The 144,179-nt window shown below is 35.7% G+C and overlaps 2 protein-coding genes across 2 annotated transcripts; both read left to right on the top strand.

Annotated features, from left to right (window-relative positions):
* Positions 1–2,969: 2,969 nt before the first annotated feature.
* LOC120626461 lies at positions 2,970–22,871 on the top strand. The gene is made up of 6 exons (XM_039893986.1): positions 2,970–2,990; positions 9,080–9,245; positions 17,805–17,916; positions 19,957–20,098; positions 21,603–21,732; positions 22,741–22,871. The coding sequence occupies exons 1-6, from the start codon at positions 2,970–2,972 to the stop codon at positions 22,869–22,871; spliced, it is 702 nt and encodes a 233-aa protein (XP_039749920.1).
* A 38,125-nt stretch (positions 22,872–60,996) lies between these two features.
* Positions 60,997–138,880, top strand: LOC120626560. The gene is made up of 2 exons (XM_039894111.1): positions 60,997–61,514; positions 138,459–138,880. Exons 1-2 carry the CDS (start codon positions 60,997–60,999, stop codon positions 138,727–138,729), a joined length of 789 nt encoding a protein of 262 aa, XP_039750045.1. The 3' UTR covers positions 138,730–138,880.
* The last annotated feature ends 5,299 nt before the right edge of the window (positions 138,881–144,179 follow it).

Here is a 144,179-nt window from a genome sequence, read left to right as displayed (position 1 = left end):
AAACATATTAAATAACTGGCATGGTTTATATAATCGTTAAAATTTTCTTTACTTCTATCAGTCTTAAAAATTAAAGAGGTGTATGTATCATCTGCAAACAGCATAATGTCACAAGTGTTACTGAAATGTTGTGGTAGGTCGTTTATATACACTAAAAATAGTAAGAGACCCAAAAATTTCAATTTAATAAAAAAAAAATATCTTAGAAAGATGTTGTGGAATTTTGTTTGTCATTACTATAATATTCTTCGGCTTACAACAACGCTTAAATAGCCTTCTTTATACTTTATGTGAAGCTATGCATTTTTATTAATAATAACACACATGTTCATTGCTAATTAAGCGTAAATTGTTAGATCTCTTAAATCACACGGTGATTGATAGTTTTAGAGACATAGTATCGGATAACCCGTCTAATATTTACGCCACAGTTGAAAGAACTTGTAAAAAATCTGGTGTTTTTGGAAAAAATTTAAACCTTTTTTCCAGCAGTAGCGGTTTGTATTAATTTCTATGCAAATGAATCTCCCGAGAGAATTGGCCAGTGAGTAGGCAGAGTGTTTGCATATTGTATAAAACCGCAAAAACATGAAGCGACTGCAATGCGGCGAAAAGAAGGTACATTTTAACCACACCAATTTGTTGGAAGCTGAGCTTGTTTGTAATGTTGATGACTTCTCTATCGCAGCGGTGCGAATGAACGCTTTCCATGCGGTGTCGTGGATGATTTTAAGCTGACTTTCAATTTGTGACGGTCTTTTACGTATTCCTGGTAGATACCTACTTTAATAATATAAATTATATAATAAGGCTAATAAGGCTTTATTTATTCCACTAAATATACAAATATGACATCACATTTTACAAATTACTTGTGTTCTTGGTAAGTGTGATTTTTTTAATAAATTCTTTAGTTAGTGGTAGTATGTTAGTCCTTATGTTAGATTGATCCCATAGGATGGGTGAAAGTGGCTTCTCTATCCTTCCACACTTGTCTGTCTGGGGCAGCTTTCATCCACTCCGTCCCAGCGATGTGGATGAATGTGTTTCCGTTTACTGGCTGGCCCTACCCATTTTGCTAGAATTGTAGTCCATCTACATTGGTGGTGGTGACCAGCCCATTACCAAGGTACTATAAGCAAAATGTAAATGTGAACTTGTAATAGCCTAGTGGTTTCTTCGGCTTGCTTATCGGGGGACCGAGGTGGTGGGGACCTCTAGCATTTAGGAGTTATGTGCGTTTCTAATTTACACATGCTTATACCGGTAGGTGTAGAATAAAACGTGTGGAGATCGGTGTGTGAGGTCTACTAATTCGCACGTGGCCAGTGCAATGGCGCCATATTTTGTTCGGATGTTGCCTCTTGCACTAGTGGCGTGCACTTCATACATGCACAAAAGCACTGCCTACCCTAAAACTGATATATAACTCGTAGCAGGGGGATTTTTTCCGTTTTATGCAATTTTCCTGCTGTATGCTTAACCTGGTAAGTAACCCGGTGCGCGCCACTGCCTCTTACCTACTGGAATCGCTCGGGGTTGCAGTTTACCCCAAACGATTCCGGAAGGTACACTTAATTGAACATAAAAGCCAATTAAATTTTGCATTTTTATGCAAAATGTAACTTTCAGAACTTTACCTGAAAAACAGACTAGGTTTATTACTTTGGCTACTGCTAGTGTGTTTTAAGAGTCGTTGAAGTAAATGTACTGTAATTTCGACATTGTTCTCGTGTAATATCTAGCGGAGGTAGAGGCTCTGAGTGTAAGAAGCAAGTGCCCTATTTATGAACGTAATAGTTTGTCGCTCTTTTTTTAACACACGACGCAAAAACGACAGGGTGTTATAAGTTTGACGTGTGTGTATTTGTGTGTGTGTGTGTGTAACTGACAAACGGATTAACCAATAAATTTTGTTTTTTTTGGTTAAAGTTGTATCAGTCGGTCTTAGCTATGTTTGATGAAAATCGGTCATAAATGGCCACCGCCAAACAGTGCGGATCACATATTTTCTTACAACACCCAATCCAACATGGGTACCAAATGTAGGGACTAGAATACTAGAATAATGTAATTAATATTAAAAGTCGGGGTTTTTTTTTAAAAACTGGATTTTCAACATTTGTGTATCGATATACACAATCTTGCAGGTTTCCTCACGATGTTTTTATTCACCGTTAAAGCTAGTGATATTTCTTAAGTAAGTCCTGTCCCCTGGGCTATCACCGCTTCGCTCTGTTTACTACCTGTAATCGTACAAAATACACTTGTTCAGACTTATAAACCACGGGTAACATCGCGAGACGCAGGTAGTCTTTCAATAAATCTTTACCTGGTATTCCATTAATCAATTTATTACACACATTTGTTCAATAGTATTTGCACCTTTTCGTTTCGATCGTTGGATTGAAATGGGTCATTGGAGAGGTTATAGAATCGTATAAAACGGCCGTTAGCGCCCGACGCGGACCCTTACTGGATTGTATGACCATTTGGGCATTCCGAATTCTATTAATCATTCATTCGTTAAACCAACGCACGAACGACCCGCTGTGGCTGTATTTTAGATGGCACTCCAATTAATGAGCCTCCTAACATAAATATCATTAGCAACCTTAACCAATTAATGTATCATATTACATTTTTAATATAAAGTTTTTTGGTTCATGATGATCATCATCATGATGATGGTAATGATGATGATAACAACAACGAGGCCAGTAATTAGCATAATTGAACTGGTCTCGGATGCTGCATTCAATTCTTAACACACTTAACCCAGGACCTTGTGGTCTGTTGTCGAGCATGCTAACTACAAGACCAACGAGGCAGTCAGTTATAATGATTTAAAGAAAAAAGTGTGAAATAACTAAAATAAATAATATTTTTTATTTACAGGTACAATGCGGGGCGCGGTAGCGGCGGACGCGGTGCTATGATCGGCCACATGGGCCGGCCGCGCGCTCACGATGCGCCAGCAGTCGACCGACGTAAGTTCATCATAGATCAAATCATTCGAAAATCGCGCCACTATTAATGAATTCTTGCAGCAATATATCTACTAGATAACTCAGCATAGCAGTCGTTACTACGTTATAACTTTACGGTAATATAGGTTATGGGTATATCAAAATAAAACAAGGGATTATAATTTATAAGGATATTGTGTAAATAGGCCAAAACATAACAAGAAGTTTCAAGTAAGCGTCAGGAGACGACCGACGTAAGATTATCATTTTAAATAAAATCATTCCAAAACTACGTCGCAACTTTATTCAACTATACAATATTATAGGTATAAAAACACATTATCCTTACTTTTTTATTGAGTGTTCTTCCTTTACGCCCTGCCCTGCAAAACATTGGCAAAGCAATCAATAAATTTGACTTTTGGCATAGAGTTAGTTTAAAGTACGGAGAGTAACATAGGCTACTTTTTGGTATTTGTTAAAACCAGATATAAATGCGGACAGGTAATGCGGGCAGCAGATGTACGCTATCTAACTATAATAATATAATATTTATTTATAAATATATTGTGTAAATTGGCCAAAAAATATCAAGTAAGTAAAAAGATCTACCGTGCGCTGCATAAATTCTTTAGTTACATGGAAATAATCTTTATTATAGTCGTAAAAATATAATAGGCCCGTTTTGACATTTGTCATCGCGACGTAACTAGTTATGGAACCATAAGACTCTGTACTCGATACTCACGATAAATCAATTCAAGTTTGTATCAGTACTTGATTGATATTATTATGTATTGTAAAGTGTTCGTTCGTTCAAAGTATTCCTTTAACTCCACAACCAATACGCGTGACTGGCTGTTGATTATACGTCGACTTTTCAACATGTTGAAACAGAGTTAGTACTATATAACAACAAACACAAAAATCGAGTCAAATCACTATGTTTAAATTAATGTCCAAAATAGAAAAGCCATAGTTAACGTAATAGTAAACGGGCGCACAGTCAACTTTACAAGATGAGGAACGAAAAACTGCGCAGTGCGCGCGGGGACGCTTCAGTCATGTGCCGCTTGGTCAGACACATCAACTCAGACTCATTATTTAGAACCCATTTTGAGAACCAAGCTTATTCTTTGCAGTAAAGATAACTACACAATATTTAATTTCGATATTCAGTAAAAAAATGGTTACAGCTCTAGTATAAAAAAAAAAAAGACTGAGAACGTAACTGTTTTCGGAACGTTTCGCAACAATTATAAATTGCATGCTACTATGAAGTAAGCGCAAAAAGAATACTCGCGATATATTCTTTCATATTATTTAACGTCCCAAAAAAATTTACGTATTTTTTAAAACACTGTATGTAATTGATTTTTATTTTTTTGTTTCTTTTAGTTTCGTTCCAAGTTACATTCTATGGTCTTGCGCAAATGTCAAAACGGGCCTATTACATTTTTCCGACTATACAACATGCCTATCGCCTACCTATACTCGCGTTGTTTGCGTCTTGCGTACGGCCAATCAAGGCTGTTTTATGAACGCGCGCTTTTTGATTGGCCACATGCAGGATTAAATTTTGAATGCCACAGTTAAGAAAGCCAAGGTTAGCAGGATGCCATCCTATGGGTTGTCATCTCAAGAGTGCAGATGACACGTCGGTTTGCGTAGCTTCTTGTGTCACGAAAACTTTTGAGTAGTTGTTAAGTTTATTGTGTCAAAACTTGACCGCGTAGCTTGTTTCTGCCGCAAAACAGCATTATTGCAATGCTGTTTTCCGGTTATAAGGGAGTGGTTACCGGTGTAATTACAGACATACCATGACTCATCGGGTGATCGACACGAGGGATGGATTGGATGGGCATGTGCCCTGCTTAGTGTTGCCTTGTGTAAGTCAATGGTGATCCATTTAACAGATGGGCTATCTGATGCGGCAAAATAAGTCATTGTAGTCAATAATTGAGCTAGAAAAGTTCATGTAATTGAGCCAGAAAACGCTTGCCATATTTTGTGTGATAATTTTCATTTACGTTCTCATAGGCGTGATTCCTATAATTGAAGGGGACTGTCAAACTACAGCACTGTGAACAAAATGAACTAAAGTTTTTATTAAACTCGCATGGAGAGCTCGATAAAAGTTCGAATTAGAAAAACGGTCTAGAAATCACGGAGGAATCTTTGTACATACATAAAAAATACATCGAGTCTTCGCAATGAATCTTTTTTTTTTAGCACTTTTATAAATTGTAATGTGGGACGGCTTTAAGTGGCTTATCGGAGATAATCCTAAACCCAACGTGTGTACGTACTAACACAGATAATCCATAGCTCGTCGATATTTTCACAAAAGCGTCAAAGAGCATGCACTGTTGATTCATTGGATATTCGCTTTATGCCTACCGTTACCGATTTCCGCAGTTCGATACTGTCGAGGTAACTGTGTCACTTTTCATCTTTTGAATTTGAATTTACTGCAGTTTTTACTATCGGGGAAACTGTGTCATGTTTTAATTTTGCGTACACGGGCGTAGCTGTTAATTCTACCAATACACGTCGACTATTTTTCGTCCTACGACATCGGCCTTTTTAATGTCAAATACTCATATTTCACCTCCGACGCAAAAACTAATGGGTGTTATAAGTTTGACGTGTCTGTGTGTATGTATGTGTGTGCGTATGTATGCCTGTGGCATCGTATTTCTCGAGCGGATGAAACGATTTTGATTTTTCTTAGCTTGAAAGGTGAAGCGGGAGTGTTCTTAGCTATGTTTGATGAAAATCGATCCAAGATGGCCACCACCACTTACTGTGACAATTAAAAAGTTTAATGGATAAGAACAAGAAGAAACAATATTTTGGAGGTGCAAATATAACAGCGTGTTTTTATGAGTCAAATTTAAATTCTCGTATTAATAAATGAATTATTTCCGTCGTAATCAAAGTTACTAAGTAATATAAAAGGGTTTCATTTGCATTTTCTTAGTTGTTTCCGTGTTTATGCCGCATAGTAGTAAATTTTCTTTAATCAAAACTTTCAAAACAAAAAAAAACTTTTCAAATACTTTCCAAAACAAAAAAAAGACAAAAAATATCTTCATTCAAGTAAACCCATAGATGGCACTTACGATGCGTACACTACATGAGAAATGTGTACAAGGTAGTTATATGATGGTGATAACCAAATTCGTAAGCTTAAAACTAAAGCTACGAAGTTTTCAATCGCGTTGGTCTAAGAAGAAGCCCACAACAAACTTAGCCAAGTGATCTTTTTTGTTATCACCGTCTCACATTGACAAATTGTCAAATCAAAAGTTAGAAATACAAAGCTTTTTACTTTTATTGTTTTTATTGATGACTTTAATTTTGGGTTTTTAAAAATGCCGCTAAAACTCTTTATTCTCCTGTACTCAAAGTATCATATGACCGTTGCCGAGAAACAAACTAAGTAAGGATGAGTGCGTTGTACAAGCAATGCACAGGTATGCAATTTTTTAAACCTGGCGGTTATCTTTTACCAGCAGTTTTTACGGGATAAATATTATACTATGTCCAATACATGTGGGCCAGATTTTATCAAGATAGGTTTAACAGTTGAGCCAGCCATTTAAAACAAACGAACAAACGTACTTTCGCATTTATACTTTACTTCTAAGTATATCGTTACGAGCGATTATTTTTCTGCAGCACGAATATAATATCTATATTTCATTGACATTCCAAGATAACACTATATAGAAACATAAAATACACCGCACAAACAAAAAATATTTGATTGATAGAATTAATCCATACTCCAGATATTCGGATATCATTCCGCAACGTATACAAATCCGCACCAGACAATATAACGAATCCACCTACTCTTCGTTGCTTGTCAGATTACTTATTTATTCATACAATGATCCAAGTTATGTACGCATTGTTCTTTTTACGATTCAAAAGAGAAATACAATTTGTCCTTCATATAATTTAATCTCGACGCAATTCATAACTTCCCTTTCTTTTTGGAGAGTATTGTTTTAGTATTTATAAAGCTATTCGTTTTTTCTAATACAATAAAGTATCTGATACCTAGTGAACTCAATTTTCAATACACGTATCTTTTCTGTAATTTTCTATTATGTAATCCGCGGGCAAAAGCTATACAGCCAATACACAACAATAACAGAAATATAATGATGTACCACCAATCAATACAACCGTGCGATAGTGACCGGTGATTACTGTATAAGTTTGAAATGTTTCACTTCGTTCCCACGCGACGGGTACGCGTCTATACCTAACTATCGGTATGATAACAGCGGTCGATTATGTGCCGCCGGTTTAAATATATTTTCGTATTCATTGAATAGATACGTATTCCGATAATTGATCAGCGAAAAGGCCGCCTTTGCGCATATAAAAATTGATTTACCTTTTGTTTTGTTAATCTGTGTTTTTCTTTTGTATTTGCAATAAGGACTTTCTATCTATCTATCCGAATAATACACTTGCCAACTATGGAAAAGGGTTTGTTTCTTTGTTTGAAGACTTTTTTGCGGATACTGAAGGTGCTGGGTGATGTAGGGCGCGCTTCAAGGGGGGGCCCAAGTAAAATTTGAGTCATTGTTTGTGTAGATTAAGGTTATTTATATTTGTTAAGTAGTAACATAAGTCCGAAATAAAGAATTATGTTTAATATTATTGCACACATAATTGACAGACAAAACACAAACTGGCAAAGGCCTCTTATCGCTAAATCGATCTCACCAAGACAACCTTTGGTAAAAGGACTTTAAAAAGAATGGGGTTGGCGGGGATATAAAATGTAGGCCCTGAATACAAATATTTCCATATATACTACAAATACATATTGATAGTGAGAAATAAGAAAAAAAGCCGGCTATTTGAGTTCATAGTCAGTTTTCAAAGCCAGCAGTCGCACAAACCAGTGAAGCGCTGTCATTGCCATACAAAAATGCAGCTAGTTAGAAGCATCTCTGCAGATGTATATATACGTCAAATCTGAACCGATTTCTATGATTTACCTCCTTTGGGTGGAGTTTATCGTCTTTTTAGTGCCATCTATCTGGTATGAGCTTAGTAAATCAAGCCGTTTGTCGACAGGGAGGCTTCAGCCGTAGCTGGTTACCACCCTATAGACATATAGATGTACCGCCAACCGATGATATGATTGAGCGTTAAAGTACGATGTCGCGTAGATGCCCAATAGACGTATGGGTTTAATATAACTACCATACCCCTTACAGCTTAACTCGCTTACATCTTAGACTGCATCATTACTATATTGTCGTATTGGCGTAGTACAGATCCATCTCTCTTATGAAAGAACACTCCAGTGCCCTGCAATGGGTCATTAACAGCCTAAGGGCGTAGGGGCTGAGTACAGTAAAGAAGGTGTTAGTAGCATTTAATAGCTATTTATGCAACTGTTACGTAATGAGGGCCATTTTTTACTGCCGAGTTGGTATAAAAATAGAACAGCACGAGAGTTAAAATGACTAATTATCTACTTACGTACAGTTTCATAAATTTTAAAATGCATATAAAGAATATAAAAATAGAAAGTCAAATAAATGACAAGATTCGGAATGCCATCTAGAAAAATGTATTGAAAGATATTAGATATATATATTAGAATATAAAAAATTGCAATAAAAAAAAACAAATAAAGCATTTAATTTTGTTTATATCTCAAAAACGTAGAAAAAATTTGAAATTTGGACAATAAGAATTTTGAAAAAAAAATCCTTAAAGAGATATTAATCCTTAAGGATATTTTCAGTAAATAGTCCCTCCTTCTCGGTATTCTATCTTCATTATTTACATCATCATGTGTCATCTGAAGACTTGAAACCAACTTGAAATATAATCATACAAAAGTACATACATACCTCTTGGATTGGTCATGCTTTCGGTGTTGCCAGTGACTTTATTTTTTTCTAGGCTATCATTCCCCTGCCGTATTATGTGCCCGAAATACGAGAGCAGGCTTTGGTAAAATATAAAAAAAAAAAAAAAACTTGGCTGTTCTGGGTATTCTCAACATGCGCCTTTGCCTTTCTCTTGCACAAAAAAAATATACAAGTATCAATGTTGGTACGTTTCAGACGGTCGACAAAGCGGTGTGCACGGAGGATGCGGGCGCCGCGCGGCTGGAGGCCGTCCTGGTGGCCATGGTAGAACGCAAGGCGCGCGCACTTCACGCCGAGCAAGCGCGACGCCGTGCTCGCACCCATCCGCTGCTCCTACTACTGCGCAGCCATGTGTCCGACGGTAAGCAGACAGGCTTCCTGCCAGACTCCATTAATAATAAATAATAATAAATTCCTTAATTACTGAAAAACATATTTTACAACCAACTTAAAAAAAAGAGCAGGTTCTCAGATCGACTGGAAGATTTATTTTTATTGTATACTAGCGTACCCAGCCCGCTTCGCCGGGCTAGATTTTGCTTTATTTTATTTCAACAATAAACATACATAATTGAATTTTTAATTTAAGTCTCATAATATATTAAATCAATTATTTCTCTCCGTATTCATTCTCTTCTATTCTCTTCTCGAGCGGGTGAAGATCATTATCTACACCCATGTACACCCAACAATAGAATATCATCATTGTAAATAAAAGCTGTATTTGTCAGTTTGACAGTTCAAAAATAGGAGTGCTCCGATCGTCACCAAACTTTACAGGATTACTCGCCAGGTCAATCCGGAGATTCTCTGAAAGTTTCATTACTGAAACCGGAAACCGAAAACGGCTCCGAAATCGATCCAGCCGTTTCGGAGCCTATACGGAACATACCCACACAATTTCTCTTTTATATAAATATAGATAAATTGTTACGCGATTACTACGTCAATTATAAACCGGAAGTTGTTAAGCTCGGTCCTGCGCCCGATCTCTTTCCTTTTGTGTTGGAGCTGCCGTCCAATCGGACTATTGAAATGGTGAGCGCATACACTTGTGCACTATAAAATCTCGCACGTATTTAGAAAATCTCTGGAGATTGATTTGGACCACCTTGACCGGAATCGGTCATGAAAGCTTTGTAAAGCCAGAACTGTACGATCTGCGTAGGGCAACTCATGCGCCTCCTCTCTGGGTCACTCCAGCCAAATGAGTTCACGCAAGAAGCTTAGCAGGCCATCCAGGTGGTCGAGAGACGAAACGAGCTATGCCAGGTTGTTCCGCAATGCATTAGAATCTATACAATCTCTCAGTCTCTAGAATATATATTTTTCATTAGTAGTGGAGGTTTTTCTTCCACTAATATGATTGCTTCGGTTTAAAGCCATGGCCTTTAAACCGAAACTTTGTTTCCCGGTATTATTGCACATTAAGCTTTACAGCTACACCTCAGGTGAATGGACACAGGGTGTAAATTACACGAGTAGGTCGTATTCCGTCCTTTATCCTGCAAACTGTTGCTCTTTTTAAAGACTGGTAGGAGTATGCTTTTCCCATCACGTAGAACATCTACTTGGTCCGTCAATTGTTACTTTGAATATCATCATTACATTTATGTCTAAATACTATTTTGCTTCTTGTTTTTATTCGGTCAGTTGGTTTGGGCTAATCTTTGGGACAGCGGATTTTAATTGAACTTTCACAAGAAGGGAGAGAATTATTTGAGTGATATTAGCTAATTTACTCACGAAACCCACACCTAAGATGATGAAAATTTAAGGGTTGGGTGCTTGTTTGAAAGTATGACTTTGTCCAAAGTTAGTGACATTAAAGTTTCCTTTTACGGTGCAGGCATCCGCTTAGGGGATTTCTTATTAGAAAATACGCAAATGAAGTACTACTCGATACTGTTAGTGATAGTTATTCTGACGTGGCGACAACTTGAAACCTAATTTGATTGGATCTGTCAATAGACTGATCCAATCAAATTAGTGCCGTTTTATCGGTGAGTTGGAAAAACTAGGTCATTAAAGTAGTTTTGCCTTTAGGAATACCAATCGAAAATACCTCGTAGACCGCACAGCATTGCAACAATACTGCTTAGCGGCAGAAATAAACATGACGATAGTACTTCCCCAGACGAGGTCTGTCACAAAATGCTCTATTACTATAAAACTATAATAGTCAACTATAATTTTATTTGTATCTCAATTCTTCAATACACCCACAGGCAATATTATCGACAAAAAAAATCGCAGTAAATACCGAAATTTCCCGCAAAACTCTTGGACTGCAAATTCCATGTGACGCCTAGAGGTTCAACTTCGGTCCCTCTCAGGGGGACCGGGTTCGATACCCGGCACGTACCGCTAACTTTTCGGTTTTATGGGGGTTTAGAGTTATTAAATATAACTAGCTTCGGCGGTAAAGAAAAACAACGTGAGAATACCTCCATGCTCGAGAGTTCCCACTTAGCAATGAAGCAATCCGCACTTGGCTATGATTTTTGAACTACGACCCTTCCCACTCTTTCCACACAGGCATTGTACCCGAGAAGCCGGTGCAATTAGTTCTTTGTATTTCCAAACTTAGCCTCGCTTGTATTACTAAACAGTAGCGTTCATTAACAGCATACAACAATTCCACAGCGTGTACACTTTTAATTATCCTAAAGAGTAAAAGGCATGTTTTGTTCTACCTGTAACGACGGCTGCCGCCGGGAATATCTGTAAAGAAGTCAATTTGACCAAAGCATTTGCCATATACACAGCTTTGTTGCAAGCAAGCTGTGATAGGCCTACATGAATAAAGAAATTTTGAATTGCAATAAATCAACAACTTCCAAAATCGCCAAGCAACTGACCTGATTCCACGTTAGTAGCAAGCACTGACCTCTATTATACTATAGAAAGCATGCAAGCAAGGTGACATGCTGGTGACATTAGTCAGACAGTGTCCTCTCAAAATGGTTCTGGTCCACCAGCCGCGGGGCTATGTCGGCGGAATTGTGACTTTTATGTATTGACTCCGTAAGATATGTCCTTGTCAGTGTGCTTTCATATTTTAAACTGACTGCAGAAAAGGAGAAGATTCTATGTCAGACTGTTTATCTGCTTGCAACGTTGCCGTCATACAGGTCTCCTCGGACGGCAGCAACAATATATATACCAAAGGATGTTATGAAGGATGGACATGGTAGAACTTTATTATCTAGGTTTTTTTTCTAAATGTATTGTTTTTGTTTTATATTAAATTAACTAAAAATAAATAATAAAATAACTATTAACTAAAAATAATGATTATTAAAAATACGCAGATACTCAGCAATGGTTGTGAAGTGTGACAGAGATAACATCAGTACATAAAACTGGTTAACTAAATTGAAGTTTGTTTGTAGAGGGTAAACGTAGGTTAACTACAAATAGCCTCTACGTGGAAGTTCTACGACGTAGTAGGTAAATTGTAAATTGTACATTATAATACCCAGAATGAATTTGCAATCCGTCACGCTGTCGAGACCAATAAAATTGGTTCATTAAAGTCTTAATTAATCAAGGTTGGTTGGCAAATAACGTCGACGTTATAAGTTTTTTTTTAATTTATGTAATTAAATGAAACTTGCTTGAATTGCGAAGGAAACCTACTAGCCTGGGAGTTATCCATAATGTATATATCTGCCATCCGTATATATTATATATTGTATTTGTATGTATACATTGTATTTTCGGGACAAAAATAGTAAAAAGTAGCCGATGCTTCACCATGCAAAAAGAATAGTGCAGAGTTTGACCCGAGCATAGGTTACAAAACTATGAATAAACAATCAAAAAGCATGCTTTTGCATTTATTATATAGGATGTATTATGGATTTTAAGCTTCTTGTCAAACAATTAGCGAACACGGTGATTTGAGATTTTCCCTAACTTAAAAAGCGACTTTATATTCTCAAGAAGCGTTTCGAGTTTCGAGTACCTTCTTTTGAACTTTCAAGAAAATAATTACTGTGACGGTAAACAGTCGGCAAACTTTTAAAGTGGGTAACTAAAAGGTAAATAATTCTATTAAATTCAACTTCGGCACTTTAAAAACATTTTTGCACAGTTTAGACTTTGAAGATGAACTTTGATTTTTAACTTTTCCCGTGGAAACTTATTTTCAGTAACAAGATTATGTTGTTACTGAAAATAAGTACTTGTATTTATCTTGTTAGATAAATTTTCCTAAAATAATTATTTTTCTTAGAAAAAAAATGATGCCAATACCAATTTTAAATCTCGTTGCAAATTCCTATTAAATTCAATTATTCCAAAATTTTACAGGTATTTTTAACTACTGAATTTCAAATAATCCCATATTAACCCAACGCTTGGTTATTTACAGCTTGCGGAACATGTGCGGAATGTTTTAAAACGTAATAACCGATTTTGCAAATATTTCGATGCGAAACCAGTTTTAAACAAATAAAGATAGAATGATATTTAATGAATCAGGTACATATAACATAGGTTAATTTAAAGTTAGCCTGTCTGTTTGTGTGTTTTCTTTTTGCGGGTTAACAACTCTAAACAGATGCTCTTTTACTGAGCTTCCATAACGTGACATCAAATAGTGTCTCATAAAATAATCGACTAATTCAAATCAATTTTTTTATACTAACAATGGACGAACAAATAAAATTATTTTATTGAAAACTAACTTCACTTTATGATAAATCCACAAGAGATTTTATTTTCTAAAAATGAATTACTCTCATTTGATTTTCAAAACGCGCCAAAAGAAGTTGGTCGTTACTTTAAAAATAGAGTATTTATCGAAATCGGTCAAGATCTAACAGATTTATTAAAGTGTAAATTGAGAAAATGTATAACTGCATGATACTGAACACATAGTTAAACATTTTGCCAATTAATTCACAACGCACACGCACAGAGATTTCTTAAACTTCATAGTTACGGATAAAGACAGGTCATTTTGCAGGATGTGGGTATTTTAAACTAGCAATCTGTCTTTGCCTTTAGCTGGATAAAACCATCGAGTAGTCGCAGATTAAAGATTTTTTTCTACAAAAAAACAATAACACTTTTCTAAACTTATTATTTCGGAACATAGCTTTAGATTTCGGATGATATGTAAGTGCCGATATAACTACGTGCACGGGATATCTAATCTAGGTCGAAACGTAGGTCTGTGTTGGTGGCCATATCGATGATGTGATTCTACGGTCAATCCACCCCATGAGCATAGTATAAAGAAGTTAATGATATTGAATCAGGGCTCATCAAATTCAAATTCAAAATTTCTTTATTCATGTAGGCCTATCACAGTCACTTATGAAGCGTTCATACATATTTGTGTACATAATTGTAACGGGATGGTGATAACTTCGTTCGCCATCTTAAATCTAAAGCTACGAGGGTTCCAAACGCGCCCTGGTCTAAGAAGAGCCCACAACAAACTTAGCCGGGTAAATTTATTTTTCTGTTATCACCATCTTCCAGTAAATTTAAATTAAGCTATGAAGCTAGAGCAATTCACACCCAAGCTTTTTATCGTTTAAATAATCCTTAATGTTATAATAGGATTTTTCTGTAAGCTTACGTTTTATATAAACTTTGAACTTATTGAGAGACAACTCAAAGATTTCATTTTGTAATTTGTTATAAAATAATATACAATTGCCCTTGAATGAATTTGCAATTTTGTGTAGCCTAGTAAACTGCACAACGAGTTTATTTTTGCTTCTAATATTTATATTGTTACAGTTAATAGCTTCCTACGTAAACCTGTTTAAAAATAAACAAGCTGTAAATATAAACGTTATTGAAGTGGTGACGGTGTCACTTAAAAAGGTCACATAGCGGAAGAACTGCGCAGCAGATTTTATATCACAATCTGAGAATTCGTGTGGATATTCGTTTAGGAAAACAACATCAACTGCTGTTCTGTTTATTTTATTCTATCATCAATATCCTATTTCAGTCCACTACTGGAGTAAAGGCTCTCTTCGATCGGAAGGGGTTGCTCATAATCACCACGCGGTGTAAACGAGTTGGTGATCGTAGTAAATGGTAGCACAGAGGATTGCTGGCAGTTCTTTGGAATGGGGGTTTTGTACTTAGGGGGTGGTGACAAATATTTCATAATCTGTCGTCACCACACAGCACATCCAAACATCTATCTCCTGCGATCACCAAGCCGTCCGTCCAGCCTGTTGATTTTGGGAAAATTTTCGTGCTGCGAGAAGCCTTTAGTCCAGCATTATAGGATATTGGTGATGTTACACTAACCTATGAAGAAACTGAGGTGCTTCTTCAGTTTATTTCTATTTAAAATGTAATGGATATAGACGCACTTAATAACATGTACACACACTCACACACAAACACACACTCACACGCGCACACACACACAAACATAAACACACCATACACACCAAGACACACTACTCAATCGTTTTATTTTAATTTTATCTTGTTTTTGCTATGGAAGAGTAAGGCCTCCTGACACAGGTATTTTGATGCTTACTAGGAGGTCTTTACAACATGTATCATTTACAATGTAAGAAACGAAATAAACGATTTTTATTTTATTTTTATTTATTTTATTATGTTGATCATGATAATATGTATAGGAAGGGAGTCCACCAACGTATTTAACGTTCCGGTAGCCGCAAAACAACCGTTAAGGGGGATGGGCTTACTGCTATTTCTGTAACAGGTTAGCCCACTACCATCTTAGACTGCATCAGGTGAATGTTACAGAATACAGTGAAGCCGAATGGCTAACCTGTGGAGGATTAAAAAAAAGATATATAAGTATTTACTCGTATTATAAATAAAAAAGTAATAATTAATCAGTAGCGTAAAGAAGATATTCATTATGCAGTAAGACCGCAAGCATTTTTTTAACGTGTATGCTAAACTAAAAACTACTTGGAAATTTATTTTGTAAACTTAAGCTGTGTGGTTTATTTTGCGTTATTTCGGTGTGTTTGCGAACTGCAGTGGTGGCTTATAAAGAGCTCTTTGAAGCTGGCTATCTACGTGCCGCTCGACTCGTCATCTGACAGAAATAATTGCACCGCAAAGTTTCTTACCTTTTAAAAAGACTTCAAAGAAAATATATTTGGCTAAAATTTTAAAGTTATGAGAATACTGCTTTGATATACCTATATTTTATTCCGTATCATGTGAATAGATTTATCTAAAAATACTAATGTTATTAAATGAAAAATTAGTTTTTTATGTTTGTAAATTTTTATGGTTAAGTTTTAACTTTTAACAAATTTTTTACGTGTAAAAAGTAAGATTTTGATGAAACATTCGATTTCAGCCTTAAATAATAGTAGTAAAGTGTCCCGCGATGGGAGTTTACGTTTATGATTAAAGTATGAGAAATCTCGGCGGCTTGCATTATGCTTTAATATAACATTTCGTTAGGAACTGTAGATAGCCTGGTGAAAAGCGCAGGGAATAGCAATTTATTTAAATAAGATTGAACTTACGTATACTCTCCGGGTGATTGTTTGTCCAGTTTAAAACAGTAAGTACAATATAGTTTGTAAAAACCAGATGTACTTAGATGACTAATGAATATTTTTATGAATAATATACATAACTACTTAAAATATACAAATAAACACCACAGTTACAGTTGTGGGAATCGAACCCACAGTAGTGTGTATTATACCTATTTAGTTGCAATATTGGGGTTATGCTTTGTTTTTTTATGAAATTCAGGAATGAATGTTAGTACTCAGTTACAGTTAAATTACAGATACATAATTCGTGTAGAAAACTTTTATTATGTTCTTAATACAAATTAACTCTTAAAATTAATCGCTGAATCGCGTGGCGGCATGCGTCTGTCTTATCTTACTCAGTAGGGTGGCAGCTAGCCACGGCCAAAGCCGCCAATCATCCCAGACCAAAAAGAAATCTTAAATTACATTAATTCCCCAATTCGGATTTGAACCCGAGACCTACCACCTATATACGTTATTGTTATAGACTTTAAGAACTAGTATCCTTAATTTCATACCAGGGAGGACGACAAAACTTAAAAAAATATCAAGGATTGCGTTGTTCAGTCAGGAAATTCTCAGTACTGCGGTGAGGTATGCAAAGTAAAAGTACTGCCTATCCCGAAAGTTATTATAGAAACCTCAAACGAGTACTCTCATGTACACGTATGCGGGTGGATATAGTCTTTTAGTTTTTGTCTTTACTGAATCATAAATCTTCCGAGTTTATTCGGATCCTATTTTAAAATCGTCTCCTCTGATTATAAATACAGAGTTCAGGTTTATCACCTCAGTTCCACAGAATTAAGAATATACAGAAACCGTGTACTACTAATATTGAAGTATCAAAAACCACTCCACTTTAGTAGAGTTTTCGAACAAACGGTTAGTCACTTCATAGCAGTTGACAGCAATTATTTTACCTCTAACTTCTAAATGTTTATTATTATCATAACATGTGAAAATGGGAAGAGGTTTGTGAGTTAGCATCATTCTGCGGGTGTAAAGTGAGACGAGCGCGGGGATTTTCACTGTTCTTGGGACCAATGCACTGCATAAAATAATGGCTGAATGAGGATTCTTTATGTTCTTAGTTCTGTGCGTAGATTTTTGTAAACAATATTAATAACCACCGCGGGAGTTAGTTCAACATGTTTAAAGCCCAGTGGCGTGCACTTCATACATGCACAAAAGCACTGCATGCCCTAAAATTGATATATAACTCGTATAGCAGGTGGATTTTTGTCGTTTTATGTAATTTTGCTGCTGTATGCATTACCCTGGTAAGAAACCAAGTGCACGCCACTGTTAAAGCCATTTCGATACCACTGCCAAATTCATAATAATTTGAACATTTCTATACCCAGGCATAAAAACATAAATTTAATGACTTGTTTCAGAGGAGGCATCGATCATAGGCAGCCCTGGTGAGAGACTTCCGGCGCACTGGTGTGAGAATGAGTTTCAAAGGCAGGTCAATAAGAAGAAGCTCAAATTGCATACGCACCATGGGTATGTGTTTATTTAAACAATAACATAAATACAATATATATACATATTGCTATATCTATCTGGATTATGGTCCGTCAAGAATTAGAAAAGCCACTAGACTGAAATAAATGAAACAACGGCAATTGGAAAGCATAAAATAAGACTTAATTATTATAGATCAGATTATTTGATAACTCACCCCATTAATCATATCTGGTGGGCTATATCTATCTAGTCTATGGTCCTTTAAGAATTAGAAAAGTTAGACTGAAGTTAATGAAGCAATGGCAGTTCGAAAGCATAAAGTAAGACTTAAATTATTAAAGAAGAGATTATTTAATAAGTCACCCCCTTAATCATATCTCTGACCTGGGGTTCAAGCCTCATAATTGTCTCACATTGCCTGCAGCTGTAAACCATAATAAAGGTTTTAGCAGCTTCACTGGTTGTAGGCAAAGTGCGAATTTTCTTTAGGAGTTTAGCCCTAGGTTGAGACGACATCGCAGGGCCGTACTAAGGGCGTTCCTGTGAGGATCGGATTGGTTTAGGGTCACGTTGGGTATGGGCTTGTGGGATAAGGGATAAGTCTGTAGCGCTCGGGACCGGATGACGTTGAAATTGGGTAGAGTCTTATACAATTCAATTCAATTTTGTTTATTAGCTCATACAGGTGAAAGGGATGTTACAGAGCTGCATAAATCATAATTGTACCAACCCAATTTGGCTTGATGTTATGAGGGTAGTTTTCTTTATTTTAATAGAAGATAATCCTGATTACGAAAAGCCATTGCGTTCGCCATGATTTCCATCAGCTATCTAACGGTAGAGCGTTCGCGCTATACCTACCCGTCTGTGACGCTGTAGCAACCATTCTGGTTAATAGTTAAACATTAATAAAAAATACATATTTAAGGCCGGAAATTTTATAGAAAAACTTTCCATGTTAAAAGTTTTAATCCGTAATTTATGGTCGCAAACGGGGAACAATAAGCTTAATCGGTAAACTGGTTTCGTCCACGCGTACCATTCGGGGAACCTTAATTGATTTAATATATTACTCGGTGACTCGCGTTAAAATATAAAATTAACTACTATTACTATTTACTATGTTAAAGGGTTAATTGACTCGGTAAAAGAAGGCAAAACAACTAACAAACTTTTGCATTTCATTGTAAGTATGTTATTATGAATACTTAGACATATTTTTTTGATTATTTCAAGACTTTAAATACGCTGGTTACCAATTTTATCAGCATCCGTCAAGACATTTCTACATGTTATTAAAGAATTGAATATATCCCATATAGGAATCACAGCAACATTAATGATTTTCCTATCCAAAATCTATATCTACGCAAAGTAGCAAATCAAAATTCATAATTAATTTATGTCCAGTAAGCTTACTGTATAAGCACTTATGAAAAGTCTCTCTATAGTGACTCTACCACTGGTTCCGAAGGCAGATTCTAACTAGAGGAAGCCGACAAGAAACTCAGCTGCTGCTCTTTTCCATCAGCAACAAATAACTTTATACATTTTAACATTCATTTTTCCATCTTGTGAGAGATTAAAGATGTTTTGGATATCTTATAAACTTTATTTGGAAACGTGCACTCAGTGACAATGTCGTGATTTACGTAAGTGGCAAGTGGGTGGCAACGTGACATTTTGAATTCGGATTCACTCATCAAGGAAGGAAGTTTAAGTGCTGTGGGACAGATTGGTTTTTTTATTCCTAACTGTTACGAGCAGCACGGCTAGCACGGGAAGGAGACAAAAATTATATCCCCTAATTAACGTGTCCACCTACTTAAGTACGGGGATATGGAATAGGAGAAGTTTACCCCCGTTTATTATACCACATATATTTTTTGGATATTTTTTTCCAGTTGTGTGCCAATGCTCTGAAAGTTGATAAAGCTGTGGAAAAAGATACATTTATATCCTTTCCCCCGGGATATAATTGTCTCCTGCCCATTCTAGCCGTGCTGGGAGATAGATTAATGAATTCACTGAGAATTTTTTTTTCTAAAATAAACTTTTTGTATTTTTATTCAGAAGAGAGCTCAACAGTCCAGAGCAGCTGGAAATGGAGCGGCGGAGACGCAAGCGCAGACGGCACGCACCCACCCATCCACAGAAGCCCAGAAAACATCGCACTCTACTTGTTTCTGCGATCGACGAACAGGCTAAAGTTATACACGTTAGTACTAATCCCTATCCCTATCTCTACTAATATTATAAATGTGAATGTAAGTTTGTTTGTTACGCTTTCACGCAAAAACTACTAAACCAATCATCACGAAACTTTGTACACATATTCCTGAAGGTATTAGAAGTAATATAGGATACTTTTTATCCTGAAATTAAGTTCAGTTCTCTCGGGAGAGGGGACGAAAGTGTTTGACGATTTTACACCGGGCTCAGCTATTCTAAATACATAAAGTGCTGCCACATTTATGAAGCACATGTCTTTCGAAAACCAAAAACAAAAGCGGACGAAGTCGCGGGCAACAGCTAGTACAAAATATTTTATTCGAAGCATAAGTTATACTGTGAGATGCAATTTTCACCATCCGTCCACTACCCGTTGCTGACGAGTAAGGGAATATAACGGGGAACTCGCAGAAGCGTTGTGCGTGGTACTACTACCATCTACCGCAATCACGAACCCGTCTGCCCAGTGTGGACTGTGGTGATTAGTTGGAAGAGGCCTTTAGTCTAGCAGTGCACTTAGATCGTCATCGCAATCTTTTATAGCACCTTAAAAATATGCATGTACCTAATATTAACATCTTAAAAAAACATGAACATACAAAACAAAACTGAGCTAATGCTAACTCCATAACAGAGCCATCTGTTTTCAGATTCTAGCATTTAGTTTTAACCACAGCGCCATCTATTGGAGGGTTGGTCAAATACCAAGCAAGCTCTGTTTTTGTATAACGCTACTAGAGTGCGTTTGATTGTTTGAAGACAAACGGCGCTGCTTCTTGCCTTATTGCATACATTTAAAGAAACTTTACTACTTATTTATAGACCAGTTATGGATGTGTAATAACGAGTAAAATTATAACAGAAAATAAAGAAAATATCAACAAAAATTTATAAACCTTGTTTGATTTTTGGCTCAATAATATTCAAAGGTTCGTCTTGAATAAACATTTTTTTATTTGTATATTAATAGGTTTCTGCCTAAATTAAACATATCAGACATATGGTAAGTAGCACAGGATAAAGAACATACAGAACCCTCATTAAGTCATTATTACATGAAGTGCACTGTGTCTAAAAACAGTGAAAACGCCCGCGCACGCCTCACTTCACACCCGCAGAATGTTGCTAGCAAACAAACTTTTCCCGTTTTATGGTAAACGTTTAGAACATAAGAGGTAATATAATTACTGTCAATTGCCGGATGGAATAAAGTGACTATCCTTTTCGAGAATCACTACTAAAGTGGAGAAGTTTTTGATGCTTAGCATAGTCGTGTACCTGGTTTCTGTATATTCTTAATTCTGTGATAAGTAGTTAGTACTTTTCATAAAATTATTTGACGGACCAAGCAAATGTCCCATGTGAAAGTGGAAACTCATGGCCTACCTATAACCATTGCAACACTTCGCAAAGTGAGCGATTTCCCTCTACCCAGCCCGGAATTTGTGTATTGTCGAAGTATATTTATTATTATTTATATTGTCTGCCAGGTATTGGACCCCGACGAACTACCACGGCGGGCGCGCTACACCATCATGGTGACGGCGTGTCTATTGCTGTTTCTTTGCCTCCTTCTCGTCGGAGTAACACTGCGAATGGCACCGCTTATTGACGACATGGGTAAGAACTTACCTCTGTCTTTGTTATAAAACTTCTCCAGGCGATGTAAATTGATCAACTTATACTTACATAGACACAATATCACTCATGTGGTCGTACTCAAAATACGTCCGTATTCCTATACAGACCCTACAGAGTTTTAAAAAATTGATAATACAACCTTGGTTGTGTCGAGACTCAATGTATCATTACTATTTCAAAAAATACGATTTAAAAGGTTACCTGCCATTTTGTGCTACAATTGTGCTTAAGTATAATTATTAAGGAGGGCACAATATACTCTTGCCGTCGTGGTCCGCAGTTTTTTTACAAACCCCGTAAGAACCGTTTGTTTTACTGGGATAAAAAGTAGCCCATGTTACTTTCCGACTTTTCAACTAACTCTACGCCAAATTCGATTGCTTAGTTAGGGTGTAAAGTAAGGACAAATAAAGAAACACATCTTTAATATTAGTATGGAAGTATGGATCGTGTAAGGATTAGTTGATCGATCTACCACGCTTGGCATTTATTTGACGCTTTGACCGTTCAGTTCACGGGTTATGTACGTATTCGCGGGCTGTAAAGTATGTAAAACTTATCCATCCCGGTAGCCATAGTTGGAACTAATTCTCACAATAATAAAAATTCATCAGCGTGCTGCACACAGTAAGTGTAGTGCGAGGAAAGGATTATTACTGGCTTTAGCATGGCTAGCATACGCAGGATGTACTCTCTTCACGGGGAAAGTATAAAATGTTATCTTCTCCAACAGTTATATTCACTCTCCGAGCATAAAATATGCAGGAGGAAATAATAATCGTGTAATATCAATCGGGGGCAAACTCGGAGGAAATAATATGCGTGTAATATGAATCGGGGGCAAACTCCTTTTTCTTGTTGCCATGTTTGGCAGGTAAAAAAGTAAATTTTATTCCTCGTCAGTGGATATAGTAGGGGTAATATTTTTTTATCTACTGCCTACGCTAGCCATGTAGTAGTCCGATGTACTTTCACGACACTAACAAGACGATGTCGGCATCTACCGCGAGATCAAAGGCGCATGCCATAACATCGACGCTTGCATCGGGCCAGACTCCAGAGTAGTTTGTGTGACTCGAGTCAACGCCAATGGATTTGGAACCAGTGTCCAAATGTAGTCAAATTACATCAGTGGGATATGTCGATGGTATTGAAAATATTTTCTCTACTAAAGTTCGTATCATATATCCCTTTTATTTTGATAATATAGACTGTGACAAATATGCCATATGTACTGGGGTAGGTTGTAATCATTGTCTATTGGAGTCCAACTGCTGGGTACAGGATAAAGAATTAAGACACACCACGCTGCTCCGATCGGGTTCGCGGGCTTTAACAATAATGGGGTAAGTACCTACTTTTAATAATTATTGATTGAAAAAGCTAGACGGTATGATTAAGATTTATAATAAGATTCGTTACAGTAATTTTGTAAAGTGGAAAATAATTAAATTTCTAATAACTATAAATTGATAATTGGCACATGATTTATGAGAATGAGTAGCGAAACGTTTTAACGAAATGCTAATAATTCTTATTTAATTAATAAAAACTGTCAAGATATATTTAAAAATATTCATGATAATGTGCCGATCGGTATACAGGTACATTATCGATACACTTCAGTTTTGTGAGAGACATAGACGATGCAAAGATACCTCATGGTGTGTTAGTCATTTTCACTAAACAATAGATATAAAGTATATCATGTATTATCAATACACCTTACCTGACTATATCATTACTATTATATCAACGACGACGACGACGACGACGACGACGACGAACGAACGAACGAACGACGAACGATGTTCGCTCATAGACATAGGGCTTTTGTAGGGGATTCCAAGTTCCAAGGTCTTGTGTAGACATATTAAAAAATCGGTGGCACCTATAGATTCATTTGTGTCGACTTTTCTGTGTATTTTTTTGTGTATTTATTTGCCGTCGCCGTGGAGTCGTCGTCGAGCACCAACTTCTTAGAATTATTTCCTACTCCTTCTTTAGATTTCTTTCGACCTAGCAAGGCTTTAAAAAGGCTTTTAGCGAGGTTAAAAAGCCTGGCGGCACGAGCGTTCCCAATCCTCTCTAAGAAGAGCGTCACACGACCAATGCACCACTTCGCAGCAACGTTGTTCATCATTATAATTTGCAGAAGGACGTATCTGTTTTATCTAAGCATAGCATTTGACGTCCGGACCCCAAAAAGTTTTATGGGTACATTTGATAGTTGAGTAGGTATAAGTAGTACGGTTTCATGTAAAAAAAGCTTTTAACACAAAAAAGAATCTTTGTACTTAAAACCCTGATAAATTTGACGGCCGATTGGCGTAGTCGGCAGCGACTTGAAAATGTTTGTGTGATGAACATGAATGTTTTTCAGTGTCTGGGTGTTTATATCTATATTATATTATTTATCAAAAATATTCTTCAGTCATCTCAGTACCCATAACACAAGCTACGCTTACTTTGGGGCTAGATGGCGATGTGTGTATTGTCGTAGTATATTTATTTATTTAAGCTTTACTGTATCAGCCCTTTTTCATTACACAGTGATACAAGTGCAGAGCAAATTTTAGGATATCTTTTTTTACGATACTTATGACAAGCACGGTTAGCATGGGCAGGAGACATTTTCTTCTTTGGGTTATTATAAAATGTCTATCTTCTTCAGTTTTATCCACTTTTCGAGAAAAATAACGAAACAATAATTAATTTATTCGTTTGATATTTATTATATTGTATTGCATTTATTTCAGACTACAAAGGTCCATGTGTTAGTAATTCACAATAAACTTAATAGCTATGTTAGTTAATATTATTAATTTATTTTTCCTAATACATAAGTTTTAGATAATAACAAACACAAAAAAAATAATAATTATTATATAAATATCGAAGGAGGTAAACTCCTCCTTTTGCCCATTGACGTGGTTTGGCAGCTGGTGGAACAGTATATTTTAATCCTTTTCAGTGGATATAATGGGGGATGAAAGATTTATCTCCTGCCTATGCTCTAGCTATGCAGGGGGAGTTGTAAAAGTCACTTAAAGAAACGAGCGATTTAATTTTTTTTTTTCGTCCACCTTTCAGTGGTAGCTGAAAGTAGCTGAAAGTCTTAGTAGGTTTGTGAACGTAAATGGATAGGTGATATTCCTGCATTAAAATAGGCTTATTCGTTAACGGGGATCATCAATTCATCGTCACACTACGTAGGAGCACTTAAAACTGAACGTGCCTAGAATTTGTCATAGGAGTTAAAATGCACTTTCACAATGTAGTTTTTGTTTGTGAAAGGCTAAACTGAAAGTGCAGCAAAAACACGTGCAATAAAATTTTATTTCATGTAAACGTTTCAGAAAAATTCTACGTGACATTTACCCTAAAACCTCCATGTGGTACCACTTTGCGTTTTATATTCCTGATAAAAATTCCGAAGGTGCGTTTTTTTGTTTTATTGATTTGTCTTTCACGTTTCAAGTTGCAACTGGGGGTCTTCGAAATTTTAAAATGTTTACCATTATTTGCTGCTATTTGTTTAATGTTGAACATCGTACCAATACAGATAATAACATATATTAAAAAAACATTACAAAGAGTAACATTAAGCAACAGGCGAGCTGCACGGCATATGTTCACAAACTTATATATAAGATAACTGTTTTCGAAAGTTAAGCAATGTCACTTAACTCGTTAAAATATACCAACTTACATACAAATATAACTTATTGTCAATTCTTAGAATTGTTGCTCTTTAAATAGACATTGCCGTGCATCCAGCACCTTGACAACAAATTGGTTACATACCTATGTAAAATCAATTTTGACACCACATTCATATAATAAAAATTATTTGTTAAAATTTTAATAAGGTAAAAAGTTTGTTTTTTATTTAAAGTTTTGTCTCATTGCGATCAGAATCAGAAACCTAAACACCCTAAAAACATGAGTATTGCTTGACATTTTTTGTGGACGAAATTATATTCTATCAGTTACGAGATTCACGATAGTAGCTTGGAAATTATGTGGATTCAGTGAGCGATCATATTATACAAACCAGACTAGATTAAAACCACAACGCTACGATATTGTACTTTCATAATTATTGGTTACTACCCTACGGCTTTCCCGCGCAAGTTACGGGACGCATCGTACCGCTACAAAGTCTACAACTTTCTTCAATAAATAAAATACTTAACGTAGAGATTTTTTTCCATTTTCAAGTATTGCCAAATAAACAAGCCTCAAATATTCAGTACATATATAAAAGATACCGATGCAACTTTTTCAACATATGATTTAATCAAATGTTGAAAAAAGGTTCTTTTAATATATCGGTTCTTGCTCTGGATTTATTTTAAGATTCCAATCTTAAATCACCCACTGTTTGAAACCTTAAAACAACAACATTGCCACAACAATCGCAAATGACCATCCTGGGAACTTACTCACGACTCGCCTTACCCAACAGTAACAAATGACTGCTAATAATCATCATCATCATCATCATCTCAACCAATTGACGTCCACTGCTGGACCTGTTCCACAATGCACGGTCCTGGGCCGCTTGCCTCCAACGGCTCCCAGCTACTTGCCTGATGTCATCTGTCCACCTTGTTTGGGGCCAACCTACGCTGCGTTTACCGGTGCGGGTGTCGCCATTCCAGCACTTTAAGACCCCAACGTCCATCGGTTCTCCGAGCTATGTGCCTTGCCCATTGCCACTATAGCTTCGCAACTCACTGAGCTATGTCGGTAACTCTAGTTCTTCTAAGGATCTCCTCATTTCTGATTTGATCACGTAGAGATACTCCTAACATAGCTCTCTCCATCGCCCGCTGAGTGACTCTGAGCCTTCGTATGAGGCCCATAGTTAGCGACCATGTCTCTGATCCGTAAGTCATCACTGGCAACACGCACTGTTCGAAGACTTTAGTCTTCAGGCACTGGGGGATTTTGGACGAGAAGATGTCACGAAGTTTCCCGAACGCTGCCCATCCGAGTTGGATTGGGCGGTTTACCTCTTTCTCGAAATTGGACCTACCTAACTGGATCGTGTGTCCTAGGTATATTATACTCGTCTACAATTTCGAGTGCAGAGCTCCCAACAATTATTGGGTGGAGCGGAACATGAGCGTTAGACATAATTTTCGTCTTGCTCATGTTCATACGAAGGCCCACCTGTTGAGAAACTCTGCTGAGGTCATTGAGCATCGCATTAAGGTCTTCCAGAGTCTCTGCCATTATAACTACATCGTCGGCAAACCGAAGTTGAGTGATGTACTCGCCGTTAATGTTGATGCCAAGCCCGTTCCAATCCAGAAGCTTAAAAACGTCCTCCAACGCAGCGGTAAACAGCTTCGGGGAGATAACATCTCCCTGTCGCACTCCTCGCTGCAGTTGGACTGCTAATAATGTGTATCTTAAAATCAGCACCACATACATATCGATGGCGCAGGGTAAGCAATGTTGACCCAAATTGGTAAATGGGCGGGTGCACGATTTTAGAAGCTTGAAAGATAATTTGGTATTCACTCACAAAGAATGGTAATCGTTAAGGGAAGAATCTAAATGGCATTGTTAGTTGATTGATATGCATGTTAATCAATATAATTTGGAATGTTTTCCAATCAGTCTTAGCAGGAAACAGTTCGAAAATGTGGCAAAGTTGTATGTATTCAATATCATTAAATCTTAAGTGGGGGTGAGAAGGCCTGTCCTCTATCTCCAATCGCGTTCACTAGATCTACACTTAAGTAGATCTAGTCAGGTAGATCGGAAATTCGAAACTGATATAACAATAAGGCACAATAACACATATTACGTAAATAAGGGCAAGGTTTATGGAAGTCCCTCAAGGCGACCTCGCCCTCCCTAGCAAAAAAATGTAAGTAGGTATTTATAGAACTTACAAAACAAAAATGAGACTCACCGCGACCGTCCTGCACAGTCATTATTCAATGTCAAGGAGAAGTTTAATAAGTTTATGACCCTGTCTGGTATTTTAGTTGTCTTATAACTCGTATATTTTGTGCTTCGATAAGTTGGGTTAGCCTTAGAATTTATTACTTAGACATACATCACTTTAAACATAAGTATAATACCATAGACTTGAGACACAGCAAATAGATTTAGCTTATATATTTACAGTGGCAGCGATGATAAGCCATAGATAGGTCTATGTATCCATGTCAGTTGTGATGGCGATTTAAATATGGCACCTGATTAAGTAAGGAATTCCAGTATCTACTTATACTCAGCATTCTTAAGTCTCACTGCTGGGCATAATTATTTTCTTTTTTTATGAGAGAGAGAGGAATGTAAAGCTGATAACATACATGCTGCTGCAATGCTACCCGCATTATCTTTTCACTATCATAATCGTCATCATCTGCCTACTAACGTCCCACTGTTGAGCATAGGCCACCTCACGATACAAATGGTTTAGGGCACAGAACCACCATGCAGCGCCAATGCGAGTTGGTGGGTTTTAATGCCTCCGGTCACCACCAATTCCCCAAAACTACGAGCAAATCATCACTATAATAATAAATAAATAAAAAAAATAAAAAATGAGACAGCCGGTTGGCACAGTGGGTAGCGACCCTGCTTTCTGAGTCCAAGGCCATAGGTTCGATTCCCACAACTGGAAAGTGTTTGTGTGATGAACATGGATGGTTTTCAGGGTCTGTGTGTTTACCTGTATATTATAAGTATTAATGTGTATTATATACATAAAAATATTCATCAGCTATCTTAGTACCCACAACACAAGCTTTGCTTACTTTGGGGCTAGATGGCGATGTGTGTATTGTCGTAGTATATTTATTTATTATTTAAAACTGTGGCAAACTTAGTGATGGGTGTAACATGCCGTTTTTGGCCATTCCAACGGAATATATTGCGCCGTGTGGTGACGGCAGATCAGAATACAGTTGTCACTACCCTACCTCTTACCGTGGGTGTGGTATATGGCTACTAAGGGTATACTGTTACAAAGAACGGGCAGAAGAGTCCCTTATGCTATAACTACCATCTACTTGCGATCGCAAGCCCTTCCGCCCAGCGCGGCGTGGATATTATGAGCAAATCATATCGCTTGGAGAGGCTTTAAGTCAAGCATTGATGATATTTTGATTACAAAATCAAACTGTTGTGTCTAAAATTTTTAGAGACCCGGGTTCGATTCCGGGCAGGGGCATTTGGGAATTAATAATTTCAGAATTTTGGCTAGTTACTGGTACCAACAAAGACCTGCCGCTAAGCGATTTACTGTGCCGATGCGACGTCGCGTAGAAACCGATTAGGGGTATGACTACCATCATCTTTAACTGGTTAGCCCGCATCTTAGACTGCACCATGACTTACTACCAGGTGAGATTGCAGTCAAGGTCTTACTTGTAGTGAAAAAAAAAAACGAAAAGCCGAAAATACGCTTTCAAAGCTGTTAAGCAAAATGGTTACAGCTAAAAGTCCACAGTGGACAGTGAATCTGCTAGTGTGTGCAAATGTATCCACACAACCACAAACCTTGTGTGTGTAGGCACACTTTCGCAATTTAAATGTTAGTATGTATAATCCTGGTAAAAAGTAAAACCGTTATTGAAAAGAGGCTTAAGTAGATTAGGTTAATTAAAAATAACGCCAAACAGATTTCGCTGATAAATTTATTTAAGGGAACGTGGCTGCAAGTCATCCTCTTTGATAACGTCATTCACACAACCGCTCTCAGCTACTTAAGCGGTATTTACTCGAATTTCAGGTAAAGAATGAGGGTTTGATATCGCTCTTTGCCCTTTTCGTTGGTTTTAAGAATTAGGTATGCAGAGTATTAACTTGATTAATGTTTCATCTCTGTTTTCATTCATAACTACCTCGTTGGCTTTGTGGTAAGGATAGGTTAGATAGGCATTCATTTTGATGTAAAAATATTGTTTTCAAAATTGGTTAATCAAAAATTTGTACCAAAAATATATTATTTAATGAGGATGTGATAATAATTGTTAAAGTCGGTCGGCTTACATTAATACATACCTACATTAAATCAGTGAAAGGCGCATCCTCTGTTTAATTTTAATGTGTGTAATTTTAATTATCTATGTATTTCATATAAATTGAGGATGTTATTTGTTATCTACCTATTATATAGGTATTTATTTTATATATTTTATTTATATGTATATGTAATATATATATATATATATAATATATATATTATATTTATATGTTTGTATAATTTAGAATATTATTCATTGCACCACCTACCTCTTTTCTATGTTTTTTCCTTTTACGCCATTGTTTGCCTGGAAGAAATCGCTATGTAGCGATAAGGCCACCAAATTTTACTCTCTTGATATGTATTTATATCTCCGTAACTACTTTTTTTTTCTTTGGTGTACAATAAAAGTATATTCATTCATTCATTCATTCATCTGTATGGCCGAAGCACATCCACCAAAGAAAATTTAGAAATTAGGAATTTCCAAAATGCCCCCGCCGCAGATCGATTCGGGAACCTCCTCTTCGCCAAGGTGGTCTTCAAACTAACTAGTGGGATATCGGATAGGAGAATTATAATGTTACTATAATTATATAGTAACATTATAATTCTCCTATTAGAATTATAATGTTACCATAATTATATAGTAACATTATAATTCTCCTACTATATAATTAGTATAGTTCATTAAAACGAACTCATGTGCCTTGTTTCTAGAATTTCTTGGCAGAAATACGCAGAAGCTGGACAATTTTTAGCATGATAAATTTACCTATAAAGTTGAAGTTGAACATGTGCTACAGTAATTTCGTTAATTGCGTAAATAAATTAACTTTAGATTGAACTTGACAAGTGCTGGATAATTTATGACATTGCGTATCATTTAAAAAAAATGTGGTATTAATTCTTATTTAACGAATGAATGGTTATCAAGAAGTAATTAAGATTATGTTTCATTCAAAGCAAATGTTCGTGACATTGTGCCAGTGGGTATTTTAATATAAATAAGAGTGCATTTTCGATACACATCGGTCTTTTATGCTATTCGAACGATACAAAGATATTTTATGGTATCTTAGTTGCTATCACATCCTAAGCACTAGATCTATGAGACAGTGAGGGATATGATGTCGTTAAAATAATCATAATATTGGCTAAATAATAAGGGGTTGTTATTTCTATATCACAGATAATAATCAATGATGGCTTTTCAACTCAGTATGTATGATGTTTCCCGTATCTCATTAGCGGTAGTTCACGTTGCGTAGATCCATTATGACGGGCGCCACAGCGTCGCCGTGTCTCTAATAATTTTCCTAGCGGTGTTCCAGAATGTTGTGATATATATTCATTATTCAAGACTTACATCAAATGTATTAGATATAAAAAGGCGCGGATATTTATGCTCATTAGTATTTATTTATCATTATAACAAGACAGTTGAATTAATATTTTCTACAACATTTATTTATTTATTTAGCAACACACACCGTGAAGACATTAGTTGCCCAATTCGTCTCCCCGGGGCTTCGCAATAATATTTGAAGAGTAACCTCAATTACTCCAGGATCCCTTCAACAGATCTTAATTTGATGAAAATGGGACCACATAGGAAGACGAGAAGAGGAGATACTGGCTCAAACAAAAAAGAATATTTTTCAAATCGGTTTATAAAAGACAGAACTAAGAACCTCCTCCTTTTTTGTAAGTCGGTTAATAAAAATAGTTTATAATATTATGGTATTGCGTTAGTGAGATCTTTAGGTAATTCGGACATTTTTGTACCATATGACTTATACACTGTAATGGATGGTAGTTTGATTTATAACTATAAACGTAAAAGTAAGAAAATTAAAAATTTAATAATTTGTTTTTACCTATTGCTGCGTTTTTCACTAAATTGTTTATAAAAACTGAGCAATACTACCATAAACTTTCAGTTACTAAAATGAAAAATAATATTACTGCCTATTATTTATCGCCAGACCGTGCAATAAAAACCTTTGAAGCCGGTAAAACAAGAGACATTTTACGAGCACATGTATATAAATAATTATTTATAACCGAATATCATCATCATATATCGACCGTTCATGTCCTATATATGGACGTTCATGTCCACTGCTTGACTCAGGGAATTCAAAATCCATGGTCTTTTGACTCGTTTGAGCTATTTTTTACTCTGGTTCTTCTACAGGCAATAAAATTTAACAGTAAACACAAGAGTTGTGAAAGAACTCTAAGTAAACTGAATCCGTGATTTTGTTTTGACAGAGATGAGGCAAACTTTGCGAGTTTACTCGAGCACTTTTTAAAGCTTATGATTTTTATACAAAGATTTCGTAAAAATGTTTCTGCCATTTCAAAAGCAAACTTTTATTTCAAGAAATAGCTTTTTTATTTATATAACTACCTTCCTGCGACGAAACCAAATACCAAGGATGGTTTTGTGGAATGTTTACAGGCCAGTTTGTCTCACAAGAGTTACAATTGAATTAAGGGTTCTAACAATACCTATGCATATTCATTATAATCATCAGCTTTTAAGCGTCCCGTTAGATCTCGTATCTACTGCGATCATCAACTTATCAGTCCAGTGTGGTGGTTATAGGCAAACCCTACCGTTAGGAGTAGCCTATAGCCGAGCAAAAGACTGTTATAGGTTATTGATGATAGGACCTAGGTGGGGGCTCGGGCTAGCTTCGGATGAGGGCTAGAAAGTGGCCTTAGGGTCAATAATATTTTTTATCAATCACAATAATTCAAACAGCAACATACATATACAAACATTAAGCCCATGTAATCTATCAAAAGTTTATTTTTATAGTCGGTTTTGGTGAAATTGTAAGTCAATTTGTTTAAGTAATTCCATTTGTATATCGTTCCATCATCCACCGTGGGTTGAAGCGCTTAATGCTATTGTATCTATCGAGTTACAATCCTCAATCTGCAAATAAACCATGAATTCAAAGCGTATTGCAATTATCCTAATTGCCCTCAGGTTAAAAGCATTTTTTAATATAGCCACCGGTGTTTTTTTGTTATTGAAAAGAGTTTTTTAGTTTTTGTTTAAAAATGGGCGTTGGCGTTAACCTGCCATTTAACAAAGAAGCTTAACGTCGTGTTCGAGTCATATTCATTCGATGTTACGTTTCCAAAATTGAAAAGTTACACGAAGTTATCAGAGCTCGTAGGAGGTTATTAAGTTGAATTGATTCGCTGATTTTTTAGCGATTTTACTCAATATCTTCATCGAATCAAAGTCGATGTAACTGAGTTGGTTATATTTTTAGTTTCTGGTTAAGATCTTTAGATATAGTGGGCGGATCCCCTCAAAGTGTCTAACATGAAGCATGAAATTTGCAGATTTTAAAGGAATTTATTAGAAGTTTCTTTATATGTCAGAGCCGCGTAGGTGTTCCAATCTCCGGCGTAATTTGCATGCCAAATGCATATTTTATTCGCACAGAAGCTGTCAGAAAATAATTTATTATTTCGACGAACGATGATTCCTACCTATCGAACTGTCTATCTACCTGTAGATAGTTAATCAGCACTTAATTAGGCAGTTTTATAAGGTTTATTTTTTACACTATATTTTCGAAATAGTAAAAAAATACTTTGGTGATACTGAAAACTAAACTTTTTAAGTTTAGTTTTCAGTATCACCCAACGATGGTCACCCCTAACGTGCTTGAGGCAATCCAAACCCCCAAAATTTAATATTTTTAAGCGGTTAAACAGAAACCGGTTCTAATTTAATTCCACTCAATCGATAAAAATTAACCGGTTTTACAAAATAATTAACGTCGTATTCTCACACAAAAAATTTCATAAGGTGACCGATCCTTATTAAATTTTTTCCGGTCCGTCATTTAAGACGTTTCGGAGGTTTTTTTTTACAAAAATATTATTTATTAAATACATAATATTAAAGATAATTTTATATAATAGATTTAAATAAAGTCAAATTTTGTTCTTGTTCTTGTTGTCTTGTTCAGACAGCGCGCAAAGTTAAATATCATCACTTTGCGCGCTGTCTGAAGAAGGCCACGTCACTGTAAAATTGAGTGGGTAGGTACGTACATATTGACTTGGTGAAGCTTTTCGTTAAATACCTAAAATAATAAAAGGGCAGACGATTACAGTTGAAACTTGAGAGTCTCCATTATTTACTGTCCACTGAGGGTTCGGATACAAACGACATATTTATGATTCATTTTTACAAATGTCACCGAATAAAATGATTTGTATGGTTGTAAATCAAACGATCTCTTTTTACTCGTATCTAGTGCACACATATATCTCGGTATATAACGTTAATGTTTTTTTGGACCAAAACTATTTATGTGTGTAACTACTTACTGTACCTGTACACATACTTATATTCTCGCTATTCCAGAAGGTAGACAGGATGACGGATGTCGGAAGGACGGTTCATTTTACGGTGCGTAGAATGCCGGACGTAAATTGTTTCGTACGCATAGGTATATAAAGAAGTAGTGACTATAGGAGGCTTGTTGGATGTTGGATAAACGACGTAATAACTATAATCACTCAATTGCAGATATTCTACACATTATAAGCTTGAATACACTCACGTGCAACCAAATCTTGAGTGGCGATTATTTATTTATTTATTTATTTATTAGGTTCACCAACAGATTATACACTGAAAAAAGCTTAGGAAACAAGATTAAACTCTAAGGGCTTTATTAATAAATGTGGCATAACGTCGGAATTATTAGGTAAGCTAAAAATGTGGCTTCGTATTCCGTCTCACTATGACACCGTAGCGCCTCCAGTGGTCATGTGTTTAGCTACCAAACTAGAAAGCTCGGACATAGTCACCAGAGCACCAGAACCGTCAGCGCTATTTCGTTAGCATGACATCTCTCGATTTTCATCACTGCGTCAGTGCTGGCATCTCTGGAAATATCACAAGACATATGATACGATGTCCTTAGCGCTTCTGATTGAAACTTCAGAAACAATTAATGTCAAGAAGAAATATTTTTTCAGGTACTACACAATGAAGATCGTTAGTGCGGAGCGAGATAAAATATTAATGAATAAAAACAGTAAAGCTTGTAAAGGTTTCCAAAATACACGAGGGCACTCCTTATCGGGTTTGTTATTTTTTAAGAATTTACATTTTCATTAATTTCAAGGCAAACAGATTGATGAGTGGTTATCTTGCTCTTAAAACGAAAATCTTGGACATCGTGAAAAGTTTTGGAGGATAAAAATTCACAAACAATAAGGATAGCCCCATTTTATCTTGTAAAAGGTACTATATATATACTTATATAACATTTACAAGATAAAATGGGACTATGTATATTTAATTAGAAGCGGGGATAGTTATATATATAGATAGGGAGGCCGAGTTCTAATCCCAGCACGCACCTCAAACGTTTTAAAATATCACTTGCTTCAACGGTGAAGGAAGACATCGTGAGGAAACCTGCATGCCTGTGCCTGCCTCCATAATGTTCTCAAAGGTGTTTGGAGTCCACCAATCCGCACTGTGCCAGTGTGGTGGCAACCTTAACCTCTTCTAATTGTGGGAGGAGACCCTTGCACTAGTGGGTCGGTAATGGGTTGATATGATGATAATGACGTTTGTCATTTATATAAAGGTTCAAGTACGTAACAAGGTGGCTTAGAAACCTTGCAAATATGGTACGGTAATATCGTAATGTACTATATTCTATACCTAATTGTTGATATACGAGTACATTAAAAATTATATTTGAAAAAAAAAAAATTACCGCGAAAACGCTCGGCGTGTCATGGTTCATAAGCAAATTGGAGCTTTAGTAAATCCTAGTTCCATAGCATGATATTAATACAAAAAACTTAGCATATGACAGTTGGAAATCATAAAATCTGCACTGATCTACATACTAATTCTTGAACAAGATTAAACAAATAAAATATTGTTTATCTATTTAGAGCGTATTCCACAGTTCAATGGCTTGCATTGTAAACAAGTGCTTGTAGAAATTAATCTGGAACTTAGATGGAACTTAGTCCAGAAATAGAAAGACATGCTTAAAGTTAGCGTGCGAAACTATTTAGATCGGATTACACTCACTACGCTTACAGAAAAGTGAATTTCTCCTTAAGATAAAAAACAAGTTATTACTTTGAGAATTTTTTGATAGAAGGTATTGCCTAAAATTTTTAGGATCCTAAGTCCTAACAAAAATTTTTAGGCAGTGAAAATCAAACCGAAAACTTTATGATCCGTACGAACATACTAACCACTAGCGCATCGTGGAGTTTGTATCGTTCCAGACCAAAACGAAAATTACAATATCTTGAAGTATTTCGTCATTTTGGTTGACAATTTGTATTGTGATGCCAATTTTTAACGGAGGAGTGGTTGCGGGATTTTCCAGTATTTTATAATTGGACTCTACCGTGACTATAAGCGTGTCAAGTACATTCATTAATATTAAAACTATGTACGCGTAGCATTACTACTAACGTATTATATTTGAGAGAAAGGGTTGTATGTTTACAGATAGTTTGACACTTATACGTTGTAGTGGTAAAGAATTAAAAATTTATTAAATTCAGGCTTCATAAAATTGGTAATTCATTCAGGGGAAATTGTATATTATATTAAGAAATTATTGAGATGCCCCTTGTAAGTTCAAAGTTTTTTTTAAAACGTAAGCTTATAGAATAATCCTATTATAATAATTATTATTTTAATTTTTATTTAATTATGACCCATCTAGACTATTACATAACAGAATAATTAGAAACTAAACTAAAAAATGAAACTTGTTTTATAAAAGAAAGTACAAATTAATATTTATCGACTGTCAGATAGCGATAGCCAAAAATAATACCAAATACCAAACAAAGTTTATTGTGGCCTCTTCTTAGATCTGGGCGCGTTTGGACCTCTCTACCTTTAGTTTTAATTTTATGAAAGTATAACTACTTTGTTTTTATGTCACCATCACCTCACAACAATGAAAACATGTAATACGTATTAGCCTACGGCTACGGGCTACGAGCCCAGGACAGCCAGACCTTCGTTATTTAATAAAAGCTGAAAGTTCTTCTGTGCGTGTCCCCTGTAAAGGTAAGAACCACCAGAGAGTATAGAGTTTGGGTTGTGATTACTTGGGCAGGTAACAGGTATTAAAGGTGTATAAAATAGTACCTTAATTACGTTAAAGTATAAAGAAACTCAATTTTTTTTATATTTTATTAGGGATAACTATAGAAATCTCGTAATCCATTGCCGGACACTTATGACAGTTGCTTCCCCTGCCAGACACCCCTAAACTTTAATAAATTATAATTATACTTTCATTACAGTATAAAAGCTAAATTTTATATACGAGTATGTTACGTGGGGACCTATGAAAAACTGTTACCACAATGGCCAATAAAAACTGTCCAGTTTTAATGGATTTTACACACGAAGATCTGGCTGTCTTGGGCTCTTGCTCTATATGAATGTCTCATAATTTTGAATTATTAAAATAGAGTACGTTTTTTTATGTGGAAATAATGGATTAAACTTACATATTTGTAGTAAGGTCGTAATAATATGTCATGTCATCCGAATTAATGTATTAATTGATTTACCTTTTCTAAAGGTATCAAATCGTTTTTCTCGCAGAAACATACTTTATAAGGTACCTTGCGTTTATTGGGGTGCCGTATTTTCAATTAAATTTAGTCAAATATAAAATAATATGCGACTAAATTCAATTGAATATTCGGCAATAAGTACATCATTAGAAGATGATACCTGACCGGACATTCAGCGAACCTAGGTTTACCAAAAACGGTTCCAGAGCTTTAGATGTTCTTATCGCGAACAAGTAATGGAACTGAGGTACAAGTGACTATTTATAAGGGCTTTGCAAATACCTATGCAAACTTATTTATGTAGAAGATGACTTAACAGTTCGAGAACAAGTTTATGACGAAAGTGTGGCCACAAATGTGGACGAACGCGATATGACGTGAGCTCAATATTTCATTATTGTTCTAGAGTAACAGTAGGTAGGTAGTAGTACTTCGATCAAAATCTAATAATACACCATAGCGGGAACCATTAAATTATTACGAGCCATAAGCGACGTCACTCGAGCTAAAGGGGGAGAGTTTGGTTACCTATTATGTCTGGACATGTGGCGCGTTATTAATAAAAGAAATACGACACTTTGTAATATAGTTGTTTGACCTCACGAATATCTATGGGTATAATTGAACAGGCTATTGTCGTTTTCTTTTGTTGTATCCACTGTCATAATCGCTTGAGCTATATACGATGAGTTAAATTCTAAGTTTAGATTGCAGTAGTAAAGCTTTTTGTGCCACCGCACGTTCTTGGAAGTCTGCTATGTTTAATTCTGCAGCAAAGCAGAATTGGTGCAATGGTATGTACTGACCTGAAGGGCGGGGTAGCCGGTTTAATTACAGGCGCATGAGGCTTAACACCTACAGCAGGATTGCTGCCTTATTTATAGGCGATTGTTTTCCACTTACCATCAGGTGGGCTATCTGCTTGGTCCGTCATATATTGTGTATATAAGTCACTATACTACGTATCGCTAGTCTCGGGCATTTTGAGGTCATGCGGTTTATTTTAGTCCAGATTTTTAGACAATTCACCCTTGACTGAAATCTGACCTGCTGGTAAGTAATAATGCAGTCTAAGGTGGTAACGGGCTAACCCGTATGGCAGTTATTTTAAAACCAAAACCCATAAAAGACACAACGTCGTACCAGAATACTAAATCGCTTAGCAGTACGTCCTCGACGGTAACTAGCCACGACCGTATACTTCCAACAGCCAAGACAAGTGAAAATTCAGAAATAATAAATTCAAAAATTGTTCCTGGAGGCGTTAGAACCCGGGATCTTCCACTTAAAACCCACACACGGGAGGGCGTCAAAAAGTTGACGCGGACCTTTAAGTTTTTCCGTTACCAAAAATTACTCAACCCCGCTAAAGAAGCTTCCACTTCGAAAATGAAGTATACTTATGTGAGTAGGTTTTTATTACTGGGACATGTGAAGTAAAACGTGTCAAATCACGCCCTTACAATCTCGTCCGCTTTGTGTAATGCCATCGAGATAAGATCTCCGCGGGTAAACTACCTTTATGAACTTATGACCTATTTAGCTTTGCATAATATCATCATCCTGAGCCTATAAAAGTGCCACTGCTGGGCAGGACCCTTGTCTCATAGGAGAAAGTTTTTTAGCATAGTCTTAAGACCCATCATACTGCTTCAATACGGGTTGGCGGAATTAAACGATAACTATAACCGTATAAATGTTATGTGAAGACAATTATTTTTTGTATGTTTGTATGGGATATAATGAAAACTTTAAAAAACGACCTACATTATGCCGGAGTGGTGAACTCTGTGTTATAAGTGAAATGTCCTGAGTTTTCATCCCATCACAGCAGGGAACGTAATTCTCCCCGGGATAGCGTAAAATTTTATCTTATGTCACGGCTTTATCTACTCTCCTCTGGGGTAGACTCCTCGTATATCCTGTTGCCCTGCTTGGCAGGTTGACACGCAAGTTTTACACCTTATCAGAGAATAATCGGAGAATATATTTTTTGTCTCCTGACCATGCTAGTCGTAGCCCGTACTGGCAGGCTCAGTTTAGAATATTTAATTTCTGAATTTATCTCTGGTCTGGTCTGGTCTAAGCAATGGTATGTCACGTGTAAATATTATAAAGTATAAAAATATTGAATATGATCGTTAACAGATTAAATAACGCATTTTATATCGAAAATAACTTTGGAATAATTATTATTAGGTATAGAATATGATTGGTTAACCTTGCTCTTTACAACACGTTATCTGGATGTATATTAAATAAGTTCGTGCGCTCGATTGTTCGATTTAAAGTCGAGTGGTCGAATTTACGTCTATGAGTTCGCTTAATAAGACCCTTAGTTAATGCAGGTGACACCACTGGGAATAGCTCTTCAAGACCTGAGTCTGGACCTCGTCTATTTCCTAACTTCAGGACGGGGGTTAAAACTAGTAACATTTTGTGACGCGGATTACCGTTTGCCAGTATTTGTTCCAACCTGCTGATTTTCAAGTTTTGGAACGTTCTTACGTTTCATAAAGGCATTATCTTTACAATAAATTTAACACACATAGTGTGCAATTAAATATGATCCTTACTAATATTATAAATGCGAAATTGTGTTTGTTTGTCCTACGTTCACGCCCTAACTAGACGAACAATAAACTTGATTAAAGATTTTAAACTAAGATTTTTGTGGTTAACCAACATTTCTTGAATATAGTTCATAATACCACAATAATATTTTTCGATTTGTCGAAATTTCGACCCCAACTTGATCGTGGTCACGACTACTACTATACTATCGTGGTGTGTACCCGTTGAACTATATTTAAGAAATAAACTTGACTTTTGAATAGATTATTATTATTATTTTTATATAATAGACTAAACAGCTTTCGCTGATGCGTCTATATCATTTCTAGTACTGTTTGTCTTTTTGATGTTTGTCGTCTATTCTTAAACTGATTCAGTGATACTGCAGTCACTACATCATCAGCCAAGGTATTCCAATTTTGTATAACTCTATTGTTGATAAAGCGCTTGGAAAGATTAGACGATGCCTGCTGAAATCTTAGTTTGAGACCATAGCCCCTAAATCGGGGGTTACTTTTTTTTTTAAATATTTCCTCAAAATTTGGAATGCTGTAATACTTATTTAATATTTTATAAGTTTAAATGAGATCACCTCTTTTCTCGCCTACTTTTAAGGGTGCTGAATATAATTATGATAGACGGCAAGTAAAATAGGCTTTTTATCCCAGGGAAATAAATGGTTTCCACGGGATTTGTAAAATACTGTAATAGACGCGGACAAAGAAGACGGGCCACAGCTAATAGTAGTAATAGAAGAAGTTCAATATGTTAGTACCAAGTATAGTTAAGATCGCCATCAAGGGTCTCATACTAGGTTCAAACTTATTTTGGGTCTTTTCCTTAGCGTAGGTTTTGGCTAATTGGCGGGTGCGGGTACGAGGCACTTGATTCCTGACCTGGAATTTTATACAAGGGACATTTAAATATATTCTGGATTTATTTTTCACCAGTGATTACCCGCTTCAACCGCGTAAAACTCTTATAAGAGTTTTTAATATACAGAAACATTCATACTATATTCTCAGATAATATACCAACCCCGATAAATAAATAAGTAAATATCCTACAACAATATAAATATACACATCATCATTTAGCCCCAAAAATAGCGAAGCTTGTGTAATGGGTACGAAGACGACTGATGGGTAATTTTACGAACAGTATACATAAATACTTATAATATACATATAAACACAAACATGTTCATCACACAAACATTTTCCAGTTGTGGAATCGAACCCACGTTCTTGGACTCGCGAAAGTAGGGTCGCTTCCCACTGCGCCAATAGGCCGTCTAATCTACCACGTATCGTTGCCCGCCGCTCTTTATCTTCGATGAAAAGCTCCTTAGGCTTTTTACTGAACAAGTTTTATTACAAAACAAGTTTACCCTTCGCCTGGTAGTTAGTGACGTTCAACGGTGAAGGAAAACATCATGAGGAAACCTGCATGCATGAGAGTTCTCCATTATGTTCGCAAAGATGTGTGGAGTCCACCAATCCAAACTGGGCAGCGTGGTGGACTACGGCCCTTTATCATTGTGGGGCAACCAACCCATTATGGTTGATAAGATGAAGAGACGATGCCAGGCTAGGGTAGTAGCGGGCTACCATGTAAGGGGTTGTTATACCCCTAATTGGTTTCTATGCGGCATTGTATAAGACGTAACGGACGTTAAATAGTTTGACACGTCTTTGTCGCTAGAGTGGCATCTAGTCACTTTTTCGAACAGATAATTAGAGATGAGCACTCTTCAGTTGTATTATAAATACTTGCTAAATAGTCTTAACTTATAAAAATAAGTCAGCTAATAAAATGCAAAGATTTTTTCATTCGTACTGGTTATTAAAAAAATATAATCAAACTGTTCTGCTTGATGATATTAAGAACAAATGATAATAGAGCGTTGCAACCTCTCAACATATTTCAACAAACGACTGTTATTAAAGTACCAAAAAAGAAAAGGATATAGACTAATAAATTGAAATTACTTAAAATAAAATGAACGTTGAATTTAAAAACATCCGAAAGTATCTGAATACCTCGTTTGCACTTTAAACTTATCGTAATGGACTATTTTTAGGTATAAAACCATGTGTAATTATATTTTGTTCCATTAAACTGAGTATTTTTATGTAACAACGACAATATCCATCGGAAATGTAGAGGAAATTTCGTAAATAGAAGTTTCTTCACAGACACTTTTTTGTGACTGGCCATAATTTAATGCTGAACCGTCTCGTATATCACTTTGAAACTTTGCAAATAAGGTCAAATAAAGGCGGCGAGGTCTATTAAAAGTACCTTATAAACTCAGCAGTTTGTGTAAAAGGAAACTGACATTTATCCTAATCAAGGAATAGTTTTTCGGACACAAAATAAAGCTTTAGAAAAGTAGATCGGGGACTTAGAACATTTTATTTACTTATTTATATATTTTAATACCTTTATATGTGTATCTAGTAAAGGTTTGTGTATTTATTTTGTTAATACAGTACATATTTAGTATGTTTTTATGTATGTTTGTTTTACTTTAATCGAAACGGTTTATTAGCAGTCAACCTTGCTAGCTGCTGGCGCTTAGGTTGCCTGTTATAATTATATATCACTTTAAGTAAAAGGACCATCGTTCTACCCTAACAACTATTTACTTTGTGTTTTATTGCGATCAAGTTTTCCCGAATGTAGGTATCATAATCAAGCTATGACCGGTTCACTACAGGGCACGGGTCTCCACTCAGAATGAGAAGGGTTTAAGCCGTATTTCACCACGCTGGCCAAGTGCGGATTGGTAGACTTCACACGCATTTAATAACTTATGGTCATGGGAGGTGTCAAACCTCTAATGCATGTTTCGAATTTCCCTCCAAATCGAAATAAGAGTATAATATCAATGTATATAAGCCATAGATATAGTAATAAGAGCTTCGGAGTTATGTGCATTTTTCGGAGTTATGTGTGTTTTAAGCAACTAAATATTACTTGGGTTCGCGTCGTAGCGGTGTAGGAAAATAAAATGAAGCCTGCATGCCTGAGAGTTATCCATAATGTTCTCGTAGAATCCCGAATCCCGATTTTAGATTGTAGCTAAAACCATTATATCGTTGATGCGGTCAGGACTCGGGTTAATTAATATGATAAGCATCTGCGGGATTACGGGTAGAAGGTACTATTATTGCTCATTAGGTTTATAAATTTAATTCACCAGCTAATATCCGTTTTCATTCGCTGCACGAATAGCTAATTCACAGCTGAAAATTTTATGAATGCATTATTAGATACACTTTTATTGTACAACAAAAGTACGGAAAACTGAAAAAACGGTAAAGTGTGAGTCGGATTCTCGCACGACGGTTTCGGTACCATTATCTATAAAATGGCAAAAAAATCATGTCCATTGTATGCCAGCCCCCTAAATATTTATTTTATTTGGTATTTTAGTATTGGCTATTTTAGCGGCAACAGAAATTAATCACCTGTCTAACTGACACAGTTCTTGCAATGCAGCCTGGTGACAGACGGACAGACAGACAGACTGACGAACTACGGAGTCATATATATTAAGGTTGTCTTATGTATTAAAGATGTATAAAATGTATCCAGGATGCGAAATGTAAGATACACCCGCGCGAAACTTTATCAAAATAGTCGCTGTGGTTGACCCAACATAGGTATAAAATAAATAAGCTAAAGAAACAGAAACACTTTTGCAATTCATAATATTAGTTAGTAGATTATGCTTATTATTAAATATTGTGATATTTTGCCGGAAATGTCTCGTAAAAAGGGCCCTAGTGCCGCCCAGTGGATAATATATGCAAATTGTTATTCGCAATGCTTTTTGCGTGACACCTATAATAAATACCGCGAATACTTGCCTGTGACTTACTCGGATTTACATAAGCAAATGAGCTCATCTTACGTCATTTATGGCTCGTAATAATTTTAATGGCTCCAGTTCACGAGCCCCTTGTGTATTATTATATTGACGGGGTTACACGTGTAACTTTAACATCATAAGGGAATTTCGTGTCACTGTTGTGAGTTTTTGTACATCTACAGTTTAATCTCTTTAGCAAAAAATCTGTTACATCATCAATAGCCTACACTGGTGGACACTGTACACTGGTGGACACTGTACACTGGTGGACACTGTACACTGGTGGACTAAAGGCCTCTTGCCCTAAGAGGCTTGGCAGGCGAGTTGGTGATCGCAGTAGATAATAGTAGTATCAGAGAGGACGCTGTTGTCTGTTCTACACTATATCCCCTTAATCGCGTCTTACGACACCCGCGGGAACGGGAGGGGTGGTGACAACTGTATTCTGATCTATTGTCACCGCATGGTATTTTAAAAAAGTCGATAAATGTGAATATCTTTATATATACACTTGTGTGTGTGTATGTCACTGAACTCCTCCTAAACGGCTGGACCGATTTGAATGAATTTTTCGGTATGCGTTTGGATGGCACCCTGGATGGTTTAGATTCACAAATCAGCCCGACAGATGGCGCTGGGGTCAGCTAGTATTATTATATATAAGTTAGCAACAATGGCATACCGATTAGGTTTAAATATATTATAATGCTTGAATTTGGCGCCTTTTTTTACTCTCTCCTTGTGTCCCATTTAGTTTATTAAGCCTTTAAATTTAATAAAAAAAATGTATCCAAACTATAAATGCTAAAGTCTTTCGCTTTATAACCTGATGTTTTGATCGATTATCAGATCGTCATGAAATTTCAGAACATGTATAGCTGTAGATAAACGTTTCCTACGTTTATCTACAGCGTATGCTATACATGTTATACTACGTCTATGCTATACATGTTACTGTGTGTGTACTTTTTTACCTTTAACAGTTTCGGGGAGCCAGATAATTCACGGTAAAGAACTGGTACACGGGTACCGATAAAATATACCGGTTAAAAAGCAGCTTAACTGATCTCCAAATTTTGCATATTCATGGCATCCTAGAGGCGAGGCAAAAGATACTCTTCAATCCAGCACAACAAAATCGTACTGATTGCGTAAACAAAGTCGCTCGCAAAAGATATATGTAGCTAATATTATATGCGATTCGAAAAGGTAACTTTATGGATACCATAACCCTTACATTTCTCCACATGTAAATAAAGTTAACTGTTGTACGTACAATTGTATAATTTGGTTTGAGTTTACTGTCCAAATTTAATTTTGTAAGATAAACATTAAAACGCAAACTTTGCTTTGTATAGGGTAAACGTTTAAAGGGCTACCTCGATAAATACATTTGAGGGAAATATAAAAACATTAAACTGGTTGAATATATGGTTTGGTCTGCTGATTTGACGGCCTCCCTGGCGCAGCGGTGAGCGCTGTGGTTTTCAGTGGGAGGTTTCCGGTTCGACCCCCGGAAGTGCAAATTTGTGATTTTATAATTTCTCAGTTTTCCCTAGTCTGGCCTGATGGAAGGCTAGTTAAGACCCTAAAGTAGGTGCCGTTAAGCGATTCAGCGTTCCGGCACGATGCCACATTGAAACCGTTTAGGTGCATAGGTTAACTGCCATACAGCGTACCCCTAACATCTTAAATTGCATCAGCACTTACCACCAGGTGAGATTGTAGTCAAGAGCTAACTTGCAATGGAATTTAAAAACAAATATCTGTTATTAATAATAATCTGAGACATAGGGGTTATGAGCCTGTAATCACATCGGCAACTCTTCCGACCGACTGGTTAGCGGTAGAAATAAATATAAAATAAAATAAATATAAATATACTACGACAATACACACATCGCCATCTAGCCCCAAAGTAAGCGTAGCCAGAAAGCAGGGCCGCTGCCGACTGCGCCAACTGGTTGTCAACTAATACAGAACAGACAGAAATAAGCTTGGTGGCAGTACTTCCCCCTACGAGCTCTGTCACTAAAAGCTCTAGGAAAATATTTACATAGTATATAACAAAGTCGCTCTAGCCCTTGGTACGTTTTGATCTTTTACTACGCAACAGATTTAAATGCAGTTTTTCGCAATAGATAGAGTGGTTCAAGGAGAAGGTTTTTATTTATTTATTTATTAGCTTTTCAAGGGAAACAAACAGTATAATTATACATAAAAGTAATGCCGTATTTTTGTATCACAAATACCAATCAAGTTTCCACAACTTGGTTATACATATAACACAATAACATTAACACATTAACCATTAACCAAAATGTAATACATGCATATATATCATCATCAACCTATTGCCGGCCTACTTACAAGGCACGAGTCTCCTCCCACAATGAGAAGGGGTTAAGGCCGTCCACCACGCTGGCCCAGTGCGGATGGGTGGACTCCACACACCTTTGAGAACATTATGTAGAACTCTAAAGCATGCAGGTTTCATCACGATGTTTTCCTTTACCGTTGAAGCAAGTAGTTATTTTTTTTAAACGCACATAACTTTAATAAGTTGGTGCGAGCTGGGATTCGAACTCCTTCCTCCTCGGCCCTCCGAAAGTCAAGTCGAGCTCCTACATACTGGGCTATCACGCTTCAATTTATGACAAATTCAAAGATTTGAACGAGATGTCGTAAGAAACCTAGTTTTATGCGCTTACATCGCAAACGCCGGCTAAACCTTCCGAGATATATTAAATCAATGTACTTTTGAATTGTATATCTTATAAAGATAAATAAAAAGACTGCAATGGTAAAGTTAGCTTCAGAGTAAGCGTAGCTTTTGTTATGGGTACTAAGATGACTGATGAATATTTTTATGTACTTATATTAAGCATAAGTACTTATAATATACAAATAACCACCCAGACACTGTAAATATTCATGTTCGGGATGAACAAACATTTTCCAGTTGTGGGGATAGAACCCACAGCTTTTACTCAGAAAGCAGGGTCACTGCACACTGCACCAATCTGCACAGTAAAACGTGGATAACCTATTTTTGTCTTTTACATTTTACAAAAAACTATGTATTCACCAAACTATTTTAAGCAATACAGTATTTTTCCGTATCTAAAAAAATACATTAGATACTGAATGTGAGTTTTATGTGGATCAATACATTAAATCAATAAAAAAAACATTAAACACACTACCACGTATTTGACAAACACACGTATAAGTATATGCTCTTTTTATCATTTTTTGGATTATAATTTGTTTGAATAAATCAAGCAAAATGACAGTGTCAGTATGACAGTGATACAGCCTTGGCAAAATCTGTGAAGATAAAAGTACAGTCTTTGACAACAAAACCTTAATAATGATAATGTTATTATTGAAATTAATTGGGGCTGAATTTTAAACACCGCGGAAATTACTGGTAGGTTTTATAATTCAATCCAAATTGCCCCACTGGCGAGTCACTAGGATCAACCAAAATACTCGGTCGTGTCCTTCTCATAATATAGTATTAGTTGAATAATTTAAATAAATAACCAAGAACAAAGGTAATACAAATACTCGGTAATTTTTTATTCTTTTCCTGTCCATAAAATTTAAGTAAATCGTGTAAAGTGGACATCCATTTGGACACAAACCTTTTTTCTGTGAAGAACTACATAAATTGTTTTATTAATAGTTTGAGTTCTTTTAACCTCATTTAGCAACACTCAGACCTTAACAGTGGTTCAGGCAACTAAAGTTTTAATGCCACAAATTCCGAGTTTTGTGGAAGAACAAAAGCTTTAAATTAATCGTTACGAAGAGTGCAGCGCTATTCATATAATTTTCAAGACTTGCTTCCCCCTTTACGTTGCCCTGTTTCCGCCTAAAAATGGTAACAACAAGTTGCTTATATTATATGCTAACCTCTTTCTAAAGAATTTTGTCAATAGGTGATAAGTGTTGCTAATTTAAAAAAAGCTTTGATAAATGTTCTATATTAATATGCAACAGAAGTTTATTCATATTCATTTGATAACGGTTGATTCCCAGAAGGCGGTCATGTATTGTCTTTCGTTACGGGCGTCTGGTTTAGAATACCAAGCGTAATCAGAGATTTTAGAGAACTCCCAAACGTAGCGAGGATTTTTCATCTATAACCTTAAGAGAAGCGAGGAGATTTAGGGGTGCCGAACACGAAGGCAGCATTACACCTGCTTAAAAGAAACTGTTTTGCACACCTCTCGTTGTTTTACTGCGTGGTTTACTGTGTGGTTACAAACTAGAAAAAGGGTTATTAAATTAAAAAAAAATTGTATTCATGTAGGCGTATGACGGTTATTTAATTGACGCGAGGTGGTTTAGGGGCGCCCAACAGGAAGGCAGCATTTCACCTGCTTTGAAGTCACTACTTTGCACACCTCTCGTTGTTTTACTGCGTGGTTTACAAACTAGAAAAAAGTAAATAAATTATAAAAAAAATTTATTCATGTAGGCGTATGACAGGCCTTTATGAAGGTTTCATAAAATATTTCCATTATTTATAATATTAATAGATCTCTGTATAAAAAAATCCATGTGCATCCTTCTAGAACTTAAGATACCTTCATAACAAATTTCATCGAAATCCAATCAACCATTTAAGTCAAAGAATTAAAAACATACAGAAACAGTGTACACGACTGATATAGAAGCATCAAAAACCACCCCACTTTAGATTGGTTTCTCGAATAAACGGTTAGTCACTTCATACCATTTAGCAGTTTACAGCAATTATTTTACCGCTAATGTTCTAAGCGTTGAAAATTGGAAAATGTTGGAGAAAAATTGTGACCTAGCAACATTCCGCGGGCGTCAAGTGAGACGTGCGCGGGGCGCTTTCACTGAATTTGGACACAATGCACTGCATACAATAATGGCTGAATGAATGTTCTTAATTGAATGATTTAATTATAAAATTATTAAAAAATAATGTAACAAGTATTCGAATGCAAAATTAAATAAAATAAATAAATATACTATGACAATACACACATCGCCATCTAGCCCCAAAGTAAGCGTAGCTTGTGTTATGGGTACTTAGATGGCTGATGAATATTTATATAAATAATATACATAAATACTTAAAATATACATATAAACACCCAGACACTGAAAAACATTCATGCCGATCACACCAACATTTTCCAATTGTGGGAATCGAACCCACCTGCAAACTGCGCCAATCGGCCGTCGATTAAGAATTTTATATAACAAAAGAAAGATAACAAACTCTTATTTATGTGTAGTTTAAAAAAAAACTAAGTCGCCCGAGTTCTATAGGCTTTATTTCTATTTGGCCCAACACCGTAAACTTATTATGTACATATCTTTGCTTGAGGCGGTTCGTAATAGATGTTTATGGGTTATTTTTCGCTCCATACATCTAATTTAACAAGTTAAGTGAGTTATCCTCACGAGTTTATATGTTACATCCGATATTGGATTAACATTTTACACTATATTATCCGTGAGCTTCTAGGAAATAGTATTACAACTTTACGCAAATTACTGTAAGTCTGCTTCATAGGCCTTATATCATAGCGTAGGCGTAGGTACATACAGGTTGAGGAAGCTTTAAGCTGGCAAAGGTTATGGAAAATCTTCCTAAAATAGGTAAGTAGTTTTGCTTTGAATTGCATGTTTTTTCGAGAAGGTTATGTAAGGCTAAGGTTAAGTGTTAAAGATACTCATAGGCAACGTGGAAACAATGTGTTTATGGTTATTAATACTAGTAGCGGATTAATTTTGCTTTCGTTTATTTAACTGGTTATTTTGAGAAACCGATTTTAGTCCGATTTTGTTCGATTAACTGAAATAATTAATTGGTAAATCGAACTACAATCAGATATTTTGGATTTTTCCGTGCAGAAGAAAAGAGTGCCGTATTTTCGTCATATACGGGTTAAATAAAATTAATTTAACATTAACATTATAAAACCTTTTTCTTAAATATACCGGTATCTACGCGATTAAACAAAAAATAAAATATTAACCGATTTCCAAATAAAACTTACAGATAAAAATAAAACCAGTTCCGAGCCCTGGGCACAGCTAGAATTAAAACATTGAATAAGTAATTATTTATGAAAATATCAAATTCAGATAGCCCGATCTCAATCCTTGTAACTGAGGTCGAATATTAAGTCCAGAATATTCTAAATATTAACAAAAATGTCGCGTTTTCAAATATGAACCCGTTGTGACATCAAGTGGAAACGTTTCCTCTTCAAACATTTTATGGCAGTCGAAACGAACGATTTCTTATTTACAGAGTATTCGCTGTCCGGATAAAACCTAATAAAGATGTACTAGGTTGGTGCGGATTTTAAATTATAAGTTGTAAGATTTTTCTGTCAACATGAGCAGTTTTAGCATTAATGCTTTATTTTTCTGTGGTGCTTTTTGTGACCGAGCTCCTCCATGGCATGGCTTCTTCTACAACTGCCATGCTTATTTTTGCCATCCAACAGCATTATATTCTGAAATATGGAGTATTATAGTCTGAAAGCGTAGTTGCCAGTGTAATTAGAGGCACGTGGGGCTTAACACCTTTGCCTCAGGTGGATGGTTACAGGGCGTTACTTTGCAGGACGTGGCCTTTGCAATCCCGGCAAGGTGTTGTTTTGTTTACAGGCGATGAGTTTCCGTCAATCATAATGTGGCTTATCCGCTTAGTCCGTCAATTATTATCTACTATAAAATATAGTTAGTAAAAAAGGTTTTTTGTAATTTTTATTCTGTAGTTGCGTATCATATACTTTATGTGAACCTGGCTCGAGCTCTATTTCATGAATTCTTATGATTAAGTGTAGATTAAGGTCCCTTTGAGCATCGTGGAGTGCAGAGCTCCCAATCCTTTTCTCCTTAGAAAGATAATTTTGCCCAGCAGTGGTACATTAATTGGTATCGATATAGAGAAAGACTAAGCTAGTAGACGTGTAGACTTTTTCAAGGGCTTGTCAGTATAGGTGGTCTATTTGCCTTACCCATCTAGGCTCTGCTTCTCGTCATCCCAAAATCGATCGGTTGATCAAAGGAGACATTGATATATATATCTAATCATCTTTCCTTATTACCAATGGAAATTCATTACTGACTACTCCACATAAGTGTTTTGTATGCACTGAGAGCCTAGCCTTAAGTTTTTTTACAACACTGGGGATTTTTTCCATTTTATGTCATCTGCCCGCTAAGTGCAAACCGCGTGCATTTCTTGTGTACCCACTGGAGCCCATGAAAGCTAAACTTTCCTCGTTTTATTAAACTGAAGTTTTTCGCGCATGCCCCACCAATTGTACCTTCAACTTTGTCTTGAAAGATGTTAGAGCGGACGAAACTGCGTGGCTACTTCAGAAACTTTCCAATAGTAACCCATGTAACATTTACTATGAATAACAAGCTTTTACACGCCGCTTCCCTCACCTTCAGTTCGATTTAAATTTTCCTACACCATGTTACAATAAACAACTTAACAATCATTGTTCCATGTTGTGTGTGATGAAAGCGGAGCGGCTTGCTTCCAAGCAACCTTGTCAAGGAATTCAATACTGATGATGATAATGATGATAGTTATTGGTTAGATTACAATCAAGCTAACTTGTAGAGGAATAAAAAAAAACCCTCAATGTTCAAATGTGTTTTGATACATTCTTTAAACTTATGTACAGGATAATCTAAGATAATAATCTTTATATATAATGATAATACCTTAGTGATATGCTGATATTACTATTTTATGTCAGTTTCTAGTAACTAGTAAGTCGGTTGTTTATATCCACTTTTTTTTATAAAGACAAATGTTTTGTTTTTTTTTAACGAGTAAACGAGCAATTCTTTTAAAGTTAAAGTTATACATATAATTAGAATCTCGGAATCGGCGCCAAAGATTTTTATGAAATTTAGTATACAGGGGGTTTCGGGGGCGATAAATCGATCTAGCTAGGATTCATTTTTAGAAAATGTAATTTTATTCGTGTTTTCCGGTAATTACCGATTTGGTGCAGAGGAAGTTGCACAGGTGAGCTAGTTATAAATTTATGGCAAAGCTTACTATAAGTATCTCGAAGATCATATTTTATCATTGCGAAGATGTCCAATTACGTCTTTTTCATTTAGTAGAGTTAACAGTTTATGCTGTTTGAAGTTAAGAGGCATGTCTAATTAATTGTTCTGAAAGTTATAACAAGGTTAGAGATTTAAGGCCCTTTAACACAGTTTTCTCATAAAAACTTTGGATGTTCTATGTTTCAAGGAATGTTCAAAGGGATTGAATTTCAAATATCACCTTGTTACTGAACGCCTTCAGTATAAACTGAGGCTGCTTACAGTTCACTTTTTGTTTCAAAATGTTTGCAAAAATGTCTGTTTCTTGTGAGCTTTAAGAAAGGCTATTCTATTTCATCTTTTCTATGTCTATCTATTCCTCATCATTTTGAAATCATTATAATCACTGTTAGTGTACCATAACTGGGTTGCCTTAAATTAAAATTCATATTAAAAATTCTCATTCATGTAGACCTACGGGCACTTATGAAACGTTAATAAATGATTAAAGGAAACTTTTAAAAACTTTTTATTTTAGATTTGTTCGCTATTCTACGGATGAATAACCGAAACACCTTAGTATCCATAATTTATGCCTAGATAGGAGAAATTGAGATAACTATATGTATACGTAAATATCCCATATTTGGAGTACCTAATGGAGAAAATTGGGATTTAGCCGTAATGTCCACGCAACCCAGCGTGTTGTATGTCAAATTAAAACTTACAGCATTTATAATTACCAGTTGTAGCAGGCTAGACAAAGTTGCTTTGAAAGTGGACGCTTCGCTTTTATATCTCATAAGATAGAAAAAATGTCTAGATGCGTGTTGGAATGGCACAAAATGTAACGGTACTTGGTGGTATACTAGTATTATTAAAATCGAGGAAAAAATACCAAAGTAGCACAGTTTTTGTATATTCTTATTAATATTATAAATACGTAAATATGTTTGTTTGTGTGTCCTTCCCTCACGTCAAAACTCAGCAACCAATCAAATTGAGTATTTAACCTGTAAGACAACTTAGATAAGTTCCACTGTAACCTGTCTTTAGAGTGTGTCGATACTTGAAAATGTATCTACGATTGCGAGCATACATAACCTATTATACAAATCGTATACTAAGTATAGAAAAAACAGACCTCGGAAGCATTCCACCCCTAGATATGCGTAAGCCAATAGAAGATGCAAATCGCTTTTCGTCATGACACTAATAGGCTGAGGATGAAAATGGATTTGTAATCCTAGTTCTGGGGCGCTGACAGCACCCGACACGACAAGTTGTCAGTTGTTAATTATGTGCTTTGGACATACACGTACCTAACTAAAATTTCATTTGTCACTAGGGGGTGGGGTCTCGTTTTGCATAAATGTTCGCGCTATTAGCATTATTACATTGCCGACCAACCAGATATACCACCTAGATACGATATCTAGCAACTGTTAGCGGAAAAATTATGCCCTGTGATTTTTCCAAAAAAATAATGGTGAGATGATATTGCCATACTAATCGTACAAAGAAGTTTATGCCTCGCAGTGTGGTGGCCTCGGCACCTACAATAAAACTTGGGGCTTCATGTAAGATGTTCTTGAAGTTTTTGATCCATGTCTCATCCATATCTCGTACGAGGCACGGCACGTTCCAGCCACGGTCTAGCATAAAGCATTTTTACGAAATCAGTCGCATGAACATTGCCGTTAATCTGTCGTTTTATATAAAGAACACACGTCATAATTAGACTATAATCCATAGGAATTTTGCAGAATATATTAGTACCTTTTGAATGGAATTCGATAACTTGATAAATTTAAAAGAAGAAAAAAGTTTTAATGACGCGACCTAAGATTATATCGCTGGCCGTTAAGCTAGTCTTCGTTAAGAAAAGCTTACACGAGCATACTATGTTATTTATAATATGTTTGTGTAAGTGGTTCAGTACTTCATTTGTAATCTTCTTGTAAGAATGCTACCACGTTTGAAAAGGATTCTTGTGATTGTCGCACGCAGTTCGCAAACTTGAAAACTACTAATGACTATGACCGAGGTGGATGGCCTACTGGCTATTGTTTCCCACTTACCATTAGGTGAGTCATCAGCTAAATCCGTCAATAGTTATAAAAAAATATACCACCCGTAACCCACTCATATTATGATCCTTTGCAGTTTGGTTACCTGGCAGAGGTCCGTCAATTGTATAAGTACTTGGTCTATGTGTTTTTTTGTAAACAATTTTATCATGCGTCTTTGGTGGACAAGGTCAAGAAGCACACTGATAATGTCTCGTACCCGATCGATATGTTTAAACATTTTTCTACATATATAGTTTCATCGTTTTCAGCTAGCTTTTAAGGCAATACTGTTTACACTGACGTAAAAAGTAGTTCCATAAATTATACCTAAACGTTGTAGGCCACGACCACAATCGTCGAAACTCTGCACATAATTCGCATTATTTGTCAATTCAAGGGCCCGAGGCTGAAACACAACTTTACAATCAGCCGAACACAACGCTTAGTTTGTCACAGTGAACACAAACTTTACGTTACTCGACCCGATATATAACCGAGTAAGTATCTATCTACTACAAAGGATGGTTGGTCGTGGAAAATGCATTATTCATGACCCCGATCTCAATAAGTGTCACCGTGTTAACAGTGGTTGTTGAAAAATCTTCAGAGCCCTCTCTACCGCCGCTTTTTTATTTGCTGAGAGCGGTGTTACATAAAGTTTTTATCGTAATACAAATGAATTATGTGAAATGAATATCTATACTCATTTCTTCTCTACTTAGTATAAAACAAAGCTTTCCGCATCTGTCTATTTATGCGCTAACTCCTCCTTGACCACGCAACGGATTGCAGTATTCATACATATATCACTTCTTTAAACGGTTCAGGTAACATCGTGATTAAACCTGCATGCCTGAGAGTTCTCCATAATTTTCTCCAAGGCGTGTGAAGTATACCAATCCGCACTCGTCCAGCGTGATGGCCTACGGCCTAACTCCTTTTCATTCTGAGAGGAGACCCGTACACTGTAGTTGACCGATGATGGTTTGATTCAAGTATTATATGCATACTAGCGGACCCCAGCGATTCTGTCGGGCTGATTTGTGAATCTAAACCATCCAGGGTGCCACCCAAACGCATACCAAAAAATTCATTCAAATCGGTCCAACCGTTTAGGAGGAGTTCAGTGACATACACACGCACACAATAAATATATATATTATGAAAGAGAATAGATATGTGATGTCGTAACAAACCTTTTTTTGTGCGCTTACAATGCAAACACCATCTAAACCTTAGGAGATAGATTAAATTCATGTACTACGGAATGGTACATTTTAATAGCTCAATAAAAAATATTTTTTTCTCCAAAGGATAACGACTAGATGACCATTTTTATCTACTGCATTTTCCAAATATGGGTTACCTACCAATCTATAATAATAAATAAATATACTACGACAATACACATCGGCATCTAGTCCCCAAAGTAAGCGTATAGCTTGTGTTATGGGTACTAAGATAACTGATGAATAATTTTATGAATAATATACATAAATACTTATAATATACATATAAACACCCAGACACTGAAAAACATTAATGTTCATCACACAAACATTTTCCAGTTGTGGGAATCGAACCCACGGCCTTGGACTCAGAAAGCAGGGTCGCTGCCTACTGCGCTAATCGGCCGTCCAATCTACCACGTATAGTTGCCCGCCCGCCCTATATCTTCGAAGAGCGGCAAATACAGTATTATTCCTTATCCAATTAAATAAATTGAATACGTTACATGACTATCTTAGAGAATAGCAGAGATTTAAAAAAGCGGGGGCAGGGCGGGTGGCGGCGTGACATTAAAACTGCCCGTGCGAAGCCGTGGTATGATTGCTGGTTTGTGTTTCTTTACGCAGCAGCAGTACCACGGACTGAGACGGACTTTCGCATAACGAAACTACAGTTTATGGGCCGGAAAATGACATAGGCTACTTTTGATCGCGTGAAAATACCGAAGAAGCATTCTTGCGGGATTTAAAATAAAACTTGTTACTTAAGCACGGCCTTAACCGATCTTGACCATTTTCTGCATTACTTTAAACGGAATTAAAAAAAAACTATTTACTAATTAAATGCGGCTGGAGTATCAGCTGGCTAATCGAGAAATTATCAGAATTTTATTAAAATATTATAGTACACGTGGCCTTTAATTATAATTCAGAATTAAATATGAAGTTAACCAAAAATACTTCGGTGAAAATTGTTGTTTTCTATTGTATTGTCAATATATGACATGACATGACAATATATTTAGGGAAATGTCGTTTTAAATATTGTCTCGGCCGTGTAGAAGATTTTTAATTTCCTCTCTGAAACTTTATTTTATGATTGTTCATTCTGAATCTCGACAAGCGGAAAACGTTTTACTCGTCCATCCTGATGACTTTTTAATAGAAGTGCTAAATATTTTTTACTTTGTAAATGATTATACATTTTTGCGTCATAGTAATTTTAATGTTAATGCTCGATCAGGGTTAATCAGTTTAATCAATTCACTATTAGGTTGTAAGTATTACCAGTTTTAACGATATTTTAATTATGGAGCTGTCTTGGAGTTGCCTAATTTATCATGTGGTATGCATCTTCATCTTCTATTTAATTGGGTTTGATTTCCGGGTCAGGTCAAAAATTGTGAGTTATTCAGTTTTTCATCAGCCTAAAGTTGGCAAGTTTGGATGCCCATCCACATGCAGCGAAGAGCACGTTAAGTCAGTATCGGTCATTATAACATATGACAATAATCGCTTAAGTCTATAAAACCGCATTAGACCTGCGGGACTAAGTTTTGCTTTTTCTATTAGTTACGAGGCATGAATAGTCGATGATGATGATAATAAACGGTACCTTACTATTTTTAATAATGAAAATAACTTAGTATTTTTAATAAAAAAATCCTTATTTAGAAATAAATCTTTTTTTAAGTTTTAAAATGTCAATATAATATTATAAAAATGCCTCTACGGTGTAGATCCCTCGCAAATCTTGTTGTAGAAGTTCTTCTTTAAGTACCAAAAATACATGAATGATACTGGGACCATAGCTCTGTCGATCTCAAACAAGAGAGTGTAAGATCATGCGATATTTAAAAGCAAATTATTGACAGTAAACCATTGCAATACATACGACATAGTCCGGCTGACATCGTCCGAGCTATCTCTACTTCTATCAGTCTTAAAAATAAGAGATGTATCATCTGCAAAGAGTACAATGTTACACTGATATGGTGTGGTAGATCACTTAAATGCACAAAAATAGAAAGGGACCCAAATTTTAACCTTGTCGGATTAACGTAGACTTAATGTCTGTTATATACATATCCTTTGGGTCCTGACACTGAGATAAGAGGTAACCAAATTAGTGCAACGTTTTTGATACCATAGAAGGCTAGTTTTAGAGGCAAAGTTTTATGATCAACACAATCGAATGCTTTGGATAGATCACAAAAAATACCAATGGCATTCGACAAACGTTCCCACGCATCGCCTGCATTCGTAGTGCTACGACCTTCAGTATAACCGAACTGCTCCGGATATAGTAAGTTATCTCCATCGAAGTGATTAAAAACTTGATTTTATATATTTTTTTCAGACTAAGAGCTGGTAAGTTTGGTAATGGGTCTGTAATTGTTAATGTCATTTTTTAATGCCAGGTTTTAATAGAGGAATAAGTTTACTATGTTTGATTAAATTTGTAAAAGTAGCCCTATCAACACATTGATAAAAAGTGCGGCTTATTAAAAAGCTAAGTAAAATAAGTTTAAACTTAAATAACACAATCAATCAACAGGAAATACTCGATATTTTTTTATAGATAAATTGGTCTAAGCTGCTGCTGTCCCTATCTGCTGCACTCTTCTTGGTAAGATATGAGGAGTTCAGACTCAGCGTGACAGCAAAAGTTTTTTTTCAAATACCTATTACAGTACAACAGTAAATATTTATTACTGTGGCTATACCATCGTCTAAATGCAAAACCGCTGATGTTATTATTGCCACTGCGTATGTGTTAGGGAACTCTTCGTACAGTTGGTTTTCTAAAAGCATTTCATCACCATTATCAACCCGTTACCGAACGACAAGGCACGGATCTTCTCTCAGAATGAGAAGTGTTTAGGCCCTAGTCAATCACGCCAAGTGTGGATTGGGAGACTTCACACGCTTTTGCCCACGAAATTGAGTTCCCTTGAGATGTTTTCCTTCACCGTTAAAGCATGTGATATTTTAATTTCAACAAATAACACATAATTTTGATGGGATTGAACTCAGTCTTCCCGAAAGGGAAGCCAGAGCTCTAACTTAGGGCTAGGCTATCTCTTCGCAAAAAGGGTGTAGAACAAAAGTTTTTTTACAAGAATACTATTATAATTACCCATTTTTATAAGAACCCTATCGGCGTAATACCCCGTTTCCAATTAGATTAGCCTGCCTGCCTAAATTTTAAGTCGGGCGGGCATAGTAAAAAATCGCACTAAGGCTTTTAAAATGGTATTGTTGAGGCGTCGTAATTCAATCTTGTACCTCTCGGTTGTACCAGATCCCTTCTCATGAAATACTGTGCCGCGCCTTATTTATGTTGTTAAATCCATTTATTGTACATCCAGCTTATGTAATTTTTACTCACTGTCCAAATTTTCTTAAGTTATTGGATATTATTCTGAGACTTTATTTAAATTACAGTGTGGATTTATTCATCATTACAGTGTGGTTTTTAGACAATTTAAGGTAAGACAACACTTAATATTTCGTTATTTCGAAGAATTAATACTTTTTAAAGATATCCTAGTATTTAAGGACACAATTGTGGTTTCTTTGTAGGTAAAGTAAGTAATTTAAAACAAAGGATCATAAATTATTGATTTCGCAGGCTACTGTGAAGATGGTGTTACTTTGTCATATGTATAAAATTTAAAAAGAGGATACATTATCATTGATAAGTAAAAACTAGGCAAATAAATAAACAAACTTTTATTGACCAAAATTATTCTAGTAATTAGCAGTTATGTCCCATTCCTACTGAGATTATGTTGACAAAATCGCGATTTCTCTTCATTCACAAATCACCGTATTCGGAAATTGTTTTGAATTATATAAACTACTCCGAATTAAACAATAAACTATCCGATAAAATTAAATAAATACTTTCGCGTACCTTAATCTGTGTAATCCGAGATATATAAGGGTTGGGAATAAATAATAAAGTATATATTAATCCTGATTTAAAAAGATTTTACGTAAAATTTGGAACACGAACATTTGAGCAAATTTAACGGGTCTGATTACACTGTGTTAAATATCGGTTCGGGTACAAATCGGGTTTTTATGTGAAATTTTTTTTCCACGCCTTTCAGTGGCTTGATTTTCAATTACCTAAGTTACAATGTCAACTGCTTTTCCAAATATGTCTTTTCCCGAACCCGGGGTGTTAATGGTTGAGGAGTTCTCCCGGCACTTCACCATGAGCAGCTTTATTGTGACGAGTATAAATTGCTTATGAAGCATATACGGTATACCATAGTCGTATCTCAACCCGTTTAAAATTTATTATTGTGTATTTTCTGTGGCCATCCGTCCGTGGTCTTCATTTTATCAGTTTCACTTTATCATTTATTGCTTTTCAATAGCAAATGCTCAAGTTCCCTCGATTTCTCCAAGATATTTTCATTTTGACCTGATGAAAATGAGACATTATTAACTATAATATTAATTAAATAAGTTTAGACAACGACTACTTCACAGTAGTCTACACCTCGTCGATCCAATATAATTTTATTAGTGTTTTTACCTAACTTGGAGGAATTATCAGTTTTTTTATTAGGTAATTTAATATGCATATAAAATTTTTGGATTGTTTTATAAAAAAGGATTTGAGTCAGGACAGTCGCTATAAGACTGATGTAAAGGGCCTATACTAATTTCGGCATCGACGGTAGGAGAGCCGTAGCTTCCTTAGGAAAGCTCTCAGGCCGCGATTGTCAGAGAGTCGCAGGTTCAAATCCTGTTCGATCCGAAAATTTTTATATGCATTTTAAATTTTGATCCAATATCGTATTAGATGATTTATTAACGGATTCGGACTAAACCCGATAATCCGATTGCGCATTCGAGCTTAAAACCGAATATCGATGATTCTATTTGTCATCGCAACTCTGCGTCAATTGCATTTTGTGACGTCAAATTTGACATCACTTCAAACAGAAACTGCCAATTTTATCAGTCTGTAACTAAATGATTAACATTTCATAGCGAATACAGTTACCAAATTGTATTCCCGAAATTTGAATTTTTTCATGTTACTAACAAGGAAACTATACATACATATGTCGGAAACTATTACACGTATGCATTATATAACGTGGCTAAGGTAGTAACATAGTATAGTGACATAGTCCATATAATAGTGTCGATGTAGAGTCGGGACAACTTCTCCACTATCAGTTTCGTTTCCCGCGCGAGAGACAATTTAACTTGACAACGTGGATGCAACAAAAGAGAACAGTGCTCCATTTTACACACCGTCGCAAAGTCCTATGTAACGGGGACATGTATTATAATCTGAGAATGTGATTCGGCCATCTAAACAATCGACAATTTAAAAATCGTTTCGGTTTGTTATTGTTTTGTTACCAACTAATAGGAAAAATAATTATATTCAAACTTAAGAATTTCACTACAGTAGGTAAATACACTTAAGAATATTTTCAGTAAAGGATTGACCTTTAAATAAGCACCTTCGAAAAAGTAAATCTTTGATCACATTTTGAATGTTAACAGGCAATTTTAAACATCTATAGGCGAGTAAATACTGAATCAGCATTGCGAGTTGGAAAAACGTTTTCCCGTAAAGAATATTTTGTAAGCTTTCGATGTGCTCTCTTGTACGAAAATGTAAACACGATTGCGTGGCACGCCGCCGACGGCAAGCGGCACGGAGCGCGGCGTCGGCGGCACGGCACCGCGTAGCGTCGCGGGGGGCCTCGCGTCACTCGTGCGGCTGCCTCCGTGCGCTTCGCTCGCAACATGTCGGTCCGCGTGGATCATCGCGATCGCGATCGCTTTTCGAGACATTCTTCCCGCGCTTCTGTCGACCTCGCTTTTGCGAGTGGATCTGCGCGGGATCACTCTTTTCGCTCTGTACAATCGGGACGTGTGCCGCGCGTGGCTAGCGATGATTTAATAGTGCCCATCCGCACGTTGCGGTCAGCGTCATGCAGGGCTGCTCCAGGAGCTCCCCATCGTCTGCGCCGCCATCACTCGTCGGCTGCGGAATGCGAGCGAGCGAGGCGCTCGCGACGTCACACCCTCGAGCTGCCGAACAGTCGAGGGCCCAGCGTGCGGAGCCGCTCTCCAGAGCCATCGCCCACGGTCGCCCCCGAGCCCGAGGTCCCGCCTGAAGACGCTGGCAAGGAGGCTCGGCGCCGCCGGGTGGTCGCCGCAGTGGCAGCGTCGTTCTTCGCGCTGGCGCTGGCATCGGTCCTCGTGGTGGTGGTGACACTCACCCACAGCTCAGTGCTCCGCGCTCACAACCAAACAGCCAAGTACTACACGTTCTCCGTGCCGCCGCACCATCCTCTCAGTGAGCCCCGTTCATGTTGCCCCACCGTCGCCCTTCCCGCTTCGCATGCGACTGTCTCCGACCCCGAGTTCCAGGGGCTGCGAACGTCGTCGTGCAACAGTCGATGGAAACTCGCGCGCTCCTCACCGCCGTCAATTGCGGTATATATCAGAACTCTTGTAGACTTTCTTAATTTCTGTTACAAAAGTCAGACTTTCTTTTCTGTTCCTCCACAACCCCACGAACATCTTCCAAATGGTAATATCACAATTAGATAGAGTACAAGAGACACTCTCCTCCTTAAGAGATCGATCGCCCGCACGTTCGCAACCCCCTTCTGCATGATTAGTCTGTAATAGATGTGACGTGTTTATAATGTTTAATCAAAAGTAAAGTTGTTGTACCTACCATATTTAAAAACATAGATAGTCATGGTCTCTTAAATATACTATGCGCCTTTATTTAAAATGCATAATATCTCTAAAAATCACTAAGTACAATGCAACAATTTACTAATATTGATATATGATGGCCGATCAAAGCTTTTTAAATAACAACCTTTATTTATAAATATTTTACAATAAAATAAAAGGGGCAATTTGTGTTTATTATTACTGAACTTTCTCCGGTCTGGTCTGGTGCGAGGCTTTGGCCGCGGCTAGTTACCAACCTGCAGACTAGGCAGCGCTAAGCGATAAGCGATTTAGCATTCCGCTACGAGGTTGCGAAGAAACAGGTTATGGGTATGGGTTTAATATAACTGTCATACTCCCTAACAGGTTAGCCCGCTACCATCTTACATTGCATCATCACCTACCACCAGGTGAGATTGCAGCAAAGCGCTAACTTGAAGTGGAATAAAAAAGAAAAAAAAATCATCTCGACGTACAATATTCTTTCAAATAGATTACTCTATGGACCGCTGAATCAAACTTTACATTACATTTACGTTATACAATGGCAAATGTGAAATATCTACAGTTTCATACAAATTTTCTTCTTGGATCTTGATTTTATAGGATGTTTGCCCATTTGGCCAACCCCATCAACTTAAAACACTTTATAAAAAAAAATTAAATCTATCAACATTAACATGTTATAAATTAATAAAATTATAACTAATTGACTGATCAATGGGCCGAACGTACCAAGATCTTATAATATAACTTACTGCATTTTGTCTGTCTGTCAGAGCTCTTTAAATTATGAAATAAGAAAACTAGCAGCATTGAATTCACGAATACGTAAAAATTTATAAATCCGTGGCCCATTATACAAGCAATTAGGTGTTACATTTTTAAACCTTACGTAAGCTTGTGGGGTTTCGTTAGAAAGCTCTTCATATACCCTGAACGTATACCTATATACATATATTTATACTGTATGTGGGACATATACATATACTGCTGGGCATAGATAAGATATATTTGGAGCTTCTATCCTCTACGCTACTCCTTATCGCTCGCGTGTGTCTGATTGAGGCACTATTGAGAATAATTTGATAGCAAAAATCCTTGTTTTGCCGTGTCAGGAATTGAACCCATGTAGGTACCGTAGGTGTACTTTCTGACCACTAGATCAATGGTACAATTATTTTATAGATAATATTGATACTAAGCGGTGATAGCCTAGTGGTTAGGACTTCGGCTTAGCTTTCAAGGTGCCGAGTTCGAATCCCAGCACGAACCTCTTGCTTTTCTAAGTTGTGTACGTTTTAACCATTTAAAATATCAATTGCTTCAACGGTGAAAGGAAACATCGTTAGGGAACCTACATGCCTGAGAATATTCCATAATGTTTCCAAAGCCGTGTGGAGTCCATGAATCCGCACTGGGCCAGCATGGTGGACTACGGTCTAGACCCTTGTCACTATGGGAGAAGACTCGTGCCGTGCAGTGGACCGGTAATGGGTCGATATGATAGTAAAACTTTTTACTATGAACACAGATAAATATTATTCGAGTCGGTATATAGATACCATAGAATGTTTAATGATTTATGATAAGGTGTCAAAACGTATATTAATACGACCTCCCTGATGCAGTAGTGAGCGATGTGGCTCCCGGATTCGATTACTATTATTTTTTAGATTAGTTTTAGCGTTCCGATACGACGGGAATATGAGTTTTATACAACTGCCACACCCCTAACCTGCTATCATTTTAGACTGCATTATTACTTGCTAGCGTTTTTAATTGCTGTCAAGGGCTATCTTGTAGTAGTCCAATGAAACAATTATGTAACTTCTTGGCAAAAGAATTGTTTTGTTTTATTTATTTATTTATCTACAAGAACAATAATTACTAGTTAGGTAATTATAACAAATATTTTATCCGACTGTAGGACAGTTTGTTGACGGAATCAGCAGCTCTCTTATATTATAAAGTACTCTCTTATATTCATAAAAATACATAATTATATAAAAACTGTAAATAAGTACTTTAAATTGTTTATAAAACAGGAGGATGTATAAAAGAATGTTTTGATTATGTGAATATTCTCTGAATAGGTTGGGGCTGCATATTTCATGTTTTAGCATCAGAAAGAATAAAAATACGGGGTAAGAATATTTAATTAGGTTGGAATGTGAAATATTGGAATGGGAAACGCTCTGTTCTCAGTTTCACTCCCTTACAGCAGGATAAGTCATTCGTCGGAATTATGTTTGTATATTTATCATATACGCTTAGATAGTGTTCGTGAATACAACGCAGTACAACGTGAGAATTCACAAAGAGTTTAAAAGGTAGATTAATGCTTGTATCTGGGTGAACCCCACCATACCACACATACCACACATTCCCATAATTGACTACAATTTTGTTGTTTTTCGTTCGCTAAAAGGAGCCTCGAAGAACGAATTAATATGTAAATTTTAGGTACCTATCCGGGTTTTGTCACCTACCTATAATTATTAACTTTGAACTCGACTTCACCCTTACCGGTTGCTGGTGTCTCCTTTTAAAACAACTGCACATGAATAAAAACAAAAACTGTGTCCTACATATATATAGTTTATCATTGAACACCGCAATATTGTAATAATTAATGATAAAAAAAATTATCATTAATTTGTGTTAAAAAATTTGAAAGCAGCTGATCAAATGTAGTACCTATTCGAAAAATTATTACTGCAACATGAAACGGAATTTATAATTTCTTAATTTTCCCTGGTGACTTCTGCCGTGGCTCATTACCACCCTTCCGACAAAGACACGCCTTTTAGCGACTTAGAGTTCCGGTACGATGTCGTGTAGAAACCGTCTAGGGGTATGCGTTTATATATCTGTCAACCTTCCGAACAGAAGCTCGCTACTATGTCAGACTGCATCATAACTTACCAGGTGAGATTGTAATCAATGGTTAACTTATATTGAAAAAAAAAGGAATCACGAGTCCTGGGTTAAATTCCCGGCTCTAACCAAGAATGGTCAGGTATCTGTTTTTCTGTCGTCTGAGAAAACTACAAAATCCTTTGTGGGGGTGGGTGGGTATATGCTTTTACAACATGATACCGATGATAATATTAGCCTTATCTTTACCTAAGTTTAAACAATATATTAAAACACATTTAACCAATTGTGGTTATACAATTGATAAATTCCTTAACGAAAAGGCTTCTTGGAAGCAGGCCACTCCACTTTCATCTCTCCCAAAGCAGAAAAAATCTAAAGATTGTTAAACGATATAAAATTATGTTAGAAAAGATCTGCTGAGTTTCTTGCGGGCTCTTCTCAGTGGTCTGCCTTCCGAACCGGTGGTAGAATCACTAAAAACAGGCTGACTTGACGTTTCAAAACGCTCATAAACTAGGCCTACTTGAAATAAATGAAATTTGAATTGAATTGTCAAGGGCTGGTAATGCTAATTTGCGTTGACCATTTCGTGCCTAGAAAAGCACGTTTAGTTCTCGGTCCATTATGAATTGATGGTTATTGTTCCCTAGATATATATAAGAGAAACCTTATTTTCCTATTTTACAACGTTTAAACGACTTAGTATCTCTAATTACAACATAGCACATTATAAACTCAAACATCAATCTATCTAAATATAAAAAGTTTACAAGTAAAGGGTATTTTGTATGCTTCGAATATTTGTTTTTTTTTAATTTGCGCATTAAAACGAACAAAAAAACTAACTCTTTAGCTTCGATATAGATATAGGTAAAAGTGAATTTGTTGATTTGTTGAGTTTCACGCAGCAACGTATTCATTGGGTCTTGGTGAGACGGGTGATCTACTTTGGTCTTTCTTTGAATTTCGATTCGAGTCTTACTTTGCTTTAAAACACATACACCAGGATCTGTTTCTCATATTCACTTTTTTAATTAACTACAGAGAGATAACTTCTTGAATCTTCCCTTGATACTACTGTCTGTACTACTTTGCACCTGTATTTTTCCCGCCATATGACCTTCCTTTTTGATCTGGGTTCCTCTGCCATTTTGAATTCCCACTCCAACTTATACCGACCACAGATTATGCATAATTTTGAACAGTCTGAAAGAAGATCAGCTGTTTATCTTTAACCAAATCTACGTACAAAGGCAGTTTTGCTAACATATCTTGTAATAAACCTTAAAGCCTCCCAAACTATTATATACCAATTGGAGCAGCGTTATGGGGCACTTGTCTAAAATCCTCGCTCCTGTATAAGACGTGGCGCGTGTCCATCATTGGGACATTAATAGACTGATGATAATAATGAATATGGCTGATTATTTTTATATGCGTAAAAATGAAAAGCGGTCACCGGATGCGGTTGAGCGTTTGTTTATGAAACTCATAAAAATGTTGACGTGAGATAAATCTATTTTTTTTCTACATGCCTTACTTTTAAACAATGAGTCGTTCCCGAATTAGCGATAACCAGTGGCAAATACCAGATACAATGTAATATGAAACGAGTTTTTTTTTTATTTTTAAAAGATCATTTAGTCCTTATATAGATCATAATATTAATACGCGAAGCAAAAGCTTTGTAAAGTTTTTTTACAAAAATTAAGCGGACGTAGCAGAGCGAAATTTCCCACACTTGTAGTTCACTAGCTTCTACCAGCGGCTTTGCTCGCGTAGTAATTTAAAAAACATTGCCAGGAGGAATAGGACACCGATGAATACAGAACAGACAACAGTGCACTATATCAAGACGCTTGTGAACGCGAGCGCGAGCGCAATCGTGCGCGTAAGCGTTAGCTTATCCTCCCATTAAAACTTTTTTTAGGGAAAAAAATCCATGCCATTCTACGGCTCTTAAACCCAATCCCAATCTCTATGCCAAAAATCACGCCAATCCGTGGTTCTGTTGCTGCGTTATTGATGGATAAACAAACACAAAGTGTGTAATTAATTTATAATATTAGTATGGATATAGAGATGGGAGTGCAGAATGCTAATTTTTTTTTATTGCGCATAAAACATATATTAAATCAATAAAAAATCATTACAGACACTACCAGGTATTTGACACATACACTTATAATATATTAAAATAATTATACTCTTTTTTTTATAATTTTTTGATTATAATTTGTTTAAAAAGATTGCATTTTTTGATTGATTGCATGATTGCATTAATTTATATATTTTTAAGTCTTCTCAATTTTCACGTAATATTGTTATAATATATATACATGCACATATACACACAAGTAGGTACATCGGTGATATCCTAGTGGTTAGGAATTCAGCTCCAATTTTGGGAGGCCGAGTTCGAATCTCAGCGTGCACCTCTAACTTTAGGTTGTATACGATATATACGTTTTGCTTTAAGTCATATACGTTTTAAGTAATTAGAATATCACTTGCTTTAACGGTGAAGGAAAAACATCGCGAGCAAAACTGCACGGAGAGATCTCCATATTGTTCTCAACCGCGGCGCGTGAAGTCCACGTATCCGCACCGCACTGGGCCAGCGCGGTGGACTACGGCCTAAACCTTTCTCATTGTGGGAGGAGATATGCCCTATAATTGGTCGGTAATAGGTTGATATGATGGCATAGGTATATAAAACATCACATGACAACAATAAATCAACTCTAATAAACATAACAGTAAGTCATAATTTATAACACAAAGAAAATCTGTAAACAAAGAAAGTCGTATATCAAACAGGTCCATATTCAATATGATTCTCCAAAGGATGTTCAATGTTCATAATATTATTAATATTATTTTCTATATCGTATATGTGTGGTCACCACGATAAACAATCAATCAATCCAGATTTCTTTGTACGAGCAAATATGAAACCGAGAGTAGGTATATATTACAGACACATTGATTTATGTTCTAGGTACTTACGGCGTATATTGTTTGGTATTGGCGAGGTTTTCACCAATACCATGCGATATCTACAGAGCATTTAATTTCATAATGTTTCACAATGGTTTCTATACCTAATCTAAGAATATAATTCCTTCAAAACCCTTCGAAAGAAGCCATTAATTACCATTAAGTTTGACGATCTCCCTGGCGTAACGGTGAGCGCTGTGAATTAAATTAGGAGGTCCCGGATTCGATTTTTGTCAGGGGCAATTTGGGAATTCCTTATTTCTGAATTTTCTCTGGTCTGGTCTGGTGGGAAGCTTTGGCCGAAACTGGTTACCACCCTACAGAAAAGGACGTGCCGCTAAGCGATTTAGTGCGTAGAAACCGATTAGGGGTATCAATACCATACTACCTAACAGGTTAGCCCGCTAACATCTTAGACCGCATCATTACTTACCACCATTTGAGATTGCAGTCAAGGGCTAACTTGTAGTGGAATAAAAAAATAAAAAAAGGTATAAGGCTTGCTCGCCAAATAAACGTAGAACGAAATACCTTTGATTAAAATATCCTACTACCTATTGAAACATTTTTAATTAGATTCCTCAAAACCTTAAGTACGTCAAAAGGTTCCTATATAAATCTATTTGAATAATACCCGCTTTTCATTACGAGTTTTCAAGTCAATCAATTTAATACTCAAGCACTGAATTTAGTTAACTTATAAAAGAAATTAAATTTTCTTCCAGCGTTTCCTTTTATTGGAAATCGTTCAATATTTTTAACTGACTTTATTTTTCAATTTCCATTTTTTTTTGCAATCATTTAATTCATAGCTTAGGCACTCTTGCCTTCATATTATGGATCTCCTGTTATGTAAAATAAGCCAAATGACAAATGCACAAACACCACTAATTTGCTTAAAAATGTTCCCTAATCTGTATATTTTTTATTTATTTATAGTTTATACGGTTAGGCGTACCCTTGTAAAAATACCAAGTTAAACGCAGTACGTATTTTTTTTCTTTGACTTTCTTATTACCAAAATTATGATGTGATGTTACTACACTAATGAATAGTGAATTATTTCACTACGCATAAGGTCTTTACTGCAATCTTACTTGATGGTAAGTAATGCAAAGATCTAAGATGGCAGCGAGCTGTTCGCGGTATAAAAGGGATATCCATATAACTAATCGGTATTTACGCAGCATAGTACCGGGACGCTAAATAGCTCGGCGGCACGTCTTTTTCGGTATTAGCCACGGCCGAAGCCTGTCACCAGACCAGACCGCTAAGCGATTTAGCGTTCCGGTATGATTACGCCACGATTACATTATTAATTAGGGTTTTGGGTTAAATATGCCATACTCTCTAACAGGTTAGCCCGCTACCTTCTTAGACTGCATCATCATCTTACCAATAGATGAGACTGCAGTCAAGGGCTAAAAAACACTCACATCCACAGACACGCACGACACGCACGACACTCACACACACATACACTTACAGCATACACAACATACACATGCACACACGCACTACACACGCGCACACACACATACGCACACAAAAACACCTACATTATAAAATTGAAAATTGTATTGTTTTAGATAGTTGTAATATTTTAATTATCTTTGTTTTAGTCTTTTTGTATTTAAGCAAACCCAGAGGTGAGCGTTAATAGCTGTAACACAGTTTTTAACGAATACAGTTGTTACCATTCCTTAGATTATAAGAATCCGTTGTAAATGAGACACACAATACATACATACATACATACATACATAACATAAAGACAATTATTATTACAAAAAAAATATATAACAAATGAAACAGCTACATGAGTGTTAGCCACTCAGCTAATCTGTGATGAAACGCATTAAAATAATATGCACTTGCGTTCACCCGTGCATAAAGTTTCTATTAATAAAACTGAAGTGGTCGTGAACATCGAGTTACAACGCGAACGTGAAATATTCTCAACAAGGTACTAAGGACTGCGAATTACATAGCATTTGGTTTAAAAGAGATTCAGTTCTTGTTTGCGGTTTGTATAAATGGGCGGACAATTCTTTTAAAAAGGTTATTACTATCGTACTTACTTAGCTAATTGGATAAAATCAGAATGAAATAAAAAGAATCATTGAAAATAAAGGTTAGGGTAGGTTAGGTTTGGTTCGGTCTGTTGCGGTTGTGTGCGAGAGCCACGTGAAACAGTCACCAGGCAACGAGTTGGAAAACCGTGGGGTTTTAGTCGGTAAGAGTCCGACATTACTACCGTACCTCCCCGTGGTGAGGTGGTATAAACTAGGATTAGAAAAAAAAGGTTAGGTTCTGCCTTTGAAAGAATCCGCTACTTACAGATTGCGATTTCATGCACAACGTAACTTTGATGATATTTTTATTTTGTAAATTTTTTTTATTGTCTTATAATTATATTAAGTGATATGCTTATCGATTGAGAAAAAAATGATTTATAACCTTATTACAAAAAGCAGGGTTTTCACTTTTATGAAAATCTGAGGACCGTGAAAATAGAGTATTTTCAGAAATGTTACGTCTTAATTTATTATAAAATATTGCTATTATATACAAAATCAAAAATATCGTTACTTTCTTAAACTATGTAATAGGGAACCCGAGGATTACTTATTTAATTTTGCTATGAGATAATAAATAATACCCATAACTCAATCTACACAGCGAACGTTCGTGCTGTTTATCTCTATGGAGTTAAGACGCATATTTTTCCAGCCATAGATTATACCTACTCGTTTTAGAATTGTCTTTTAACTAACAATACCTCAATACACATTTTCTCTTTGATTTTTGAGGAGTTTGCTTGTACAAATTCGTAGTCTAAGGCCCAACAAAATGTGCCCATCAAAAAGCTTTTGTGATTCAAATGAGACAATTATTATTAAAATCAATCCATAAAATGCCTGAACGAGTAAAATCCACAACCATGCAGGTTCCTTGTGAGTAGCATCACTATTCTTGTATTCTAATAAAGTTCCTATGATATAGTCTACCATTTATTTTACTATAAAAATACGGAGCTTCATTCGCGTGATCTCCGTGACATCTGTCAAACCTATCACACTATAATATTTCACGAACTAAACTGCGTTAACGTTTTTGACGATCTAAAATATGCATCGAATAGATAATGATGCTACCAAAAGTTATGCTACCAATAGCCACAAAATGGCCGTGTTGTGTTGTAAAAATACGATGTTTGTACGGACGGCTAAACAATTTATAACAACACCGTTATTACTATAGTATATTTTCATAATAACACTGCTTGTTCCTAATAACTTTAAAAATAAATTTCAAAAACTGCAACTAATATCAAAATGCGACATCGAGCCGCCGCAAAATCAAGGTCTTATATAAAAAAAAAATTATAACCATTTTACATCCTAAAACACACTTCTATTTTCGGCAGTCGGGTACAAGTGTGGATTTAGTTACTACATAGTAACAAAATTGTTACGTTCAATATAAGTGGACCTAAGTGTCCCTCCCAGATTTATATAATGTTGCCAACCGCCATGGCTTTCTAAGCACGTACCCACTCTGAGACATCCCCAAACTATTTCCTTTACGTGTTATCATTATGCCTTTCAACGTTTCAGCGTGGATAACGTACTTTGTGTTTCTATTATTATGTTCAAGAGACAGTTATATGAATAAAGCTACAATGAACAACAAGTAATTTTAAATTTGCACAAGTATTTTCCGCTCCGACGGACAAAAGAAACGTCTGAATTAAAGATCGGCTGAAACCAAAAACATAGCATTATTTTGAAGAATTTTTATTTCCGTCATTTTAAATATGTTTGCATCTGTTATTTCTTATTTTGTTCGTCTGAAGTCTTAATCGAACACATCCAAATTCCGAATACAAAAAAATCCAAGATTCGAAAATAAAAGAAAACTTACAAAAGGAACTTGACCTATTAATTGAGGCGAGTTAAGGCGGTGCTTAAATGTTTTCTCTTCTCTCTCAGACAACTCTCTTTCAAGCTGAGATAATTATTTATAAAGAAGAATTATTCCGATTCAAATAAAACCAAAGAGCCTTAGATAATTACGTGTAGTTACTAGATTGTTATTTGGGGTGTTGTGAGACCTAGAACAATGAATAGAAGAAAGAATAATAGAATCAGGACTAAAATAGCCTTATTTTTTGCTATTTGTACTTATCGGTTAGATAGGCTGATAGAAAGAAACAATTGTACAAGCCTTTAAGGTTCTTTTCGTAAATGCGTGTGTTGTAACAAGGTTCGATTTTGCCCTGAGACCAAGCAATAATAATAATTCAAACCTGCAATTTTATATGCCAAATTATAATAGTAGAAGAAGATCGCAATTGTAATTTGTACATTTTATCAACGTTGATTTAGTTGTAGAGGTTCCCTGGAAGGTATTAGATACGTGGGTAGGTACCACGGACTTATCTGATTCCAAATGTTGTTTTTTGTTGTGCAGTCATCTGAGTGAATTACTCCTGCCTTCGAACCCTAGAGCTCGACTTCTGGCAGAGTTTTTACACGCGCCATAATCCTGGGTGAAGCTGTGGCATAGATCTGGCTAACAGTAGCACAACACGAATGATTGTCCAAATCAATGTAATTAATTCTACAATTTCATCTTCTTCTCAGTCAGTTCGCTTTTGTCAGAGCTTTCGTGCCATAAGTGTTATGGCACGCTATCCTTCGCCTCTCCTATCTGCCTTTCTTGCACACTCGTCTAGGGAGACAGCCACTGCCGCCTTTATTTTGTCGGCCCATCTCATGGGAGATCTTCCGCGTAATCTGATGCCCTCGATTCTTCCTTGGATAATCAGACGTGCAATGGAGTCATTGTACAATAACGAAGGTGATAAGTGTAGTTTCACAGAAAATCATTGTCCATGCTTTACAAATTCAAAATTTTCGCCCAAATTGATTACGCATGTCCTTTGTTGAGAACCGGCGATTAAACTCTTAACAACAATTAGGCCAACTTTCCTGACAAGGGAAAGTTTTCAACAATGAATTTCATAATAGATACTTAAATGTTTTAGGCGCCCGAAACAATTTATAAAAAAACATTGTAAAAGAAAACAAGATTACTATTTAAATGTGACTAAGAAGAATGCCTAGTAGATTTTTTACAAAAACCAAGGCAGCCATTTTACCAAGGATACACATCCTTGGTAAAAAGTTAAGGTAATCACGATTAATTTACCTAATCGGTGCAGAAAACGATGCAAGCGGGCAAAATATCGTGTCCTTCTTCATTAACAATGCATTACTCCGGAGCATTCTCAGGAGATGTTGACTTTACAATTAACAATTGCTAATTGCTTAACGTGCGTAGTAACACAGATCTTCCGCAATAATCTGCGTTGCAAAAGATCTGTGTGGCATATAAAGATCGAAGAAATTATAATTGTACAGATTCTTCAGTTTATCGCTGAGTATAGTTTAGCTTAATATTCGTTGCCTATCAAGGAGTTCCGCAAACTAACGCCTGCTTCTTGGCAATACTTCTTTATTAAAGCTATGTTAAGCTAAGCTATGCTTATGAAGCAATATTATGCAGCCGTTAAGCATTCCGGTATCACGTAGAAACCGATTAGGGTTTAATATTTTACTACCATACATAAACTGCAGTAAGGTTATATTGCAGTAAAGGGCTAACTATCTGATGATCTCTGTGGCGCAACGGTGAGCGCTATGAATTTTAGTAGGATTCGATTCCCGGCAGGGGCCGTTGGGAATTTATTATTTCTGAATATTCTTTGGTCTGGTCTGGTCAGAGGCTTTGGTAGATTGTTTACCACCCTTCCGACAAAGACGTCCCGCTAAGCAATTTAGTGTTCCGGTGCGATTTCGCGTCGAAACCAATTAGGGTTGTGACTACCATACTCCCTAACAGGTTAGCCCGCTACCATCTTAGACTGCAACATCACTTTCCAAGTGAAATTGCAGACTTCGGCTAACTTGTAGTGAATAAAAAATAAATATTCAATAAAAAAAACAACACAGTAACGTCAAAAATGTGCTTTTTGTTATTAAATGGCTACACCGATATAATCTTAGACCAAGTTTAGATATATTTCGGAATAGGACACTAAGGCGAGCTCTCGTGGCGGCTTTAAAAAAAATACTGATTTTTATATACCACCGCATCTTTTCATTTTATATCTCACTCACATGAAAAACTGAATACACAGTAATCAATTCTAAGTATTATTGTGACAAGAAGAGATTGTATTGGTTTCTGAAAATATCGAATATGTTCTAGACTCTCTTCAGTTTTAATTCCGTACTCTAGGGGCTAGCGACTGAATAAAAACTGTACTCGGTAAGATCCCTAGAGAAATATTTCATTTCGATTAGCTTTTTGCAGAAATAGTTACGGTCTATATATATAGGCCGCAACGGACTTGGGTTAAAAGGTGCCTAAAAGCTTTTTAGTACAATATACAACTTGGGATAAGAGGGATACTATGTGAAAATAGGAAAAAAACGTTGTATGTGGTTTTATAATTATTTATCTAATACCTGTGTATAGCGGCTTTAAACGCGGTGTTAACAAAGTTAAAAAAATGTGTTTAATGATCATATTTCTTTTGCTATATAAAATATTAGCGCTGAGTAAGTTAAGTTTAATACTCGTTGCCTATCAAGAAGATCCGCAAAGTAACGCCTGCTTCTTGGCAAAATTTCAATAAAATAAATTCAATTCTTCTTCTCTCTTCTTTAATTTTTTTTAGAATAGAAATTTATTTTTGTATATTTATCATATTCCTTTTGCTATATTTTGGAGATTATATAGAAAGATGTCTGTAAGCGGTGATAGCCCAGTGGGTAGCACTTCCAGTTCACATTAGGAAGGCCAGTCTGAATCTTAGCACGCATCTCTAACTTTTCTAAGGCATGTGCGCTTCAAGCAATTGAAATATCACTTGCTTCAACGGTGAAGGAAAACTTTGTGAGGAAACCTGCATACCCGAGAGTTCTCCATAATGTTCTCAAAGGTGTGTGAAGTACACCAATCCGCAGTGGGCCAGCTTGTGGTGGGCCAGCGCAGGTGGACTACGTCCTAAACCCCTTCTTGTTGTGGGACCCGTGCTCTGTAGTTAATTATACGTTTCATGGGTAATTAGATGTTATATGCTGCGAATTAATGACTGAATGAATACACTTTTATTGTACACCACATAAACATATAGTAAAATTATAAATAAAAAATTAACAAAAAGTATACAATTTGGCGGCCTTATCGCTACATAGCGATCTTCCAGGCAACCAAAGACGTTAAACACAGCTCAAGACAAACATGCATATATACCTTTATATACAAATATAATATATACATATAATAAACTCACAATAGAATATATAAATACTGATAATAATTAGTATACAATATACCTATACAATTAATATCAATAATAAATAAATATGTACAATATTGTAAAACCACAAAGAAAACATCATTATTATAATTTCATATTAGTATATGAAATTTCATCAAGATTAGTGTGCAGTTCTCGAGCCGAATATGCGTTTTATTTTTAATTGACGGTCCAAGCAGATAGAGCAACAATTCGCAGGGGAAGCAGGTATACGTTTTACAAGTTGCCACCCTGTTTCCGTCAACCTGAGGCGTAGGTGACAAGCCTCGGGTGCCTGTATTCGCAATGCTAAAGCACAGCATTGCTGCTTGGAGGCAGAAATAAGCATGCCAGTAGTACTTCCTCGGACGAATGCTGTCACAACTATAAGGGAAGAATTATCAGTATATATTTATTTATTTATTTACACCAAAAAACTAACATACATAACAGTCTATTATCAAAAAACAGTCATTTTTAAAAAGCGTGTTAAAGATCATTTTATGTCTGAATCTTCGGAACTTTAACATGCCTATTCCCTTCTGTTTTATTTGGGGTTTGACAATATTGTATATACTTATGTATTATTGATATTATTGACACTTATCAGTAAGTTTATTATATGTTTATATTATATATATAGGTATATATGCATGTTTATTTAAATGCACCACCTACCTCTCTTCTTGAGCTGTGTTTAACGCCTTTGGTTGCCTGGAAGAGATCGCTATGTAGCGATAAGGCCGCTAAATTGTATACTTTTTGTTATTTTTTTATTTTTTATTTTACTATATGTTTATATGGTGTACAATAAAAGTGTAATTCATTTATTCATACACAGTATAGCATATATAATCTTATTATAAACTAGCGGACCCGCGCGACTTCGTGCGCGTATGAGTCAACCGAGAAGCTAGAATAGATGTGATGCTAACATCATAAGCATCGTGCTAGCTATGTACCTACTATTATTTTACGTGGTAAACTGAGTTAGTAAGTTATCATTATTTTAGTTGATACATAAATACACAGAAACATCCATACATCTACCATCACAAACTTTCGCATTTATAATATTAAGTATTATGGTACGCATGTATTCGATTGTTGTCCCATATGCCTTGCTACTTGCTGTTATTTGTGAAGAGTTATGTCCTTTATCTCCGACAATATTTATCAGATCTTTATTAAAATAAGACACTACATGTTTTATGGTATACACTTTAAAATAAAAAAAAAATTATTAAAATCGGTTAAAATTGAATGGTGGTATGAAATAAAATTGATAAATTTTTTCATCCCGTTTCCCGGAGGAAACTTATTGTTTATCGGGATAAAAAGTATCCTATATGTTGACCCGGAATATCAGCTACCGCTAAGCTACCTATACGAAATTTTATTTAAATCCGTTCAGTAGTTTTCGCGTGATGCCCGTACAGACATACAGACAGATAGACAAAAATTAAATAAAAATCTGTTTTGGACTCAATATCGATTATAAGTATAGATAGATAGATTATTTATGCACCATCAACTTTCCACTTTTTTATCTGCTTCACACGCTCAGGTTGCTTTTAAGAGATCACTTTTAGTGATAAGGCCGCCTTTGCACCCTAGCACTAAATACTATTACTGTTTTCCTTTTGTATTTCCTGTATTATTGCAATAAAGTTTTTCTATTCTATTCTACCATTAAAGAAATGATTAACTGATAAAATAGTAAGTTGTTTTATAATTACAGTGTAATTTTTTTTAAATATAAAAAGTGTGGACGGAAAAACATCAATAAAGAAAAACAAAACAAAAAATTCCAAAACTAATATTAAGTTTTGGAATTTTTTGTTAATCGAAGAAGTATTATTATATTTAAACTTTTAAAGATAGATGACTGATGAGAGTATGGATTCGACCTACTATAATATGCCTCTAGACAAGAACCTTCACCCGCTGTTTACTAATTCTTATTTTATTAAATTGTTAGACCTAGTATTACCACAGAATAGATAATAAGCAAGGAGCCAAGCGTTAAACTAGGGTCTGCTTATTATTCAGAAGTCATAACTGACTGGAAAACGATGAATAACACACTAATAACACAATAGCGAATTTATGTTTAAATTTCGCAGTTGAAATTCGGTACAAATTTTGTATAGAATTCGGAGTTATCTTTTTCCCCACGACAACATGCGTTTGGCATTTAAGTTTTCATGACATGTAGGTACATTATTTAGGGTTGTGCGTCTTTTGTCACCAACAGTTCTTTTGTTTTTTTTTTTGCAACACGCACTTTGTTCTTTTAGGTTCTGATCCTTGTTACTTTTTTTGCACTACAAGTTAGCCCAAATTCGTAGCGGGCTAACCTGTATGGCAGTTATATTAAACTCATTTCCTTAATTATTATCTACGCTACATCGTACCCGAATGCTAGATCGCTTCGCACGTCTATATCGGTAGAGGGAGTGGTAACTACGTTTAAAGGCTTTCACCAGACAGGCGATTGAAATCTAAACTGTCTATAAAATTTATTGTTAAGTCAATTTTGGAACGCTTCTTACAAGGCCTTAAAAAAATAATAGATGACGGAGTAACTCCTTGCAGACTTGTTCCTTACCCTCAGTGGCGTGCATAGAGGGTATGCACAGGGTATGCAGATGAAATAAAATGAAGAAAATCTTCATCATACTCTCTATGCACCCCACTGAGGGTAAGGAACAAGTCTTTCAGAGTGTCGTACTGTGACTACCAATCTGATGCGTAAATATTTAGCCTCATGTGCCAGTAGTTACACCGGCAATCATGCCCTTTAGGCTAAAACACATTGCTATGCAAAGCTGCTTGACAGCAGAAATAAGCATGGCGGTAATACTTCCCCGGACGAGCTCTGTCACAAAAAAGCTCTACTACTACTAAATGACACCAAAGATCTACTGCTACTAAATCCCACAAAAGCTCTACTACTACTAAATGACACAAAAGATCTACTGCTACTCATTCACAAAAAAGCTCTACTACTACTAAATGACACAAAATATCTACTGCTGCTAAATCCCACAAAAGCTCTACTACTACTAAATGACACAAGAGCTCTACTATTACTAAATCACACAGAAGCTCTACTACTACTAAATAACACAAAAGATTTACTGCTTCTAAATCACACAAACATACTACTACTTAAACACAAAAAAAAATCTACTGCTACTAAATCACACAAAAAATCTACAGCTATTAAATCACACAAAAGCTATACTACTACTGAAACACACAAAATATCTACTGCTACTAAATCACAAAAAAACTACTGCTACTAGGGTGTAACTAGGCCAGTGGTGCAAATAATAATCGGGGTTCTGGTCTTAGATAAATGTATGGTTAATAGGCCGCAAGGGCGTGCTGTAAATTTCAATCACATTTTTATTGTTTTTACAATGTTACCATTTCCCTGAAGTACTACTGAGTACTGGGTCGATATAGATGCGGCTTCTTTTTCATTACCTTCGTATCCCTTATGGGGTATAGGTTTAAGCTCTATTGAGCGAGTCGAACTTTGACTTTTATATATGTTCACTAGTTGTTTCCACGTCGTTACTTCGTACTTCGCACTTCGTCCGTGCTTCACAAGATTTTTCACAAATCCCGTGGGCGCCGTTTGTTTCTCTACGATAAAAAGTCTATTGTATCTCTAATCCATGCTACTCCCCGTCCTTTCAACTAACTGTATGCCAATAATCAAGTGAATTGGCTGCTTAGTTGTACCATGAAGGAAAGACAAACAAACAAACAAACAAACGGCCGATTGGCGCAGTGGGCAGCGACCCTGCTTTCTGAGTCAAAGGCCGTGGGTCGATTTCCACAACTGATAAAGGTTTGTGTCATGAACACGAATGTTTTTCAGTGTCTGGGTGTTTATATGTATTTTATAAGTATTTATGTATATTATTCATAAAATAAATTATTCATCAGTTATCTCAGCACCCATAACACAAGCTCCGCTTACTTTGGGGCTAGATGGCGCAGTGTGTATTGTCGTAGTATATTTATAAAAAAAAAAACGAATAATCAAACACACTTTCGCATTTATTATATTAGTCAGAATTACGACTGTCCAAAACCTAATCGAGTTTGAAGTGGTTCTTATCGAAAAAATATCTTTTCAGATAGAGGACAGAATTTTTTTTTGTAAGCCCCATCAGACAGGTATGTCCACCTGTCTGATGGGGCTTCGGCCCTGGCTAGTTATTACCCTACCGAAACAGACGTGCCGCTAAGTAATTTAGCATTCCGATACAATGTCGCGTAGTAATCGATTACCTCTACCTATGTTTATACCCCTAACAGGTTAGCCCGTTACCGTCAGACTGCCTCGCCACTTACCATCAGGTGATATTGCAGTCAAGGGCTAACTTGTAGTGGAATCATAAATTAACATATCTGAATACTTAATTGTTTATAAAATGCTGTTCTAAACAAGTGGCTTAGTTAATTAAGTTTTCTTGAGATGCAAACCGATTAAAAAAAGCTACATATAGACAGTCACACTTTTGCATTCAACAAGTTAAGTACTAGTAGTCTGTAAAAGTAAAAAAAAGAACAGATCCTACGTAAACAAATAAGAATGATGAAGCCTATTTTATTATTTTCCAGGCTCGTAAAAACCGTAGTATTCCTTTTACCGCGATCATTATTGCATAGTACTCTTTAGGTCTGGCACTGATTTAGCACTCCGTTGTAATTAACAAATAAGTGACTAGCCTGCAATTTTATTTGCGTACAATTTCTATTTTCTGTTAAGGAGCCAAGTAGATCCCATGCAAACATTCATAACCAGCTTTTTTTTTTTGAAGTTATCTTTCAGCGCGTTAGGGAATTTTTGTTTATCATTAATATAAGTATTATTATATTTATAAGAAAACAATGTATGACGTCCATAAGTGCTGTAACTAAAGCAGAAACTCAAAAAAGTTTTAATTGATTGATTGATTAAATTGAAAAAAAATCATCATTCATTAATGTATACTCGTTAATTGTTCACACCAAAGATGGATATTTATTGCTTTAAGTAAGCAGTACTCGTATATTTAACCTTTCATTCGAAATGTAGGCACTTTGCCAAGCTAGGCTTTGCAGCAACAGGTTGACTCGTATCCTCAGTGTACACATAGACATTGTGACATAACGAGAAAATCATTATCCTTTAGAGATTTAAGTACTAATAAGTACGAGTGGATTACATTATGTTAAAGTTTTTTAAAATTATAAATTTTATTATGAAGCGGTGATAGAGTATTGGGAGCTCTACTTCACTCTCGAGTGACTTTTCTAAGTTATGTGCGTTTTAAGTAATAAAAATATCATTTGCTTAAACGGTGAAGGAAAACATCGTGAGGAAACTTGCATGCCTGATAGTTCTACGTAATGTTCTCAAAAGGTGTGTGGAGTCCACCAATCAGCACAGGGCCAGGTGGTGGACTAACCCTTAACCCCTTCTCATTGTAGGAGACCCGTGCGCTGTTGGGCCGGTGATGGGTTAATGTGATGATGATGTTTTATTCAAGTTGGTAAACTTTTTATTAGCTTAACCGGTCTTGACTTAATTTCAAGAGCTATGCTATGCTACTAGCTATGTATTAAGATTTTTTTGTGGGTCTAATGTACACCAAATTTTTTTGGTACCTCCAAAGCTGGTGTGGTCGCGCTGTTGTAGTAGGCTGTTGTGTACAAGCGTACACAACATAGTTTAAGCAGCTTGGTACAGCGCTTCTTTTAACATAATTTTAGGCTCTATCTCTTTATTGCTAAAATAAAATATGGTCTTTGTTACTTCTGGATACCCTTTAAGTGTTGCAAGAATTATTAAAATCAATTGTTAGTTAATCGATTACAAACAAATTGACAAACAAATCTTTACCAACTGTAGATAATGAAAGAGTTATAGAGTCTGCATACCAAAGCCGCCGACCCACCTGGCTGGAGTCGGCGACTTATTTGGTTGCTTCCCATCCTATTTTAAGTTTGACTATGCTGGCGGCTTATGTAGATTCTTTTAGGTTTGTCGAACCAAAGTTAAATGGCCTTAGTAGAAAAAATATTCGTAAATATTCCATTACTTGCATATTCTTTTTTCGTAGCACTTTAATATTGGTAATGAAATTGTTCATAAACAAAGGCACGGCACGTGGACGGTGTTGACGTCAAAGGGGTTGTCCTATTAACCCAGCCCATCCCCGGCTCGCTGCTCTGTCCCCGGCATCTTATGTTGATACACCGGCCATGTGGAAAAACATGCATGAATCATGCATGCTTGATGTGCACTGCACTATCCAATGTTTGCAAATGTATATTCATTGTTGGAGAGGGTTACATAGTTCCGTATTATGAACCAGAACATTGCGTGTAAATATTTTATCAAACACTTCTTAGACGGGGTCTGGAGAAGTGTGTATTTGATCGTACATTTCCTTGGTAAATTTATAAGTTGCACGCAAAGAACATAAAGCAGTTCGATTCCCTAACACAATAAAAAAACCCATTCGCGGAATTGCCGGCACATTTCATTTTTATCTTATTTTTTGACTGAAAAAAAACGGACTTTATAAAGCAAAAAATATATATTTTCTACAACATTTTTTAGTCAGTGCAAAGTAAAATTTAGAAATTACTAGATCATTTCCTTGCTACTGTATAAAAGGCATCTATTTATTGCTTTTACAAAGTCGTTCATCGTCGTCATTCGTTTAACAAAGTCGGTTCTTTAGTGTAGGTTTGCTTTTATATTTTAGTTATAACAGCCAAATGTCAACTGCTCATAACCTACTAAAGAAATATTGCCTTTCCCTAAGTCGGGGGCGTTGAGGAGTTTTTCCGGACCTTCATCATCAGCTCCTTTATTGTGACGAGCATAAATTGCTTACCTACTCTATACCATAATGGAAGCGCTACTGGAGTAATACTTTTAATTTTTTATAGTTTCGTTGGCCATCTTTGGTTTTCATCATCAGTTTGACGTGATTAAATGATGGTACATTTCGAAAGAAAATTCAAGTTACATAAAAAATACTTAAATCGCTATAGGTGTGCTTAAAATATTTGAAAACGAAACAAAGACAGAATCATCAACATCGGTGTTTAAATGACGGAGTGATCGCGTAACAAATATAAAATACAATCGAATTGAGAATCTCTTCCTTTTTTTAAAGTCGGTCTGTTTTTTTCGGTCTTCTTTCGGTCGGGGAAGTAGATACCATTAGTACAGATGTAAAAATTGTTTTCTTTAGCGCTTACGTTGAATTTTATGGATATATCGTTAAAACTGGCCGTAAAGATGAAAATTCACTACATAAATTCACAGTTTTATACTCTCACAAATCAAATCGCACGAATTATTTTTTATCTACGTTACTGATAAGAGCCGTTGAGGATTGAAACGACATGCCTACCTCCCAGCATAAGTTTCCCGAATATTTCCAGAGTAACAAAAAAAAGTAAATACCAAAGGAAAATTGAATGTTTAAAATAAATTTGTAGTCGAGCGCAAATGTTGCTGTCGTGGCCCGCTTGGTAGATAAACTTTGCAATTATTTGGTAAATGAAATAATGCATAAAAAGATGATTTATTAAAGTAAATAATAAAGTACTTTAATAAGTATTAAAAAAATATTTTTAACTCTTGCGCACTTTTCCATTAGTCCTCAACGTGCGTGTATGTTGCCAGGTCAAGTCGCCGCGTCGGGGTTGGCAGCGGAATCTCTGCCGGAGATTCTTAACACTCTAGTAAGCTTATAGAATAAAGGACTAAAGTCCTATTATAGTATAAAGGACTACGTAATAGATAAAAAAACCTTACGTGAGATGGTGATAACAAAAAAAACGCCCGGCTAACTTCATAGATCAGGACGCGTTTGGGACCATCGTAGCTTTTGTTTTATGTTAACTAATATGGTTATCGCTATCATCTCACTACCGTGTAATACTCATGTAATGTACGCATCAAACATACGCATACTTGAATAAAGATATTTTTGACTTTGACTTTTCGGTGTCATCTTTATTAAGAAAAGGGAAGATCGATTTTACGCCCACTGTTCGTCGCAACACTAAAAGCCGGTCTGACCCGCGGCATTAAATGTTCCACATCATACAATTACTTAGATCAAACACTGAATTCTAATTAACTAAATATATTGCTAATAAGACACAGATATTAGTTCTCATAGTTCAAGTTGTAATTATATAACATCGTGGGTATCTTCATCAATCAAAGTTTGTTAGACACTCTTACAGTTCAGACTTGGGGCGATATTATACATGGGTATTTCAATATCGAGACTTGTTACGAAGTACAATACTGTTCGATAAAGAATATGATTAAGTGAGATTGTATTGAGTGTCTTTCTCCGTTACATAAACGGGAATATTAAAAAAGAACAACTAAATACTCAATGCACATAATATACTAACACGAAACGGATAAAAGGATCAGCATCCGCATATCAACCAATAGACGTCCATTGCTGGACATAATATGTCTTATGTAGGGAGTTTCAAAAAAGACGGTCTTCTGCCGTTTGGGTCCAGCAGCTCCCTGCGTCTCGTTTGAAGTTATCTGTCCACTTCGTCGGGGGTCTACCAACCTATTCCAACATCTTGGGACCCCAACGTTCATCGGTTCTCCGTTCTTTGTGCCCCACTCGTCGCCACTTTAGTTTAGTGACTCGTTGAGCGATGTCGGTAGCTATAATGGTTCTTCTACGGTGGAGATACGATTTTATCACATATAATAGCTCTCAGGGGATATTAAATTAGTTTAAATAACCATAAAAGTTAGCAACAACTAAAAAAAAACATTTAGACAAGCCATTGTTAGTTACGCGGTGTGAGAGTATCAAATAACGACTTAGTTTACTTTGCTTAGTGAAGTAAAAGTCAAATATTTCTTAATTCAAATAGGCACATAGATGACACTTTTGATGCGTACATTACATGTAAAATATGACTTAGAAGTGAATTGATGGCGATAACTAAATTTGTCGACTTAAAACTAAAGCTACGAGGGTTCCAAATACGCCCTGGTCTAAGAAGAAGCCCACAACAAACTTAGCCGTTTGTTTTTTGTGTTCTCACCATCTCACATTGTCATTTAAAACTATTAAAGAAGCAACAGGTTGCTTCTTTAATAGTTTGAGCAAAAATTTACACCCAAGCATTTTTATCGTTGACGTAGACCTTAACACTATAACAGGACTTTTCTATAACCTTACGTTTAGTACAAACAAAATTTAAATGAATTACTTATTTTATGTAATCTAGTATATATAGATATATTTGTCAACATACATTAAATTTTCAAATATAAGTATTGGCTCAAAACTGTCAGTTTCTTAACATCCCTGAATGTAAACTTAAGCGATCTTCATCCTAGGCCTATTAAGTTCCCATTGTTTGACACATATTATTTGGTTTCGTTGTCTTTCTTAGGAGAGGGGATTTAGAGCTAACGAACCTAGTATGTTCTCATATAGAAACGATGTTAATTAGTTCGTTCTACACAAACTAATGCATCTATTTTAAAGTCAATGTGTTCCCTGAAAGTTTGTTCACGAAACCACTTAGGCGGCATTGTTTCAAACTGTTCTGGAATATTATCGGTAGTTATTTAACAGTGTTAGTTACGCGGTATGGGACTGTGATATTTTCTCGGATCATTCAGTCGAGGCTTCTGGTAATTCTAAAATAGCCATTTAACAATGATAGCGGTAAAATTTGAAGTCACACACATTATTTGTAAAACCGAATTGTATCATATCTACTAATCCTTTGAAAAAAAGTTTAAAATAACCGGGTATCAGACCCGGGACATTGTACGCATACATTTTGATTTTCAACAAAACCTCGCAAGTAAAAAGAAAATGGACACTAACAATATGAATATTAGAAGTAAAAATAAACTCGTTGTGCAGTTAACTAAGCTACATAAAATTGTTAATTCATTCAAGGGATTCTTAAATATTATTTTATGACAAATTACCGATTGGAATCTTTGATAGGTCTTTCAATAAGTTCAAAGTTTAAATAAAACGTAAGCTTATAGAAAAATCCTTTTATAATATTAAGGATTACTTATATTGATTATGAATTGCTCTAACTTCGTAGCTAAATATTAATTAACTGTAAGATGGTGTTAACAAAAAAAATTACCCAGCTAAGTTTGTTGTGGGCTCTTCTTGGACCAGGGCGCGTTTGGAACCCTCGTAGGATAATGTTTAAGATAGCGAACGTAGTTATCACCATCACCTCACAGTTTTGTAAACATATATGTATGAATGCTTCAGAAGTGAGGCCTATAAGGATAAAGAATATTTGAATATGAATTATTTGAATTTAAATTTTGAATTTGAATTTATCTCTGTGTAAAATTTGCTCTTAAGCCAACAACAATGGACAAAAAAATACAAGATGCGAGGTTTATCTCTATCTATGTATTAAGATAAGCACGGTGGTAGAACCGAAAATAGGTAGCAAATCAAAACGGTATAAGTATGGAACTATACAATATAGGGTAGTTACCTACCTTCGATTTTCTACAAAGGTTTATACGCAACAGCAAATAATAAGCAAAAAAGAAACCTTTCTGTAGAACGAACACATGAGATCAGTGGCGTGCACAGGTTTTTTGACCAGGGTATGCATAAAGCAGGTACATGGCATAAAATGGAAAAACTCCCATCCAATACGGGTTATATAAAATAATTTGGGTATGCAGTGCTTTTGTGCATGTATGAAGTGCACGCCACTGCATGAGATCTAATTTATTGCTTGTAAAATGAGGCAGCAATTAATATTTTTAATGTGGTTGCGATGAAGAGTTAGAGAATGAACTGTGAGCAGAACGGCCGCACGTTATGTGTAATTTGTGCTATTACACCTTGTGTCATATATTCAGATCTGTTATTTGATCAATTTTGACTACCTTCCTGGCGCATCGATGAGAGGTTTTCAGTGGGAGGTCCCAAATTGCCCCCGCCGGTAATTTGGGACCTCCCACTGAATTATAGTTTTCGAATTTTCTCTGGTATGGTCTGGTGGAAGGCTTTGGCCTGTGGCTAGATACCACTGACAAAGATTCGACGCTAAGCTATTTAGCGCTACGGTAGAACCTCCCTCCCGCTCCCGAACGCTCCTGTAGAAACCGAATAAGGGTATGGGTTAAATGTAACTAACGGGCTAACCTATAAGGGGTATCCCCTTACATATTAGCCCGTTATAATGTTAGACTACGTCATCACTCACCACCAGGGAAGATTGTAGTCAAGGGCTAATTTAAAGGCAAATTTAAAATGCGTTTTATAAAAATCTTTCTATTTAACGTAATAATAATCATTAACATTATCTTCCTCGTTGGTCTAGGTTGGTCACGGGCCACCCATTTATATGTTATCCAGAATTGTCATTTTTATCATACAGTATTACTCCTTACTAGTAAAAGTGTAATTTTATTATTAACATTCTTATGCAATTTACAGCACGTTTAATCGCATAGTTTAGGAGACAATAAAAAAATAAAATTATTGGACGCACGGGATGAGTCTACGTCTATGAGTAAAGTAGACAATGTAACATTAAGTTACGGCCCTTAGGTAATGTGTGTGCAACCGCGAGGAACAGGCTAGTTTTATTATAAGTACTTATTACTTTATTATTAGTACTGTAGTCCACTATATTTTTGGCCACAGGAGCCTAATGTTTGTAAACGCCCTAAACTAAATGAAATTTGTAAACTTATAAGAACAAAAACAAACAAAAAACAAAAATGAATGTTTGTAGACGCCTGAAATAAGTATATTTTTCTTACATCCGTGTACATAACATGTACATATCAGTTGCGGGAAGAATGATTGATGATATTGGTAATTAATTTTCAGTGAATAAATGAATATGCGTCCTCTACAAATTCATACTTTTTGATTAATTGCCCATAATTTTTCATTTGGATTAAAAAATAAAATGAAGTTAAGTAATGTTTATCATTACCCACCAACGATCCTACTGTTTTCAAACACATTATTATTTTACTTTCGTTATGATATTTGTATTAGGATATATAAATATAAGGTGGTATCAATGGGTTCAAACTATAAAATTGTCTTCATTATCGAAATGGGGGACATTTCGGCACTGGTACCTGTACCGAACCAAATCGAAAGCTGTAGCGAATCTTCTCAAACAGAAGAAAGTCAATGTTTACAAGTTTTTACCTATACAGAATTCATATCATACAATAAACGTCGTCATTACCATCGCCTGAAGCTCTGCCATTAAATTTCAAAGTAAAAAAAATTACGGAAGTAACAGAAGACTTGGCTGCATGATCTTGCCTAGCTAAACCGCAGCCTACAAGTATTTTATCAAAAATAACCAGACTTTAATTTAAATCAGAAATCACACCCAGAAATCAAAATAAAGAATATTTTTTGCAGGGTGACCACGTATACAAAGTCTCTTATTTCCAAACCCTTTGCGCCGAGTTATGAAATCATAAAATATTCCATGGCCGGGCGACAATAACGACGTGTGTCCTGTCGCCATCATGACAATCTAGAACGTGTCACGTTACCTACGTTGCTTACTCTGCTGATATATGAATTGTGGTTCTCAAAAAATTTTCAGAAATTGATTAAAAGTAAAAGAGTTAAGTAAGAATTGTCTTTTGAAGAGGCTCGAAGCAAATATTAAATGGTTTTGATACTTTTAATGTTATTTCGATGACGATAAGGATAAATAAAATAAGCATTTGATAAAGTAGCCTATCAAAACACGCAGATTTTAATTATTATAATCCAGAATATATGAGCTACCGTGGCACATGCAAAGATCCAAATACAGATTTTTGCAAGACGACCACGTATACAAAGTAACTCATTTCCACACCCTTTGTGCCGAGTAATGAAATCATAAATATTCCATGCCAGTGCGACAATAACGTGTGGTCCTGTCCGCACCGTGTCAATCCAGAACGTGTGACGTCAGTCTGATGCTGCTGATATACGAAATAATTCTGTTGCTGATAAATTGATGGCAAAATTGATTTGAATATTTGCAAACAAAGCCATCATTTGCACGCCAATCTTGGCAGAATATGTGGCACTTATAAAATATGTAAACATGTTGTATGTACCATATTCAAGCAAAATAAAAATTGATTGATTGATACCGTTAAAAAAAAAGAAAAAAAACGTTATTTTGACCTTCCGTTGCATTTTTAACCCCCCCACGCAAAAATACGGGGTCTTCTAAGTTTGACGTATCCGTTTAAATGTTTCTGTCCGTAGCAACGTATTTCCCGAACGGGTAAACCGATTTTGAGTTGGTTAATAATCAATCCAGAATAATTACCGATTTCAGATTAAAGCATTTTCATATCTTAGACTGCAAACCCAAAGCGGTGGGATCACAGTCTATAACTAATTTTCATTTGATAAAAATAATCTAATAAAATCAGATAATCTGCACATACAACTAACATGCATTTTTTATATTAAATAGATACGAAATCTTTTTATTACTAGCAACGTAGTTATTGACAAAAAAAGTCAACTGCTCAACAACTTATCAATAGATTTAAAAATATATTGAATAGAGAAAACGAACGTAAGATATAAAGTATTACCACAAGCAAAACATGAGCGTAGAATTATAAGAAGCGAAACGGTTAAAAGCTCAGAAGTTCTTGCTGAAATTGCAACGATCATAAACACGAGTAAGATACTAGAAAAAAAGATACATCTGTTTTCTTTTAAAATGGGTCACGCCGTTAAAATAAGTTTTTTAGCATCATAAAGTTTTACAGGAAATTCTGAAACTATGTTAAATTACCGCTTATGCCGTTACAGCATTCTAAATTTAAACTCACTCTTTATAAAAAGTATTCTTATGCCGAAATTATTTTAGCGTAGGTACTGTCCCGAGTAGTATTAATTATAAAATTTACATTGAATTGTTACAATAATTATTATCATCATCATCATCATCATATCAACCCATTACCGGCCCACTATAGGACACGGGTCTCCTCCACAATGACAAGGGTTTGAAGCCGTTGTTCACCACGCTGGCCCACATTGGTTGACACCACACATCTTTGAAAGCATTAGGTAAAACTCTCAAGTTTCATCGCGATGTTTTCCTTCACCGTTGAAGCAAGTGATATTTTAATTGCTTAAGCCGCTCATAACTTAGGAAAGTTTGCAGCGCGTGCTGGAATTCAAACTCGGCCCCTCGAAAGTGAAGTCGCGCTCCTACCCACTGGGCTATCACCTTTTCATAATAATTATAAGGCCGATTTACTTTACAAGTTTAATTTTGAAATGATACGTTCTAGAACTACTTGTATTAAACTATACCTCTTTATATAAAAATCCTGTTATCAAAACTCAAAACGTAGCTCGTTAATTAGGTTGAAAATAACATTCCTATATAGGTTTAGGTTTAAAGACATTTATTCCCATAAAAAGACCTAAGTCACTTACATAGGAAACTTAGTTTTCTATAATAAATTAATACACTTCGCCATTAGACTAAACTATATTCAATTTTACTATTATCTACTCATTCAATGTATTCGTCTTATATGAGAGTTTTTGTATACATCGGAACGGGAATTAATGCCGAATAAATGCAGATTCATAGCAAAGCATGGCCGGGACAGCTGCTTATAAATACTTAAACTTCAAGCCAAATTAAATTATACGAGATGTTAACATACATTGCAGCGCTGCTTGGAGGCCTATAGTCTTAAAATATATCTAAGAGCCTGGTCGAAGCTGATACCATAATCGACTAGTTACTACGAATGATTTCTAGTGAAAAAAACACGTTTTCAACGGGGGCGTTGGTGCGACATATATATTCGTCAAATACATTCCAGAACCCGCACCCTTTACCTGTTTAGGAGCGTGACATGACCAGATTCTGTAGAATGAAAACGTGACCTAAAATTCTACTCAGTGTACTCAGTGGCGTGCATAGAGGGTATGCACAGGGTATGCAGATGATATAAAATGAAGAAAATATCCAGTACGAGTTATAAAAAGGATAGGCATTGTAAGAGCTGTAAAAAGCCTACCCTTAAGTATTTATAACTCGTACTGGAGATTTTCTTCATTTTATACCATCTGCATGCCCTCTATGTACGCCACTGAGTGCACTATCCATTTTTGTTTTGTACTTTTTAGTTGAAGTTATAAAATTAAACATAACGATAATAACGAGTAAATTTTTGTAACTGAGAAAACCTTATTCCAAATTTTCGTTAGAGGTAAATTTGTAACTTTTTTTTCTAGTACAGATAAACATTTTAGTCAGAAATATTATGGGGCGCCAACCCCTAAAAGCGACTTTCGACTTAGGGTGACGTTTGGCCAGTTTGGGTTTTTTGGGCTAGGGTTTTATGATCTATGACCGTGGGTAAAACCCACTTCCAGCAGACGTAAAAAATCGGAGACAAAACGTCGTTGAAAACGCTGTGCAAAGGTCAACTGTGTGTCAATTTGAAATGCGATGTCGGTGAAATATAATCAACAAGGTGAGATTAATTGCAAGTAAAAATGTTCCGAGCACATGCTTTATAATTGTACTCACTGACGCGAAAAAAGAAACCACCACCAAGCGGTATAGTTAGCGCCACATAAAAAGGGCACTGGGGTGGACAGCTAAAACATATTCAGTGTACATACTGCCTCTTTTCGAGTATTTAGATGTTGGAGAAATTTAGGTCAACTAGTATCATGTGGAAGGTACGGTGGAAATTTTTTCATAGTTATTATATGTTTTATTTCGTGACACAAGTCTAAACAATGTGTTAAAACTCATTAATTACATGAAGGATACTATACAACTATTGATAGATATTTCTTTGTTGAGACTGATAGATTGTAAGTTGATTATAAGAAGTTTTCAGCGCTCCTTTTGCTTATCTCTATTAACACTATCTTGTCCATTATGAAATATGGAACTCTGTAATCAACCCTCTTTATTTGGAACTTTTCCGACCAAAATTCCGCCTTTGCTTAGTGCCCTTCAATATGCCTGCGCTGAAACTGTAAGTGATTGATTTTGTATAGATGTAGGTAAAAATCGTTGCTCTATTTACATGACATGAAGTACCCGTGTTTACAATCTCATGTCCATTATGGAATATGGAACTTTTTAATTTCACGGTTGATTCGAAACTTTCCCCGACAGTGAGTAGACTATTCCACCGTCTAGTCGCATCGTATAGCTTTATGTCACTCAATATTCCTGCGCTGAAACTGAAACTGATGGATTTGGTGCGAGTATAGACGTAGAATAATTATTTCTTGACGTGATTTACGCACAGGTAAAAGCGGCAACGTATTTTTCGATAACAGCGCGAGCGTGTTTGATGAAATAAGTAAAAGCTATTTTGTCATTTCAGAAGAGATAAATAATGGGATGGCTCTATAGCTGAGGCTGGGTTTGCCTTTATGTTGCAAGATTTGGATTTAAAATTCATGTATATATTGGACTATTCAATAACACATATTTGTAATTTAAACCGTGGTAACAAATGTAGTAAATAAACCCCCTGTGCAATTTATGGCGTATATAAAATAAATAAAAAAAATCACACAGTCATTATTCCGTTTAAATGTTTTCAGAATCATTTATCATTTCACTTACTTTGGTTTTCTAGGCTTTGTAATTTTGGTGGCACCGTTTTGTTATCTATTTATGTTGCCGTCATGTTATGTCGACTAAGTCACCGGGAGGTGTCTTTTGACCGTCTGAATCTCTCAAAGATTATTTGCATATGGGTGTCGTAGACGTTCTCGAAGATGGATGGTCACATTGACATATCTGACACGCTACAATATAGCACAATGGTCACAATCGTTAAAGATGGCTACAGTCTGAAAAACAATAGTCATGAGAGCAATCGTAATTTAAGCTGACAGTCAAATCCTACAAGGTCACTTTTTGACTTTTTATTTCATCCCACGTCTGTCTGATAACGACTAAGACACCAAGAGGTATCTTTGCGCTGTCTAAGTCTCTCACAAGACTGAATTGTAGATATCAAACATAATTTTAATTATTTCCTGAAATTTATTCATAAGTGCTCGTACATAATGTATGTACATTAAAGTGCTAATCAATATTTGGGAATTAGGTATCATCAAAAGTTTATTATTAAACGCTCAATATAAACAGTCCCTACATCCGAGATTTAGTCACTCAATATAAGTGTTACAGATGCATTAGTGGCCTAGTGTCCCATTTACAACTAAAAAAACATTAAACAAATTTTAAAATCCATCCACTCTGTACCTTCAACTTTTTATAATTTTTGTTAGTGTTTTACCTGCACTTGAAGGAACATTATATACCGCTGGAACGTAGACTATGTATTCAGCGCAAATTATATTAATATCTATTTCGAACTTTGTCACTATAATATATACTTCAAACAATCTCTTGGCATGCGCTAAAAGCTTTGGAAACAAAAGAGCCATAAGTTCATAACGGAACGGATACTACCTCACTATACCTGTCTATTTATAGTATCTAGAAAACATATTGCCTTCATCTTTTCCGTAGGGTCTGTGAGCAGTTTCTGTTATAAGCGTCTCCATCTTTTGTAAAATAACTTCATTATGCTACTTACTTTAAAATGAGAGATACTTTATACGTTCTACTCTTTTAAGGAGGTATTGAATTTAGCTACTACATTTCTCGAGACTCTACTGCAATATTTCTTAATGTAAAACATCGTATACAGCATTGTAATAGCCACTTTGGCGCTACAAAGAAAATTGCACTCGGTAGCAAATTTTATTCATGTCTATATAACAAACTTTATTACTATCATAATAACTCTGAACTATCTCTTTGTATGCCATAAAAGATTTAGAAACGGGATTCACCATCTTAGCTGAACGGAAAGGTACGACACTATTTTCTTTTATTTAGATGCTTAGCTTACGTTTCATTCCGTAAAATAATTTCGATTGTGACGTGATACATTTAACAGAAGTTTAGATCAATGTTATAAGTACAAACAACTATTTAAAAAAGGAGTAAACGTAATAAGACCGTTAACCGACATATCCTTTTTTTTTTTAATATATCCAGTTCTGTAATAAAGATTAATGAAATAATTTTATCAGTTCAATAATTTCATGTTCTCTACAATACAAATTTTACAGTATATAATAAAGACGGCAGATTAATAATCAAATGGAGAGCCAATTTAGCGATTTTTTTGTCATAAGCGCTAGATGTAGCAGTATGTAATATATATAACTTTTATTCACCAATCTAAGATTTTAACGAATGATTCAATTAACTGACTTTTTGCAAGATCCCTATTTTATTACGTAAAGCTTTTTATTAAGATAAAGAGTCCGACTTTAGAAGTAAACCTTGCAGCCCGTAAAGTTTTAATGATGTCAATTTTCACATAATGGTATGTAACCAAGTATAGATCTTCGTGTCATGTTTCATGAGTTTTAGCATCATATTTTTATACTTACTTTTAAAAGGTGAAGAGTTTCCTCCTTCACCTTTAAAGGATGAATGAATGAATACACTTTTATTGTACACCAAAGAAAAAAGTAGTTACAAAGATATAAATACATATCAAGAGAGTACAATTTGGTGGCCTTATCGCTACATCGCGATTTCTTCCAGGCAACCAATGGCGTAAAAGGAAAAAACATAGAAAAGGACCTACTACACATCTCGATGAATACATCAACACTCCTTGATCATTATCACCATCACCATGATCATCATCAGCATCAGCCAATTGACTCAGCTATGAGAGAGTAGTCTTGCGACGGTTTCACATGCTCTCCGAGGCAAACCCCAATTTCCGAACTCCGAGCGAGTATTGAAAAATTTTAATATAAATAATTAATACATTTTGGCGCCACCTAGGAATCGAACCCAGGAGTTCACGATTTACAGTTTAAGAATTAGTTAAACATGTGAACCCCTCGACCAACCTAGTAGTAAAATTACTACTCTCGTTAGGGGTAGTTTAATCAATAAAAAACGACAAAACTTTACCACTGAATTATTATGCTATTTATTCTAAACTAAAAAAAAGTGATCGAATACACAAAGAATTTTATCTATTTTTCAGCCTTAATTTCAGGTACAGCAAACGAATCTTGTTGATATCTATAAGAAAAGTTATTCCTATAAAAATACTCCTACCATTTCCTGACAGGCGCTAAAAGCTTTGGAAACAGGAATGGACCCAGAAGTTAGGAATCATAATCACAACTGAACGGGTACGAACTACCTAACTATAAGCGATGTGCCTACATCTTTTCCATTAAAGATTTTATTTTCACTCGTAACGTTTTTATTTGTTTTAATAGAGTACTGCACTATCGTCATTCAAACAACCCTTTAACGTCCTACTAAAGGGCATGGGTCCCCTCCCACAATGAGAAGGGGCTAAGGCCATAGTCCACCAAGCTGACCCAGTGTGGATTGGTGGACTCCAGACACATTTAAGAAAATTATGAAAATCTCTCAGGCATGCAGGTTTACTTACAATGTTTACGAAATAAGATAAAAATTACAAAGAATCAGTAGTGTACAAAAGGAAATAGATAGAAAAAATATTACCCGCATATATTGTTTAAGGATAATTAAATTGGTTAAACCAATTTTAACACGTAGGTCTCACTATATAAGTGACAATCTTAGCCAAATTTTCCTCTTGCCGCAGACTGTGACTTTTTGTTTTTTGACAACGAGTTTTTTCGGATAAGCAGGAAGAGGAATTTACCTTAAGTGTTCAACTAGGTAATACCAAAAACGGCTAGTTTACAGCACGGATAAAAGTATATTAAATTCTGCGCATTCGAAAATGCGCGTAACTCCTTGTTAATAAATGTAATAATCTAAAAATTCGCCCACATATTAGGTTATATAATATTTTAAACAAAACATTACTTCAAAAGATTACATAAATAGTGAAGTCTTACCTCGAGTCACACCCATTCGAGGAGCCTCGTTACTTTCTAATGTGAATACCAGATATGAGGTTCTTTCAATTCATTCCTTGAGGCTCCTTCAACTGAGTTGGTGTTGAAAAGCTTTCGAATTTACGACTGAGTATGTTAGCTTCACTATTTTGGACTTGTGATTCAGACCTCGACGTCGATGCTCGATGATTTAAACATTGTCTGGAAGGCATATTCTCCGGCGACTGTACACAGTGCTAAATTAAGATTTTCTAATCGATAGATCGCTTGGGTAGGATTTCGACTTAACTTTCGGTGGGTCGAGTTCGAATCCCAGCAAGCACCTCTAACTTTTCTAAGTTATGTGCGTTTTAAGCAATTGAAATATCACTTGCTTCAACGGTGAAGGAAAACATCGTGAGGAAACCTGCATGCCTAAGAGTTGTTCATAATGATCTCAAAGGTGTGCGGAGTCCACCTAACAGCACAGGGCCAGCTACAACCTTAACACCTTCTCGTTGTGGGCCGTGTCCTGTAGTGGGCCGGTAATAGGTTTATATGATGATAATGATGATTCGATCGCGTGAAAGTTAACCACGATACAGTATCGAAACAGTGCCATCTAGTTAAAGTACAGGGAAACCGTAATGTCATGAGATGTGCTTCTTCGATACCATGCAATACGATAAATAAACGTAGGTAGAACATCTTAGACTTGGCACTCAGTGTAGAGTCACCAGAGAAAACGCCTTCGAGATAATGTTGGAATCGTCTAACACAGAAGTCAAGGCCGTAATGATGAGTGGAAAATAGTGTAGCTTACACACTCACTCGTAAATTTGAAAGCTCCTCATCACCAACTCAATTCGTGAGCGACAATTACGTCCACATTTGTTATAAAACTGACGATCACTGATGCAGTCTCTGTGCTCCGCTCAGAGCAAGGACATCGACTGCCACCGGAACTAATATTTTAAAAACTCCTTAAGCCACCAGCTCCTTAGCTATAATTTGAATGTGCGATGATGTAGTGATGCTGCCGCGCTTCTGGCAATTGACAAACAAAGCGTGACACGCGTTTTGTACGCGGAAGGATTTTATCGTGGCTTGTTACCATCCTACCAACAAAGACATGCCGTCAAGCGATTTATTGTTCCGGTACGATGCCGCGTAAATACAGACGAGGGGGTATGGGTTTTAATATGAATGCCATACCCCTAACGTGTCAGCCCACTACCATCTTAGACTGCATCATTACTTATTTTATTTTATTATTTATGTACCATAAATTGTGATTGTGAAAATAAGATACATGAAGTGTACAAAGGAAAACTTATCTCTATAAGAGATCTCTTCCAGCTACCCCAGGATGTGAGTAAGATGATTTAATTGTGGTATAAGTCAAATAAAGGTACAATATACTTCATAATAAATATAAATAAATAAATAAATAAATATTCTACGACAATACACACATCACCATCTAGCCCCAAAGTAAGCGTAGCTTGTGTTATGGGTACTAAGATAACTGTTGAATATCTTTATGAATATAATACATATAAATACTTATAATATACAGATAAATACCCAGACCCTGAAAAACAATCATGTTCATCACACAAACATTTTCCAGTTGTGGGAATCGAACCCACGGCCTTGGACTCAGAAAGCAGGGTCGCTGCCCACTGCGCCAGTCGGCCGTCAAATATATCTAAATAATAACAAAATTCTACATACTAATACAATAACATTTGAATATACTTACCACCAGATGTAGGTACAGACAAGCTAATTTGAAAAAACGATGCCGCGTAGACACTGTTAGGGTTTCGGTTTAATATAAATGCCGTATCTAAAGAACCGTAAGAGATTATTATTAGCCCACTCACATCGTAAACTGCAAGCTTGCCCAACCTCGAGGTAAAATTTTAGGCAAGTGCTAATGGAATAATTATACAAAATATATGGCGAATAATTAAAATGCACCTGTATGCTTGTAAGAAGTAGGCAACTTATATCATAAAAGCTATCTTATTGCTACATTTGCTGTAGACTCCAAGCGCCTTAGCCAATTTTGTGTTCAGCTTACAGTCTTGTGTTGCAAAATTTTATGATAACGACTATTATATTGTAACAACGCGAACGGCTCGGCACGTGGGGACACAAAGTTTTGACGTCAATGGGCGCACACTAGCTTTCATTAGCGTTTTTGAGGCGTGACTCGTGAATTTGAGTCTTTTGATCGCGGTCAACTATTTCAACAAAGTGGATTCGCTTACTTTTTAATAATATTTTATCACACATAACTGCAGTTCAAGTGCGAAATCTCAGTTTCTTCGGTCACGTGTCCAGGCGTAATGTCCTGTCCATTGAGCGTCTTGTGGTTCAAGGGAGAGTAGAAGGTACCAGATCACGCGACAGATCACCGATGAGATGGCCGGACCAAGTGAGGCCACAATCGAGGCTCCTCTACATGAATGTGCAAGAAAGGCACCCATTAGGTAAGAGTGGCGACAAATTGTAACGCGAGCCACGATACCCAGATGACGATCACGACCAGTCTGTCAAGACCGCAACGACGGATAAGAAGAACAATCTCACCCAAGGAATTCGGTGGTTTTCACTGGCGTGCACAATGTTTGAGTGTAAGCATAATCCAGAAACATGCCAGAAAATGGAAAAATTCTCCTACTGATAGGCAGTTTTTCTGTGCATATATAAAGTGGGTACTTTGTTGTACCATTGTTACCGCTGGCTACACTGGTTGCCGTGTGGTAACAACAAATCTGAATACAGTTGCCATTACCCTTTTTTGCCAAGGGAAGTTACGGGAATAGCCCACGGGTGTTGTACGAGGTGACTAGGGCAGCATAACGGAGACTGGCCAATAATGTCGTCTGTGTTACTAGCACCATCTACGGTAATCATAAACCCGCCTGCCCAGCGTGGTGATTATGAGTGAACCCTCGCGTTGGGAGATGCTTTGCGTGAGTGGACTGGTGAAAGAATAAAATCTAGCCAGCGGTTTGGGTACCAAAAGTGGACATTGGAACGGCATATATTGTAATTACTTTGTAGTCGGTGCTACATTTCTTCCCATTTATTCTCGTTTGAATATTAATGTAAGAGCAACTGCACACCAGTTCTCTGATAACATAATTGCTGATAATTTGCCATTTGAACTGATGTTAATTAGTAACTACTAGAGTTACGAGCATAAATGGTGCTTCTAACAGGGACATAATCTGTATGTTGTCAGCCAGTGTGCTATAGATTAAAGTGTTAAGACAACATTGATTCTTTGCATATTATGTAAAAAATTAAGAAAATATTGTATAAAGTTTTTTTCTTTGTTTATCTACCAACTTTAAAAAAAAAGTTGTTTTAAATTAATCCCCAATAAAAAATCACCAAGTAGAAAGCTAATAATTTACCCAGCGTGAATCGTATTTAAGTCAAAGTCAAAGTCAAAAATATCAAGTAGTAGTAGTAGTGCGTACGCACTTTTGATGCGTACATTACATGAGTATTACACGGTAGTGAGATGATGGCGATAAACATTTTCATAAACCTAAAACTAAAGCTACGAGGGTTCCAAACGCGTCCTGGACTAAGAAGAAGCCCACAACAAACTTAGCCGGGTGTTTTTTTTGTTATCACCATCTCACATTGTTATTTAAAATTATTCAAAATTCAAAATTCAAAATTCAAAATTCAAAATTCATTTATTTCAAGTAGGCCTAATACAAGCACTTTTGAAACGTCAAGTCTGTCCGTGTGTAGTGACTCTACCACCGGTTCGGAAGGCAGATTCTACCGAGAAGAAGCCGGCAAGAAACTCAGCAGTTGCTCTTTTCCAACATCAAAAATTTACATTTTATATTTTAACATTCATTTTTCTATCTTGTGAGAGATGAAAGCGGAGCCGGATGCTTCCAAGCAACCTTGTCATTAAGAAACTCATCAATTGTATAATAACCTCGCTGTAATAAATGTGTTTTAACACATTCTTTAAACTTATGCATTGGTAGGTCCAAAATTACCTTAGGAATCATATTATAAAAGCGTATACTCAATCCCACAAATGACTTCTGCACCTTTCGCAGACGATATGCAGATGTCACTAATTTAGGACCATTTCTTGTAAGTCGACTGTTTATATCCACTTTTTGTTTATAAAGACTAATATGTTGTCTTACAAATACTATATTGTTATAAATGTATTGTGAGGCTACCGTAAGTATACCAATTTCTTTAAATTTTTCACGGAGGGATTCACGTGATTTAAGTTTATATATTGACCGTACAGCTCTTTTCTGCAATATGAATATAGTTTCAATATCGGCAGCTTTGCCCCATAATAAGATCCCGTAAGACATCACACTATGAAAGTACGCGAAGTAAACAAGTCTTGCTGTTTCTACGTCAGTAATCTGTCTAATTTTCCTGACGGCGTAGGCAGCCGAGCTTAGTTTACCTGCTAGTGTATCTATATGGGTACCCCACTGAAGCTTACAATCCAAGGTCATGCCCAGAAAAACTGTGGAATCTTCCATTTTTAGTGATTCTCCATTTATTATTATATTTTTATTAACTTTCTTTACATTTGGTAAAATAAATTCCACACACTTAGTTTTTTTTGCATTTAAAAGTAAATTATTGACAGTAAACCAGTGCGACACATGCGACATAGCACGGCTTACATCGTCAGAGTTGTCTCTACCTCTATCAGTTTTAAAAATTAGAGATGTATCATCAGCAAACAGTACAATGTCACAGGTTTCACTGACATGGTGTGGTAGGTCATTTATATACACCAAAAATAGAAAGGGACCCAAGATTGAACCCTGTGGGACACCCATTGACGTAGCCGACCCCTGCGACTTAATGTCTTTTATGCAAACCCTTTGGGTTCTGTCACTGAGATAAGAGGCAACCAAATTTAGTGCTCATATTAGAAGAGCAACCTGGTTAGAGCAATCATTCACACCCAAGCTTTTTTATCGATTACGTAGTCCATTATACTATAATAGGACTTTTCTATATATAGATGTGAATTATTTATTCAAATTATCTTTAATATTAAAAAATTAGACAAGTTTTAAAATTAATATAGATAAAAACCTTTATACTTGGATCAGTGACTTTGATAAAAAAAAGTTGGGGTTTTATTGTGAACATTGCTCTTTCAACCATAGTTCAGCGACAAAACGTCCAAAGCATGTGCCACTTTATGCCCTGACTTTTTTTTATTTCCTCTTGACATAGTTTTTTGACAAAATGTGCTATGACAACTTTTGTGTCGCCTTTTTTGTTTTTCGCCTCGTCTCTCATAGAAGAGATGGTTTTAGAGCATAAACCCACGACGCTGCTCCAATGTGGGTCGGTGGGCGTTAACGACTATTGTCACAAGGACAATACACTATAATTTACTAACAATAATTAACCTAACAATAATTTTAAACCTGAACTCTCTATAGAATGCTCCCACATTAATGGAATGGAAAAGGAATATCTGGTTTAGCTCAAGCATGCACATGACATGTAGTGAGAGTTTTTTTTATTTATACTCTTCATTTGCTAAACACCACAAGCTAAAGAAATAAAAGAAGAATTATAAAGACAGAAGCAAAATAGGCGGCTATATCGCTTAGTAATATTCCATTATTAGGAAAATACGAGGAAAACAGACTGCAGGTGGAGGTATATAATTTAAAAAATAATACATTTTATTTTACAATACATTAGAAAAATACATTAGTACTTCCTAACAATAGACGTAAGATAGTAGCAAATACCCATCAGAGAGATGCTCAGAGAACACGCTAAGCTGTTTGCCTCGGTTATTATAATACACGTAATAATAATCGTTAAAGCCTTCAACTTGAAGTAGAGTGGAGACTGAAAAGTCAAAGCTCTTAATTACTTTCTCATTTGAGAGAGGAGGTACCTTGCGATATTAAAATCTGATATTAAATGTCTTTATCAAACTTCGTCCAGATTTTCGGCGTTGTTGAGTTGAGTTGAACTTCTCATTTATAATATTAGTATGTGAATAGTATTTTCTTTTGTTTTCAAAGTAATAATTGACGGACCAAGCAAGTGGCAAATGGTAAAACCATCATCATTCGCAGGTCATGCAAAGAACACATCATACAAATTGCAGCGTAGGTGTTAGCCTCATGTGCTTTCCCTGCACAAGCTCTCAAAAAAATCTTTACTATGCTACTAAAACTATTTTAACGATGTTCCATTAAATTAAACAAACTACCGTGATTCCACTATACTTACAGTATTAAGGGTCAGGTTACAGGTTTTATCAGATAATCCATTCTTATATGTTTGCATTAAAATAGAAATTGAATGTTCCTAGAAAATCTAAACATACATAATTTGAACGTTTACGATAGAGAACCGCAGCGACTGAAATCAGCGAATAATAATATTCTCGTGGAAATATTGCTTGGTCGTGTCGAGGCTTACACGTAACACGTGTGCTACGTTTGTAGTGGTACATCTATCTATCTATCTATCTATTTATAGATAGAAAGTCTTTATATTAATAATAATAATAATCATTTATTTCAGGCTTTACCCATAAAATTTAACATCAGTTCAAGAAAAACATCAGTTTCAAAATTAAATTAATAAATAAATTGCATTAATGCAATTAAAATAAATATAAGTCAAAAATAAATTCATTAAGAAATAAATTAAATCAAATCCAAAAAACAAACAAATTAAAGAAGTTTATTGCACAAAATAAACAAATAAAACAAAACAAAAGGTAAATAAATAAATATGCGAAAAGGCGGCCTTATCGCTTGAAGCGATCTTCTCCAGACTACCCTTGGTTGATGAAGCATGTTTGGTACGGAAAACGGAATAGTGCAACGTTCAATTTAAAAATAAATAATTGATATACATTACATGTACTTTACATACTATTACTACAAAATATATAGATAAATCATATATATGAGTGAGTGATCTTTTGGTGGGGTTCGTATCGGCGGATGCACTTCGACCCTTCAGGATCTTTTGTACTAGCCCTATCCTTAAAACCTCCTCACCCTAAAAAGCTTCAAATACACACTCTAAGAGTTTGATTGAAGCTTTTGATATCTCTCTATCTTGATATCTCTTAGAGTCAATCAAATCGATCGATTTGATTGACTCTAAGAGGATTGAAGGCACAGTAATACTTTGATCGTGGATAGGCCATTCTCAAAAGGTCCTATCGCTTCCTAGCTAACCCGTCGCATTCACAAAGCAAATTTTCAATAGACTCCTCAACCTCGTTGCAGGCTCTACATGCTATCATTATCATCACATCAACCCATTACCATCCCACCATAGAGCAGGGTTACGGTCATAGTCCGCCACGCTGGCCTAGTGTGGTTTGGTGGTCTCCACACGCCTTTGAGAACACTATGGAGAACTCTAATACATACAGGTTTCCTCACGTTGTTTTCCTTCCCCGTAATAGCAAGTGTTATTGTATTGCTTAAAACGCACGTAACTCCGAAAAGTGAAAAATGCGTGCCAGGCATCGAATACGGTCCCCCCGAAAGTTAACCGACGTCCTACCCTTAAGACAATCAACTTTTTATGGACTATTAGTCACTAACAAAAAGGTTGAGCCAAACTAAAAACCTTTTCCACAACTAAACGCTACATGAGATGAAAACGGTTGATTAACTGGAAGGGGAGTGAGGTCAGGCCGCGTCGAGTGGATTTTAACACTTTGTAGCAGTTATGCGAACATCTATTTCTGTAGGCTCTTGAGTGGTCGTGTTTTGTTCTAACTAAATAAATATTGGAAAATTATCCCTTCTAATGTCGGATGCGTTGATCTAGTGGTTGGCGTTTTCAAATACGATTCGCGAGATACTGGGTTCGATTCCTGATAGGGGCGTTGGGAATTTGTTATTTCTGAATTTTCTCTGGCTAGTTTTTCGTGGCTAGTTACCATCCTACTGACAAAGACGAACGGCTAAGCGATTGATTACAACAACATTCAGTACTTGAATTACACTTACCGTTGGCCAGATTTTTTGGCGTGTGTTTATAAAAAAATTACCCCTTTCTCACTGTGGGATGAGACCAGTGCTCTGTAGTGGGCCGGTAATGGGTTGATATCAGCTAATACGATGATGATCATTGTAGAAAATCTCAGGCAACGTTGCATACTATGGCCAATCTCCTGGACAATCCTTAATATGAATATATACAAAAATGTACCTCCGGAAACTTTCTCGGGAAATAGTTCCTAAGCACACAAAATTTCGATGCATCGTTGAGTTCGTCACGAACTTTGATACGAACAAAACCTTAAGTCATGAAAGCTACAAAACAACATATTATAATACAAAACTGAGTAGAAAAGGGGAAGGGAGCCTGACCCCCTGACTATGCAGAGTATTTATTATAACAAAAAAACTTTGGACCAACAACTTTTCCTCGGATCATTACTTTTAGAGAGATAATTGTACAAAGTTAACAAAAAAAGACACGATGGCAACATCAGCTGTTACATTAAAGTAGTATTTGAGGTCACAGACAAATTACTTAAGACCAAAAAAAACATTCAAACGTATACTTACGCCTCTGATACGAGACACATCTTCATAACGCGAAGGATACTTCATAACGATTAACTCTTTTCATTACAAACATACTAATATCAAATAGAGTAAATATGTTTTTTATGTAATTTTTTGTTTTTTTCAAACTGAAATAAATTTATTTGGAATTATAATCATTTATTTAAATCGAAATTTTTTCATTATTTTTTCTGATAATTGGCCGTCAAACTTCATTGTAAAGTCAACATCTCCTGAGGATGCTCCGGTTTCGGAGCGAAACGTGCGTAGAGGGTATATTGCCGAAGATCTGTTTGGTGTGGAGTATAGGAATTGAAGAAATTGTAAATTACACCATACAGATTCTCCTGCCTTTCACGGAGTACAGCACTTTGCTGTACTCCGTGTAGCTTAATTTTCAAAATATATCATGGATTTCCGCAAAGTAACGCAATTCTCCCCAATAGTCAAACTTCTGTCCATTCCCTATAAGGGAAATAAAACAGCTACCTACACTTGCGATTCTAGTCCACTTTCGGGATCAGGCCTATTTTTTTATAAATTGTAGGTTATATCTCTCCTTCCCATGTGTGCCCCAGATGATGAAACTTTTTTAATAATAAAGGAGTGCAAAAACTCTTGAAAAACTTGACGCATTGATTTGGAAACTTTGTTGTCAACCATTTTTTTTCTCTTATTCCACTACAAGTTAGCTCTTTTTTTGCAACCTCACCTGGTGCTAAGTGATGATGCCGTCTAAGATAATAGCGGGCTAACCTGTTAGGAAGCATAGCAGTTATTTTAAGCCAATAGCCCTTAAACATTTCTACACGACATCGTGATCCCAAATCGCTTAGCGACACCACAGACAGAGCCAGACCCACCACCAGGAAAGAGAGATAGATCAGAGATAATAATTTCCCAAATTGCACGTGCTGGGAATCGAACCCGTTACCGCCAACATAGAACCACAGATCTCACCGCTGCGACAAAAGACTTTTTTAATGGGTGGACCATTAAATAAATTAGAAAGAATTATCTATAAGCTAGATGTAACAAGTCGAATGCGCAATGAAATCGAAGGATTAAGTCTGCGTTTGCGGATTACTTTTTTTCATTTTGTTAACGGTACTTTTATCTACTTCAATCCTAGTTATATTTTCCTGATCTCTGCTCCGGTAATCGTTAAGCCACGTACATAAATATTTTAATATTAGCGCTCACTCTCAACTATTTGGCCCGCCACTGTGATGTCAACTTATCGGCTTGGAAGTTTGGAATTAATGAAGCATATCGTGCTTTCGCTGCTCTTTCGGTCTCTTCGAAAATTCTGAAACTTTAATACATTTACTCTACTTACATACACTTTGATGTCTTTCAATGTTTTAATATAAAATAATTTTGCTTTTAATTTATTTCATAAGCTGATTTAGTGTTAGTTAGTATCAGTTGTAATAATAATTATTACCAGTTGTAATAAGTTAAATTTAACAAAACCAAAAATGCGAACAGTTGAGATTTAAAACTAAAGGCAGTTAACAATGAGAAATGATGATTTAAAAAACAATATCAAATCTGTATAACTGCTGTTAAGGTAAAGAATAACCTATACAAGTACTAAGTTTTATTGGCTAGTTAGGTAAGAGACTAGCATAAGAAATGTCAAACAATCTTTAAAATGCTTGTGTAAACATAATAAATGTATTAATTTTCAATGGCCTTTATAGTCAGCTTTATGAAAAGAACCTTTATTATGTAAGTACTTACTGAACGCCTGTAACTTCCTTCCCGATTCCCGTGGGGAAGTATAACTGCAAGAAAAGTGACTTTTACGGAGTTTCAGCTTATAAGCAAGAATGAAATATGAGCGCATAAGGTACAGGCAAATAGACATTATATTTTAATTTAACACTTTCGCGACCTTATCTAAAAGTTCAATGATTACTATGTTCTGCCGTCACCCGGACGAAACAAAAGAAATATAGCTTAAAACCCTGGAAATACCAAGAATTGAAAACAAAAATATCATTTGAAATTTTAGTTTGGTGTAGTTTAAGTGGTTTTCTTTATTGCAAATAATAAAGTTGAAAAGCTTTTATCTATCGGCACACCATAGAAGAACGGTATGACGCTCTCTCATGCCGTCATGCGCCCTTTCGTATTTACTTTTTAATTTATATTCTGTAGTTATTATTATAATAGTGACAAAGGAGATGAGGAGTAATAGGCTGGTATGGTAGTAGGTCATGTAATGCAGAGGGAAGGAACTCATATAACCATAAGTTAAAAATGTACCTGGAAGGGCAAAAAAGAGATGGATGGATTGTGCGAAAGAGAATACACGCGTAGAAGGATCGGATGCTAAGATGCCGACTGATAGAAGTGAATACATAAAGAAGACATGTTGTGTAGACCCCACATAGTGGGACAAGAAGAAGAAGAATTTATTATTATTACTTTTTTTATAACATGTAATAAGAATAACATGTACTAATTTTATTAACGAAACTCAATGTTTTGTTAATTTTTACTCAATGTTTCTTTGTAAATATTAAGTTTAACGTTGCCTTTCTGCCTAACCTATGGCGGCTAACTTTTTTTTGTTGTACCCGCCTTTATTTTGTTACATTTGATAGCACTTTCGGGGGGGCGATTTCGAATTCCAGCACGCACCTCTAACTATTATAGGTTATATGCGTATTAAGCTATTAAAATATTACTTGCTTCAACGGTGAAGGAAAACATTGTGAGGAAACCTGCATGCCTGAGAGTTCTCCAAAATATTCTCAAAGGTGAGTGCACCAATCCGCACTGGATTGGTGGACTCACCTTTGAGAATACTTTGAGTCAATAGCATTGTGGACTATGGCCTTAATTCCTTCTCGTTCTGAGAGGAGACCCGGGCCCTCTGGTGGGGTAAGCTAGTAATGAAATATGAAGAAGATGATGGTAGCCCAATTCATAGGGAGCCGATAAAAGTCAGAGAGGACACTAGCAAAAACGTCGGTTATGCCGTATACCTACTTTTTTTTTATTGTATTCTTTCCTTTCTTCCTTCGACATTGGGATTGAAGACTGTTCTAGGTCAGTACTCAAATATGCTACGTGGATTGCATTCTGGATGTTCTTTTTTTTTTGTATGCAACTTCTACATTGTGCAGAGTCTACAACCGGGTACCTTCTACAATATCTTAACTATTAAGACCTTAGATTAAAAATTTTATTTATCAAATGCGAAAAATTTACTTTTCGGAGTTTGTACGCAAACGAAATCACAGATAACATCTAGGTAGGTATAAATTCCATATTGATGAATCAGTATCAATGCATGATTATTTGGATGTGTGTGCGTAATTAAATTCGATGTTAAGTAGATAGAGTTATAATATTTTAAACCAAATTACGTAATGTGGAATGAATATCATATTACGTTGGTACCTAATCATGTAACGCTAATGAGATCTGAATACAAGGTTAGTGAAATGGAAAATTTTGTTCTAAAATATTTAATCAAAAGCTTTACGGGTTTCTTAAAGAAAAATATAGTTGAAGCATAGCAAAGAGGATACAACAGTGCAAGCGTTCGTAGTGTGAACTATAAAATAAGAACGAATTTCAAAATAAATTACTTTATTTTTATTAAACTTTATGAATAAGGTTCCATTATTAAAATTTTATGAAAATGTTTCTAAATTATTTTGAGTTTCTTAAATTTAATAAAAACTTAATAACATATAAATTTTAATATAACACAAACGCGAATTTCAATATAACGTAGGTACATTGTTCTACTAGTCGAGTCATTTAATACCTATATTGAGGGAGTTATGAGAAAGCATGTAATCCGCCATTTTGTGGCGATGGCTATCTTGAAACGATTTTCATCTAAAATAGCTAAGAACACTCCCGACAAATTCTGCTTTCAAGCAAAAAAAAACCAAATCTAAATCAATTTATCCGTTCTTGAAATACGATGCCACAGACACACTGACAGACACTTCAAATTTATAACATGATATACAGAAATCTGTAACTCTTAACTTCGTCTTACATAGTAAGTTCGAACTCAGATTAAAAAAATTACATAATCGTTTCTACATCAATGCTTCAACTGTATTCTTACTCTTTAAACTCTCAACTGCTACAGATACTGACTCTGTTTTATTGCACGCACCACTTTTGTATATCACGGTCAATAGATATCCGGTTAATTTGGAGTTTACTGATTTGTTAATACACACATGGCTACAGATTATTATTAGCGAATTAGTTACGCGTAAACACAACTCACAGATCCCAAATAGTGATATAAATAGAACAGTTACATGCCGAAGTAAAGTCTTATTTATTGAAGAGTACCGATGTTGAATTTCAATTTGTTAACATCTATTTCAACAGCTCCTATAGTCTACTGGTTAACATGTTCTACTACGCAAGAGGTTTTAGGTTCATTACCGGGTCGTTTGGGATTATGATGTGACAATAGTCATTAATGACCTGAGTGCTTCTGAGTGTAGTTGAAAGAACTATTAAAATTAATCTATGGAGTTCTTAACAGCGAACAAAGACATGTAGCAAACTATATTTCCGTTTGTCTGGTTTACATGGAGAAAAATGACAAAGTTACATCTACAAAAAAAGGAACTTTTTACTTAGTAATTTAATAACATTTTCAGATAAAATAAAAAATATTTATTATTACTTTATTACTAATAAACCTATACGATATTACCTTAACAGGGAACACAACACAATTCCTTCACAGACACATCAATGCTACATTTGTATGCTTTTCTTTCCGGGGAAATAAAATGGCTACGGAATTTTAAAAAATATTTTTGAAGTAATTAAAATTAATTTATGAGATGCGATTATCTATAGAATATAGTGGAGCATGGGGGGGAAGCCGTGGGCCGTGAACAGCTGTTTTATTATAATATTCCTATTCTATAGCTCTATAACGAGCCAATTATAATCTCTAAGCTGTCTCAAGTAGCTACTAAGATACGCTTAATGTCAGATAGACAGTGAAGGCTTTTTAATTATCCTTATCTGATTTTCTATTGTTCCCATAAAATGTTCAGCGCATTTTATAATAGGTACCTGGCGTACTTTAAGAAAGGTACAGATTGTTATCGCAGTGCCTATTTAAACCAAAAAAATTAAATCTTCGCCTTCAGTGCCCTGAAGTGTTTTGTGTTTTTAAGCAAACAAAGGTCACGTCTGTGTCACTAATAAACCAATTGGCGTTCGTATGTCTCCAAATAAGCTAGTCTGCTATTTTTTTTGTCCAAATGAACAGCCGAAAATTCGAATTCTTCTTTTTAATTTAGTTGAATTTTTCTTTATTTAAGGTGTTATAAAGTTCACCAGCTCAATCATTAGAAAATAAATAGTACTTAACAATACAGATAATTCACTTTATCAATACTGTCAATGGGTTAACTACCCTTACAGCAATAAGTTAAGTTTATAGATGAGTTAGCTCGTAGCGGCGGTTCACGTAACACTAATAATATTGTGCACACAAATGCAAATTTATTTAACATAAATATCATACCACACCGCTTATACCACAATGCATTATCCAGATTACGGAAATTTACGGAAATTGTGCGAGACACGCAAACATACTGCTTAGTTCGCGGAAAACGCTGCTGACACCATTTAACAAACGATTTTATTTACATTAACGCGATATAAATATAAATATATAAATATAATAAACTAGCTTCTTCGTCAGCGTTTATCACGGTTTTTTACAAATTCTATGGGAACTGTTTGTTTACCTTGAATAAAAGGTAGCCTATTATCCATCGTTTCAAGTAACTCTGTCAAAATTCAAGTTATTTGCTTAGATAAGGATAAGAGCGTAAAGAAAAGAAGAACAAAGAAATACACATTCGCATTTATAATATTAGTAAGAATAAGGCTTGCCTTGCGGTTTCACACGTCTTACCCGTCGCAGGATGATGTAAAATAGCGTTTTATCCTTATTTCTGGTGAAAGGCTTTGACGTGGCTAGTTACCACTCTGGAGGTAAATACGTATCCCCTACTATTTATTGTATTGTAAAGATGCCGCGTAGAAACGCGCGACTACAGGTACTGGGTTTATTATATCTGCCATACTCTTAACACGTTAACCCGTTACCGTCTAAGAAGGCATTATCACTAATCACCAAGTGAGATTGCAGTCAAGGGCTGACTTGTAAGTTGTAGTGGAATAAAAAAAACCTTCCCCAACAATTGCACTAGCAAAAGCAAAAAAGTTATTTCAAATCCGACAGACAGTCTAGAGATTAGCTCGTGGAAATAAAAAAAAAAACAAACACACTCTTCAGCTTTATTATATTAGCATATAGATAAGTAGACTTTTTATGAGACATTTCCTTCGTAACTATAAGTGACAGTAGACAGTGAAACATATAATAACTAGTACTACTTTCCAAAACATGAAACCAAACGATCTTAATATTATATTATTTAGGTACTACCGCCAAAGTTTGGCCATTCTTTCTGTTACTTGGTTAACAAACTTCGCCTTGGGTCAAAGTTGAATAACGAAAGCAATTACTTAGGGCCGGATTAAGGGTACGTTTCTACGGAATTAGACTTTCCTTCAGTAGAAACGCAGCCTAAAGGCATACGCATATGGCAATAACTTTGCAATGCTTTTCAAAAATCAGTCTGGAGTGCCCCACCAATATATATAATAAAATAAGAGGCAACATTCTATTTATTCAATCAAACAAAAGGCATTTTTATATAATATAAATTTTAAGTAAAAATTTCCAGGAATCGAACCCGGGCCTCCCATTAATAAGACCAAAGGCGCTAACCACTGTGCTACAGGGTGGCTGCCATTACCTACTCCTACTGATATATTTTTTAACTGCTTTGATCGCGGAGTTGAATCTTTTATAACTTGAATGAATCCTCATGTTAGGGAAGTCAAAGTACGTCACATAACAAAACTGTAATTTTAGAGTTATACCGATGATATTATCAAACAGTATCGCATACTTATTCATTGTTTGTTTTTTGGCACTTTGTTATGGCAGATGTTAACGTTTTGCTAGCCGTGTAAGGCCAAGTAGGTAAATAACGTTTTTCGAATAGGTCTAAACGTTGTTTGTAACAATTTTTTTTTTCCATTTGTTGTGTCCAAGTCTGTTTTATTAATTGCTCTCTTAGCAGAACCAGTTTGTTTATAAACACCTTTCTGAGGCTTAAATTTACACTCAATCACGAAAAAAGTCTACTTACAACTTTACTAAATTTCATACCGAAACCCACAGGCGGGCGGCCCAATGTTTTAAGATAGATGGCCGAGTTACAGCTACAAAAGAAAGGAGAGAAAAAAATCCTATAATAAAGTCCTGGGAAACCTTTCGAAAAGACCAATGGGAGCAGGAAACGGTCCATTAGTTTCAAACTTGTAGACCCATTCTTTATTCTCTCCTTACGTAACAATTCGAGGGGTACGTGCTGACATTCTTATTACAATTATAATTTCGAGTAAAAAAAGTGACCAACACTTACTGCAGGTCTCTTAAGAAAGCTCAAGGTTAATTAGCGGGTGATGGAGAGATCGAATTGGAAGTGTGGGGATCCGTTGAACTAGAGTTACGGATGTAGCTCAACGAGCCCCGAAGCTTATGTGGCAATGGGCAGGGCACATAGCTCGGTAACCCGATGGACGTTGGTGCTAGAATATCGACGGTAAATGCAGCGTTGGTCTGCCCCCACCGGTAGACAGACGATATCAAACGAGTCTAGTAGCCGCTGGAAACAAGCGGCCAAGGACCATGTCCAGCAGTAGACGTCTATTGGTTAAGGTGATGGTGATGATATTTTGGCCGCCAAAAAAGTCTGTCCCCCTTCTCTGTTCTCTCATATTTGCTAGGCTCTGAGTTTCCTCTGATTCTGATCAACTTATTAAAATTAACTTTAGAGTAACGTAAATCGTAAGACAAATTATGATTTTTAGTCCTCCAAATAAAATTACTGATGTACCGTTACGAGAATTAGGTGTTAGTTAACATAAAAACTAACACTAAAGCGAAATCACGTGCGACCCATTACAAGACGCACCCTTTTGAGCCGGAAAGCCTATCCCTACTGTTATATGTTTGCCGGCCTTTTTTGTTTGTTTATATAGTAATATTGGATAGAAGCAGGCGTTGACAATTATTAATTTTAAAGTCCAACATCTCCTAAGGATGCTCCGGTTTTTAAGCGAAACGTGCGTAGAGGGTACATTGTCGAATATCTGTTTGGTGTGGAGTATAAACATTGAAGAAATTATAAACTACACCATCCAGATTTTCCTACTTTATTACTTAAAAATTAAGCTTAATTTTCCTAAAATACCGGAGAACTGTGTCATATGTTTACCGGCCTGCTGTATTGGATAGAAGCAGGCGTTAAAAAAATATTAATTTTAAAGTCCAACATCTCCTAAAGATGCTCCGTTTTCGGAGCGACACGTGCGTAGAGGGTACATTTTTGAAGATCTGTTTGGTAAACAAACAAACTATAAATATTGAAGAAATTATAAATTACACCATACAGATTTTCCTTCTTTATTACTTATACATTTCAGCTTAATTTTCATAAAATACCGGAATACTGTGTTTTTTTTATCTATATTGTGTTTTTTGCACAACCATAAATCGACTTACAAAAGGCGGACTAGCATTACTAACGCATTATTTCAACCAACCTTCGGACATGCGGGAAAAAGAAATACATATAAACTAGCGGACCCCAGCGGCATCCGTCGGGCTGATTTGTGAATCTAAACCATCCAGGGTGCCACCCAAACGCATACCGAAAAATTCATTCAAATCGGTCCAGCCGTTTAGGAGGAGTTCAGTGACATAGACACGCACACAAGAAACATATATTTAAAGATAAGTTATAAAAAGCATAAAACTATATTCATATACGTAATTGTCCGCACATAGATCGCATACTTAAACGCCACTAAGGACGCGGTTTGGCGTTTTGATGTAAAACGCCCAGCATAGTGTCAGTAAATTAGCGTTATTTTACCTTTTTGGTTCAGAGAGCTTACTCTTTCCTATGAAAGATGCAGCTTGTCTTTTGTGGTCATTCATAAGACCGATGAGCTCGATGTTGATGTTGCATTCTTTATTACAGTGGTAGTGGAGTTGGATTTATTGTGGCTCCTGTTAAGTTCCTAGTCCAGTCCTATAACTCTCGCGTGCATGCTACTAATGCGGTTTGGAGGGATACGGTGCTGTCATGCGATTTGAAGATTAAAAGCCTCAAAACCATCTAAAAAATAAGTGAAATAAGTAAATGTTTATATTTTTTATTTTTGTCGACTATCGCTCACCGCTATTCTTAGCGCAGGGGTGGTCGCTATATTTTAAAATTTGGACGTAGTAGGTTTGCTCCCGGCAATGAAAATTTAGGAATTTATAAAGCTTGCTTATTTCTTGTCTGATTAGGTGGGAAGCTTCGGCATAGCTAGTTATTACCTTAGACAAAGATGTCCCGCCGAGCAATTTAGGTTCCGGGATAACCTATTTTCTTACAAGGAAAAAAATATTTTAAGCTTATGTAAGTTTCCATTATAAATTAAAGATTCTTTAAACCACGTTAAAACGAATTTCTTAGAAAGTGTTAAACTTTGAAGAAAGTTTTGTCTGTTTTCAGTACTTAGGTACAATAATATTTTAAAATCGTCGAAAACTTTATTCTAGAGGGTTGAATTAATAGAGATACTTTTAAGAAGATTAAAATTTAAGGCATCAAAGTATAATAATAATACTTACGCTTTATTATCATCATCATCAATTAAACTAACTGACGCCCACTGCTGGATGTCTTCTGTAGGGAGTTCCACACAAAAGACATATTTCCAGCATAGAGGTGGCCGTTTCAGCACCTTAAGACTCCAACATCCATCGGTTCTCCGAGCTAAGTGCCCTGCCCATTACCACTACAGCTTCGCGACCAGCTGAGCTATGTCCGTAACTCTAATTCTTCAACGGATCCCCACACTTCCAATTTGATTAATGGGCCTCATAAGAAAGCTCAGAGTCACTCAGCGGGCGATGGAGAGAGCTATGCTAGGAGTATCTCTACGTGATCAGAAATAAGGCGATCCGTGGAAAAACTAGAGCTACCAACTTACGTTTATTTCATGAAAAAACTTAGTAGTTGGTGGGCTTTACAAATATTATTATGTTTATGTTTGACATATATATTACTTATGTTTGAGGGCGCACTTGATAATCCCTGTGTGTGTGAGTGCCCTGGGGCAGAATCTCGAAATCCCACAATTTATTTTTTATAGTTATAATTGAAGATGGCTCACCTGATATTAAAATTCAAAGTTATTTATTTCAAATAGGCTTAAATATAAGTCAAGTCTGTCTGTTTGTAGTGATCCTACCACAAGTGCGGAAAGCAGATTCTACCAAGAGAAGCCAACAAGCAACTCAGCGGTTGCTCTTTACAACATAATTTTTACAGTAATTATTCTGTGTCGGTAAAGACGAAAACTGAGCTGTGTGCTTCCAAGCAACCTTGTCATTAGGAAATTCGTCAATTGCATATTAACGTGAATGTAATAACTGTTATCAAACATATTGATTAAACTTATTCATTGGTAGGTCAAAATTACCTTAGAACAATTTTATAAATTTAAAATGCATATAAAAAATTTCGGAACCGACAGGATTTGAACCTGCGACTGTCGGACAATCGCGGCCTGAGCGCTTTCACCAATTAAGCTACGGCTCTCCTACCGCCGATGCCGAAATTAGTATATGCCTCTCACATCAGTCTTATAGCGACTGTAGCGTCATCTAGTAGGAAACGTTGCAGTTTCGATCTACTTTTTCAAAGGTCCATATTACAATGAGACACGTTTGAAGCCAACAAGTATGGAGTATAAGGATTGAAGAAATTATAAACTACACCATACAGATTCTCCTGCTTTTAGCGGAGTAGATATAGCAAATTAGGCTTCATTTTTATAATACTTACTGATGTGTGTTCCTAAATAAGCAACCAATATGGAGAGCAATATAGGCTACTTTTTGTCTCAGGAAACATAACGGTGTTAACGGGATTTGTAAAAAACTCCTAATAATTGCGGCGAAGAACGCTGCCAACATCTAGTTTTAAATAAATAGTTAGTTCAAAACATCTCGTTGTTTATTCGTTCTCTTCATCTTATTAATACACGTAGAAAAGCAGCTCAATTGATCTTTTGTCAAAGTGAATCATTGAGTCGCACAATAACTCGCCATTTACATCGGCGGGAAGGACAACCCTTTTCAAACCAAAACATAAATATCTTTTCTCCCAATTACACCTCCCAGTGAAACTCAAAGGGCCCGAGGAAACCCGAAATCTTCTTAAATATATAATTCTATTAAGTGAATCGGCTGTGCTGAATGGGCGGATGTGCTGAATTGGCGATATGTCATGGAGATGAAATTATATGTAGTGGCATGCACAGGGCTTTTGACCAGATTCAGTATAGAGCAAGACAGTGGCATAAAATATTCACATCCGATATAAGTTTCATAAAAAAATTAAGGTTAGGCAGTGTCTTTGGGCAAGTACGAAAAGCACATCATTGTGATGACGAAGAATAACGCTGGAATATAGAACTAACGCTCAACGCTAATAATCAGTATATTAAAATGGAAATCTTCAAATAGTAGTCGACTAGTAGTAAAGCTTTTTTTAAAGCAAAGAGCCTGTCCGTCTACTATTACTATAAAAAGAACTTCAAAAGGTATTAGAGCCGTCCTTATTAACATGGAAGAGTAGCAAAGTAATTGCAATCTGCTATATAAAGATTAAAAATAAAAAATCGGGACAAGTGTTTTTGCCGCGGCAAGAAGAAATGTGATTTTTTCTTTCTTAAGATTGAGACTGAAAAAGAAAAAAAAACATTCTTACATTTAAAATGTAAGAATGTTTTCATACTAATTAAGTAGGTACATCAAACTTTAATAGTTAAGAAATGGGAAACTTTAGCCATGGTTACCATTGCGATTTGAGCTGAGGATTGAGATAGGTCAATAAATAGTGGTAAGAAAAAGAATAAAGCTAAATTGCGCAAAGCCTCTCATGAGAAATAGTGTCCTTACTGCCCTTTTTATCAACGAAATTGTCCCTACGTTTTACCAGAGAGTGTTTTTTATTGTATCCCGTACTTGACAGGCCACCATTTTGCCACGTTTTTTTTAATTACGCCACGAACGTTTCGAATTATTACTGGAGAATCTTTCCTATAACATAAGCTTATAGCTTATCCTAGTCTTTGTCCGCGAAGATTTATCCCTATTTCATACGTGTTTCTTATAACGGTGTTTTCTGCCCGGCCTGTCCGTTAAGCTGAAGTATCTCTAGAGAGTACGTAGGACCTTAAGACCGTCAATAACACAAAGGATCCAAACTTTCTGTTTGTACTATCTTCATTCATAGTTCATTAGTCACCAAAAAATTAGTAATACTTATATTATGGATGCGAAAGTTTATATCTTTATTTGTTTACTTTATATTTTTGCGATCTCGACATAAATTGACATAGATATTGCTTGTCTGCCGTGCAATTGTCACCAACACTCTGCTTCCCGCTTTGTACGAGGTGACTAAGGGAGTATAACGGAAAACGGGCATCAGTGACTTCTTTGCTACTACTACCCCATCTACTGCGATTATCAACCTGTCTGCCCAGCGTGGTAATTATGAGCAAACTCTCCCGTTGAGAGAGGCTTTCAGTTCAGCAGTGGCTTTTGATTGATTGATTGAGTGCATCTAGACGACCGACTAGACGACCGACTATAAAATCAAGGAGTTTTACTTTGTTTATTGAAAATCAAGGCTATTCATTAGTAGGTTAATGTACTGAAGATTTTGCAACCATAAGTTAGGTACAAAGTTAAGAACTTGTACAGTTATTTCTCTCTAGTAAAGTATTGATTACAGGATAAGTTGGTGAACCAAAAGTAACCGTTTCAAAAAATTACCTCCCTGTTTTAACTAGCCTTGTATAGATGTATCAGCTCAATGATTCTTCATTGAAGATTCTAGGGGGCAGAATCATGCGCAGTGGCAAGTCAACATTTTTATCAAAGTCATCGTCAGTGCTGCCATCTATGAAAAAATCACAACACACACGCTACCGCTAACACTATCTACTGTCTAACATGTGTATTATTTTAATTTAGTAGGTGATATGAATATATATGAAGTAATAGTATGCAGATATATGAAGTGTTATTAGCCAAGCTTTTTTTTTTTACCTTGGCGCACACATTACAATATTCAGCGTGGCAGCACAACCTAGAAAAAAGGTGCCAGCTCAGCATTGTGCTGCATGCGCCAGTGGGTGCGCCTGATGATGCTCCGATTTCGGAGCGAAACGTGCGTAGAGGGTGTATTGCCGAGGATCTGTTTGGTGTGGAGTATAAGGATTGAAGAAATTATAAATTACACCACACAGATACTCCTGCTTTTCGCGGAGTATAGCAAATTAAGCTTAATTTTGATAATATATCATGGATTTCCGCAAAGTAACGCCTGCTTCTATACAATATCTAACATTAGTGTTAACATGTTAAGTGTATCAACGCTTCATATACTTATAAAGCGTGATACTACATGAATAAAACATTTTTGAATTTGAAAATTTGATTTTTAAATTAGAATTTGCTATAACACTTGATTACCATGAACAGTGAAATTTACTAATACTTATTTATTATTTTACTAGCTGTGGCCCGCGATCTGCGTTTGATTTTGTTTTTAAAGTATTCAGTATCGCTAAGCCTTAAATGAGTATAGTAGGATGTATATCTATATATATATAACACGTGACTGTCAATTAATTATAGACAAATAATTTGCAATAAAATAAAATTGCGACTATAATTAAAGATCCAAGCTATCCTATCTCTTAAGTTGGACCAGACTGCTCACGGTGTGCCAATTTAATTTAAAATCGGTTAAGTAGTTTAGGAGTCGGACATCGGACAAACATCGTGACAGGAGATTTATATATATTAAGACTAATACATTTTAGTGCCATTGGCAGTCGGCATTATAATTATTTACTACGATTTTCAAGTGTGTCAGTAAATTATGCTGTAATTTGGCGTATCCTCGCTACAAGCTTGCATAATATTCAATATTCCAAATTGCTGTTTCAACACAAAACTGTATTAAATACAATATTCGTACTTCCTTTTTTAAATTGTTTTATGTGTTTTAATTAAAGTTTTCTTTAAATATAATGTTTATTAATAAACGTGGTGTTTTGACAGTATTTTGTCACACCTAAACCAATAAAAGCTTTCAAATCACAAAAGTCACAAAACATCCGGAACCGGAGTCGAACTCATCCTGGGTTTGTAGTCAATCCTAACCACAAACAATAAAGTTACGATACGATACGATAAAGAAATCGGTATTTCACACAAACAGTTTATTAATAATAAAAGATTTATTGATCTCTTAAAAACTACATATTACATTGTAACAATCACAATAATTACCTACTAAGTAACATAAAGATAAAAAAATGTTTCGAAATAATAGTGTTAAGTGTTAATATTTTCACATTTTCACTTCCTTCCAATAATGAAGCAGAGCTTGTGCCACTTTCAGTAGTAACGCTGCCAAAAATAAATATACAAACAAACCAAAATACACAACACATCGAAGATTATCCTCACTAACTGACTAAGTTATATTATAAATGCCAAAGTGTGTTTGTTTGTTTTGTTATTCTTCCTTTACGCCCTAATCTAGCAACCGATCAACTTGATTTACAAAATAGAGTTAGTTGAAAAGACGGAGTGCTACTTTTTATTCCAGGAAAACAAGCGGTTCCCACGGGATTTCCAAAAAAACGCAGAGTAACAACGCGGGCTACATATATTTTCATAATACTTCATTATATAACGTGTAAATGAAAACCGACCCGGACACACCTCTTACTTTTCTAAGAGTGCATTTTTAAATACTACTTGCCTTGACGGAGAACGAAAACATGGCGAGGAAACCTGCCTACGGAAGAGTTCTCCATGTTCACAAAGGCGTGTGAAATCAACCAATCCGCGGCTAAAATTTTCTAATGCGTCTCTTTTAATGCGTTGTAAATGATGATGACATTTAGATCCTTAACAATTTAAAGGAAAGTTGTTGAAGACAATCACATATTCATTAAGCTTGGTTCAGTCATTGGCTACAGCCAGGTACTTGTTTGTTGAAAACTTGTTTCAAAACCACACGCAAGGCATACATATTGCAACTGCTTCATCCCACTTTATATTACATTCTCGCCGTTGAGCTTTGAATGAAGTGAAGAGCAATGTGCAGCGGTGAGCTATTTATAAGATGATAGCTCGGGGAATACGCGCTAGATCTGACATATAAAAACTGTGAAGATACAATCCAAACATTTATGTTGATGTGACTTTGATAATGATATTGTAATTTGAATTTTACCTGCTTCCTCCAGAGACAGGGAGATGTTATTTTCCTTCTCTACGTTTCAAAGCTTTTATTTTAAGCGATGGGGAGTTTGGAGTTCGTGAACAATTTAAAAATGAGGAGATCCGTAGAATAAAGTCACCAACATAGCTCAACTAGTCGCGAAGCTAAAGCGGCAATAGATTGGGGACATAGCTCGGAGAACCGGTGCATGTTGGGGTTCCAAGGTGCTGGAGTGGTTGCAACAATGCTGTTAAGCGGCAGAATAAACATAGACGGTATTAATAAATAAAGTGTGATATGATAATGCAACAATTATGACACAAACATACTCATATCTTAAACTAAACTAAATTGACTGATCAAAAAGTAGTGCTATCCTTTTCATCGGCGAACAATCAGAAGAGCATAGAATTATCTACGCTTAGAGCTTTTGATTTAGTTTCCAGTGGAATTTGTATACAACCGAATTAGCTGGTATTTCTATTAATACACTTTCCATAAACAATCAAGTCGTTCGTGGAATTGGATTTAGTGATGGGGATGTTTTAAAAGGTTCGACGTGTGCGCTTCATTGCTAAATTAATTTCATCATTCGGAAAGGGGTGTAGACGTGTCAGGCTTTGGTAGAGTAATTGATTTATCGTCAATGTGGAGGAGATTAATCGCTTTGGATTGAACCACGTACCCAGCACCAGGGCTTCATAAAACAAAAGGATATTATCGTAATTATTGATCCGTGATGGTGTCTCAATATAAAGTTACGAATACCCACAAAAGTTTTTGGCCACATCTCAAGGAATGATCGGTCAATTGAACGATTGGTGTAGCAACGACGGGCTGAAGAGAAAGCGACATGATAGCGGTCACCTACTCGATTGACAGATAAAGAAAAAAACGCACTGCGGAATACCGTGCGATCCAATGAAGCCATGTTATTCATCTCTGCAGCCAAGACCACTCTGTCAAGAGTGCAGGACAAAGAAGAGGATGGTATCCAGGTCATTAGAGCAACGTTGCCGAATTGAATAGGTGCTCCAGATTCGATTGATTGATTATTATTATTGTAATCGAGTCCTGAGACGTATGTATATAAGAAAAGTGTACTGAGTTCTGTTAGAATTTGTGCTTTTATTTGTACAACCGAGTTAACAATACAAATAGAGAAATCCAATTTTTATTCGAATTTCAAATCCAAGTAAGAAAAAAAGTAAGCTTTACTTACACCAAATTCGAATTATAAATTTCGAGTTAGCTTACTTTATAAGCACTTTTGAAACGACAAGTCGAATTTTAGTGATCATCAAATGATATAATGTTCGATATTTTTTGTATCTAAACATTATTGATAAAAACAATTGTCCAAAACAAGTGGTGTGATGATGATCATTATCATATAAACTTATTACCGGCCCGCTACGGTGCACGGGTCTCCTCCCACAATGGGAAGGAATTAAGGCCGTAGTCCGACAAGCTGGCCCATTGCGGATTGGTGGACTCCACACACCTTTGAGATAGTTATGGAGAACTCTCAGACATGCAGGTTTCCTCGCGTTGTTTTAATCTACAAAAATTGTATTGTACCTACTATTATAATTTACTGCATTGATTCTAATTGATAAATAATAGTATAATCACAATTACTTTTACAGTAATGTAATCTTATAATATCTGCAAATTATTTTTTTGGTTGTTTTATTATATTTATCATATCATTGGCCTAATAAACTTTTCTACGAATACGAGTTCCCTACTCTAGCAACATTGTAATAAAATATTTTTTTCACAAGTAATTAAAAAAAGGTTAAGGTTTTACAGGGCGTAGGTATATAAAACTTGTACAAAATAATATAAATGCAAATGAGTTTCATTACCCCTAAAATTTGCGAGTAACCCCGCACCGCGACAAATACCTGCGTGGCAAAGTATCTCAACTACGCTACAATACCAAACGGTTGTCAGCCCCGACTGAAAGCTTTCACCCTCATCTGTTGTTCATTATTCATCGTGAAAGGGTTGAGGAGAGTAATTTTAATACAACTTCCAAAGATTGAAAAAGAAACATTCATAATATATTAGAACCGTTGAAAATACTACCAATTAAAAAAAAAACACCTGATAAATTTATAAATTGTAGTTTTAGCAAGAACTAGTTACTAGCGGTACCTACTCTGAGACTTCAGGGGCGTAAAACCATTGATTTCCTATTTCTTTCTCTTTCCCTTCTTAGGTCTTCTTTTTTCAGGTTCCGTACCAAAACGATAAAAATGAAACTCGACTGTCCTTCCGTCCATCTGTCCAACACAACGGATCAACAGCTAGTATTTTGACGGCCGATTGGCGCAGTTTGCAGCGACCCTGCTTTCTGAGCCCAAGGCCGTGGGTTCGATTCCCACTACTGGAAAATGTTTGTATTATAAGCATGAATGTTTTTCAGTGTCGGGGTGTTTATATTTATATTCTAAGTATTTATGTATACCATTCATAAAAATATTCATCAGTCATCTTAGTACCCAACACAAGCTACACTTACTTTGGGGCTGGATGGCGATGTGTGTATTGTCGTAGTATATTTTTTTTTGTTTTTTTTTTTTCAGATGAGCCAGGGTCTAAAATCACTATTGGAACTCATTTTGAGGCATAAGTTTTAAAACAATATTTCCACAGCGAAAAGTTATACGTGCTTCCGCTTTTCACCCGTTTACTACAAAGCTTTTATAATTATGCTTTTCTTTTGTTCATTGCGGACTTTCGTTGTGTCGTATTTTTTAAAAATAAGAACGCATTATATACGTTAATTTTGTTTAAAAAAAAAACTACTTTAGAAGTGACTACAAAGTGAAACAGACTCAACTTATAGACGTATTTTGAAGTCTGATAGGCGTAAAATTAAAAATGACTACCAATGTCAGTAGTAATTTTACGTACGTTCTTATTACTTGCGTCATCATCATATCAACCCATTACCGGCCCACTATAACAAGGCTCGGGACTCCTCCCACAAGGTGGACTACGGCCTTAACCCCCTAAGGCCGTAGTCCAACACGCTGGCCCATTGCGGATTAGTGTAGTGTAGATAATGATCTTCACCCGCTCGAGAAGAGAATAGAAGAGAATGAATACGGAGAGAAATAAATGATTTAATATATTATGAGACATAATTAAAAATCTAATGATGTAAGTTTATTGTTTAAATAAAATAAAGCAAAATCTAGCCCGGCGAAGCGGGCTGGGTACGCTAGTCTGTTATAAATAAAAACAATTAGTTGCAAGTAGTAACTTGACTAACCGTCACTATGGGCTACCTAGGGCTAGGTGTAATGGTTAAACGGAAAGAACCTTGTTACAAAATGTCAGCTTTACTCAAGGGGTCTTTAGCTATGTGGATAAAAACCTACAGCAAAATGTTGCGTATGATAGTTACTGGAATATCCTTGAACCTATCGTTGGAACACAGAGTTTCATTCACTTCATATTTTCTGCGCAATTTCCAAACTATCGTCGTCTACATAGTTCATTTACACATTCCTCTTCACTTTACTCAAAGTTATTAAGATTGTAACAAAGTTTTCAACTTTTGCGAAGAGCTAAATTACTATTAAAGCCTTATTGATAAACGTAGTTAAAGACGGAATAGTTATTCATTGTTTTGTCAGAATCAACTGTCAGCCCTTTTTAAATGTCAGGGCATCAAAAACCCTGCTTAACTATTCCAACGCTATGATACTTTTATTAATAGCACCTTTTGAGTATAGCTCCAAGTTTAGGTATTGATAAAGTAGTCATCATCATCATCAAATCAACCGATTGACGTCCACAGCTGGACATAGGGATAGCAGCTGGATAGACATTTTGTAGGGCGTTCCAAGTTCGATTCTGGGCCTCTTGTATCCAGCGGTTACTCGCGACTCGCTTAATGTTGTCTGTCCAGGTTGGTCGACCAACACTGCGTTTAACGGTGCGGGGTTGCCACTACCCGAGATGGAACCCCAACGTCCATCGGTTCTCCGAACTATGTGCCCGCCCATTGCCACTTCAGCTTCGCGACTCGTTGAGCTAATATGAAGTACAATGATAATTGATAAAGTAGTAATAAGTAGTAATTCATACTGTTTAAAATTACCTTAAAGTTGCAAAATACCCTACCAACGGTCGTCAATTCGTTTATTTTAGTATTTAAGTAACTAATCTGTGTTTTAAGAGGTATGTGCAGTACCCTGTCGAAGTCGACATGTCTTAAGGATGCGAAGAAGCTATAATACATGTTATATATATGGTTTAATAAATCTATATATATATAATGAAAATGGTCTTCGTTTGAGGCTCAATCACGCCTAAACCACTGATCGTATCGACATGAAACTACCACCATTCGATGCGAAATTTTTCCTAGATGGTTTATGGCTATCTATTTTTTGAATTCCAACATTCCTTCATTTTTTTATTGCTGTTTTACTTTTATGAACATTTATCCCGCTAATAAAAACAAAAGATAAGCATTTTCTCTTGATTCTTTTGTTTTCATGGATTTCAACAGAGTGTATTAAACGGATTATGGTTTTTTACATTCAGCTAAGAATCTACTCACGGTAGTGGAGAACGGCTGGACCAATTGGGCTTTTTTTTATCAGAATTGTCAGGAGAAAGTTTTGTATGTAAGAAAATTTTAAAAAAGCCCGATAATTTCGATGATAATCGAAGAATTCCCATCTATATAGTCACTCACCACGAAATCTCGGGAACCATAAGACTTAGAAACGTGAAACTTGGTAGGAATATTACTTTTGCTATGTAGAGGTCAGCTATGAATAGATTTTAAGAAATTCATTCCCCAAAGGGGATTGCGGGGGCGTTAACAATGAACAATTCCCGTTTTTAAACTATAACTCCTATAGACTTCAAATTTGGTAGGAATCTTCTGTAAGAGGTGTAGAAATAGGCTATGAACGAATTTTACGATAGCTCACCCCACAGGGGGTTGAGGGGATGGGTATTAACAATTAATATTTTTAATTTTCCAGCTAAAGCTCCTACAAGCTCCAAATTTTGTAGGAATTTTCTATAAGTGATGTAAAAATGATTTATGAACAAATTTTACGATATCCTACCCCAAAGAAGATTGCGGGGGCGTTAACAATGAAAATTTTCAATTTCCAAGCGATAGCTCCTATAGACTCCAAATTTAATGAGAGTGTTCTATATGTAATATAAAAATGATCTTCGAGCGGATTTTACAATGAATCACCTCCAATAAGGTTCGCGGGGGTGGGTGTTAACAATAAAAAATTTCAATTTCGAAATATAGCTTCTAAAAATTCTAAATATGGTAGGAATCTTTTACTATTCACATAAAGAACATCTCAAAATGAATTTCAATAAAGTCTACTTCCGACAGGAATTGCGGGGGTGGGTGTTAAAATCTAAAATTTTTATTTCTAACCTGTAACTTCTACAGACTACAAATTTGATGGGGATCTTCGTGTATGTAGGGATATTCGTGTATTTCCTTACAACAATCGTCTTTTTGGCAGCGGAGAAAAAGTCATTGAGAGGTTTCAAAAACTTAACTTTACATGTAGCTATCCAATCAACGGACTAAGAATTTTACATTCATTTTACTTTTGCAGACTACATAACCGACGAATTCTTTTATTGCGGGATCGCGGAAATGTAACAGATTAAAATGAATGCATTTTCCAAGCACATGAGATGTGGAAAAGAAATTTAGTTACTTATTCCAATAGAATTCATAAAAAACATGCACAATTAATTTTCTATAAAAAATTGATGTCACGGAGAAAATTTTAGTTGACAGAAAATTCGTCGCACTTGAACCTAGACAGATTTCAACTTCACATATGAGACTTGCAATGACTTTAACTTAAACTTTCAATGCTCATTTCAAATTTTTTTCTTCATGTCAATTATTATTACTTTTTGGAAGAAAGGCACGGAAATGTTATAATGATTGCACATTGAAAGTTACAATGAATATTAGTGAGAAAAATCACCTGGATGAAAGATACAGGCTAAATCGATGGAATTTGGAATTTGAGTAAGTCTAAACAATATCGATGCTTACAGTTCTATCCGCGGGGCCTATTTATGTTCATACAAAAATAAAAAAAAGGAGAATAATAAAAATATGAAAAAAATAAATAAAAATGAAACATAAAACGTAATTTATTTCCTTTTTCAATTCGCCCAGCGAAGCGGGCTGGAAACGGCTAGTAGATAGATAAATAAAATATATAACTCTGCATAAATTGTTTATCAAATAAAATTCTGTAGATAATATTCCATTAAATTTTTCCACGAAAATAAACTAGACTATTTTGATTATATTTTGGAATTACCTATTCACAATTAAGTATCTGGTACGCCCTGCGTACTTTAAAGAATAACAAAAAACGGAGCTAGGTAATTTAATTTCAAAGATGTTTGAATCACAGTAAATGTCAAAGTTGAAGTTTTATTCCGAGAGGCTGTTAGCAGTTTTGAGGGGTGTTTGATTAAAGCTGAAACTTTGCAAAGAGGTTCTTACTGCGTTACCTGAGTATGCAAAATTACACCTGCCCAATGGATTAATGATACTGGAATTTTATCTGGAACTGGTGTATTTTGTACATAATAATCATCCACCTAGTAGCTATGCAAAACAGGACGCGGGTGTCCTCTCAAAATTAAAGGATTTAGGCCGCAATCCACCACGCTGGCTAATAACGAATTGTTAGACGTCTTCGACAACGTTATTCTCAGGTATTCGGGTTTGCTCACGCTGTTTTCCTTCACCGTTGATACATGCGATGTATACTAGTTAGTATTATTAGTAGTGTATTAGTAATTGATTGAAAAGTTTAAATTATTCAATCAATAATTGATACTTGCGGGTTTTCATCCCAATGTTGTCAATATCCCAAAAACTCACACGAAGCGATTTGCCTCTTCTTTGCTTATACGCGTGGTTGGGGTTTTGAACGCCCTTCCGAGTTCTGCGTTTTCTAATTCTTAACACCTTTAAAACAAGAGTGAATAGGCATCTTCTAGGTAAGCGCGTCCCATCTTAGGCCACATCTACACTTTCCATTAAGTGAGATTGTTCTAGTCTATAGACGTTAAAAAAAAATTAAAAGGTACATGCCGGGGACCGAACTCGGCCGCCCTGAAAGGTAGGCTGAATTCTTTACCATTGTGTTACCGCTTCTTTAAATAAGCTCTACGAGAGAGCCATTAGAAACTACTACAGCTTTGTAGTTTTTATTGTTCATCGTACGAGTTGAAAACATCGCTATAATCTTAATATTATCGGAGCTGAGCTTTGAATGCAGTGAAGAGGAATGTGTAGTGACGAGCTATTTATACGACGTAAGCTACGAAAGTGCGCAGTATTGGAAAGTGGGAACACTATTAATATAACCGCGTTAAGTAATTTAACGCTTGCACTATGCTAAAAGTTATTTTGCCGTGCTAATGAAAGGGGCGACTTTTTGACACTTTGCTAAAACTGAATTTTACACTTGTACTGCATCTGCAAGAGGAGCTTTCACTTCGTATCTTATTAGTTTTATTCATAAACTGGAAACTGAACACAAAATAACAACGAGTAAGGTAAAGCACCTTTTGTTAAAAAATTATAAATAGGTGCCTTTTTCATTATCGCGTCAGTATTATCGACATTTATACGTGTACTAGCTATTACTCGCGACTTTGTACGCAATAACTACAGTTTTTTACATAAGAAATACTGTTTTATATATATATTATATATATTTATTTAAGTAATGATATATTTATTTTATGGGTATATGTATATGTGCACCACCAACCCACTTTCTGTCTGGAAGAATTCGCTATGAAGCGATAAGGCCGCCAAATTGTATATGTGGTTTTGTTATACTTTTCTTTTATTTTATGTACTTGTTGTGGTGTGCAATAGAAGGACATTCATTCATTCATTCATTTTTTATAAATCGCGCGGGAACCGTCAGTTTTCGCGCGATTTTCTTAAAGTTCTTTATTTTTACTTTGTGATAATTTAGTTTTCTAATTGCAAAATAAGTTCAGTAGTTTCACAGCCATAAATACGAATAAACAAACAACCAATCTCTCCTCTTTATAATATTAGTATACTTACCTAGATATCCATAAACGTAGCATAACAGGTATGCACTGCAAATTGTAGAACGTGAAAACAACTCCGTGCATCATTTTATTAAAACCCTCTAGTGTAAGTTTCTGATTTAACAAAACTACTTTTGTTAATGTTGATATTGTTAAATCTGTAAGTTTTTAGTGTTAACTTAAAGGATAATTTCAGAGCTTAAGCTGTCGTGAGTAAAGTTCATTTTAATGTCCGGAGTGGGTGTCGTGCCGCGTAATGCAAGCAAGCTCATTAAGAGCCCTGAATGGTTTCGAAACTAATCGCGCAACAAAATGAATATAAATAAATATACTACTACAAACATCGCCATCAAGCCACAAAGTAAGCGTAGCTAAGTTATTCTCAAGATGACTGATGAGTATTTATACGAATAACTAGCGGTCCCTCGCGACTTCGTCCGCGTATAAGTCAACCATGAAAGGTAGACATATTGTAAATGATTTTATTGAAATTTTAACCGTTTACGCAGAGCACGCCGCAGAAGCTCTCAAAAGGTAAAAAACCCTGACTTTGAAATTTTTTTTAATCGGTGCTATGCTCCTATAGGTTTGAGCGTGATGATATAGTCTATAGCCTCTCTCAATAAATGGGCTATCAAACACTGAAATCATTTTTCAAATCGGAACAGCAGTTCCGGAGATCATCGCGGTCAAGTAAACAAAGAAACACAAAAAATAAAACAACCTTTATATATAAGTATACATAAATACTTATAATATAGAGATAAACACCCAGACACTGAAAAACATTCATGTTCATCACACAAAAACTTTCCTGATGTAGGAACCCACAGTCTCGCTGCCTACTGCACCAATCTGCAACGAAAATACACGTGCAGACTTTTTTTACGAATTAAAATTAAAAGATCATCCTCAATATTCAACATAAGTCCACGTCTGGATACAGGCTTTCAGGATATACGAACAATGATTCCATATACAGGTCTTATGCTGCTTTTGTTTCCACCCAGAGGGGAGTCTACCAAAGCTGCGTTTGCTGATCAATATCATGCAATACCTTTAGACCCTATTGTCCATCGATCCTCCCATATTACACCACTGATATTGCCACTTCAGCTTCGTTACTTTTTAAACTATGTCAATAACTCAGGTTATATAAATACCTTCAACGAATACAAGAATGTTTGCTCTTTCGCTAATGTAATCGAATTTCTCAGAGCTTAATCATCTGTATCGTCCGCTGAGATTTATTAACCATGCCAATATTGTTATCAATCGTATATTGAACCATACATCACCAACTCATCACGGGCAACACCGAACACGTACTGCTTAATGAACTTAGTCTTAACATTATTAGTATATTAACGATCCTCTATCATTCGACAGCAGGTCTCAGAACATAGACGTGGTAGGTCTATATTCTAAAACCCTCTCTCGTTTGAGAGATACTCCAATCCGTGCCCATCAACACGGATTGGAGCATATGTATGGTGGCAAACTATTATCCATATTATAAACGAATAAATCAGGACCAACGATCTCGTGACTTGGATAGTGAGTGGTAGAGAGACTGGTACTAAAAATTTCAATAACAATTACTATGGGCCCAACGCGGACCCAAAACCTGTCGTCGAACATGCTATCTATCAGCAAAACGAGGGGATTCAGTATTATCGTATCATTTAATAACGTTACATTTTCTTCTCGGAACCAATTTTTGGCACTTAATGACTCTTTATAAAACATGACTAAGCCAGCGTATTACGTATACTTATTAACTTATCAAAACTTGCTGCGAACACAGCTGTTATGTTGCTATCTGAGTAAGTAATAAGCAAAGGAGAACGCCTTCAGGGTTTATAAGTTATTCACCTAATTGAATGTTAACACTTTGAACTTGCTTCTTTAGAGACGGTGAAAATAATTTAGATCAAGTTTACAACGTGATGCTTATTAAATTATGGAATTTGGTACACAAGTAAGTTTATGCTAATGTAAGTAAGTAAATATACTTTATTGCACACCAACAAACACATATTATAACAACGACTTAATACATTGAACACAAGTTATACAATTGGCGGCCTTATCACCAAAAAAGCGATCTCTGCCAGCCAACCCAACTGCAGAGGACATAATATATGACAGATGGGTTATGGGTGTAGCAATAACATCTATCTTTATCTATATATATATAAAAATGAATTGCTGCTAGTCTCACTAAAACTCCAGAACGGCTGGACCGGCTATTTGGCTAATTTAGGTTTTTAAATAATTATGGAAGTATAGGGAAGGTTTAAATAATAACGAAAATAACTAAAATCCTTCGGTACGTGTGTTTGTAACCTAACACCTCCTAAACAGCTAGACCGATCTTGATGAAATTTTATGTATGCGATAGGTTTCTGGTTGAAAGCAATAAGATTCGGTTGGTTGTTCTGCTTCACCGGGCAGACGATTTCTGTCGAGTCCGCTCGTCTTTGATATATACACTTATACAGACACATATATATACATAAATTCCTACAAATATATAAACACCATACAAATAGTATAAATAAGAGAAAAGGCGGGTACAAGCCAACAGACGCCAAGGAAAATATATATTAAGGAACAGTTTAAATATTATTTACCTATCTAATTAAAGAGCCTGCCATAAAACTTGAGAAAATTTAATAAGCGCATTATTTTGTGATACTATCGATAGTTTTTTTTTCATTCATCATTTTCGTTTGATTTGGCATTTGTATATTTAAATAACGATTGATTGAGTTGTGGCTGTTACTGTTTTAACAACAATGTGCCTTACATCGACATCTTACCAAGCTTCGGACTAAAGCGATATTTATTCCTCGCCATTGCACATGATGAAGCATGACGCAAATTATATTTAATGGTGATGTAGCATTGAATATAATTTACATAATGACTTGACACGAAATAAAAAATTGTATTTTATCGTAGATCAAAAATGTTACATTAAGCTTAACTGTTCCATCTTTATATAAACCAATAAAATTATATTGAAAATGTTTGAAATAATTTCGATATTACAACCGAGAGAAAATCTGAAAATTCTCAGCATTTAAAAGTTATTTTCTTATTGGAATCCGGTGAAACAATACATTATAATATGAATATATTGTAATATACTATAATATATTGGTAAAAGGTTTGTTTTTTTGTTTGATAGCGCCAATCTTTTTATCTTTATACCTTATTCAAAATTAATCTATACCACTATCCCACTAAAATTATAAACGTTATAGTTTGTGAGAATGATGCATTCATGGATGTTTGTTACTCTTTCACGCAAAAAGTACTCAATGGATTTTAATGAAACTTTACAATAATGTAGCTTAAACATCAAAACAGCATATACGCTATAAATATGTAAGTTTTATAATTATATTGTGTACATTGACCAAAATATAACAAGTAAGATAAATAACTTTTACTAAGATAGTGCATGGTAGGATGATTTATCTTAAATCTGAAAGCGATTATATAGATAAAATAGTTTAACCATTGCTGCAATTAAACCAAAATAAGTACTTTCATCGCTTCTGTTATACAAATTAGATGAACTTAAGAGTAAGTAATTAGCTCATAGCACAAATATATTGTAGTTCGAATGTTATTGACGATGATCTCGAGCTAAAAGGTGTCGGTAACAGAGTGCGGCGGCGCTCAGTTCGGCAAGGCAGGATATGACACGAGAAAAACACTTAATACTCACAAGTAATCAGTAATTCTAAGCAGTCAAAGTCACTTGCTGTACTTTATAGTATAAATGTGCAACTTTAGGTGGACGTTTGTTACTAAATAGCACTAGAACTGCTAAACCGATATTGGTGAAATTATGCAACGATATAGATTATGGTCTAGAAAAAGTCTAGGCTACTCTTTATCCCGAAAAAATTTAAGATTCCCGTGGGAAAGATTTGTTTATGATTTTTACAGAGAAACAAATTGACTTTTTTAATGGTACCAGTTGCTATTTAAATATTGCTCATCGCATCCATAAAAACAATATCATAATTTAACAAAAAATAAAAAAGAGTAACTATTACAAATGAGGGAGCTAAAGGCATTTACAAACTTTTGCTAGCAACATTTTGTTATCGATTTCTACCACAAGATAAATGTTTTCAAAAGTTAGACAACCTTAGTTAACACAGCAACCTACTTACGCAGAACAACAAATAACTTTTTGGAATCGGATGTTGCCCACTAACGCTTGTAAACGTTGCCCCAGAAAAGATAACTGCGGTGAGGATATACTTCAACTTCAACTTTTGTTTATGGCAACCGGGTCACTTTTAAGATATCGACCATTACTGCGCATGACTCCTGAAAATAGCACAGTATATTATGGTGTGATTAACCGGTTATAAAAATGAACTCGGACAAAGTGGTGGTTTTGATGTGCACCATGGGAAAAGCGAACACAAGACGTATATAAACATCACAAAACAGTACAGAACATACAGGCTACAGATTATAAATGACAAAGTAAAACGGAGCAAAAAATCGACAGATTAGAGTTTAATTTTTTGTGAATGAATAAATTTAATTAAGGAATTTAGAGTTTTTTTGTTAGTTGACCAAATGAATAAAGACTAAGACTAATCAAATCAATAATAATCAAAACCTTTAGAAGGTACTTTTGATACGTCACAATTTTTTACACTGCAATGAGTTGTAACTGAAACAATAAATTTTCCAAAAGTGCCCTGGTTTAAGAAGAAGGCCGCAACAAACTTAGCAGGATATTCTTAAGCAATAAATTTATAATTGATTGGAAATTAGCCAAAGTCTATAATAAACGTTAGAATCAAAATAGACTTTCAGATAAAACGGTTATAACCATTTATCAAAGAGGTAATAAAACCGTTAATCATATAGTGTAAATAAGAGGCTGAAAATTTATTTCCCGCTTCGATTGAGAAATTAAAGCTAAAAGCTTACAGCAATAGCGTCAATATATGCAAAATAACACTAAAAAAAATTTTAGTTCTTCAAATTAATTTCAAGAGAAACTATCTTATATATAAATATAAATATCTTTAAATATATATTTCTTGTGTGCGTGCGTATGTCACTGAACTCCTCCTAAACGACTGGACCGATTTGAATGAATTTTTCGGTATGCGTTTTGGTGGCACCTTGGATGGTATAGATTCACAAATCAGACCAGCAGATGGCGCTGGGGTCCGCTAGTATATATATATATATTTCTTGTGTGCGTGTGTATGTCACCGAACTCCTCCTAAACGGCTGAACCGATTTGAATGATTTTTTTGGTATGCGTTTGGGTGGCACCCTGGAGGGTTTAGATTCACAAATCAGCCCGACAGATGGCGCTAGGGTACGCTAGTATTATTATAAATCTTGACATTAGTAACGAAGGACTCGATACTTTTGTTAAAATACATATATATAAAAAAGTTAAGATTAAAATCCGAAAAACAATATTTAAAGAATAATATGAGTGGTCTTTAAAAATAAAACAGTAGTGTTTAGAAATCGTTAATACTAATTTTTCATTAATTCAAATTCGTTTATTTCAAGTAGGCCTACTAAAAAAGCTATTGAAACGTTAAGCCTCCTCTTTAACCCTCCAAGCAGCTATTCTGCCAAAAAAAATATTATTTGCCATTGTCTTTTTAACTTAGAGTCTGACTTAAACTTGACCAGGCTTCTTCTCTAGAATCTGAAGGACAATATGTTGGATTGAAAAGAATATTTAAGATAATTTTGTTGAATATCTGGTTTCTTAGAAAACCTATTTGAATTAAATTGGTCTCGACCTTTGTCAAGTACCTATTGTAAGACTAGTTTGTCTGTTTTTAATTTATATTTCGTCTTAAATATTTTTCGGTGGAAATAGGTACTTTATATGTCAACCCTAATCAAGGACTTATTATACATATATTATGCGTGTTCAAACATTCAATTTGTGCTAGCTTATTTTAATTTCAATAGTATCGAATCATTTAGAAGAATAAAACGCGAAGAACACGTTAATATTCAATAAAGGTAGGTTAGAAAAATTTGGAAAATCCAAAAGTGCACGCCTCATAATCTCATTTTTTTCACAATAAAATTGAATTTTTTTAACTGAAACTTTCAATGCTCATTACAATTTTTTTTTTTCATATTAATTATTATTCATTTTTTGTAAACAAGACACGGGAATGTCATAATGATTGCACATTGAAAGTTACAATTAATATTAACGACAGTTATAGACGAACGCTCATATTAACTAAGAAATTATGTCGTGTGTTACTGTAGATAATTAAAAAAAAAATGTTCCGATACGATCATTTTTTCGACCAATTTTGATGCCACATACACCCGTCCATACACGGACGTCCAGAAAAGATTATGTTTAATGTTATTATTTACTATGTTAAACAAAAAAATTGTAATTGAAATGTATTTTATGTGCCTGACAAATTATTTGACTTGATATTAGTGTACTCAAATTAACCTGTAAGTGCAATATAAATAACAAAAAATCAATTTCAGTTTCGAGAAAACTGCTTTTTTTGAAATGTCGAGAGTAGAGCATAACCTCAACGCTTCGCTTATGAGGCGTGCAATAGGTACTCGATGATGCTAATCTACGATAATTTTCAGAACGCTTACCTATATTTATTATACTTAATACCTTCGCGGAGCAGGTTTTGGAAAAAAAGTAACGAATTATCGCGCGGTGAAAATCCATCACGTTACGATATGATCAAATTTTAAAACAATAAAATATATGTTTGTAATAATAATATATACGAAGCGTGCTGCGAGGAAAAGCACCCGGGGTGTTGTTATTCATACACAGTGCGAATTTACCTGTTATAGCACTTAATACTTGCAAGTTGTGTATCCCAATCGCTATGCGAGATCGTCGATATGCTAAGTAAAATATGCTGGGATTCGATCTCAGCCCCCGGAAAGTGGGTATGAGCTCAAGTCGAGCTCATGCGCTATCACCGCTTTCTGCAAGAATTGGACAATTAATATTAATAAAAAATTAAGACTGCACACGAAAGAGGGTCAAACATTCACTACTTATGATTTTTTTTGTTGTTGACTCCCATACCAAATATGCAAATATTTTCATAACAATATGGACGCGTTACCTTTTCTGAAAACAGATTCAAATAATCACAGATCTAGTATTCCCACCGCAATGCGAGGTCGTCGACATGAAAAGTAAAAAATATATTCTTTTATTTTTGTGAAACAAAGCAAAACGGTACACAGAGAGTGCAAATCTAAAACATTTTCTCAGTACGTCCACGGTGTAACAAAGTTATCTCAGACTAATTTTCCGCCGCTACAGCAGAAGCGCCCGCTAATTGTCCTGCTACATCAAAACGTAGCCGGCTTTCACTTCACTTTGCTTGCTTAGGACAATTCATTAAATGCTTTGTACACGTTAAACTCAACTCAAGTACCAAGCCACTAGTAATTAGGCTCATTATAATAAAACATATTTTTCATTTTTATGTTATTATTAATCCAATCCTGCAAAACAGCTTATTCTGACAAGTTTTAATGGGCCTATACTTTCGTTAAACGTTGTTGCGTTCTAAGTAAATAATAAACCCATACTCCCAATTAATAGCATCTACGCGACTTCTTACCGGTACGCTAAATCGCTTAGCGCCACGTCTTTGCCGGTAGAATGGTTACTAAAATATTTGTTAGAGAAAAATACATTCTCAATTATAGTTATAAATCTTTTAAAGCTAAATCCCTTATTGAATTTGCAAAAGCATTTTTTAGCAGAAGCGCTAAAAAATTAAGAATAAATGAACAAGTTACCTTTGCTGAAGCGTTTTAATGAAAAAACTTTAGGCCTATTATTACGCTGCAGGGTAAACACGACCTAATTGAAAAGGATGGTACATAAGTTAGCGCGGTACAAGATCGCTGGTATCGAAAAATTTTCGATACCAGCTAAGATGTAGTAAATCTATGGCATCAGCTGTGTCTCGCATAGCGCATTAAGCCATCGATCCTTGCTATTATTACTGATGTGTGATAATAGTCGTTAAAGTCCACCAACCCGCAGCATTGGAGAGAGTTTTTATTTACTTTAACGCTTCGATGCGCTACGGTCTACGCGTTGTTTGCTAAAACGATTCGGTGTTGTCAAAGGTAAAATATTTGCTTCATCAACAGCCGACAAGCGTCCACAATTATAGGCATGACATTAACAAAGAATCGCTATAATATTGTGTTTATTTTATTTTAGAATTTTTCTTATTCGCATTTTTATTTATATTCGAAGTGAGATTGGTATTTATTTTCAATAAATCCAACTACAAAATCTAGCGTTCCGCCATGGCAGGTGAAACGCCAAATGACGTCACTTTTTTTTTTATTCTACAACAAGTTAGACCTTGACTGCAATCTCACCTGGTGGTGTAGTCTAAGATGGTAGCGGGCTTACCTGTTAGAGAGTATGGTAGTCATAGCCCTAATCGGTTTCTACGCGACATCGCACCGGAACACTAAATCCCTGTCGGTAGGCTGGTAACTAGCCACAGCCAAAGCCTCCCACCAGAATAAAACAATTTTATATATTATATACATAATTTTGTACCACTTCCTCACTATGCCAACTAGCAAATCGTCTCTACTGACATTCGATCCTAAAGGTATCATTTTATGCCGCGAAAATGTATCATAGAAATAATCATCATAACAACCGATTGACGTCCACTGCTGTTGCAGCTGCTGGCTGGACATAGGTGTTTTGTAGGGCGTTCCAAACTCCACGATTCTGTGCCGCTTGTATCCAGCGGCTCCCCGCGACTCGCTTGATTTCGTCTGCCAACCTGGTTGGGGGTCGACTAACGCTGCGTTTACCGGTGCGAGGTTGCCACTCCAACACCTTGGCACCCCAACTTCCATCGATTCTTAGACTCATTCAACTATGTCGTTAACTTTAGTTCTTCTACTTCATTTCTTATCTGAACAAGTAGAGATACTCCTAACATACTTTCTACCGCTAAGTGACTCTGAGCCTTCTTATGAGGCTCATAGTTAGCGACCTTTTTTGGCCATTACAAAGAAATACAAATATATAATTATTAAATATAACGCATACAAATGTAATATAATATATTTCTCAAGACAAACAAAGACTCTTGTATAGAAGTGAAAATTAGATCGCACTTAGCTAATTTTATGCATAATTAAAATTAGAATTAAGTAACAAAATTTCTAGGGAGTTGAATATGCTATTTCGTAGTTTAGTTTAGTGAAAGAGTTAGCTAATAAATTCTAGTAAGTAGATATTTTTTATGCAACGAATAGGTATATAATTTATTAGCTTTATACTTATTCAACGAATAGGCACTTTTAATGTAGTTACCTGAATTTGTCTACGAATTGTGTTAAATAATGCTTAATACAGTAGTTAATAGCAAGGTTAAACCTTGATATTCGTTAGTCATTACATTTGTATGAAATTAATTCTAGAACCACTAGAACAGGTAGATTAAACATTTTAAGTTTCAGTGAAATTAAAAGCCCTAAATTTTCGTAAAACGTTAAGAACTTGAAGTAGTATTCAAAGAACTAACAAGCGTGTAAACAATAAAGTTGATTGCACATTACCGAATAAGCCGGTAAGAGTTCGAGTACCAGGCGATATTGTTGCGATATTGTTGCGCAACTGATGCGAACTGCAGCCAAAACATGTATTTATGGCATTGCGTTCAGTTCTTCCACCTATTTCGGAAATTAAGACTAATATGATCAACCTGCAGTAGTAGAGCTTTTCTGACAGAACTTTTCCGGGGAAGTACTACCACCATCATTGTACTACCACCACATGCCTATTTCTGCCGCAAAGCAGCATTGATGCAATGCTGTGTTCCAGTTTGATTGCTGGTGCAATTACAGGCACGAAGATTAACACTTTTGTCTCAGGTTAAAGGATGCAGGGTGTGTTCCCGGCATGACCTGCGCAATGTTGCTCTTTTTATAAGCGATGGTTTTCCACTTACCATCGGGTGGGCCATCTGCTTGGCACGCCAAATAATACTTTAAAAAAAATGTGCGATCAACTTACAATAGCTGTCATAACCCATAGATGTGTGTGATTTTTACTAATACTTTATAACAGCGTGGCATCCAGCAAAACCCCAGTGTGTTATCTAACTAAAAGCTCACTAAAACAAAAAAAAAAGGTTAATTTACGTTACGTAAAAAAAAGGTTAATTTACGTTTATGTACAATTGTAGTTTAGTGCAGTGTAAACACTGCACTAAACTACAATTGTACATATGAAACAATAATTTTTCTTTATTATAATCTGCTAAAAATAGAACCTTAAGCTAAAGGTAAAAATTTAAATCTAATATGTGGAGAAATCTCTTAGTTTTACATAGTACCTGCGTGTACTTTTTTATATAAAACCGGCTCCGTACTAGTATTACTTTCATGTGTTCATCTCGAACAAACTGCTTTCCAGTCGTTGATGATATTCTATCAGTAAGGAGGTTCTATATTTGAGGAGAAGTTTTTCAACAATGCCAAGCTAGATGATGTTCAGGATAAATACATTAGGACATGAAAGCAAATCTACCATCAGGGTATTGAAATATGAAACGGAGTCAACTCTTCAGCTTCAAATTTCACCATATACGTTCGTCTACTTCTTGCGGATTATAGCAAAGAAAGGTTAATTCGTGATAAGCCGAGTAACATGAAGTCTGATGTATCGTACTCAGGCACTGAGTCTATCATTACTACTGGTCAGGATGTTGTCACTTTGCTTTTGTCTCCAATTATTTTACGCCATTGCGGCGCTTCGATTAATATAGCTATTACACGATTGTCTTTGGAACCAGAAATACTAAATCACTATAGTAGGTAGGTAGGTCCAGAGACATTCGTACTTCATACTTGAGTCTTCAATTGGGGACAAAAGTTGCAGCCAGGCCAGTGGTAACCATAGAGTTTTGTGTACACAGGTAAAGAAGCATTAAGACCTATTAACACCCTGGTTAAGCTATCCGTTTGTTCGCAGTACGGCAAGAGAACGAGCGGTTGATGCACGACGTCCTTCAGGCGGGAATCGCCAATCGCACCCAGTCGTCGGAGGGATTGCGCTGACACCGCGCTACTCGCCGCGCCCACGACTCGACCACGTCCGGCCCGCCGCCGCACCTCCCGAACCTTCCGAGCTCACTCCTAGCGTGGAGGCTCCCCCTGCTCAGGACCAGCAGCATGTGCCTAACGCGGGGGCCACAGACTACGCTCGAACGCCGGTGAGCACAACCCGAGCAGGCCCTGCGTAATTTGTCTTGACAATCAAACTCATGTAAAGCGACCTGGCTTAAACTCAACAACAGAGAAATCGCATGTCAAACACATGCCTAATTTATACTCCCACGTCGCCCAAGTCTTCTGGCCTGCATCGACAGTTACAAAACGGTCAGCCAACGCACAAACTATAAGGAACGCAGGGTTCCGTCAGTGAGTGGTTTAAAGTGTGTAGTTAGTATTTGTGAAATTGTGTATGATACTCGTAAATACGAAATGTTGATTGTTATAATATATGTGTATCAATATTGCGTATAGGGAGACAGACAGTCAATTCTCCTGCTTAATATAATATAGATATGTGTATTAGTAGGTATGTGGTTATAAATATCTTTATATTGTATGTGAGGACAAAACGAAAATTAATGTTAGAGTTTGTTTTTCACCAGTGCAGAGTGTAGTGATTCATTAACGGCACGTTTTTCCTTAAAATCACTAAAGTTAATTTAAGCAGACCATTTATATTAATTTTAACGACAAGATGAAACTTTATCTATCTTTATGTCGGTGCAGTTGAGATATAGATAGGCCTTCATAGATCAAGAAGCGCTTATTAAATCAATTGGATGAGCAAACTCAGGTTGATTTGGCTGACAAGCGATTAGTCGTCTCGGCAATTTAATTTTTTTTTTCGTTTAATCTTTTCTGTTTTATAATGTTTTATGGATTCTCCAACTATTATATTTTCATTACTTTAGCGTCAGTCGTTGCAGACGCTTTTAGTATACACAAACATTAATGATTATTAGGTAAAACTATCCTATTTATTAATATGATCATGTTTCTTCAAAACCTAAGAAAAAGTATTCCTTGTTACTTGCGACCGGTATGTTGCATAGATGCTACATACGGTTCGTCTACTGTTTATATTTGATAGCTAAACCATGCAATCCATGATTCGTTGGACAGTTGGAGTGCTTCGTGTAAGATTTTCTACCTACGTGTACAGATTCGATCGCGTTTAAGTTAACTACTATTTGTATGAAATCGTAAGAGCGCAATCTAGTATTAATGTGGTTTTCCAGTTAACACGACTAATTGCAATACTGGAAAACAGTATTGCCACTAGATGGCGTCCGTCCATACAAATTCTAGTTAACTTTCACGCGATCGAATCGACGTATGTATGTCGATAGACGTATGTAGAAAATCTCACGAGACACTCTAATACCAATAATGCCCATTCCCAGTTTTTTTATTGATAGCACTAACGATCGCCAATATCTACTAAACAAACAAAAATAAAAAAACCGGTTTACAAACGGAAGCGAAAATGATACTTAGCTACTTTGTATTTGCCATGTTAATGCATGCCATTTATATTATTATATTAACCATGTTAATATAATAATATAAATGGTCGATAACTACTTCATATAAAACTTGGGAGAGGGTAGAAAAAAAAATATTGTTTAAAATAGTAAGTTGACTAAAGACTTCAAAATCCGCGTCGCGCTTTTAAGGTACAGAAATCAACGTCGATTGGTCGTCTATTATAGCTTTTGAAGTCACTGCGACTTCAAAGACGAAAGTTTCTTCTCAGAATCATCAAAAATATTCTAACTTAAGGGATCAAATACCTATCTTATCTATCTTTGAATAAATCAACTCTAAGCATTAGTCAATTCTCAAAAAAAATTGCGTTCAGTCGTCAATTGGAATCAAACGGTAAAGCTATCGTATTTTTTTATGTAAGTGTACCTATGTAAAATGTTAGACGGTATTATGGCCTCTTATATATACTATACAATCAAAAAATTCGAAGAAATATAATTTCTAGGAATATACGCTTTGTGAATGAACAATAATAATAAAATCGTAAAAAAAGTTACATTTACAAAAATAACTTTTTTAAACACTAATTTATCTTCTGTTAAAATTTTATTCACAGTAAACAAATACACTTGTGTGCAATCTAATTATTTTTATCACGATATAAGGATTTCGTAAGAGTATAAAATTCGATTTTGACAAAAACAAACATACAACGTGTAAATGAAAACCAAAATAATACTTTAGAGGCTTTAGAGGTACATTATGTACTGTCTTATCTGTGAAACCGAAAACTTCTGAGTTTGGAGCATTGAGTAAACCACTGTCATAGTTTTTCAGCCCATATCACATGCACAATTAAAATCATGTAACTCCTGTCACTTTATTAGTTACGCGTCGCATGGCGTAGGTACCATGCGCGTGTCGGTCTTTTGTCTTCAATAGGGTTGTCATAAGTAAACACTTAAAATGTTTTGAATGCGTTTGTTTGGAAAAATAAAGATGCTTCTTTTGATATTATTCAATATTTTACAGGGTAATTCCTTATGAAATATACTTATGCATCCATCAATGTTATTTCGTAATTACTTTACAAGATATATAAAAGTTAAAGGCCTGACTGAAATTACTAATCCCGTATTGAAACTGGGTTCATTAAAGTTTTCAGCCTTTCACCATGACCCTCTTCTAAAAGTTTTATGTTATGTTATGTTGTTATTTTTTTTTTTGAGAAAGTTAGCCTCAACAGCTATTTTTTTGTAGCACAGTGTAGGATTTTATAAGCATCTGTTTAATTTACCAATAATTTAATTACTTCCAAGGGATATTAAAAATGAAGCATAAATTGATTTCTTAATATTTCATGTCCGTTTAACAAAGAGGCCGTTCCAAAGTAACTTATTGTTTGCACACACTACGTTACTTTAGTACGGGGCTGATATTGCCCGGGCTGGTTTGCTTGTTAAGTAGAAATTAATGGCTGTTTTGCAGGGAGCGCTATTACGTGTATCTGTATGTAGAATAGGTATTTCTTCGTATGACCGATCTTCATATATGCATATACAGACTTGAGATACAAGCCATGCGTCGTAAGTATTTATTTTATAATAACAAGGAGTTATTGTTTTCACAATACACGTAGCGATCGAATTCTTTATTTTTAATTAATTCTTCTATTGTGGATTTAGTTGAGACAAATTCTTAAAAAACTTTTATATATTTGATATAACTTAACTTAAACTAACGTTATGTTATGAAGGCTCATTGGTCACTTAGCCAATGAAAAATTTCATAGTTTGGAGTATCGTTGCAAGGTTGCTGGCTTTTCGGTATTCTTTAAGATATATTTCGGAGAGTGTGCTCAAGAACTGTTTGATCTAGTTCTCCCCTCATGTTTTTACCATCGATCCTGTAGGCAACTTAAGGATCTGCATCCATACATGATTGATACACCATGGACACCAAACGCCAGGATCTGAAATGACCTTCCAGCTTTCATTTTCCCCATTAGGTACCTACAATATTAGTACCTTCAAATCTATAGTGAATAGGCATCTTCTAGGCACGCGCGCTCCACCTTAGGCTGCATCATCACTTACCATCAGGTGTGATTGCAGTCAAGCCCTCGTTAGCAGTAAATGAAAAAAAAATTATATTTTTCAAAGCATTATAAAAGTGGAAAATGTCAAATACTGAAAGCCATTTAAAAAGCATGATGAGTTATCTAAAAAATATCATGGAAATTTTGTTGATAAATTGCAAATTATATTTAATAAAATTATTTCCCGGGTAAACGTCATAGGCAAATTAAACCTACAGTAAGTCCTCCTTCCATAAAGCTAAAGATTATTTGATTTTTTTGTATTGATAACAAAAAACTTATCAACTGATTGTTTGAAATCACAAAGTTGAATCACTTGATAAACGATGAGATTCTAAGTTCAAGGGGTACAAAATTATGTTTGTACGTTACGATATCATTTTGAATTCGTGGTTTTACCTGTCATGGCTAGGTTTTGCAATTTTATTTATTGAAAATCTAACTTGGACTATAAATAAATACGTAATAATACACGAATTATTAGATAAAAATAATATTTTAGTGAATCTTTGCTACTGTCATCATGGCTGTTGTTACGATCGTCCGTATCTAAAATCCTATGGTCCCGTAGACTTACTTGCGCATATAATGTATGAATCGTATGCTGATAACCTTTATTAGGTATATATAACTTTTTTAAATAACAAGCTATCTAATATTTTTACATTCAACAGTTCGAATCTCCGAAATCTCCTGAGGTCAAAAAACCCTACCTTGTAATATTAGTAAAAATTAAGTGTCGGTGTTCAAATCATTATGACGTATAAATCTCTTACATATTTTTGCAAAAAACACTTTTTAAATTAACGAAATTCTCGTACAAGATTAGAACCGTTAACAGGTTTCTTGATCGATCAAAGCACGTCATTTAAAATGGTATCCTTAACTTTAAATATGATTTTCAGTATTTGATCGTTACCCGTTTGAAAGGATCATAATACAGTATATGCATTTTAACATTTAAGTCAGTCTGTCAGGTGTAGTCAATGAGCTTCTAACCTGTGCTTTTATCTCATAGGAATAAGAGCTTTTGTGTAGTAGTTATTGTAGAAACTATCAATATTGTTACACGGAACGATAAGAATTGAATACAGACCTATTCTTGTCATTGTAAAGCGCAAAATCAATGTGGGTACACTTCAATGGCTTTGTCATTTTCAATAACCGACTTGAATGCAGTAGTAGAGAGGCTGAATAAAATATTTATAACTGTGAATCATATGAGCAGGTTTCATTGTAACTTCAGCCCATACTTGTAAATTACAGGCATATACGGAAATGTTTATTTTTAATCTGTGGCGCAAAAACGACGGGGTGTTATAAATTTGACAAGTCTGTGTGTGTGTTTCTATCAATGGCATCTTATTTCCCAAACTAATTAACCCATTTTGTTTTTATTTTTAAACGGGAATTTGACGGGAGTGTCCTCAGATTTAAAAAAAAATGATCCAAGATGGCCGCCGTCACAAAATGGCGGATTACATTTTTTTTCATAACTCCCTCAATAAAAGTATCAATCTATCAAATGAAAGGGTTTCTCTATTAGTTTACAGTATATTGAAAGTCGCTGGTTTTTAATTTTAAATTAATATATGATTAACTCTTACTACGGTAGAAATGTATTTTTCCGCGGAAAGAAGTAGCTTATACTTAACTTATGGCCGTGTTTCAGGAAGATCTGCTCAGCGGTTTAGGTATGAAAAGGTAACAAACAAACTCTCTTGGGATCTCATAACGTAATGGAGAGTGTCCCAATTCCCACGTCCTTATTCGCTCTTTCATCTTCCTGTACAAAAAAAGTTTCTAGCCAATGCCTACTTTGCATCAGATATTTTTTCTGGTATGGCCAAAATGTATTAATAAAGTTAACACATTATTAAATACTTAATCCACTTGTTACATCTAAAGTTACTAAGCTAAAATACTAAGCTAAAATCCGAAACTATTTTTCAATACATTATTCGACTTTACAACTTAGGCATTCACAAGTTATTCACGAAGGTATTTCAATGTTCATTACATTTTTCAAAGAAATTTCATATTTAAAATTCC

This window comes from Pararge aegeria, chromosome 9 (assembly GCF_905163445.1).
Source record: "Pararge aegeria chromosome 9, ilParAegt1.1, whole genome shotgun sequence".
Lineage (NCBI taxonomy): Eukaryota > Metazoa > Arthropoda > Insecta > Lepidoptera > Nymphalidae > Pararge > Pararge aegeria.
Note: the sequence above shows the minus strand (reverse complement) of the source record. Positions and strands in the feature narration are given on the sequence as shown.

Excerpts from the sequence above, each read along its gene's own strand:
- LOC120626560 (XM_039894111.1), top strand. The coding sequence starts at position 60,997 with ATGTCGGTCCGCGTGGATCATCGCGATCGCGATCGCTTTTCGAGACAT. Across the intron at positions 61,515-138,458 it reads GCTCACAACCAAACAGCCAA|TACGGCAAGAGAACGAGCGG; the intron begins GTACTACACGTT and ends GTTTGTTCGCAG.
- LOC120626461 (XM_039893986.1), top strand. The coding sequence starts at position 2,970 with ATGCGCCAGCAGTCGACCGAC. Across the intron at positions 20,099-21,602 it reads AACAGGCTAAAGTTATACAC|GTATTGGACCCCGACGAACT; the intron begins GTTAGTACTAAT and ends ATTGTCTGCCAG. Across the intron at positions 21,733-22,740 it reads ACCGCTTATTGACGACATGG|ACGATGTCGGCATCTACCGC; the intron begins GTAAGAACTTAC and ends GACACTAACAAG.